This window comes from Saccostrea cucullata, unplaced genomic scaffold (genome assembly GCF_032062105.1).
Source record: "Saccostrea cucullata isolate Sc308-1 unplaced genomic scaffold, CSIRO_AGI_Scuc_v1 ctg232, whole genome shotgun sequence".
In the NCBI taxonomy this organism is placed as follows: Eukaryota; Metazoa; Mollusca; class Bivalvia; order Ostreida; family Ostreidae; genus Saccostrea; species Saccostrea cuccullata.
The window spans coordinates 236,082-345,083 of NW_026929738.1; the positions used below are offsets into that span (position 1 = coordinate 236,082).

The 109,002-nt window shown below is 33.0% G+C and overlaps 7 protein-coding genes across 12 annotated transcripts; 4 read left to right on the forward strand and 3 right to left on the reverse strand.

Annotated features, from left to right (window-relative positions):
- Positions 1 to 10,584: 10,584 nt before the first annotated feature.
- On the reverse strand, positions 10,585 to 23,053 carry LOC134282080 (acyl-coenzyme A thioesterase 9, mitochondrial-like). 2 transcript variants are annotated; one of them, XM_062764524.1, is made up of 14 exons: positions 22,939 to 23,053; positions 20,702 to 20,811; positions 16,684 to 16,732; positions 15,532 to 15,731; positions 15,258 to 15,341; positions 14,878 to 14,978; positions 14,431 to 14,504; positions 14,100 to 14,167; positions 13,277 to 13,388; positions 12,948 to 13,038; positions 12,625 to 12,710; positions 12,010 to 12,100; positions 11,328 to 11,481; positions 10,585 to 10,821 (listed from the first exon to the last, which is right to left on the reverse strand). In XM_062764524.1, the coding sequence occupies exons 1-14, from the start codon at positions 22,968 to 22,970 to the stop codon at positions 10,778 to 10,780; spliced, it is 1,296 nt and encodes a 431-aa protein (XP_062620508.1). In that variant the 5' UTR covers positions 22,971 to 23,053; the 3' UTR covers positions 10,585 to 10,777. The 2 variants fall into 2 exon arrangements, with proteins under 2 accessions (XP_062620508.1, XP_062620509.1); XM_062764525.1 differs by having other exon boundaries at positions 23,003 to 23,047.
- Positions 23,054 to 23,479: 426 nt separating this feature from the next.
- Positions 23,480 to 32,878, forward strand: LOC134282081 (ubiquitin-conjugating enzyme E2 G1-like). Its single transcript, XM_062764526.1, has 6 exons — positions 23,480 to 23,624; positions 25,078 to 25,180; positions 25,518 to 25,615; positions 26,976 to 27,154; positions 28,298 to 28,389; positions 31,330 to 32,878. The coding sequence occupies exons 1-5, from the start codon at positions 23,579 to 23,581 to the stop codon at positions 28,376 to 28,378; spliced, it is 507 nt and encodes a 168-aa protein (XP_062620510.1). The 5' UTR covers positions 23,480 to 23,578; the 3' UTR covers positions 28,379 to 28,389; positions 31,330 to 32,878.
- Positions 32,879 to 36,788: 3,910 nt separating this feature from the next.
- Positions 36,789 to 54,990, forward strand: LOC134282082 (uncharacterized). Of its 3 annotated transcripts, none has more exons than XM_062764528.1 (13): positions 36,789 to 37,013; positions 41,564 to 41,626; positions 42,458 to 42,596; positions 42,989 to 43,082; positions 43,423 to 43,582; positions 45,421 to 45,508; positions 49,748 to 49,862; positions 50,127 to 50,162; positions 50,584 to 50,736; positions 50,853 to 51,304; positions 51,420 to 51,610; positions 52,240 to 52,335; positions 53,209 to 54,990. In XM_062764528.1, exons 1-13 carry the CDS (start codon positions 36,935 to 36,937, stop codon positions 53,370 to 53,372), a joined length of 1,830 nt encoding a protein of 609 aa, XP_062620512.1. In that variant the 5' UTR covers positions 36,789 to 36,934; the 3' UTR covers positions 53,373 to 54,990. The 3 variants fall into 3 exon arrangements, with proteins under 3 accessions (XP_062620512.1, XP_062620511.1, XP_062620513.1); XM_062764527.1 differs by having other exon boundaries at positions 36,791 to 37,013; positions 50,850 to 51,304; XM_062764529.1 differs by lacking the exon at positions 52,240 to 52,335 and having other exon boundaries at positions 36,791 to 37,013; positions 50,850 to 51,304.
- Positions 54,991 to 55,151: 161 nt separating this feature from the next.
- On the reverse strand, positions 55,152 to 66,278 carry LOC134282084 (alkaline phosphatase-like). Its single transcript, XM_062764530.1, has 10 exons — positions 65,642 to 66,278; positions 60,214 to 60,434; positions 59,388 to 59,562; positions 58,276 to 58,445; positions 58,002 to 58,112; positions 57,639 to 57,741; positions 57,057 to 57,197; positions 56,742 to 56,933; positions 56,478 to 56,603; positions 55,152 to 56,116 (listed from the first exon to the last, which is right to left on the reverse strand). The coding sequence occupies exons 1-10, from the start codon at positions 65,709 to 65,711 to the stop codon at positions 55,890 to 55,892; spliced, it is 1,536 nt and encodes a 511-aa protein (XP_062620514.1). The 5' UTR covers positions 65,712 to 66,278; the 3' UTR covers positions 55,152 to 55,889.
- Positions 66,279 to 67,035: 757 nt separating this feature from the next.
- Positions 67,036 to 73,411, reverse strand: LOC134282070 (alkaline phosphatase-like). Its single transcript, XM_062764507.1, has 10 exons — positions 73,193 to 73,411; positions 70,369 to 70,589; positions 70,108 to 70,282; positions 69,348 to 69,523; positions 69,065 to 69,166; positions 68,857 to 68,959; positions 68,584 to 68,724; positions 68,232 to 68,423; positions 67,855 to 67,986; positions 67,036 to 67,560 (listed from the first exon to the last, which is right to left on the reverse strand). Exons 1-10 carry the CDS (start codon positions 73,254 to 73,256, stop codon positions 67,283 to 67,285), a joined length of 1,584 nt encoding a protein of 527 aa, XP_062620491.1. The 5' UTR covers positions 73,257 to 73,411; the 3' UTR covers positions 67,036 to 67,282.
- Positions 73,412 to 79,718: 6,307 nt separating this feature from the next.
- LOC134282085 (allantoinase, mitochondrial-like) lies at positions 79,719 to 88,774 on the forward strand. Of its 2 annotated transcripts, none has more exons than XM_062764533.1 (11): positions 79,719 to 79,827; positions 80,013 to 80,150; positions 80,382 to 80,533; positions 81,846 to 81,960; positions 83,028 to 83,174; positions 83,408 to 83,447; positions 84,023 to 84,119; positions 85,690 to 85,876; positions 87,047 to 87,185; positions 87,340 to 87,512; positions 88,178 to 88,774. In XM_062764533.1, the coding sequence occupies exons 2-11, from the start codon at positions 80,013 to 80,015 to the stop codon at positions 88,361 to 88,363; spliced, it is 1,374 nt and encodes a 457-aa protein (XP_062620517.1). In that variant the 5' UTR covers positions 79,719 to 79,827; the 3' UTR covers positions 88,364 to 88,774. The 2 variants fall into 2 exon arrangements, with proteins under 2 accessions (XP_062620517.1, XP_062620515.1); XM_062764531.1 differs by having other exon boundaries at positions 79,727 to 79,841.
- Positions 88,775 to 93,203: 4,429 nt separating this feature from the next.
- Positions 93,204 to 106,718, forward strand: LOC134282086 (protein SSXT-like). Of its 2 annotated transcripts, XM_062764534.1 has the most exons (7): positions 93,204 to 93,368; positions 94,849 to 94,925; positions 95,487 to 95,571; positions 95,843 to 95,948; positions 100,320 to 100,499; positions 102,744 to 103,289; positions 104,251 to 106,718. In XM_062764534.1, exons 1-7 carry the CDS (start codon positions 93,300 to 93,302, stop codon positions 104,766 to 104,768), a joined length of 1,581 nt encoding a protein of 526 aa, XP_062620518.1. In that variant the 5' UTR covers positions 93,204 to 93,299; the 3' UTR covers positions 104,769 to 106,718. The 2 variants fall into 2 exon arrangements, with proteins under 2 accessions (XP_062620518.1, XP_062620519.1); XM_062764535.1 differs by lacking the exon at positions 100,320 to 100,499.
- The last annotated feature ends 2,284 nt before the right edge of the window (positions 106,719 to 109,002 follow it).

Below are 109,002 nucleotides of genomic sequence, written 5' to 3' on the forward strand. Positions count from 1 at the left end.
ATCAGTAATGTGTGTACACCAGTAAATGATCTGATAATGATAAATAGGATAACTGAATCAGTAATGTGTGTACACCAGTAAATGATCTGATAATGATAAACAGGATAACTGAATCAGTAATGTGTATACACCAGTAAATGATCTGATAATGATATATAGGATAACTGAATCAGTAATGTGTGTACACCAGTAAATGATCTGATAATGATAAATAAGATAACTGAATCAGTAATGTGTGTACACCAGTAAATGATCTGATAATGATAAATAGGATAACTAAATCAGTAATGTGTGTACACCAGTAAATGATCTGATATTGATAAATAGATAACTGAATCAGTAATGTGTGTACACCAGTAAATGATCTGATAATGATAAATAGGATAACTGAAACAGTAATGTGTGTACACCAGTAAATGATCTGATAGTGATAAACAGGATAACTGAATCAGTAATGTGTGTACACCAGTAAATGATCTGAAAATGATAAACAGGATAACTGAATCAGTAATGTGTGTACACCAGTAAATGATCTGATAATGATAAATAGGATAACTAAATCAGTAATGTGTGTACACCAGTAAATGATCTGATAATGATAAATAGATAACTGAATCAGTAATGTGTGTACACCAGTAAATGATCTGATAGTGATAAATAGGATAACTGAATCAGTAATGTGTGTACACCAGTAAATGATCTGATAATGATAAATAGATAACTGAATCAGTAATGTGTGTACACCAGTAAATGATCTGATAATGATAAATAGGATAACTGAAACAGTAATGTGTGTACACCAGTAAATGATCTGATAGTGATAAACAGGATAACTGAATCAGTAATGTGTGTACACCAGTAAATGATCTGATAATGATAAATAGGATAACTGAAACAGTAATGTGTGTACACCAGTAAATGATCTGATAATGATAAACAGGATAACTGAATCAGTAATGTGTGTACACCAGTAAATGATCTGATAATGATAAATAGATAACTGAATCAGTAATGTGTGTACACCAGTAAATGATCTGATAATGATAAATAGGATAACTAAATCAGTAATGTGTGAACACCAGTAAATGATCTGATAATGATAAATAGATAACTGAATCAGTAATGTGTGTACACCAGTAAATGATCTGATAGTGATAAATAGGATAACTGAACCAGTAATGTGTGTACACCAGTAAATGATCTGATAATGATAAATAGGATAACTGAATCAGTAATGTGTGTACACCAGTAAATGATCTGATAATGATAAATAGATAACTGAATCAGTAATGTGTGTACACCAGTAAATGATCTGGTAATGATAAACAGGATAACTGAATCAATAATGTGTGTACACCAGTAAATGATCTGATAATGATAAATAGATAACTGAATCAGTAATGTGTGTACACCAGTAAATGATCTGATAATGATAAAAAGGATAACTGAATCAGTAATGTGTGTACACCAGTAAATGATCTGATAATGATAAATAGGATAACTGAATCAGTAATGTGTGTACACCAGTAAATGATCTGATAATGATAAATAGATACTGTATATACTCGCCTATAAGTCGGTTGTATTTTTTGACGTTATTTTGATGGGATTTGCTATTGGCCTGCTTATACATCGGTACAATTTTTTTGCCATAATCTGGTGACAATTTCAAGTTAATCCATTGATTTATAACCTGGATTCAATAAATATTTTTTCAAACTGACACTGATATTCAATCTAAAATTAGTAAACAAAAAAGTAATGCTCACTTAAACAATTAAAATACAATTCATGAAATATGTCAATACTTGTACTTTTTATATATAATCTAAGTATACATAAATTATCTTATATATCCTGGCCAGACATTTTCTTAGATAATCATGCGGAAATGTAAATAAGATACTACCTTTTAGCCTCTAGAAAAGTGCCAATCTCTTTATGACTCGCCTATAAGTCGGACATAGAGTTTAAGACCAATATTTAACTGCCAAAATACCGATTTATAGGAGAGTATATACGGTAACTGAATCAGTAATGTGTGTACACCAGTAAATGATCTGATAATGATAAATAGGATAACTGAATCAGTAATGTGTGTACACCAGTAAATGATCTGATAATGATAAACAGGATAACTGAATCAGTAATGTGTGTACACCAGTAAATGATCTGATAATGATAAATAGGATAACTGAATCAGTAATGTGTGTACACCAGTAAATGATCTGATAGTGATAAATAGGATAACTGAATGAGTAATGAGTGTACACCAGTAAATGATCTGATAATGATAAATAGGATAACTGAATCAGTAATGTGTGTACACCAGTAAATGATCTGATAGTGATAAATAGGATAACTGAATGAGTAATGTGTGTACACCAGTAAATGATCTGATAATGATAAATAGGATAACTGAATCAGTAATGTGTGTACACCAGTAAATGATCTGATAGTGATAAATAGGATAACTGAATCAGTAATGTGTGTACACCAGTAAATGATCTGATAGTGATATATAGGATAACTGAATCAGTAATGTGTGTACACCAGTAAATGATCTGATAGTGATAAATAGGATAACTGAATCAGTAATGTGTGTACACCAGTAAATGATCTGATAGTGATAAATAGGATAACTGAATGAGTAATGTGTGTACACCAGTAAATGATCTGATAGTGATAAATAGGATAACTGAATGAGTAATGTGTGTACACCAGTAAATGATCTGATAATGATAAATAGGATAACTGAATCAGTAATGTGTGTACACCAGTAAATGATCTGATAGTGATAAATAGGATAACTGAATCAGTAATGTGTGTACACCAGTAAATGATCTGATAGTGATAAATAGATAACTGAATCAGTAATGTGTGTACACCAGTAAATGATCTGATAATGATTAATAGGATAACTGAATCAGTAATGTGTGTACACCAGTAAATGATCTGATAGTGATAAACAGGATAACTGAATGAGTAATGTGTGTACACCAGTAAATGATCTGATAATGATAAAAAGGATAACTGAATCAGTAATGTGTGTACACCAGTAAATGATCTGATAATGATAAACAGGATAACTGAATCAGTAATGTGTATACACCAGTAAATGATCTGATAATGATAAATAGGATAACTGAATCAGTAATGTGTGTACACCAGTAAATGATCTGATAATGATAAACAGGATAACTGAATCAGTAATGTGTGTTCACCAGTAAATGATCTGATAATGAATAATAGGATAACTGAATCAGTAATGTGTGTACACCAGTAAATGATCTGATAATGATGAATAGGATAAATAAAATCTGTAACGTGAGTACGTACATTAGCAAATAATTCGATACATATATAACACTGATTCAGTAATGCTAGTAAATATACGAGTATATGATCTGATAAATAGGATAACTGACTCAGTAATGTGTGTACTCCTACACCAGTAAATGTTATGGGGATGCTTACTCCTCTATGGCACTTGATCCCACCCCTGATGTTTTGGAGGTCTGTGTCTGTATTTATCACTATCAGATCATTTACTGGTGTACACACATTACTCATTCAGTTATCCTATTTATCATTATCAGATCATTTACTGGTGTACACTCATTACTCATTCAGTTATCCTATTTATCACTATCAGATCATTTACTGGTGTACACACATTACTGATTCAGTTATCCTATTTATCATTATCAGATCATTTACTGGTGTACACACATTACTGATTCAGTTATCCTGTTTATCATTATCAGATCATTTACTGGTGTACACACATTACTGATTCAGTTATCCTATTTATCATTATCAGATCATTTACTGGTGTACACACATTACTGATTCAGTTACCGTATATACTCTCCTATAAGTCGGTATTTTGGCAGTTAAATATTGGTCTTAAACTCTATGTCCGACTTATAGGCGAGTCATAAAGAGATTGGCACTTTTCTAGAGGCTAAAAGGTAGTATCTTATTTACATTTCCGCATGATTATCTAAGAAAATGTCTGGCCAGGATATATAAGATAATTTATGTATACTTAGATTATATATAAAAAGTACAAGTATTGACATATTTCATGAATTGTATTTTAATTGTTTAAGTGAGCATTACTTTTTTGTTTACTAATTTTAGATTGAATATCAGTGTCAGTTTGAAAAAATATTTATTGAATCCAGGTTATAAATCAATGGATTAACTTGAAATTGTCACCAGATTATGGCAAAAAAATTGTACCGATGTATAAGCAGGCCAATAGCAAATCCCATCAAAATAACGTCAAAAAATACAACCGACTTATAGGCGAGTATATACAGTATCTATTTATCATTATCAGATCATTTACTGGTGTACACACATTACTGATTCAGTTATCCTATTTATCATTATCAGATCATTTACTGGTGTACACACATTACTGATTCAGTTATCCTATTAATCATTATCAGATCATTTACTGGTGTACACACATTACTGATTCAGTTATCTATTTATCATTATCAGATCATTTACTGGTGTACACACATTATTGATTCAGTTATCCTGTTTATCATTACCAGATCATTTACTGGTGTACACACATTACTGATTCAGTTATCTATTTATCATTATCAGATCATTTACTGGTGTACACACATTACTCATTCAGTTATCCTATTTATCATTATCAGATCATTTACTGGTGTACACACATTACTCATTCAGTTATCCTATTTATCACTATCAGATCATTTACTGGTGTACACACATTACTGATTCAGTTATCCTATTTATCACTATCAGATCATTTACTGGTGTACACACATTACTGATTCAGTTATCCTATTTATCATTATCAGATCATTTACTGGTGTACACACATTACTCATTCTGTTATCCTATTTATCACTATCAGATCATTTACTGGTGTACACACATTACTGATTCAGTTATCCTATTTATCATTATCAGATCATTTACTGGTGTACACACATTACTCATTCAGTTATCCTATTTATCACTATCAGATCATTTACTGGTGTACACACATTACTGATTCAGTTATCCTATTTATCATTATCAGATCATTTACTGGTGTACACTCATTACTCATTCAGTTATCCTATTTATCACTATCAGATCATTTACTGGTGTACACACATTACTGATTCAGTTATCCTATTTATCATTATCAGATCATTTACTGGTGCACACACATTACTGATTCAGTTATCTATTTATCACTATCAGATCATTTACTGGTGTACACACATTACTGATTCAGTTATCCTATTTATCACTATCAGATCATTTACTGGTGTACACACATTACTGATTCAGTTATCTATTTATCATTATCAGATCATTTACTGGTGTACACACATTATTGATTCAGTTATCCTGTTTATCATTACCAGATCATTTACTGGTGTACACACATTACTGATTCAGTTATCTATTTATCATTATCAGATCATTTACTGGTGTACACACATTACTGATTCAGTTATCCTATTTATCATTATCAGATCATTTACTGGTGTACACACATTACTGGTTCAGTTATCCTATTTATCACTATCAGATCATTTACTGGTGTACACACATTACTGTTTCAGTTATCCTATTTATCACTATCAGATCATTTACTGGTGTACACACATTACTGATTCAGTTATCTATTTATCATTATCAGATCATTTACTGGTGTTCACACATTACTGATTTAGTTATCCTATTTATCATTATCAGATCATTTACTGGTGTACACACATTACTGATTCAGTTATCTATTTATCATTATCAGATCATTTACTGGTGTACACACATTACTGATTCAGTTATCCTGTTTATCATTATCAGATCATTTACTGGTGTACACACATTACTGTTTCAGTTATCCTATTTATCATTATCAGATCATTTACTGGTGTACACACATTACTGATTCAGTTATCCTGTTTATCACTATCAGATCATTTACTGGTGTACACACATTACTGTTTCAGTTATCCTATTTATCATTATCAGATCATTTACTGGTGTACACACATTACTGATTCAGTTATCTATTTATCATTATCAGATCATTTACTGGTGTACACACATTACTGATTCAGTTATCCTATTTATCACTATCAGATCATTTACTGGTGTACACACATTACTGATTCAGTTATCTATTTATCATTATCAGATCATTTACTGGTGTACACACATTACTGATTTAGTTATCCTATTTATCATTATCAGATCATTTACTGGTGTACACACATTACTGATTCAGTTATCCTGTTTATCATTTTCAGATCATTTACTGGTGTACACACATTACTGATTCAGTTATCCTGTTTATCACTATCAGATCATTTACTGGTGTACACACATTACTGTTTCAGTTATCCTATTTATCATTATCAGATCATTTACTGGTGTACACACATTACTGATTCAGTTATCTATTTATCATTATCAGATCATTTACTGGTGTACACACATTACTGATTCAGTTATCCTGTTTATCATTATCAGATCATTTACTGGTGTACACACATTACTGTTTCAGTTATCCTATTTATCATTATCAGATCATTTACTGGTGTACACACATTACTGATTCAGTTATCCTGTTTATCACTATCAGATCATTTACTGGTGTACACACATTACTGTTTCAGTTATCCTATTTATCATTATCAGATCATTTACTGGTGTACACACATTACTGATTCAGTTATCTATTTATCATTATCAGATCATTTACTGGTGTACACACATTACTGATTCAGTTATCCTATTTATCACTATCAGATCATTTACTGGTGTACACACATTACTGATTCAGTTATCTATTTATCATTATCAGATCATTTACTGGTGTACACACATTACTGATTTAGTTATCCTATTTATCATTACCAGATCATTTACTGGTGTACACACATTACTGATTCAGTTATCTATTTATCATTATCAGATCATTTACTGGTGTACACACATTACTGATTCAGTTATCCTATTTATCATTATCAGATCATTTACTGGTGTACACACATTACTGGTTCAGTTATCCTATTTATCACTATCAGATCATTTACTGGTGTACACACATTACTGTTTCAGTTATCCTATTTATCACTATCAGATCATTTACTGGTGTACACACATTACTGATTCAGTTATCTATTTATCATTATCAGATCATTTACTGGTGTTCACACATTACTGATTTAGTTATCCTATTTATCATTATCAGATCATTTACTGGTGTACACACATTACTGATTCAGTTATCTATTTATCATTATCAGATCATTTACTGGTGTACACACATTACTGATTCAGTTATCCTGTTTATCATTATCAGATCATTTACTGGTGTACACACATTACTGTTTCAGTTATCCTATTTATCATTATCAGATCATTTACTGGTGTACACACATTACTGATTCAGTTATCCTGTTTATCACTATCAGATCATTTACTGGTGTACACACATTACTGTTTCAGTTATCCTATTTATCATTATCAGATCATTTACTGGTGTACACACATTACTGATTCAGTTATCTATTTATCATTATCAGATCATTTACTGGTGTACACACATTACTGATTCAGTTATCCTATTTATCACTATCAGATCATTTACTGGTGTACACACATTACTGATTCAGTTATCTATTTATCATTATCAGATCATTTACTGGTGTACACACATTACTGATTTAGTTATCCTATTTATCATTATCAGATCATTTACTGGTGTACACACATTACTGATTCAGTTATCCTGTTTATCATTTTCAGATCATTTACTGGTGTACACACATTACTGATTCAGTTATCCTGTTTATCACTATCAGATCATTTACTGGTGTACACACATTACTGTTTCAGTTATCCTATTTATCATTATCAGATCATTTACTGGTGTACACACATTACTGATTCAGTTATCTATTTATCAATATCAGATCATTTACTGGTGTACACACATTACTGATTTAGTTATCCTATTTATCATTATCAGATCATTTACTGGTGTACACACATTACTGATTCAGTTATCCTATTTATCATTATCAGATCATTTACTGGTGTACACACATTACTCATTCAGTTATCCTATATATCATTATCAGATCATTTACTGGTGTATACACATTACTGATTCAGTTATCCTGTTTATCATTATCAGATCATTTACTGGTGTACACACATTACTGATTCAGTTATCCTATTTATCATTATCAGATCATTTACTGGTGTACACACATTACTGATTCAGTTATCCTATTTATCATTATCAGATCATTTACTGGTGTACACACATTACTGATTCAGTTATCCTGTTTATCATTATCAGATCATTTACTGGTGTATACACATTACTGATTCAGTTATCCTGTTTATCACTATCAGATCATTTACTGGTGTACACACATTACTGATTCAGTTATCCTATTTATCATTATCAGATCATTTACTGGTGTACATATATTACTGATTCAGTTATCCTGTTTATCATTATCAGATCATTTACTGGTGTATACACATTACTGATTCAGTTATCCTGTTTATCACTATCAGATCATTTACTGGTGTACACACATTACTGATTCAGTTATCCTATTTATCATGATCAGATCATTTACTGGTGTACACACATTACTGATTCAGTTATCCTATATATCATTATCAGATCATTTACTGGTGTACACACATTACTGATTCAGTTATCCTATTTATCACTATCAGATCATTTACTGGTGTACACACATTACTCATTCAGTTATCCTATTTATCATTATCAGATCATTTACTGGTGTACACACATTACTCATTCAGTTATCCTATTTATCACTATCAGATCATTTACTGGTGTACACACATTACTGATTCAGTTATCCTATTTATCATTATCAGATCATTTACTGGTGTACACTCATTACTCATTCAGTTATCCTATTTATCACTATCAGATCATTTACTGGTGTACACACATTACTGATTCAGTTATCCTATTTATCATTATCAGATCATTTACTGGTGTACACACATTACTGATTCAGTTATCCTGTTTATCATTATCAGATCATTTACTGGTGTACACACATTACTGATTCAGTTATCCTATTTATCATTATCAGATCATTTACTGGTGTACACACATTACTGATTCAGTTACCGTATATACTCTCCTATAAGTCGGTATTTTGGCAGTTAAATATTGGTCTTAAACTCTATGTCCGACTTATAGGCGAGTCATAAAGAGATTGGCACTTTTCTAGAGGCTAAAAGGTAGTATCTTATTTACATTTCCGCATGATTATCTAAGAAAATGTCTGGCCAGGATATATAAGATAATTTATGTATACTTAGATTATATATAAAAAGTACAAGTATTGACATATTTCATTAATTGTATTTTAATTGTTTAAGTGAGCATTACTTTTTTGTTTACTAATTTTAGATTGAATATCAGTGTCAGTTTGAAAAAATATTTATTGAATCCAGGTTATAAATCAATGGATTAACTTGAAATTGTCACCAGATTATGGCAAAAAAATTGTACCGATGTATAAGCAGGCCAATAGCAAATCCCATCAAAATAACGTCAAAAAATACAACCGACTTATAGGCGAGTATATACAGTATCTATTTATCATTATCAGATCATTTACTGGTGTACACACATTACTGATTCAGTTATCCTATTTATCATTATCAGATCATTTACTGGTGTACACACATTACTGATTCAGTTATCCTATTTATCATTATCAGATCATTTACTGGTGTACACACATTACTGATTCAGTTATCTATTTATCACTATCAGATCATTTACTGGTGTACACACATTACTGATTCAGTTATCCTATTTATCACTATCAGATCATTTACTGGTGTACACACATTACTGATTCAGTTATCCTATTTATCATTATCAGATCATTTACTGGTGTACACACATTACTCATTCAGTTATCCTATTTATCACTATCAGATCATTTACTGGTGTACACACATTACTCATTCAGTTATCCTATTTATCACTATCAGATCATTTACTGGTGTACACACATTACTGATTCAGTTATCCTATTTATCACTATCAGATCATTTACTGGTGTACACACATTACTGATTCAGTTATCCTATTTATCATTATCAGATCATTTACTGGTGTACACACATTACTCATTCAGTTATCCTATTTATCACTATCAGATCATTTACTGGTGTACACACATTACTGATTCAGTTATCCTATTTATCATTATCAGATCATTTACTGGTGTACACACATTACTCATTCAGTTATCCTATTTATCACTATCAGATCATTTACTGGTGTACACACATTACTGATTCAGTTATCCTATTTATCATTATCAGATCATTTACTGGTGTACACTCATTACTCATTCAGTTATCCTATTTATCACTATCAGATCATTTACTGGTGTACACACATTACTGATTCAGTTATCCTATTTATCATTATCAGATCATTTACTGGTGTACACACATTACTGATTCAGTTATCCTGTTTATCATTGTATCTAACTACATTGTATCTAACTACATTGTAAAACACTGTTATTATAACGAAATGCCAGGGACGGACAATTTTACTTATAAGTGTAATTCGTTACATCTCTCAAGTTTACAATATATAATAAAGTCACGGGGATTTAAGATCACTTCGCTGTAAGTGTCAATTCATTGTAAGCATGTTCATTATAACTGTGTTTTACTGTAAACAAACTGAAGATCAGCTCTCGAAGTGTCTCTTTCCATCCAGGTACAACATGTACTCTGAAATGTACAAAATAAATTCAAATTTAAAAAAATAAAAACTAGAAAGTTTTCTTTCTAAAGCATGATTATCTCATTGAATGAATTCAAAGAGGTAATGCATCTTTCTACATTATTAAAAACATGTGCAAAAAATATGGATCTTATGACAGCTAAATACATTTGTACATGTATCTGGCAAAATAGCAAGATTATAAGAGAAAAATGCTGACTTTCTTTCTCTAAAACCTAGCAATTAAAGCTACATGTACTGTGAAGATATCCAGATATCCTTCTAAGCAATTTCTTAAAGTGGGGACTTGATTTCGTGGCTGGAGAAAGTTTAGTTGTACATAAAGCATAAGAAATTTTTTTATTCCGTGGTGGTCATAAATTCATTGGTCTCTCCAAGCCTCCAAAACAACAGAAATTAGACCCCCACAAAAATTAGTGATTTCACAGTTCGTGAAATAAGAGGATGCAAATTCAAATTTACTCTTATTAAGCTAAACTTTCTGGTCCCATACCTGCGTAGGTTTTAGGCATGACAGTTGGTATGGTTGGCTCATGGCACTTGAAAGTGAAATGAAAATTGTTGCTGGTAGATCGAGTTCCATCGTCGGGGTCTATAACCTCCGCGTGGACGTGTATCTGTAAATTTGTATCCCGTGTAAATACAACCTGAAAGAGAACAAAAATTGGGAGCGGGTGTTGTGTCTTGGATCATCAATTGTTATTAAATAATGACATGCTTGTTTCTTTAGAAACAAGAAAGAACACAATTTTAACTGAAATGGAGATTTTATGAAGTTAGGAGAGAGTTAAAGACTTCTCAGCTCTGTAAAACATGTACTGCAACAAATATGTACAGAATTATCAATTTATCATCTTTATTGGAGTTACCATAAGTCCATAACACATGTATTGGTTGATCATGTATTTATGGACTTATGTAAAATTTTGATATGATTGGCTATTGTATTTATGGAGTACCCGTTCTGCAGGTATTTGAATGAATCACCTGACCACTTTTTTTCCTTTCAGAAGAAATGGACATGTCATTATTGGACAATCTACTTTCTAAAGAGATCTCAAAACATTTCAATCAAATGGAAAATTGTACCACTTCAAAGCACTCGATTGTCTATTGCCATTAAAGTTTTAACCAATTGAATTGTGAAGTCTGTACATGATTGCCTTAAGCCCTACCTGGGAGGACATCAACAGAAGAGACCTGATCTCTACAGACTTCAGAAAGGCAATATCATCCACTATCATCAGGCTGAAGTTCCTCGAAGAACTGAAAGAAATACTCACAAATATTTATCATTTTTAGACAATGGTTGCTTAAAATAAACTGGTGCTGAAAGCAAAGTGATTTTCATTCCCTGTACCTTTGAATTACATTTTAAATTATCAGATAAAGGAATTAAATTCAATTTATAACTAAGCAAAACTGTTCATCCCCCGTACTTGAATCATTATATGCCTGTTTTATTGTAAACAGGAAATTTGTAAAAATTGTCTCTCTGCAGGATTTTTATACTTCAGAAGTACAGATATATAAAAGTTTAGCTTTTTGCAATTAAAAATTATTAATTTTTCACATGAAATAAGTTTAGAAGTATTTGGCATACTGAACAACAGGAATAGATTAACTTTGGAATATAGGTCAGGCATACCCAAAATAAATCTCTGGGTATGAAATAATGAAGAGTTGATTTTCTCTGATGCATATGACAAGAAAACCTAAACTGAATTTGACATTGGAGATAGTCTTGTGAAAAGCTAACTGCATCAATAATGGAGCAATGTTGAACTTACCAATGGAGGGCAGCATTAGCCCAGGCTAATTCATAAGCTATCCTCATCAGGTACCCACCAAATATCTTGTTGTAAAGATTCCTGGCCTGGTGAACATAAAGCAGCTATTGTACTTACAAATACACGCTGGGAATAACAGTAGCAAGAAACAAAGTTTGCATATTTTACACTGTGATTCTATATCCAATGTTATTTCTTAGAGGTGTAAAAAATATGTTTTGAACTCTAAAATGTTTCTTCATCTGTTCACAATTTCTCAGTTTGAAATGAAAGTTTGTAGCTGTACTACATGTATTTTAATTGTAAGATATGTAGTAAATTACCTCCGGGAAACAAATGTGGAGATTTTTTAAGATTGTGTCCTCCATCCACACACTGTTTTCTGGCTTCACTCGATGACGAAATGTTTGGAAGCTACAATAATATGATAAATGAAGCATAGTACATTCATTTACACTTGCTGCACTCTCAATCATTTCTATATCTATTTGTGAATAACACGATGGCTTAAAGCCTAAGCCAACTTTAATATTTTAAAAATAATTTCTTTTGCAGACTTTGCTTATGTTCAAACTGTACATATCACTAAATGTAGAGGTATACACATCTTTGCACATTTACTAGTCTTAAAGTCAGTGACAGGGATTCTTACTTAGGATCCAGAGTCTGAAGAAACAGTTGGTGGATCATTTCTCTCTCTTCCTCACTGGGGTGGGTTTTAAGAAGATTTCTCTTTGCTTCTCCTTGTCTCACCAACTTATTTGCTAAAAATAGAATATAGATTGATTGTTCTTACAAGTAAATGTATCATCTGACTTGCTTTAAGGTTATAGTTTACACAAGATGAACTGTTACTTAAATTCATTGTACACCATACAGTCTATATACACTGGTCCTTAAACTGGCTTTCTTGGGTAGTGCAATTTCATTAGTTCTGTTTTATGCTATATGAACAAATTCAAATTCTCATAACAAAACAGAATTTTATCTTTGAATGTGCTTTCTTCACTAATATTAAATTAGTATTAAAAAAATTTATTAAAAAAATATTACATTAATATTACAGCTGAACACTACTCATAAATAGGCACTGTCACATAGGTACATACATGTATATATAAACCCTTGGATTTCGTTACACCCTATTGCACACTAGAAACTCATGGCTGGTCTGTAGTATTCTGTGTAGTATTCCTTTTGTGGTCTTAGATTTTTAAAGTAATGTATTAACTTGTATATTTGATGTACCTTTTCACCTAGCTTGGAAAAAAGTGCTTAAAATTTCATAATTTCATCGTGACAGAGTAGTAATGACAATGTATTATGTACATCCACATTCCTGAGACCTATACAGTGAAATATTTTGATCTGTTAAGAGGTCTGGTTTATGTAGGGGTTGTCGGTATAGAGATGATGAATGAGAAATATGGTGGACAATGTCTTTTATATGAGAAGTATTTAGCTTTATTAAGTACCTTCTCCAAGCTGAAATGTCTTTTCTTCCTCAGGAGTTTCTGGTTTCAATGGACATACAACTGCTGCCCTGTAAAGGGAAAAAGAGCTCAGTTGTATTTGTACTGAAATACTTCTTTTTAAAATTTCAATTCGCTTTTCATTCTCCTGAAACACTAATTTTTTGCAAAACAAATTTCTGCTACTTTGGGTAATTTTTTCCCCTTGAGCTTTTAAGCATGCAGATGGAGAGTTAATTACCTTTTCTTTATTTCTGGCAAAGAATACACAAGTATGAAATCAATTAATTTCTGCATTCTTTTTTTTTTCTCTGTCCAGCAACACATAACTTACTTTTTAGTTGCTGGATTTCTTGAAACCATCAGAAATTTAGCAATAAGTATGGTATTTAATGCAGAATTCACCTCCTGTAAGATAAAATAAACACTTACGGTAGTTTAGGCCTAGTTGATTAACATGCTATGTACTTTAACAAAAAATTATACTGACAGTCTTTCCTATTTATGACAGTATGATCATACTTGGCTTTCCATCAAAGAATACAAAAACCAACATTTCCTTATCTATTTGAAATTAGTTCCTTTGACTGACTCACCTTTCATCGTTTGTGAGAAGATCAAAAGATTAAAATTGAATTATGTTGCAACACTTACATAAAAGATTGAAATACTGTATATATGATAGTACAATAACTTTTCTTCGTTGACATTTTTTAAAAGTATTTACTGTATTATGAACTTTTAACTGAATGTGATTTTATAATAAAAACAAAAGAATCACCTGTTGTAGTTTCATTGTGACTTCCATTGAGGATTTTCCAACCCATGTGACGTTTCCCGTCATCTTGACATTTAAATCTGGCACAATGTCTGTCTGTTTCTCTGCATATATTTGGATTACATGTAGTTCAATTATGATCTTTATATTAATGTTTTAAGAATTTACTTTATTTTGATCAAATGGCACAACTTTTTTTTTATGGATGTATAAACTTTACAGGTTGTAATAAAGGTTTCAGTTTAAACTTTATTGTAATTTAACCCTAACCAACTCAAAATACAAAAATTAGAGTCTAATGTATACCAAGACTTTAAAAAATTAATCATTCCCTAAGAAACATCAAAATAGTTTGGGATATTTCATTTTCTGTAGATATTTACCTATCCTATCCACCAGAGCGGTTACTATGGATATTGCTGCTTTCTTCGACCTGTCCACCACAGTATGCTTATAACTAATGTAAACTGAAAGTACAAAATTACTTTACTGTATACAAGAAAAACATATACATGTACTATCATATGGCAAGCCTGATTTACTTCCATCTTAGTTCTATATACTTTTTAAAAACTTAAATAATAATTTATTTAATGATGTAATGAGCTTGCACACAAAGTGTTACAAAATAAAATGATTATCTGAATGTGTAATTACCTGCAAATGTGTCCAAATCTTCTAGAATTCTTCCAAATCGTACCCCTTTTAAGCTTGGATTGAGGTACTTCTGCCTGGCGACAACATCGGATAATGGAATAATGACCTCAGAATAACTGTCAGACATTCTACGGACAGGAAGTTCCGTTTGAGACTCTGCCACCGGCCCCAACTCAGTTTTACTGGACTCATCACTCACCCTGTAGTACAAATTCAACTTGAAATTTAAAAAGCTGCAATTTTGAAATCCTGTACATTTGTGATGACTGTTTTACACAGTCTACAAAAATTTTCTTTATTTAATGATATGAATATCTCTCTCTAAGTACGGACATTAAATGTTTTGCCGATACTGTAGAAGTACTTTTTTCCACGTGGTATTAATTTACGTTATGTACACGGTCACAAATTTTCTGCGGAAATTTGTCCAAGCGTACTTAATATAAATGTAAGGTATATAGTGACAATACAAAGATATAACTAGGGCTATATCAAGTAAAAAAACACAACTTATATACACAGATATAATTCATGCCATTTAGAATTACATTATTAGATGGGTAGAAATATATGTCCCATTTCACAGTGATCTTGAAATTTAAGATATAGAATTCATATCATTACATGCCATATCATTACCACCGACCTGTCCCCAGTCAACACTAGAACATATGGAAAGTTTCAGTCTGTAGAAATCCTTGAAATGTAGAAATATGTGCAAATAAGTAATTTTTCTGGTACTACTTTGTCCATATTTTGGAGTTGGGCCATGCAACTAATCATAGTTCATATATCCTTTTAGATAAGGGATCTTAAACAAAAATCTAACAAGATTTGTAACTGGCATTCATGTACAACTTAAGCACAAATATTTTTTCCCATGCTTGAAAGACAATAGTATCAACAATCTGATTAAAATCAGATCTTTGTTACCCTCCTGTACAGCGACCATCAGATTTTCAGAGGGTAACAAATTAAGATCTGATTTTAATCAGATTGAATAGAAATTGAAATTAAACTTTCCAAAAAACATTTCAAACTAATGGGAGGTACCAATGTCAGCAATGTGTCAGACATTTCTAGTTTTCAATTTTTATCAAATCATGATTTTACGCGATGTATATGTAATTTAGCATTTGTTAAATATCTCACCCAATTAATTTCTTAGTTCCTCCCACCAAATCTTTCAAAGACTCTCTTGCTGAAAAGAAAAATAAATATTTAAAACAAAATGTACATATACAGAATAAATAGAGACCACTTGGTCACAATTCTTCTTGAGTCAATTTGGCCCTGCTGTTCAACATATAAGGTTTTAAAGGATTTTTTCTCCATACTGTTCCCCTACCTACCCTCATAGGTCATATGACTTAATTGAACTTAAATCTACATAACACATGTAACATATGGATGCTTTCATTTTATATGTCTAACATAGCCTAGCTTTAAAAAATCTTTTTAATAAACTCAGAAATAATTAATATTTATACATGTAGTAGGTAAACATTCATTACACAAAATATAATCAGTTTTATCCCCAATTTTAGCCCCAGAGCCTGATTAAAGTCAAACCTTCACTATAGTTTCCTGGCATTTTGATTGTCACATGAGCATCAAAATAAAGAAGCTAATAAGTGGAAAGTTTGATTTTTATCAGATTGATTTCAGTCCTCCGTAAATTAACAGTCCATAATTCGATAAAAATTTGCATCCAAACAACTTGGAAATGTTTACTTATTATGATTGGCCAAACTTCTGAGATTTTTTTTGTAACATCTTATGTACTGGCTGGTATATTCACATGTTAAACTTTGAATCCCCATATTTTACCTCCAAGGTGCCAAGGTTGAATAAACTTGAATCAGCAATGCATGGAAATGCTTTCATATTCATATATTTACATTCCATATGTATTTTTCTTATAATGTCTTAAAAACTTCAATCTGCATTCATAAAAACATGGAATGGAGGGGTCAATACATGTACATTAAAAGTTTTTTTGACATCACAAGCACTAAACAAAGTTCAGGGGCAAAATAAATAAATAAATATCAAAAGCCAGGCTCAAGATAAACAGTTCCAACTTCTCCCTAAATTTAGCATATCAATTAGTGTGCACCATTTAAACAAGGTGGTGGTGATACAAGTGTTTTATTGGTCTATCATGAAATGAATTTAATTAATGTACATATAAGTATTAAACTGTAAATTTGATAGATTAAAGTAATTTAATATTTATTAATCAAATCTGAAATTACGCCATTTTGTTTTGCTATTGTTTTGTTTTGTTGCTTTGTTTACTTCCGGTCAGACAAGTAGCTGTCACCCCCTTGGTCATTGGGATAAACCCCAGTCATACAGTAATTCTGGTTACCAGGGTTCACACAACCAAAAAAGCGATAAAACAACCCACCCCCTGGAAAAACAAGTTGCACCTGCCAATCAAAATCTTGTTTTTCGCAGCCTTAAACCAATCAAATTAACGCTGGACTGTCTTTTAAATTCTGACCAATGAAATTGCCGTATTTTCATAAGATTAGGAAAGACCTACCATTTTAGCGTCACTTTCAAAAAATTTTTCAGTGCACACAGACCTTGTCAAAATTTTTCAGCCATTTGTTGCATATTTTTTATACCACCCCTCCCGCCCAACTTTAAGAACATGAGAGAAAGTGATTGAGTGAAAGTGATATGAGTGGTTAGTGTAGTGGAGATTTATCACATGATTTATATTTATAGATATTCAGTGTTCTGCAGTTTATTATGTTCATTATCGCTTATTATGTAATCTGCAGTTTCTATGTGTATTATTGGTTATTATGTAACACTGAAACATATTGATGTCTTACTAAAATAAATCATGTGTTCACCCAAACCATGGTCTTAGTCCTGCTTCTAAGTTGAAGATATAGAGATTAATAGGATATGTAATGTCCATCACTTCATGTCATAACATCAACATGGACTACTGTGCAGAAAATTTTCACAGTGCACTAATGTACATTATTATATTAAATAATTATTAGCAAAGCATTCCATGTTGTGGCTCACTGAACTTAAAAAATTTAAATATGGTCCATGATGTTCTTGAGAGATTTTTTTTCCCAATATATTCCCATACTTTAACATACGGCTTGATTTGAAGAAACATGGATCAATCTGTACAACCTGAGGATGCTTGCATATGTATTTCTTTAAATTATCATATGCTGATGTGTTCTTGACAAAACAAACTTGCATTTGCTAAAAATTTTCATTTCTGGAAAAGTAGTTCTCAAGTAGATGACCAAACCCTATTTTTTTCCTTCTTGTAAGAGGATGTTTCACTAGTTCATGAGAAGTCAACAATGGGAAAAATTTACAGATAATTAATAAAACCAGAAGTCTCTGTCGAGACTGAAGCTCTACTGGTTTGTACTTATAGCAAAGGAAGAGGAAAGTACTTAAGCAGTTGGGAATTGAAACTTTACACTAGCAAAAAAGAGAATAATGATCCTTGAATAATCATGTTCTTAGTGTTGTTTACTTGCATGCCACATTATATTATAATCAGATTAAAACTGAATTTGAAGTAGCATTTTGAAAGAATTTCACAGAAATTTCTATTTTTAGTAACAATGCCAACACTGTCCAAATCAAAAACCGATACACAGAAATATGTATCTTAGTGTAGTCTACTTATATGCAAAGTTATATTGAAATCAGACCAAAACTGTAGGAGGAGTAGCATTTTGAAAGAATTTCACAGAAATTTCTATTGTTAGTAACAACGCCAACACCGTTCGTCGAAATCAAAAACCGATACACAGAATTATGATCTTAAGTCTACTTGTGTGCCAAGTTATATTGAAATCAGACCAAAACTGTAGGAGGAGTAGCATTTTGAAAGAATTTCAAAGAAATTTCTATTTTTAGTAACAACGCCAACACTGTTCATCGAAATCAAAAACAGATACACAGAATTATGTATCTTAGTGTAGTCTACTTGTGTGCCAAGTTATATTGAAATCAGACCAAATTTGTAGGAGGAGTAGCATTTTGAAAGAATTTCACAGAAATTTCTATTTTTAGTAACAACGCCAACACTGTTCGTTGAAATCAAAAACCGATACTCAGAAATATGTATCTTAGTTAGTCTACTTATATGCAAAGTTATATTGAAATCAGACCAAAACTGTAGGAGGAGTAGCATTTTGAAAGAATTTCACAGAAATTTCTATTTTTAGTAACATGGAACACCGTTCATCGAAATCAAAAACCGATACACAGAATTATGTATCTTAGTGTAGTCTACTTGTGTGCCAAGTAATATTGAAATCAGACCAAATTTGTAAGAGGAGTAGCATTTTGAAAGAATTTCACAAAAATTTCTATTTTTAGTAACAACGCCAACACCGTTCGTTGAAATCAAAAACCGATACACGGAATTATGTATCTTAGTTTAGTCTACTTGTGTGCCAAGTTATATTGAAATTAATTTTTTATGCATAATCTGGTCTCTGACCAGTAGAGCTAAAAACAAACACAAGGGCACATATTTTCATCACACATCTATTGCAAGAGCTCACTTAAGACTTTGATCCTGTTGAACTAAAAAAATTAAAAATAAAATATATGCATGCTTAAAATGAAAAGGGGAAAATAGGCATGTTCTAAATTCTATTGAACTTAAAATTATTGAATTAAATACTCAAATCTTAATTTTATTTTATATATATTTAAACAATAAAATGCTTTCTTTGATTGTTATTACTGGAATTAATGTAAGCGTTAAGTAAGTGTTAACATAAGCGGGTTATGTAAATTTTTTACGCAATAGCTGCGACCATTAATTCCAGTAATAACATTACAGAGAAAGACATTTTATTGTTTATATTTATATCTGTTTAAATGATCATTTAAAGTAAGCTTAAAAAGATTAATTATTGTATTAATAAGGCGAACGTCTTTATACGTTTCATTGATGGAACAGCCACTGATCAAGAAATCTGTACAGGCGACATGCCTAATGTAGTTCATGCAGTGATTAACGCAATGGGTTTTCTTAAGAAATAAAGGAGAAAATATTCAGTGGATGTAAATATTATGATATTAATAAATATAAATTCAAAGCTTGTTAGTTGTTATTGTAGAATTGTATTTTCTAACACATTATCAGTTAAACAATTACCTGCAACAATTGTAGTCACATGACGTTTCTCAAAAACAGATTTCGATACTCCTTTTAATTTTATGCATTTTCCCCACATCAATTTGTGGCAATATGAATTAACTGCATTGCTGCAAAAGAGAAATGTATATATTGCATGTAAGAAATTCATTTTTAATATCCCACACTCATGACAAACCCCTTACCTATGTTCAGAGAGTAATTCAAAAAAATTGATAATGACCTCAATGTTTGCATGTTAAAGTGATTCTGGTTCAGAGAGTAATAAAGAATTGAGGCAAAAAAAATTGATAATGAATACTTAAATGTTTGAATATGTTAAAGTCATTTGAAAAAAAAAATCATTTTCAAATCTGATTTTCTAGAGATACTATAGCTAGAGGTTGTGGAATGCAATTCAAGTGATATTCAATATAAACATTATGACTATACATAAATAACATTAAATGAAACAAATACTGTTAACCAACTTTTATTCGTGTGCGAGAAATATTCCCGAGTTTCAAACTGACAAATCCTAAATATAAGATGATGCAAAAATAATTGATTCAAGTGCTCTGACCACTGAGTTATCCGGGCCGTTTAACGTTCTGTAGTAGGAAAAGTTGAATTAAATTAATAATTCCTGGCAGGGCCCTTGAACTAATGTCTTCAAATCGAAGACTGTTAAGGAGGGAGGATTGTAGAAAATTAGGATTTACAGTGGATATCGGCCTGGATAGCTCAGTGGATAGAGCACCTGACTAGTAATACAGGGGTCCCGGGGTTCGATTCCCGGTCCAGCCATACGTTTTCTTCGTGCATTTCTCCTTTCCTACTACAGGATGTTAGAATGAAAATCCCTTTATCAAAAGGCAATCTTTGGGTAAGTTTGAGCTAGAACGGACCCATGGGAGAAAAATTGAATTTTGAAAAGAATTTTACAGAAAGTGGACAAATCAAACTAAATTGGTCTTACTGAAAATATTGCTAATACAGGGCAAAGGGGCGGCTCTGGCCACGCCGCCCCAATAATTTTCAAAAAAAAAAAAAAAAAAAAAATAGTGAGATTGTTTTTCTTTTTAAAATGATTTTTTTAAACGGCGAAATCTGCTCATTGAAGCGGCGAGTATAGCGGCATTCTGCATGTTCTGTGGTCAATGGAGCGGCAAAGTGTGTACAAGCTATTGTTTACACAGACGTCAAACGGGATATACATGCATGTCTATATATACCTGTACCTGGCGTGTGTACACAACAGGGTAGTCATTATGATTGCTGTAAGTGCGGGTTTGCTACAAATTGTTCATTGTCCAATTAATTGGTCGATCGATGTTTGGAAGCTTTGATGATTCAACATGATTGCAAGTCATTAAACAATTATCGAAAATATTACAACGTATGAGCATATTAATTAAAAAAACTGAAAATTAGTTAAAATCACTGTCTAAAACAACTTGAGATGATTTTTTTTTAATATTATTACACTTATTCTACATTTCAATTTCAAAAATGGCCGGATTAAAAGGTATTAATCAACCTGTTAATTTTAAATTTCCTAGTAAGCGTTCTTTCGGCAAGCTACAGTGCCACCCATTGAAAAAACTGTATATTCATTCAACCCCACTTGGTTTAAACAATACGCATGGTTACATTATGAAGTAAGTACATTAAAAGATATATATTTTTTATGATCTTTTCAATGATATTTTGAAAGGATACAAATTTTAATATATTGATTGTGTTGAACATTTTCTGCTTTGCGTCGAGTAAAGACTTAGTGCTATATGTAAAACATCATTTATAACACAATGTTTTGAACATTTTGGCAGTTGTAATGACTTTGTGTCAGCACGGGAGAAGCTTCATTTTTGGACGCTTTTAAAGTGCAGTGACATTGTGTATTATTTAATGAACAGATTTCATTTATGTAGTGTTTATTAGTGCTTATTAATTGATTATTTTAAAGATAAGTATATATGCATCTCAAAATAATATTTATTCAACTACGTGCTTCTCGTATGTGCTTATGACATGACGTAAATAAAATCATATAAAACGATTTTGTTTTTTTTAATCAGGTGGAGTCTTTGAAACATTGACAGAATGGGAAAATATATCAATATACTGGTAGAAATTTGAATTTAAGTAAAAACACATGCAGTTACCCCCCCCCCCTTTTTCAATCAGCCTCCCCAATGTAATATACTTGCCGACGCCCCTGTAATAGTATATTGCAAATCAAATTTGAACGGTACCTTATAAAAATGCAGTTCCGTCTTGTGAACATCTTTAATAAATATGAGAGATTCTAGTTCTTACAGTCTGTTGAATAACATTATTAATGATTGAAGATGAGTGACAGATGACTTTTCAATGTGTAGTCTACACCGGATATTGATAGAATGTAAATAATTTTAGGTGCGTTTCAATTGGCCCTTAGAGTTCCGGAAATTTTCTGCTTTGAAATAAAATTGTTGATATATGTTTTACAATTATTATAGAAAAAAAATCTTATTTTTACATTACTGATAAATTTGCAAAATTTGAAATTGGAATTTAATAAGAATATTTAATGCAAGCTAAAACATAAATGAAAATTATTTATCTGTTTTATGCGTCACTGGTTTTAATAAATTTAATAGATCTTAAAATTACAAATGAATCTCTTTTTATTCATAGAAATGCAAAAACTCCAAAACAGAAAATAAAAAACTGCTAAAGTGACATATAATGAAGGCTATTGAGACTGTAAAAATATCATCCTTGAACTTTCTACTGACTTATCTGCCCTTGTCTCTCAGCTGAGTGCATTAACTTCTATTACTGCGCTTGCGCCAAATATACTTCCAGGCATTCATCGTTGAACGTGAAAGTTTTGTTCATCAACATTCTTTCATGGCTAGCGAACAATCAGCTCTTCTTTTAAGAAAACAATTGGCTGGTAAGAGTTCATTTTCCCCGAATTATTTATAACTATACAGAAATGTTGGTCATTTCTTTAAAGCTGAAAGTTAATCACCCCCCTTCCTTTATCGACTGCTCACAACAACTCGATACTTCATGTACTTCGTCATACATGAATAACCAATCTTAAAGAAAACAAGCGTGTTTATTTTTTTGGAAATGAAAATGTGACTTTGAACAGTGTTTTAGGTTTTATAATGTAGATTATCGAATATTTCAAGGATTTTTTTTACGTAAGTAAAAAGTGGGATACAGATTAACATGTCCTCAGGTTGTTGTGTTGAACGATTTACTGGCTGTACTATGCAAGGCCATTTATTATATATAAGAAAAAGATATGTCTATTTGCATAAGACATGCATTCATTAATGATTTAATCAAATAGAAATACAATTTCAGAATCACAGAGGAATGTGAATAATAAAAAAAATTATGCTATAAAAAAGTAATTAACCATGTTAACAGAAATGAATAAAAGTTCCATGTTATAATGATGATGCTTCAGATTGAATATTGTCAGTTTTGCCAGTTGGTTTTGCCAAAATTGTATTTTCTATTTGAGAAAGAAAATGTTGATTTAACATTTATTTTTAAAATTAAAAAAAAAAGATTTGTTTGTGAAACACTGATGCCCCCCAATAGCAGCTTATGGTGAGGGTTGAACTTTCTCAGATGCAAGTCAAAATCCAAGTTCAAGGTAAAAAGGTCAAAATTGTTGGTATCCAAAGAAAGGTCTTCGCACACAAAAAACACCTGTGAAATATGTAACTTTACGATGAACTGTTCAAAGGATATTTTAAAGATTATTGTTTGTAAGTGAGCAAATTCTAAGGTCAAGGTAAAAAAAAAATATATACCAATTGAAAGGTCTTGTCACAACAAGTACACATGTGAAGTGTGAAAGCTCTAGCACCAATTATTAAAAAATTATAGTCAAGGATAAAGTTTGGAAATTATTTGTTAAAGTGGGTCAATTTTCATGGTCAATGTCATTAGGTCAAATTTAGTGAAACCCGAAGAAAGGTCTTTTTGCAAGGAATGCACCTGTAATATATGAAAATCATAGCCCCATCCACTTGAAAGTTATGGGCAAGGTCAGTGATGTTGCAGACAAACATACAGACAGACGGACGAACTGAGCAAAAACTATATACCCCCAAATCTTTGATTATGAGAGCATAAAAATTTGATTTTAATAGTCTTTATTGCATACACCAGGAAAGTATATTTGAAAAAAATGATATTTCATTATATTTCATTTTATTTGTTAATGTTTCAAATTAATCCTCGTTGCATCACAATACACTGTGTTTAGTTACACCTGTAGTTATAATATAATTAATTATAAACATTTAATAATTGTACTTAGAGTGTATTATTCTTGTTAATATGTATGACTTAATATATAGTTTTTAACTTTGTCTTCTAAGATTTGAACAAAAATCCAGTAGAAGGATTTTCAGCAGGCCTTATAGATGACGAAGACTTATACAAATGGGAGGTAGTCATAATTGGGCCACAGGATACCCCATAGTAAGTACAAAAATACCTGGACTAATTCATTTACATTTTTATAATCTTTTAATATTAAAATGAAACACTTAAACTGGTATAGACTTTTTCAAATGAATTTATATTTGGCTGCTATGTGTTCTTTTAATTTTATGTCAAAATTTAAAAGCAGTAAAGAAAGAATATACCTTTCAATGAAATAAACCAGAGAGATGGAAAAGAATCCAAGAAATTTGATGTAGTCTCATAACAAATTCTTGTCGTATGTGATCATAATGTGTATTTTAAAATTCAATTGAATGAAGTTCTGAATCAGAAACAATGCCATGGGATGAACAACATTTGCTCCAATTTTCAGTGAAGGAGGATTCTTTAAAGCCCACCTCCTGTTTCCAAAGGAATACCCTCATAGACCTCCAAAAATGGTCTTCAAGTCGGATATTTGGCATCCAAACAGTAAGTCTCCTGGTAGTTTAGAACCCAGTTAAACATTGTACAACACCCATGTTTATTGGAAAGATTCCCAGCACTGCCATGTTCAGGAATGAATACTGTATTTACTTCAGTTTCTTTAAAACAAAAAAGTGTAAACTTTGCTGTAAAAGATGCTAGTCTATAATTTGCAGTCTGAAATGTTGTACGAGGGGTGATCAAAAAGTACGCAAACTATCTCTATATCAACAAAACCACAATTCAGATCAGAATGAAATTCGGTACACACATAGCCATACACAAGGTCTATAATTAGCATATGCTGATTAAAGTTTCTCCTTGTTTGTGACGTCACAATGTGAAAATGACGTCACTATTTCAGTCACTTGTGATAAAAAATGTTAAGGACTGTACAAATGTAATATAGAAACTGCATATAATAATTTGTACACAGTTTATAGAGATAAATGAGTTCCTATAAATTTTTTTTAAACAGTGAAAAAGTGAAAAGTGTATTTTTAATTAAGCAATTTGCTATCAAAGACCTCCAATTAGCACTTTTGTTGAATATTTGAACAATGATAAAGTTTACTTTAGATTTTAAACATATTAGATATGATAAAAAGGATGCACCCTATCCATAAGGTCTTTACAGAAGATTTGAATGGTTCGCCATGCTTATTTTTGGAAAGGATGTTATTATCCACTCATTCTGTTGCCGAGATATGACCATTTCTGACAAATGAACTGTTCTTGTCATAAAAATTAACTCACATGGAAAGAAATATAAAAGGAAAAATCTGAAATGTTGTGCGCAGAACGATGGTTGATGTGCATTGAATGTAAAATTAAAAATTAACCTGTATATTGAATGTGTTAATAATATCTCATTGAAAATTCCCTGTGTATGAACTTTAGAGGCTCAGTGTTACAAGTAGGATTGAGAATTTCATAATGAACATATTCCTTGTAAATTCAATTTATGTTTTAATTAGCATGTAGCTATAATTCAGTTAGATCAAATAAAACTCCTACTTCTGGATCTACAAACTGTTATTGTTAATTCAGTTTGCGATAAAAATATTTGTAATATGAATGTGAAAACCTGTTAACAAGTGTACAGTAATTATCAAGCAATAATAAGGAACAAATATCTTTCTCTGAGTGTAAAAAGGTGAGAAAATCTAATTGCATTTAAGAAGTAGGCCTGAAGTATCTTTCTCTTGATTTAGCTTTCCTGAACTGTAAACACAAGAGCTTTTCGGATCACCCATTGTCAAGGGACTGTTTGGCCTTCTGTACATAAACATAATATAGTTTCTACTTCTTATCTATCACTTTGTCAGTTTGAATTAAGATAGTACAAAACATTTTTTAATTTCAGTTGGTCCTGATGGAGTGGTGTGCATTTCTATCCTTCATGAGCCAGGTGATGATAAATATGGCTATGAAACAGCCTCAGAACGTTGGTTACCTGTACATACTGTGGAAACTATTTTAGTCAGTGTAATATCCATGATTTCTGATCCCAATGATGAATCACCAGCCAATGTGGATGCAGCTGTAAGTACAAGGGCAGTGAACAACAGGTCTATGGTATTAAAACAAACCACTGTCACAATATATTCTAAAATTATCTGTTATACCTGTACCTAGTTAACATTTGATTAAATGTCAAGCATTCTGAATTTATAAAATCATTTAATAGTTTCTATTTTTCCAGTAATTACTTCTAGTAGTTCAGTTTTAGAAAAGTTAGAGTAAATGAACATAGTGCTACATTTCAATATTATGAAGACTGAAGAGCATTTCAATTTTTTGAAATCAACACCCAAATTTATGTTTTTAGCTCACCAGAGCTTAAAGGCTAAAGTAAACTTTTCTGATCACCTGTTGTCCAGTGTCTATCTCTCTAGGTGTCAGTCTGTCTGTAAACTTAGCAAATTTACATTATTTTGTAAAGCCAATTTAAACCAAATTTCACACAAAATTCCTGAGCTAAAGGGATTCAAAGTTGTTCAAATAAAGGGCCAAATCCCCTTCCATGGAGAGGTAACCAAGAAAAGATATGATAAGTAGGTACATAAAAAAAGATCTCTCAAGAACCACTTGGCCAGAAAAGGTTAAACTTAGTAGTACATGTATATAGAAGTTTGCTAGGGTAATTTAGATTCTAAAATGTTAAAATCATGGTAGATGAGGGAGGGTAGGGTCGGGCCACCATAGGGGATCACAGTTTAACATATGACCGTATAAGAAAGTAAATTTACCTGATTATAAGAATTTTCTCGAGAACCATAATTTAAGGAACATTAATTTGCAAACATTCCCAAGTTTTGTGGATTCATTTACCTGGGTTAGAGTCAGCTAAAATCAGCATCAAGTTCGTCATAATCATCACAATAAGGCCATTTTAGTTAGACATTGTATTAATATTGAAGCATTCTATGCTGTGTTGATACACAGACCCCTTTTACAAAGTTTTGGTAGGGCCATAATTTTTCATAGAGATATAAAAATATCTTTAAAAAACTGTAACACATACTCAGGTGAGTTTTGTAGTCTTTATGCCTTATGGGCCCAAAATTGGAAAATAAAATTATCTTATCTTATCTTATCTTGTAGTCTATGTCCCCTTTATGTTTTTTTTTTTTTTTGTGTTTGGTGTTAATGTCTTTGTTTTCAATATTACTCTATGGTTTGTAGAAAATGTGGAGAGAACAACCAGAAGACTTCAAAAAACGTGTGGCACGGTGTGTCAGAAAAAGTCAAGATGAATTTTCATAGAAAACATTCAGGTAAGAGTGAATGCCATGTTGCAAGTATCCCTGTCATTGTTTTATTTAGAGATCTTATGTTTTTTTTTCATTATGTGCCAATTTATGTTACATGACATGTGCCATTTTCCTGAATAAACAAACAAACAAAGATTCAAGCTAGGGGTGGGACGATATACCGATACACCGATACATATCGATATTTTCCTCTAAGATGCGGTTTACGATACAAGCATTCAAATATCGGTACGAAACGATACACGAACGACCTATCCAAAATTGAAAATGAAAGTACATGTCCTCGGAAAATGGCGGCTCGTAGTCGTACGAAGCGAAAAGATGATGTTGATTATTGAAAACACACTTTAGAAGTAAGAAGTCGTTGTTTAGGGGTAAAATGTTTTCACTTTTAACCACTGGGAAGATTGGACAAGAAAAGTTGTATGTAATGCGTGCCTACACAGAAAGCATCGTTTCCAGAGTATTTGATATTATTAATTGTTAGTCCATCTCATATTTTTTTTGTAATCTCAGCTTTGCTACAGACTTTCAGCAATTAATAAAAATGTAAATGTGATGTTTTTAAATGAATTTTAGTCAGTGTTCTCTGATGAACTACTCAACTATTTGTAAACAACTTCATAAAAGGAATTTGTAATAATAATATGTACATGTATTATTGTTTTTATAAAGTTTTAGTGAATGATATTGATGAACTTCCAAGTATTAATTTCAAAGCACACATGATTTTATATAAAATAATTTGTTGATTTATGTCAAGGCAAAAAATGAAATAAAATACTTATTCTTTTGAATAGTTTTATAATTTATCATGTTGATTGAATGATAAGACAAGAAATGAAATAAAATACTAATTTTTTAAAATAGTTTTATAATTTATCAAAATATCGAGATATGTATAGTATCGTGCCAATATATAGGAGATAAATCTTTAAAAATCTTGTATCGTCCCACCCCTAATTCAAGCCATGTTCTTTTTGCCACATCTGGACATGTAGGAAGTCATATTACAGTAATCACCCTTTAAGGAAATTTTTACTACATTTTTTATATAAACTGTATAGAAACTAGAGTTGGAAAAAGCAAATTAAAGTCAGCAGTTTATCTTTTGCATTGCTTGCAAACAGAATGAAAAATCTTTTGATTCAGAATTAAATTTTTAATCACCATTTGATAATGCTAACGTTTAAAAATGTTTGAACTCAGAATAAAAATATTGGTAGGTAGATGGGAATTTTTTTTTTCCCAGACAATTCCAAGATCAATGTTAAATTTTCAAATTTTATATAATTGAATGCATAAATTAAAATTAATGGTTTTCTGGAGTGAGGCAATTTTTAGCCAGTCCTTTGGGAGGGGACAAAATAATCTTTTAAAGATGGCTTAACATTTCTCTCACTTGGGTATTTTGTGAAACAACATTTTAGCTCAGCTGGAACAAAGATCAAATGAGTCATTCTGATCAAACTTTGTCCACTGTCTTTCACACTTTCATTCTCACCAGAAGCCCTAGGCCAGTTTTAACCAAACTTGGCAAAAAGTCTTTTCAAGAGTTGTAGAGTCAGAAAAGATGAAAATTATATGAAAGATTCATTTAATGAGTGAATTCAATTTTGTTTCAGTTGTGTCTGTGAGGGTAGAGTGTTTTTTCAAAGTAGGTTGTGGCCATAATTTGGGATCAGCATAAACTGGGGTAAATAGGAATAGTTAGGGGAAAAGTATCTTCTTAAGAACAGCAAAGCCATAGGCAGTCATACAGTGGGAAATCAAAGTTTTACATTGGAATATATGGGGTGAAATCTGCTGATGAAAAAAGGCGGGGTTTAGTGACTTAAAAGTGTTGTGGCCCATGGGCCTCTAGTTTAGAGGTAGGCTACAATGAGAATTTTAGTTGTATTCAAAGCTATACATGTATATGAAGTTAAACTTTCTGTATTTTGATCAGAATTTTTAGAAATGTACTTTTTGAATCTACAAAATTGTTTAAATATTAATAATTCCAATCTTAATTTTATTTATCGATTCCTTGTGTTTTGATTGGGCGAGAACAAATTCAAGGAAAAGTTTACATATCGATGAATTTTTCAACCAGAACTACTTTCTTGACTGTTGTAAAAACAATGAAAACATACTTCTAGTCCGTTTTAGCTAAATTATGATTACAAAAAACTTATAATAAAAAATGAATGAATCAAAAAGAGATAAACAGGACTGACAGACGGGAATATTATGTTTATGTCACTGTCGGATCACGAGTGTGAATTTTTGAAATCGCTGATCATGCTGTCATTTTCTCGACGTTCCATATCAGCTCAGTTGGTATCGTAATGTGATAGGGAAAAGAAACGTACCTCGGGCTCTTGCCTTTTCAGCATCAAATTCATATATTTACATCCTACAGTCCCATGTGTCTCCCTAAATCTTTAAACGAACCTCAGAGCAAATCGAGGACGTCGTGGTCTTCAACTTTCGTCATGACGTCAACATGGCATTTGGTCAAGGACGAATTATTTTGGAGAATACGCGTATTTACGATATTTGTTGACTTAAACAACATTCAATGAGTTTTTATAAGTTTAATTATTGATTGTTTTGACAAATAAAGTTGGATTTTATCTATATTCATCTTGTATACGTTTCTTTGAGGCATAAAGTATTCCTACGCTGGACAAAATAACGGATTGTATGGCGGCCTCAAAGAGAAATAATTTTAATAATTAAGAAAATTCGTAATTGGAATTATAAGAATTAAACGCTTTTTGAGAATTTTATCGATGTGTATTCAAAGCTATTTATCACAAACTTTACATAAAAGTGCTTCGCACTTTTATTCAGTTTTTTAGAAATGTACTTACACATCGATAAATTCTGAAAAAAGAACGTTTAATCCTATAATACATGTAGCTACATATTATAGTGTTTATTATCTTTTTATTTCAGCATTTCATCAAACTCTTTACATCCCTGTGATCATTTCCTTTCTCATGAAGACTTTGGGAGAGTTGTTGGTTTAATTTCATACAGAGTTTCAATACCATTTTTATATGCAATTCATTCAAGCTATATGTTGGCATTTTCATAGTGTGAAAGTTCTGATTTCTAAAATTATTTCGAATGCTTTGTAAATGTAAATGTAAACTACTACTTTTATGAGATTTGAATTAAGTAATGTACAAGTAAAAGTAAGTAAGTGAAATACAAACCTATGCTGGTAAACAATATCCAAAGACTGTTGTGTATCCATGGATTTAAATTAACTGAATATGAATTTTATTTATCTTAAAAAAATGTATATAGAATGAATCTACAATTTTAATATTTGAAAATAGCATTGAGATCAATGTTTCTAAATCTGACCCAGTGCACCTATTCGTATTAAATATGAAAGGAGCATTGTAATTAATTGTGCACAACTTTATTGGTTATTTTGAGTGAGAGATTCTGTAAGTGCTAATAGACTCAAATGTATAGAAATGCTTGAAAGAATTATTATACATATGTATCTATTTGTATTCATCTCAAGCTACCATGCTACAAGTACAGGGCTAAACCCCTTCTCATGTCCAGGAAAAATAAAACACTATATATACAGAATGCAGTGGTAGTATAAGTCTTGATAAATTTGTTTGAAGAATCAAATATAGTACAATGTATAAAAATAGAAGTGTGAAATTTTATTTTTACTCCTTTTGTTTTCTTTTTGAAATGAGGAAGATGAAAAAATGAGATGTTGAACCTAAGTTAAATAATGTTTTTAAATACTAAGGTTCACTAAATATAACACAAAGTAACAGCTGAGAAGCAAACCTGTGATTATATCTTGAGATAGTGCTTTATTTTGAGAATGATTGTCTCTACAGCACAATAAGAACCCACGGTTTTATGTTTTAATATTTGTTGTCCATAAGAATCTTGTGTTGCATTTATGAAAACATATCTCTTTTTTATTTAGAATCTGAAATTCATAAATTCCAAAGTAAATGTACAAATATATTTTTCTTGAGTTCTTGAACCTGCAAGGGATTTTTTTTCTATGTATAGATAAATTGCTTTTGTTTCCTTCAATATTATTACAGTAACTTGTGTTACATGTATGTATGTATGAGTTTTATTTGTTCACTTGATATTTATTAATACAATAATATCTTCTTATTTGTTGATAATAGCCTCTTATTTGTTGCTATTGTTCTGCCTTAGAAGCTTACAATATTGATAAAAATTCTAATTTGGTATACATAAATAGTTACATTTACATGTGTATACTGTTCCCTATGTACATATAAACTGTAAAGAAATGAAGTGACTTTTCCCATCCAAAGTTGAAGAATATAAGATCTGCAATGCAATGAAATATGTATTCACTTAAGAACCTTAATCCTTTGTTTGCCCATGGGGTTTTACAACTATCAAATTAAGTGCACAGGTTTTGAATGTACATTGTATGTAAGATATATTTGTCTCAGGTAAATAAAATTCCTGTGTTGTAAAACGGATTCTTCTTGTGATTCAGTCTCGAACTTAAAAAAAAGATTTATAAAGAAGACTATGGAGGGAATGAAGTTGTCTCCCTCTATCAGTTCTTTAAAAGATAAACATTGAACGATCATCATATTATAATGATGTAAAGCAGTACTTCCAATGTACATGTGCCTATAGTTATTTAATATTGAATGCATTTTTTTCTAGTACATGTATATCCTTCCTGGTGTGGAGCTTCTCTTAAAAAAAAATAGAGTATGTGCATTCTGAGATAAAAATTCAATGTCATTACACATACATGTATATACAGTATAATTAAATGTGATTAGCATTTGCTTGAGGGAAATTTCTACTTAAACTCTATGTAATCAGCAAGTTTTGCAGTATATATTTAGTTATATATGTCCATATTACTGATTATCTTCTAAATTGTGGATTTAGGAGTTGTTGCTCTGTCCTGTCCATCTGCTTATCTGTTTGTTAATCTTGACCTTCACCTAGCTAGCACTTGGAGTTTGACCCATTTTGCATAAGAACTGGTCATAACTTGTAAAGTTGGTGCTAGGGCTTTCATACTTCACTTGTGCATTTATTGTGACAAGACCTTTCCTAGAGTAAAAATATTTTTGACCTTGACCTTAGAGTGGGATCTTTTTTTAGCTCATGATCTGATCTGGGTTGTCAGTCCATCTGTCTAGCTGTCTATCTGTTATCCTTTCACATTTTCAACTTTTTCTCAAGAACCACTAGGCCAATTTTAACCAAATTTGATACAAAGTATCCTTGGGTGTGAAGGGGAGTTTAAGTTATGAAAATAAAGGGCCAAGTCCCCTTGCATGGGGAGAAAATCAAGAAAAGACAAAAATAGGGTAGTATCATTAAAAAATCTGCTGTCTGATTTAACTTTGGGGTAGGGCAGGGCCATAATAGGGAATCCAAGTTTACATTGAAATATATGGGAAAATCTTTAAAAATTCTTTGAACCACTAGGCCAGCTAGAAATGCTGAAACTTTTGTGTAAGCATCCTGAAGTAGTGTGGATTCTAAATTGTCCAAATCATACAAAGCATCCAATCTATATCACAAAGGGGGTGTGTCAAATTTTTTGGGGAGACTTTTATTCTGTACTGGTATATTTTTGATGGAGACATAAAAAAATTTGACCTTGACCTTTGAGTTTTCCCTATTTTTTGGAAAATTTTAACCATGCATCGTCATAACTTTTGAATAGCTGGGGCTAGCTAAGACTTTTATATTTCAAATTTGCATTTCTTTTGACATTTCCTAGCTTTCCCTGGAAATTATTGATTTTGAAGACAAAAACTTTTAGTTGGTTCTTGGGCTTACATTATAGTATGATTGGGAAAAAAAATCTTGTGTGGAATTAGGCTGCATCCTGGGATTTGAATGTTGTAGTGTAGAACTTCCATATCCTGAATGTATCGATCTTTTCTCAGTTCCATTGGGTTTGAGATAGTGAGGTTTGACTGGGTGTTGCTAAAACGCGGAACGGAAAACGGAACGGAAAACGGAAAATTTTTGTCAAACGAATAACATAGATTCGATATGAATCACATAAAAGAGCAATATTCTTGTTGTAAAAATCATTTCTGATAAAAATTTATTGTAAACTATTATATATTCATGAGTCATACACACCCTCCGTGAAAAAAATGGTACTGAAAGAAATTCGACCCCCCCCCCCAACACACACACACACGAAATAGGATTTTCGTGTTTGGGCAAAGGAATATATGGGAAAATCTTTAATCCTTTTGCATAAGTGTTATTCCAGTTTGTTTACTTTAACTTTCATCAAGTACTTTCTATAAACCAATCTATGGTCTAACTTTTTAATGTCAAATTATTTCTCAAATTTGCAATATTTAATTTGTTGTCTATTTTTAAAACGGGAAGCTAAATTGGGCACTCTTGTGTATAGGAAAACATGGAAACCTGTGGCTTACGTAGACTTCAAATTTTATTTTCATATGAACGATGTAATTCTATATGAAAATTAAACAATTATACAAATTATAGATTTTCAAACCATGAACTTTATTATGGCTTTTACCAGGTTATGAAATCAGCAATCTTAATATAATAAAAAAGGGAATGGAAATCTAAAAAATTACGTTATATTTGAATATAAAAAATTTACCGACGCATGTTCCATACTTTTTTACCATAACAAAAGTTTTCATCCGCACGACAAACAGATAGCATTTTAACAGAAAGGATATGAACTATATATGTATCTGAATTTTTGGAATAAACCGCGATACAGTGTAACCCGCGATATCATGAGAAGCGAGTATGCCCCTTATTTTGGCTTATCAAATTTGTTGTATGTTGGAAATTTTTTACTGATCCCATCCCCCCTTTCATTTTGTTTCCAGTGTCAATGTCTGTAAAAATTGGTTATGATATTCATATTATGCACGCAGTGTCGAATTCGCGAATCATGAAAGGGGAGTGGCAGTTCCGGGTCTGTGTAGCACATAGCCACAATAAAAAATGGTTTATCAAATCTTATATATATTTTGCAAAAGCATAATTACAACTTCTCAGGATAAAAACATTTTTTTACGAGTCACATATACATAAATAAAAAATACACACATATGTACCGCAAACAAACAAAATTTATTTTCATTGAATGCAAAGATTCTGTATTAAATCTATGAAAGTTTTTCCAGAATTTAGATATATAGAAAGCGACTCTATTTTGAATAAAATTTTAATAACCAGTGTGTATAAGAGATGTTTATATCCAGGTTTGCCCTAAACGTAATCTTAATAATTTTTTTTTTCATTTTATTTCTCTTTCCATTTCATTTAGGAAATATTTTCAAAACCTATGCGGAAATGTTCGGTCAAGTTGACATCCTCACACTTTTTGTGAATGTAATTAATGTAGTATCAGGGACCTACATGTATACTAAGTTAGTATATTGGTCCCTGGTAGTATTAAAGTTTGTAAAAAAAAATAGTACTGAAAGATGTTGGAATTGGAACTTATCCCCCCAACCCGAATCAAACAATTGTTTTCTTTTTGTGTTTTATCCCCCCCTTTTTTTTTGTTTTTGCTTATCAAATACTTTTCAAGTTCGTTTATCCCCCCTTTTCAAATTCGATTCTAGGTGACTGCTATGTTAGCGATTTTCGTAAATAAGAGACTTAGCATAACAAAATCAACTTGTTTTAATAATGGGGGGTTGAATATGTACAAAATAGATAATTTATTATAACATCTGTGTATTTTAAGTGATTTAATCCAAAATAATACATTCGGTTTTCCGTTCCGTTCCGCTTTCCGTTCCGTTTTGTTCCGCGTTTTACAGTTGTACTAATCTTGATGAATATGTAAAAAATGGGTATAAAATTAAAAATGTACAGTTGTATTAATCAATTAGATTCTATATATATTTATACATCCTCACAATTTATTCAACACGAAATCTAAGAAATGACTGACCCCTGACGTTGTGAGGATGATATTTATATGAAATCTAAAAAAAAATGACTGGTCTTTTCAAACATTTGGAAAAAATAACATTTTGGATTCTTTCAGCCTGACAAGATTATCATATTAAAGAGAATGACTTTGGTATACTGCATGAAGAATTCATTAAATCACTCATAATAGTGTCCTTTATTAGCACTGAGGGATTTTTTTGAAAGTACGATTTGGATGGAGAATTTATTTTTAGATGATGACACAATAACCTGATTACTGATAAATGGACAAAGATATTGTTGGTAAACAAGATAATATTTAATTATATCATTATTCGTAACAATACGAAATGAAGCTATGTTTACTTATATTTATGTAAACAAATGCATAATTAATTTTAAAAAAAGGGGGATCAACCCATTTTCCCCAATAAAATGCGTATTTTCCGGTAAATAGTTAAACCATTTTAGAACATCCGGTTGAGTTTCGTAGATTTCCGGTTTGTGAATGAAAGTTACCAGAAATAGACGTAAGGAAACTTCCACTTATGTTAAGTACATTAATGATGACAGAGAATGCGAACTGATGTGAAATTATTTTGTCTGCATGATGTATTCTGGAAACATGTCGGATTCGGATCGTCAAGACAGAGGGACAATGCCTCAGAGGGGAAAAGTGGCAAAAGGTACAGTAGGGCTTCTGGCATATTAATTTAATAATGTTAATTAACAATTTAACATGATTAGGTATAATCGTTACTTGGGTCGTAAACTTTAAAAAAAATTAATAATTTGAAAGTGCTAAAAAATTGATTTTTTTAAGATATGAGAAAGAAGACCGTCGCTCTTGAAGAACAATTGTAATACATGTAATGCAGTTGGTCTTACATGATTATTTAACATATTGTCCTGTAAGAAGGGGTACTTTTCCTATAACATTAGATAAATTGTTTATTTTTATAAGTGGCTACTAATTAATTGATACTTCAAATGCCCTGTTAACACAAGGGTGGGAGATTCAGGAACGTTGTTTACCTGTTTATTCTGAGTCACATTTGGCCTGCAGTGAAAAGGTGAGATGAAAGTTGGACAACAATATTCATGCCAAGAAAATGAATAATTTTAATTTCCCTCAATTTATTTATGCAATTTCTTTAGTTTTGCTTTGTGCACCATGTGATATAGATTTATAGTACCCAACAAAGATTTTTAGCAAGATGTACAAATTTACGAGTGTAGGTAGAAGTAAAATGTTTAGAAGTAAAATGTTTATTATATATTATGATGACTTGCCTACGCCGTTCAACTGTCATTTTTAAAACAAAACAGGGTGCACATGTAGCCTATATTGTAGATATTCATGCTTACATACTTACCTAATGTAGTTCATGAGAAAATATACTGCATTTTATTATGTGGAAAGAAATAGTCCTATATGCTATTATATTGCAAGCCAAATAGCAATAAGTATTTCAATACAGACATACAATACTATATACTTATGTTACAATAATCTAACTGTGTCTCAGGACAAGCCCTCACCATCTAGGACAATATCATTTTGTAGATATTCTATATAATAAAACACAATACAGCTGTCAACATTTGAATAAGCTGGTATTTACATATAGTTTTGTGTTGCTAACCTTGACAATAAAAAATATTAATAGTACATTGTATATTGCTGTATTTATATTTCCTTCTCTGAGTGAAATAGTGACATTCAGGCTTTACATTTTACATTAGGGCAGTATTTGCACTGAAAGGGGGCAAAATTCAAAGGATCAAAGAATCAAAGATTTAAAGTTCACAAATGCCTCTTTATTATATATGGGTTAGTGTCCATATACCGCTTTGTGCTGATGCTGATTGCTTTCAAGGAATTAAGAGTTATGAGGATATAGACCCATTTAAAATCCCCTGTTTATAAATTTTCATAATTTTTGTTAATTTGTCTTTTTATGATGAAGACACCTTTTATAAAGTATGAATTGCATAAACATTTAAACAATTAATGTTTGTAAGTTCTAGTACTGCAAAGAAAATGTGAAGTTAAATCCCATTTCGACAACGTCAGACTGCATAGTACAGTGTGGAGAGCACCCGACTCACATGTAAAGGGTACTGGGTTTAATATCTAGATTCTCATTAAAATGTAATTAGCTTGATAATATTTACTAAATTCTAACAAGCTTTTTACCAACAAGAGGTGGGTATGGAAGTGTGACCTTGCACATAATATATAAAAGTATGTTTTCCAAATGAATTGGTAGCTTAATTATCTTCATTCCTGAAAAAATGGAGCCTCATTCAAAAGACTGTCATCACAAGTGGATTATAACATTTATAAATGTTGGAAACCTTAGTACTTGCTGTTCAGTTGACCATATTTTAAACATACCTATAGTATTTAAACAAATGTTACTACAAGTGTAAATTATGGAGTGTGGGATCAGCTAGAAACAATATTTGTGACATCATTTAATTCTCTTTGTGATTCAATCTATTATCCTACTATTAATGTTTAGAGAAATGTCCATCATCTGAGTGGGCCAAACTCGGCTTGGAAATCTTTTATACACAGATTACACTTTCCCTTAAAGCATAAAATCACACAAAAAGTAATATTAAACATTATAATATATATTGGACAACATTATATTTAATATACAGTAGACTTCAGTGGTGCTTTAAATATAGTCAAAGATATATTGTTTGCTTCATTTCTCATAGAAAAAGAATAATAGAAATGCACTCTAACTTGAGGACGATAGAGTTACTATATTATGCTCTGCTAATAAGTACAGTTAAATCTCATTATCTGAAATTCGAAAAGACCTTGGCACCAAGAAAAAATTGGGATATCGTAGAATTCAAGATAAAAAGGTTTAAAACATAAAGGTAGTTGGGAATTTAACCTCACAACAATATATTTTTGGTATTCAAGGCATCAAAATTCAAGAAAATAGAGTTTAACTGTACATGCATTATGCAATTGTCTCACAAAAACATATTCCTACAAAATTATATCATTTACTATAGCAAGACGTTATCAAGAATATAATATTTTAAAGTTATATCCCGGGTATCAAACTAACAATTGTTTTGAAGGTACAAAAATTTCTCTCATACTTTCTTTTTAAACTTTGTTATGATCAGAAACAATTTGTTTCATGTATAGTCATGGAAGTGTTTTAGCTTTTCTGAGCATTTTTTCCCCTAAGCAACCAACTCCTAGTACATGTATAATTTAAAACATGATGTTTATCTTGATTTCGTCTGATTTGGTACTCACTGAACATTAGAGTAATAAATTCTTCTCCAGAACAACTATTGCAAAGTTACTAAATTTAGAACAAGTATTCATGTAATAATGTTAAGTCAGGCAGGTTTATTGGCTGGTGGGTAGATATTTCAGTGGTAGAGCACTTGTCTAGAGTACTGGGGATTTGGGTTCAAATCCTGGTCAAGTCCATTACACTTTCTAATTTCCTGCTTCATTTGTTGCCATGACCATACCATGACAATTGTAAGACCTGCTAACTAGGGAAGGAGCTGAGTTGGTATCCCTGGGTGTGTCATTTTTAAGGAAGGTGTAATTTGGCAGTTTGACACTGATTTGTTAATAGTGCTCACATATAGGCCCGTAGGTATAGCATGTATAGCAACTAACTAGAGATTAGAGGAATCTGTTGTGAAATTTTGAATTCTACTTTGTTTGTCAAGTTTAATCAAAAAAAATTTAGAATACATAAACTATAATACACTGAAAATGCCTGTATTTAAGTAAGTTTTTGTCATGTTAGAATGTGAGCTGTATATTTAGATGTATACATGTATAACTACATAGATGAGGTTCACAATTTAAAAAATTTTCGTGTTTACTAGTGTGTAATTATCACATAATTTCAGGATTTGTTACATATTAATATGCATGTGTATCATGAATTCATGCCCAGTAAAATTAAAATTAAAAATCTCACAATACATGTACTGCTTGTCTTTCAAAAAGACTTAAAGAGAATTAAAAAAATACATATATTTATTAGGGCCCCGCAAGGACTATAGTAATCACTCTGTCTGTGTCTTTCTTCCGTCCACAAATTTTCTGTTTTTTCCTAATAACTTTTTTTGTGGTTGCCCAATTAAGATCAAATTTGGTATGGTAGTTCAATAAGCAGAAAGACATATTTTGATGCTAAGTTTGTTTCTCTGTGTCCCCTGGTTTGGAGCTGGGGTGGTGGGGTAGATTCCTTAACTTTATATAAGAATGCATTGGCAAAGAGAGATAACTGCTGAAGCTGTTCCCATTGTAAACTGAATGCTCTTTTTGGGATTAATTAGCTTTCCTCCTGAAGAAAATCCAGAGCATTATCTTTATCTGTCACATTGAGATTAATTACCACTTCTGTCTGCAAGTGAAGTTTGTTTTGAAGTTAGTCTATTTGGAATGCTTGAACACTCTGAAATGTGGATGTAAATATAAATGTTTATACTTTATTTTTGTTAAAATAGTTATGATTTCATTGAATTCTTAAAAACAAGAAATAGATAAAAAGAAGATATGTTTTTTATTTCAATAAAAAAAATATTTTTTTTATTTTACTTTTTTCCTTTTATGTAAATTCAAGAATACATGTATTAATTTTTTAGTTGTATAAAAACCCCATTCTATCATACTGAAAAAGTTCTTATTGTAACTTTAGAAGAAAATTGAGAGAGGTACAATTAATCCCTTGGGATTAATTATCTAGCCTGCTGCAGAAAATTTAGTAGGCTTTTCTTTATCTGTCACTTTAAGATTAATGAAAATCTTTGTCTGCAACTGCTGTATGTTTGAAGTTAAGGTCAAGCCTTCATGATATTTGCATTCATTGAAGGCTGGCAGATAAGCTTCATTATTGTTTAAATATACATTCAATGTTAAGTTGTTCTTTACTGCGTAATGTAAATACAAGGATATTATTTACAGGTTTTTGAATATTCAGGAATTATCTTGAAATTTTAAGAATACAGTTGCTGTTGCTTATTCTTCGTAAATTTTTTAATCATTCCATAAGCTGCACCCTTATAATTCTATCCCATGGCGGGGCCCTTGCTGACTGGTCAGTTTTCTAGTTTATTATTTATTTTATGTATTTGTATTGTGTTATACATATCTCGTAGTTTGGAAATTTTGAAGTTTGAATCTTTATTATATATTATCATGATTATATTTATGGTTATATTTTTATAGTTCGCCAAGAATTCATGGTTCACGAGGATGGAGCGATGGCGTACCAGGAACAGAATGAAGAATGTGAGTCATAAAGAATCGGTTACAACAGTTCCTACTTCTGACCTTATCTTTTCACGTTTTATCGTGGACACGGTCATTATTGTAATACATAACAAATCTAACAATATAATAGTTTGTGATCATTATTGTAATATATAACATCTGTTGTAATAGTTTATGCATACCCAGGAGGAATCTTGTATATCTCCAATTTTACTATTGAGCCCTTAGAATGTTGTACTGATAGTGTAAAAGTATAATAAAACAATATTTACATGTATGTATATGCCTGGCATGCATGTAAATTGTATCTGGATAATATATTGGAAAATGCTCATTCTCATTTAGCACTTCATTACATGGTATCATTCGATCTGATATGTTACCTGTTCTGGTATAGGGGTGAATTAAAGTTCATGTAATCATTTGGCCATTATATTGCAATTTTATAAAGAAGAAGCTTCTATTTATGTACTAAGATGATGGAATAGATAAAACAGCTGAATTATAAGAGAGAAATATATAAGTACGTATTTTACTCTTGTACATGCAGATATGACTCATTATTTAGTTCATTTTTTTCGTATGAACTTCAATTCATTTTTATGAAAGTCATTAAGTGTGAGAAAGTAAGAAACAGAACACTATCTCTATAATCTAAAGAGTCTGAAGAGAATTAACAGCATTATGATTCACTCCCATATAAACGATGATGACTAAACATGTATACTAAGTGCCATTATTGTAATATTATATTTACAGTTCCTCTAAGTGCTGTTATTATGTTTATGTTTATGGTTATTGTTTAAGTTTTAAATGCTGTTATTATCTTTATATTGGTTATTGTTTAAGTTGAGAGACACTATGGCCTGAATAGATTCAACAGGAGAACCGTGCGGGAGGATATTCCCGTGGCCCGTGTGGTACAGACGGAGGAGGAATGTAGACAACAAGAGCAACGCTACCAGGAGTTACAGGCCCTGAATATGCAGTGAGTAACTTTTTAAATAAGAGAACCTATTACAGGGAAATTTTTTTAAAAAATCTCCCCGAAATATTTCCTGTGTAGGTATATTTACTTAAGGTGCAATTTACCTTTAAGCATGATAAGAACAGCAGAAGTTATTCATTCATAGGGGAAAAATGTGCAGAAAAAAAGTCAAGTCAAAACAGATACAATATAATGCATGCCATATGCCCTCAATTTTAAGCTTCTATACATTTGCACCTTAATATTCTCTTACATATATTTATTGGAACCAAAATAATTATATAATATTAAACTGCAAAATCTTTGCATTATTGGAACCAAAATAATTATATAATGTTAAACTGCAAAATCTTTGCATTATTCAATTCACCATAAAAAATATGCTTGAACAGAGCTGAAGAAGATGCAGAAATAGCCAGAAGAATAGAACAAGATCTGATGGGGGAGGAGGCAGCTCAGAAGAGGCAGAGGGAACAACAGGATGAGGTTAAATGTCAAAAGTTCATCAAAATTCAATTTATATAGGTCAAGGCTACAGTGGATATTTTCAAGCTAGTTGATCACTATAGACTCAGTGTATATCTCAGTGATGATTTTCTTTTCACAGAATACAGGGCTGTTAATTTAGAAGTGTAAAAATCTTCCTCCTCAACTGATAATTAAGCATTAAGAATAGATTCATGCACTAGAGAAAAGTGTCTATATGTATTTGTTAAGTAGGTTTCAAAAATATTGCTAAAATATGCTCAGATGAACATTTTATCAAATGTGCCTTTTAAATAGACCAAAGCAGTTAACAGACAATGAGAGATTTACGCTTTTGTAGGAAATGGCAAGAAAAGCTTTTGAAAAAGAACAACAAAGGTATGAGAAATACATGGAAAAGAAGAGGATTAAGGAACTGAAGAGGGAGAGGGAGATCTTGGAGCAGCAGCTTCAGCACAGTTCAGAGGTCGCGGGGCTGGTGGCCAGGTCCCTACCCCCAGGTACATACACAGACGATCCAGTCTAACCTTAGGCTCCTTAGCATCCAGTCTAACCTTAGGCTCCTTAGCATCCAGTCTAACCTTAGGCTTCTTAGCATCAAGTCTAACCTTAGGCTCCTTAGCATCCAGTCTTACCTTAGGCTTCTTAGCATCCAGTCTAACCTTAGGCTTCTTAGCATCCAGTCTTACCTTTGGCTCCTTAGCATCCAGTCTAACCTTAGGCTCCTTAGCATCCAGTCTAACCTTAGGCTCCTTAGCATCCAGTCTAACCTTAGGCTCCTTAGCATCCAGTCTAACCTTAGGCTCCTTAGCATCCAGTCTAACCTTAGACTCCTTAGCATCCAGTCTAACCTTAGGCTTCTTAGCATCCAGTCTTACCTTAGGCTCCTTAGCATCAAGTCTAACCTTAGGCTCCTTGGCATCCAGTCTAACCTTAGGCTTCTTAGCATCCAGTCTAATCTTAGGCTCCTTAGCATCCAGTCTAACCTTAGGCTTCTTAGCATCCAGTCTCTTACCTTAGGCTCCTTAGCATCCTAACCTTAGTCTAACCTTAGGCTTCTTAGCATCCACTAATCTTAGGCTCCTTAGCATCCAGTAGCTAGTCTTACCTTAGGCTCCTTAGCATCCAGTCTTACCTTAGGCTCCTTAGCATCCAGTCTTACCTTAGGCTCCTTAGCATCCAGTCTTACCTTAGGCTTCTTAGCATCCAGTCTTACCTTAGGCTCCTTAGCATCCAGTCTAACCTTAGGCTTCTTAGCATCCAGTCTTACCTTAGGCTTCTTAGCATCCAGTCTAACCTTAGGCTTCTTAGCATCCAGTCTTACCTTAGGCTCCTTAGCATCCAGTCTTACCTTAGGCTCCTTAGCATCCAGTCTTACCTTAGGCTCCTTAGCATCCAGTCTTACCTTAGGCTTCTTAGCATCCAGTCTTACCTTAGGCTCCTTAGCATCCAGTCTAACCTTAGGCTACTTAGCATCCAGTCTAACCTTAGGCTTCTTAGCATCAAGTCTAACCTTAGGCTCCTTAGCATCAAGTCTAAATAAACCTTAGGCTTCTTCTTTGGCTCCTAGCCATGTTTGTGTAAATTCACCCTTTCTGAAGGCTTCTAACCTTAAAAATATTTACCTTAGGCTTCCATTAACCTTCTTCTGAGCTACCTTAGGCTCCTTATATTAACCTTAGGCTCCTTGGCATCCAGTCTAACCTTAGGCTTCTTAGCATCCAGTCTTACCTTAGGCTCCTTAGCATCCAGTCTAACCTTAGGCTCCTTAGCATCCAGTCTTACCTTAGGCTCCTTAGCATCCAGTCTAACCTTAGGCTCCTTAGCATTCAGTCTAACCTTAGGCTCCTTAGCATCAAGTCTAACCTTAGGCTCCTTAGCATCCAGTCTAACCTTAGGCTCCTTAGCATCCAGTCTAACCTTAGGCTCCTTGCATTCAGTCTAACCTTAGGCTCAGTAGCCATGCTTTATTTTCAATGTAACATTCCCTGACCTAGTCTTGATTGGCTTGATTCACCCTCATTTGAAATAAATTGCTTCCTCCTCCATGTTTGTGTGAATTCACCCTCTCTGAATTGACTTAAAAAGATTTACTTCCATTTTCCTGAGCTCAGTAGATTCAATAACCCCTTGTGTAAACTTAAGAAACATTGAAATTATTTAATTCAGATTCATTCTCCATTTGGTAAGCTAAATAGGTTGACTCTTGCCTTGTCAGAGCTCAATAGATTCACTTTCTTAATAGATTCACCTTGTTAACTTAAGAAAGATATTGAAATGTATTTAATTCTCAGATGAAGTAGTCACTTAATCCATTAAATGATACTGTACATTACAGATGTGGTGGGTGCTAATGAAGCTATGAGAGAAGTCAGGCTGAATAATGGAGCAGTGGACAGACAAACTCAGAACTACCAACATTCTAGGTAAATCAAACTCAGACAATTAAAAAAAATACCAACATTCTAGGAAAATCAAACTCAGTCAAACTCAAAACTACCAACATTCTAGGTAAATCAAACTCAGACAAATTAAAAACTATCAACATTGAACAATCTCAGCACTACCAACATTCTAGGTAAATCATACTCAAAATTATACAAAATTTTATGTAAATCAAACTCATACAAACTAGAAAAACTTCTAACTTTCTAGGTAAATCAAACTCAGACAAACTCAAAAAACACCAACATTTTAGGTAAATAAACTCAAAATTATAATGTACCAACTTTCTTGGTAAATCAAACTCAGGCAAAGTCAAAACTACGAACATCCTAGGTACAGTCAAAATCATACTCAAAATTATACCAACATTCTTTTTGAATCAAACCTAGACAAATAGTTTTGTTAGTGTCCTAAAGAATTTTGCGAGGAACTACAAATCTTACATTAGTTACTATCAAATGTTTACATATTGATATGAAGCAGTTACACTGTCACTCTGTGTCTTCTCATAACTACTGTGGTCTTGCTTCATTTTATCAAACAGTATCTCTTTGTCTTATATCTTGATGGGGTTCATTTGAGCTTACCCAAGCAAGAGATTCAAGTGGACTATTCTGATCAAAATTTATGGTCTTCACTCTGCACACCTATCTGAACAAAACTTAAGTTTTTTGGACATATCCATGGTATTTACGATATTGGTATTTCCGATACCAAAGTTCAACTGAATTCAGAAAAAAAGCCTTTTTATTCCCCCCCTCTTCGAAGAAGGGAGTGATATTGCTTTGATGCAGTCTGTCTCTCAATCCACCATCTGTTTCCGTTCATTTTCTTCGTATTGGTTGGACATATTGAAATGAAATTGATATACAGATTTATCATAAGAATATCCAGGTCAATTACATGTAAGTTCTGTTTTGGATACAATCAAGCCATTTTTGACCAAGTTATGCCCCTTGGACTTAGAAAAATTCCAATTATTTGCAGTTTCTGTTCATTTTCTTTGCAGAAGGTGCACAAATTAAAATGAAATTTGGTATACAGATTTATCATAAATATATGTAGGTCAAGTTCTGTTTTGGCTTAGATTGAGCTATTTTAGACCGAGTTATGCCCCTTGGACTTAAAAAAAATTCTAATTATTTGGGGGAGGGGGCATAAGTGTTTTACAAATATCTCTTGTCTTCTATTGTTTTTATAACTATGGCAAAATTGTCTTATTTCTAAGGAGCAATTTTAACCAAACTTGGCACTTCTTATGTGAAGGGGATCAGTTTGGAAGGGGCCCTTTTCCAAGGGGAGATAATTATGAATTAGAGAAAAATTAATGGCATTTTTAAAAAATCTTCTTCTCAAGAACCACTGGGCCAGGAAAGGTGAAACTCATGTGGTCATACCTAAGACGTAAACAAAGGTAGGAATATATAGGAAAAATCTTTTCCTTCAAGAACCACTGGGCCAAGCGCTCGGCACTAGAAGTTTGAAAGTCACGGGTCTACCCAAGTTTTACGGAAAAATATGACCTTAAAAACGTAGGTCCCAAGGGTGGGGCCAAAATGGCCGACCCAAGTTTTACATAGGAATATATAGAAAAATCTTTAAAAAATCTTCTTCTCCAGAACCACTGGGCCAGGAAAGATGAAACTCATGTGGAATCATCCTCAATTTGCTCAATGGCCCTCGGGGCTAGGGTGGGGCCAAGTGCCAAGTTTTACATAGGAATATATAGGAAAAAATCTTTAAAAATTTGAAGCCCTTCACCGGCATCAGATATATGAAACCTTTTAAAATCTTCTTTTCATATGAGTGAAAAATTCTCAAGAGGGACGTTAAACAATATACAATCAATCAATCAATCTTATTTCTAAGAGTTTCATTGGGTTGGATACAGTTTCATATTACCCTTCTTTCCCCCAAATTTATTACACACATATGAAAATAGGGGAAGTCTCATATCATCTTAGAAACAAGAACATTATGATTAATCAACTCATTCTGTATAAATTTTCCTTTATAAATATGTTAATTGAGTTGTGCTGCTGAAATGGTCACTGGGGCCAGGTTAAAACATATAAAATTATATCATCATGACTTAGTGAGCATTGTGGACCATTGGGTCTGTTTCATGTATTTCATGCATAATTGACAAAAAAACAGGAAACTTTTGATAGATTGCACTTTTATTTCAGAAATAAAAACAAATGTGTCATATAATGTACATTTTGAATAGAACTGGAAAAATAAGGTAACAATTAAAAAGAAGTGTGGAAGTTTTGCTACAATCTGTTAGTCTGTACTTGGAGTTTCCCAGTCTTAGAACTTACAGCTCGGTTAGAACATTGCTATTGCCATTGAACAATTTAAGACTTGCACTAAATTTGACAGTTCTAAGACTGATTTCTTGTGACATATGCATGCCATAATGTATATCTCTATAGATATCTGTATTTTATTTGTATAATTTGATTGTATGTATGTAATTGTTACCAGTAGTATGATATTTTATTTGGAATTTTACTTGTATGTTTCTGAAATCTAGCTTAAATTTATTTTTTAACAAGTTGATGTCAATGTAAACAGTCACAGTGGTTAGAGAATTTACTAACATATTATTTGGTCTTGTTTCATTATCTTCTTATTTCAAGAGCTTTCTGCATTATGATGACATGATTTCAAATATAGTTCAGGTATATTGGAAATGATAAGAATATGGATATTGCTCTATTTTATATTCAACATATGTTAACAAAGCCAGAGGCACAAGGGTTTTATTTTTTTATCTAGGTTTGTCTAAGCACTTGCTGTAATTTTCTTCTCAGTTTAAGATTTGTCAAACAATATCAGAACAATTTCTAGCATACTTGTACTTGCCACAATCTATGTTAAAAGTAAAAATAAAGGGTATTGTCTTCATTTAAAGTGGAAAGGGGGGTCTAAGGTAGAAAAAGTCACAAAAAACCTTTGTATTGGATAAAAAATTACCGTAAAGGTGGTAATTTTAGCGAGACGCAAATTTAGCGATTTGTCCTTAAAAACTGGTATTTTATTTTTAGCGAAATGTAATATTAGCGATTATAAAATGCTCACTAAAGAAGCTATTACAAAGAAGACACAATTAATTTTTTGTGATATTCAATTTTAGCGATCTCAGCACCCTAGCTAATAATGCCAAAATTAAATCCTCGCTAAAAATTCTGCTTATACGGAATTAAAAATTTTCCATTGATGTTTAACATCAAAAGAAAAAAATATGAATATAGACACTAGTATTTAATATCTAAAAAGGTATTGAAACAAATAAAATAGCATAAGGCTATAATGTTCATGCAAAAATACACAAGCAACATTGCATAGCATAAGTTGAAATTATGGTTTTTATAACGAAGGTTAGATCAAAGTAGGCATTTTCCTTCAATAGATTGATTTATAGGTGGTCATTGTGTCAAATAGGCCTTTTTCTTCCTTGTCTATTTTTTTGATGTGTCACTTTAACAAAGTGCAAAAATAAGGAAACGTACATTCCGCATTGATCTGATTAAGTTGTTGTTGACATTGTTACAACTAAAATTAGGATGGAAAAGACTGTTTTGCATGTGATAGTAATGAATCATGATTATAATGAATAGTTCAAATTTTGAAGATATTAATCAACTGAAGAGTATTTGACTTGTATAATTTTTAACAGAAAATGACCTTACCAATAAGACAGAACAAATCTTATTGCAAAAATTGGTTTGTCATTTGTAGGTTTATTTGAGAAGGGAAGTTCATGTAGCTTGAACCTCTATTAAGTGTTCATTACCCAGACAAAGTCCAATATTGGCCAACTGGTTTTACATACGTAAATCACTTTTAATTCAAGAGAACTTTATTTTTGTGTAATTTCAGGTAGTGTGTTTCAAATCATGAGTTTGGCCGACAAGTTTTACATAGATATATATGGAAACCTTTTAAAATCTTCTTTTCAAGTATTTAGATTCTAGTTTGTTCATATATATTATTATTAAAGATTATACATGTAGTTTAAAACATTGTTCAGAATTCATGAAAATTTTGACTTGCTCTCAAAGCCCAAAATCTTTCTCATGAAAATAAGGTGTTTCAAAAAGTTTGTGATGTACAGTAAACAACATATTGTTATCACTGTATACAACTAATTTATTAGAGATTTACATGGTTTATTTTTGAGAAGATAATTCTGTAAACCTTATTTTCCACAGAGTGACACATACAGGAAGGATTGAAGATGACGGTGATTTTTCTGACTTTTATCCCCATCTACCAGAACATGTGGACGAGAACCAGAGAAGATTTATACAGGAAACAGCTGATGAGGTATGTACAGGAGAGTATTCTCCAACATTTCGGATAATTAATTAATGAATACAGCCAAGAAATCATATATGAATACAATATATGGCATAGAAGTGTGTAGCGCTAATTCATGAATATGCCAAATACATGTACTTTATACCCAGTGATTGCACTTAATTTTGAATACCCCATTATGTACGTGTACAGTATTACAGGTATATTCAAGAATTTTTAAAAAAGACATTGAATTTAAAGCACCTATTATTATGTACTTATTACTTTCAGGAATTGGCTCGATTATTACAAGAGCAGGAACACAAGGTAGGGAAAAAATGTTTATATTCATTTGTCTTTTCATGTAATTCAAGTGTTGCTTCTTGAAAAGTTTCAAATGAAAAATCCTTGGACTGTGTTAAGGTTTGTAGGGCTGCAGGTCTATCATTTTAAGCTCACATATGCCAGAAGCTCAATTGAGCTCTTCTGACTGAAAAGAAAACTTGGATTTTAAAGATTAGTTAAGTCCTCAATATAAAATCAAAAGTGCTTGAATCATGAATTGTAAGTTGAATGAATTACATGTATCAACATATCATTATAAGAATGTTGACTCAAGCAAGCATAGTTGCCCATAAGTCTTTTCTTTAAATCGCTGGATGATGATTCTAACATTTTACATGTACATGTATTTACTAACTAGATTTATATTAAGTGTTAAATTTTGCATACATTTTTGTCTTTGTAGCGAAGTAAAGCTGAAGTGGATCGCAATAAACTAAGAGAGATAGAAGAACAAGATGAAAGACTTGCTAAGATCATTCAAGAACAGGAAAAAATTAAACTAAAGAAAGCCAAACAGAAAAAGAAAAAAGAACAGGAAGAAAAAAACAAACAACAGGTATTATTTTGATATTGGCTACAAACTGTACTTTCCATCTAGCCCTATTGGTATGCAGTACTGATACAGACAAAATGCAATAGATCTGTATCCAATTTTTCTTCTTAATTTAGCAGGTTACAAACCCAGCAACACGACCACTTCCTGATTTACCAGGTCAAAGGTCAGATATTCCAGTTCAAAGGTCACATGACCACCACAGGCTTCGGAGAGACAGTTTCCTTCAGTCCCTGAACAATGGACCAGCGGATAACTCGGGAAGTCAGAGAAGTCCAGAAAATCACAATTCCAGTGCACATTCCTCCCAATCCCATGGTGCTTACAATTCCTCCCAAAGATCTAACATTTCCCAAAGAGCTCCGAGAATGGACCAAAGACTGCCCTCTCGAGGCGATAGCTCGGCCAGTAGTGTCCAGAACGTAGAGAGATGGCTGGAGAACTCGGTGATGGAATCTCAGGGTCCCCCACCCCGAGGGAGGATACACTCCAACAGGTCCGACCTGAGTGACCACGTCCCCTCCCTCTCCCCACCTGGTAGTTACCATAGTGATGAGGAAATACCTTACAGGTAGATTAATTTAAACAAGCCTTTGGTATTGATGATTAATACCAAGTCATTTCGATAAAAAATCAGTAAACGTAAGCTGGGTGATATTTTGATTTTTTTTTTTTTTATCGCTCAGACCACCACCACAACAGTCGAGGGTCTCGTCGCGACCCCCAGAAGAAAATCACTATGCAGTCAGCAACCCTATGCCGTTCAACATAGCAGCAGCCATTGACCCTACCTACCATCGCCGAGCGCATGAATTCCAACAAGATGAGACGGAGGCTAAAGTCCCAGTAACCCTGGCCAGTTCCCTGCCCGTCAGAGGTAACGTATGTTTGTCTGTTGTGTCTGGGCTTGGAATTCACTCAAATCACTCAGAGCTCTCCACACTACCTTTGTCTTAGAGTAACATATAGAAGAATTCCTTTGAATATTCTCAAACCTATTAAACATTTTTTGGGGCAAAAGTTTAATAATTTTTGCCTTTGTATAGATCTACCTTTATTTTACAACCTGTTAAAAAAGAATTTGAAGATGCTATTTCTTCATTGATGTAACAGGAAATCGAAAACTTTATAGATCACAAAGAAATCCATTTGAATACAGTTAAAGAATAAAGAAAAAGAAAAACAATATTTTGACATAAGCATGGAATCCTTCTTACAATTTGTCTCTTAAACATTCTTCTAAATCAAAATCATGGCATAAATTTTATACAGTCTAAATTTTTGAAATAATTTGATCATGTAAATGCATGAAACTTTTACTGTACATTTCCTGTAGATTTATTGTGACATCATTTCTGTGTACCGTTTCATTCAGCACACTCCATCGGGTGTCGTGGACCTGTAGTCAAAACAAATTTGTCTTTGTGTCTTTGTCTGTTTTTCTGCTGTTAATTACCTGAGAGAAGTTTGGTGTGAATGCACTAACCAGTTTAACCTTTGACACAGAAACAGAACTAGAATGGGACCCCTCTCTCCGCGGAAGCCTTAGGCGACCAAAAGGAACGTGGAATCAAATGGCCTTTCAGAGAGGATTTATTGGGGGTATGAAGGTTCAATGAATGAATACGTGAACAAACTTAGCATTTACTACTTAATTGTTGTTTTGTGTAAGATGATTTTATAATCCAACTATTGTTATGTATTTAAATGTTTTAATTTTGCATCATGGTTAAAATTTTAAAAGAGCTTGGCCATAAAAAAAAGAACTATGTTTAGTTTGTAATGGTACATTTAACACAAGGGGCACAGTTGAATTTATTTACATGTAGATGACAATTCGGAGTATCTGTCATAGAAGAATGTAAAACAAGAAATTAAAATTTTAAGAAAAATAAGAATCTCAAGATAAAAAGTTTGAATCTAATATTTCTTTTAAAATTAATATGGTTTTACTAACTGTTTATAGAATAGATTCCTATATAGAAGGTAGATAGATTTTTTTTGTTCCATAATAACAGTATGTACATGTATATGATAGCACCAACATATAGATTTACGTAGAGGTGCATGCATGACTTCTCTCATCTCTGAATGTTCAATGCACACTTATCCAGACACTGAAAGTTGTTAACTGAACTTGTTGTATCACTTTCATCCATTCTATGTGTCTTTATTCATCAGAAAAAATAACCGATTGTTGTGAATCTTCAACTGATATAAAGGGTCATTCTAGTCACACAAATAAGCAGTCCTCCTACATAGGAGTTTAAAGAAAAAAATATTGAATTCATAATTTATTAGATTTTTTAAAATTTGTATTTATTGCTTTTCCACTAAAAAGAAAGCAGGAGCAGAAATTGAATACATGTACATGCATTTCTTATTGACAAAGCCATAGGAGCAGAAATCACTTTCTTTGTTTTATGGAAACATTCCCCCCAAACACTGATGCCATTATCTATGGGTCCTTTGCAGATACTGGGGTATCAAGAGATGACAACTTTTCACAAGAAGGATCAGTTATATCGCCATGGCAACCTGTTCAAGGTCAGAAAAGGTCGACTTTAGATAAACAGAAGAGGGCATCTACCGGTAATGCTAAACACGACAAAGTGAAGGGAAACTGCAAGCAGCAGTGAAACGTATGTTTACCAAGAACTGATTTTGAAGCAATATTGGGACCAAACAGTCAGCCAGAATTGAATATAACAGAGAGAAGAAATGACTGTAACAACATAGCTACAAAATATGATTTTCACTAAGTAATATATCTCTTTGTGATGTTCCACTTACATCTTGGCAGTTCTCAGTTTTACATTTTGAAGTTTTTCTGATCATGTTCAAAGCTTTAAAGACCATTTTCCATTTATTTTTTAAAAAGAATAATGAATTTCTATTTCACATTACATGTTATATTTATCATGAAGAGGCGATTATTTCAAGTATTGATTTCAGAATATATAAAGGACTGTACATGTATTTAAAAAATTTAATTTTAGGGCAACATATTCAGTCATTTCAAAAAGTTGAAAAGACTCGAAAGTTAAAATTTTGTGTAGAAATTAGAAGTTCGATATCCTTGTGTTTATACAGATTTTACTTCAATGAAATATAGAATATGTTCTTTAAAAAAAAAATTTATATAAGATAAGGAAAAAAAAGTTTGGGAATACTTGTTTGGGTTTTGAATAACATTTTATGTCTTCCTAGTGCTTTTTATTACAGCCACAGTAATCATTCACCATGTAGGTCTAGAAGCTTCACAATTTTGCTTGATATGAAATATAAAATAAAAATAAATTTTAAATATTATAACAAGAATCATATTGCAAGAGCTTTCTATGTAGGTATTGGGGTCTGCTAAGTAATGGCATCTGTGCAATATTTAATGTCTTGATATTTACTATTTTTCATTTTTTTTTGCTGAAAACAAGTTATTTTCTCATAAAAAATACAAGGATTTTGAAAACTAATCAAAAGTCTTTTTCTAATGTTGATACAGTTGAAAATCATTATCTTGCTCATTGATATGTTGAATACATTAAGGCGTATGTTGAAGTAAGTTGATGATCCAAACATTTTTAATGAATATGAATTCGAGTTTTTGAATCCTCAGATTTCTACAGTGTATATTTTCCTTCCCCCTGTTTAAGACTTTTAGGTATGACTGTACTGTAAATGACTATATCACAGGGTAATTTGCAAAAGTGAAGAGCTGCCATTGTATGATTTTACAAACTCTAACATCATTTATTTTCATGGGATCAAATTTTATCTCATGGAAGAGAAATTGTAGAATATTAATATGTCTTGGAATTTAAACATAATTTCATGGAGGACATAAATTGTGGGTCTCTTCATACCAGAAAGATTACCGCCCCATGAAAATGAAAGATTTCACAGTGTTGTTATATGAGCAGTCTGAAATGTTTTTCAGAAGTATTGAATACAGAGCTGTGATAAGGAATAATCGTGGTGTATTTGTTAGCAACAGTTTTGAGGGTTTTGTCTGGTTTTAACTGAAAGTGTTGTGAATAGTAATAAACTGCAAACAGATAGAATATTGACCAAGTACTTGAAAATTTTCTATACATCCCATAAAAAAATATATGAAGCTGAAATATAACAAAATATTATTGAGTGTTTTTAAAGTGATTTATTTAATATTATATATATACACTTAGATTTCTTCATTTATTTGTGTGAAACATTTTTAAGTTTGACGTGAAATTACATACATTTCAAGTTAAATAACAAATTTAACAAAATCGATATTGGTAACTACCATTATGCAAATTTTTAAAATTGTCAAAAATAACAAACCAAATCTGATGTCTTCAAATTAAATATTTTGAATTGTCTTTATTTTTGTAGTCATTATATTTGAACAATATATTTTTGTTTTGTTACTATTGTACACATTTTTACACTTTACATTAATTATATAATTATGTAGTTGTATTTTCTTGTATACAATATTTCTGATAAATTCAATATATTACATTAAAATTTAATACAAATTTGGACTTAATAATTTATTTTTGTAGCAACTTTGAAATGGTTATCACCCTAGGCACTTGAGGTTTTAAACCTTTTTCTCAATTCCCCATATTTTAATATAATAAGACTAGGGCCTATAGTATGGAGAATTTTTTTTCTAAATGAAAAAAAAGGTTAAAAACATTAAGTTTCAGTGGTTAGCACATAAGTCCTTTCCTTATCTGCTTTTTGCCAAAGTATCTTGGACCAAAGAGGCAGATGTACTTTTGTTTTTCAAGGTAGACAAAAAAAAAGTCATTTTGGCAATTTATCTCTTCTCTTTCTAGAGAATATCCTATTTAGATGGTAACCATCAAAATAATGATTTGAAAAAGCAGCAACTTTTTTAGTCCATGAACAAACTTTTATTATCTCCCTTTATAAAAGGACCCTCATTTAGATTATCTTTAATCTCATGGATTTATTTGTTTGAATGAAGAAAACTACTCGATCAGTATATTTCTTAACTCATGTATGGATTGTTTTAAACAAACAGAAAAGAGCAGATGTTTCAATAATAAATTATGATTATCGGATTGATTGGATTAAATATTTGACACAGCAATTAATGGACAGAAACATCACCAGGATTTAATAAGACATTTTTTTGGAAGACATTATGTCATTGGGGTAAAAACTGGTTTGGTTTGAGCATGCTGTATGCAGTGTTGTTTATTAATGCCAACACAGGCTGCATATGCCATGGCATGGGCGAGAAAATGTTGTTCATGGACGCCGTCGAACAGATGAGCCATTGGTCCATTGGCATATACTGGGACGTCTTCACCACTGTGTGTCTCGTACAACAAGGGGACAGCACTCACTTGTCTGTAATCATTGTGTTCTGTAACAATATACACAACAAGGACTGAATTAAGCATCAATATGTATACATGCTAATGTGTCAAAGTTATGATATGATTCGATCAATACTTATATTATAGTCCAAAATATCTGATGTTTTCCAGGCTCTGTTTTTTTTTTAGATTTTGAAATTTATGTGCCAGGAAAACATCAAATACCAAAGTCATGAAAAAAGCTTTTTAAAAAAACTATTTTGGACTACCAATGTCATAGATGTATTTTGTTAGTTTTCTTAGATATATTACACAGTCTAGGATCAATTCAAAACTTCAGTATATCTATTATGACTTGAGTATGCTACTTCACTGGCCATAATCTTTTATTTTTGAGACATATCTTACTTGTATCAAGCGAATTAGGATCTTTCCGGAAGCCCCAATCATATCCGGGCCCGTTTCCGTAACTTAATGTTGTCCAGGCATTGCCATCCACCGGTAGCTCTTCAGGAGCGATAGGGTTTACAACACCTTAACGAAAATAGAATTATTAATTATTTACCCAATTAATAAAAATTAAAATCCTTGAAACATTTAATCTAAAAGGCTTGAATAATTTCTGCTCTAATGAACTTTTATACTTAAACAAAATCACATGAACTCCCTCACCTAGTATATCATTTCCACGGTATGAATGGCCTCCAATATTAAACACATGAGAATGATCAGCGGTTACAACTATGAGGGTTTCACTAGAATTTGTCAGTTGTAATGCTGTTTTTACCGCATCTTCGAATGCCAAGGTTTCATAGAGAGCTCTTTTTGCTGTATTATTGTGGTGCCCATGGTCTATCCGCCCTCCTGAAAGCAGCATGTGACAAAACTTAGTAAGAACCAATTTTGAAACTACATTGTATTAAACTATTTAAAATTTCGTTAATTTTAAAATGGCTTTGGCGCAAATATAAATTTGTTTCATCATACCTTCCACCAAAAGAAAGAAACCTCTGTCGTTATGACGCAGTATTTTGATGGCTTTGTCCGTCATTTCCGCCAATGAGGGTTCACCATTAGGCCCTTTGTCTCTCTCCAGTTCATACTGCATATGTTGTGGATTAAATAAACCTGAAAATTTAGGTTTTCATGCATACTTTACGTTTGGCCTTTTAATCAGACAGAAATGAGTTGTCTTATTCTAGAATGCAAGTACATGTACAATGTATAAATACAAGTCTTGTTTGAAGATTTTTCCTTAATCTTCCTATTCCCCAAACATCTTCACTACAAACATACTTAGCTTATCACAAATCTTGTAGTGGGAGAAGCAGAAAAATGTTTTTTTTTCTTAATTTCTTTTTTTAAGTAAATATATTTCAATCATATAGAACTTCATTTGCTATACCACATATATACTTGCTTCTGTAAAAAGTTTAACCCCCTCCCCCGTATATTATTATTTATCATTTAATTATAATATAAATGGGGCAAACTGTTATTAATTATTTATTATATAATACATGTATGGGGTAAACATTTATTATATAAACAAGTGTCTGTCCACTATACCTAGCGCAAAGTCTGTTTGATCCGGGTCTATAGCGTCAAACTGTTGTTTGTTCCAGGCGTATTTAGGGGTGTATCTTCTCCACTTCTTGTCTCTTCCCCAGATCTGAAAAGTATTAAAACAAAGACTAGTACCCCATATAAAAAAAGATATCAACAACACAGCTTTGCCATCCCATCCTTGGTTTAGAACCCTGAAAGAACTCAATTTGTCAAATCTCCAAGGTCAGATAGAGTGGCACGCGTAGCAACAAAGGGGTGGGGTGGGGCTCATGAACAACCTCCCCCCCCCCCCACCACCACCACAAATATTTTCCAAACAAAAACTTTTCAATGTTGGATAATAATGTTTATCACAAGCCATACCTCAATGAGATCCAGGTCGTCTTGTCTTTGAAATGAAATGAATGCGTCCCCATACTGGGGGTCCTGTTGTCTGTTTCTAATGAAATATTGCCTACCTCCGCCGAACAAGACCTAAACAGAATGTCCACTTTAATAGAATATTTACAAGATTCCACCAAACAAAATCTAAAATAAATTTATAAAAAAAAATAAAATATACTACGTAAACTTTAATATTCCATATCCACAGTTTTCAAGATTCTCGTTTTGAATTAATTTTACAATAGAAGCTAACTTGTATGTTTGAGTTGTTGTAGACAAGTTGATGAGCAATATCCTTGCAGCCACCCGGAACTCCTTGCATATGAACATCGCCTTCCCAAACACGACTGGCTGCGTGCGCATATCCAGCTGCTGGAGTAGCGTGTGTCAACTTAGTATTGGTGACAATACCCATGGATCTACCTAAACAAACAAGATGTGTTTGTGATACATTGATGCCCTCGTATGGCAGCTTATGGGGAGAGTCGAAAATTTTCAACTGCAGGTTAAACTCCAATGTCAAGGTCAAAAGGTCATATTTGTTGGTACCCAAAGGAAGGACATCTCACAAGGAATACACATGTGAAATATAAAAGCCCTAGTACCAAAGGTTCAAAAGTTATAGCCAAGTTTTAAGTTGGTCAACCCAAAGGTCAAGGTCAAATATTATTGGTCCTGTCACAGTGAATACACATATGAAGTATGATGGTGCTAGCACCAACTAATCTAATCAAAATTAGGGCTACGGTAAAAATTCGGAAAATGTGGGTTAAACCCCAAGATCAAGGTCAGGAAGTCAAATTTGATGGTACCAAAAGAAAAGTCTTGTCAAAACAAATACACCTTTGAAATATGAAAGCCCTGGTACTAACGGTTCAAAAGTTATGGTCAAGGTTAATCTTTTTTTGAAACTGGGCCAAACTTTAAGGTCACGGTGAAAAGGTCAAGTATTTTTATACCCAATGAAAGACCTTATCACAGTGAATACACACGTGAAGTATGAAAGCCTTAGCACCTACTAATCAGAAGTTATGAATATGGTTGATGTTCGGAAAATTTTGGTAAAAGTTGGTCAAACTCCAAGGTCACGAGGTCAAATTCGACGGTACCAAAAGAAAAATCTTGTCACAAGGATTACACCTGTGAAATATGAAAGCCATATCCCCACCTATTCAAAAGTTATAAATAAGGTTCTATTTTTTTTTTCGGACAAACAGCCAGGTAAACTGACATCTACGGACAAGGCAAAAACTATATATACCTCCGAATCTTCGATTACAGGGTCATATTGTAGAGTTTTTTAGCAACCAAGGATCAACACACTTAAAAATAAGACGAACACCTTGTAATATGATGCAAATGTACCTTGTTCTTCAAACCAATCATTCATGCAGTTGATTTCGGCGCCAAATTGACTTGTACAGTTTCCGACAACTGCCGAATCGTCTAGTCCAATCAGCTGAGAGTTTGTCTTGACCCCACAGAGTAGCGCAGTCGCAGTGGCTGCTGAATCTGGCGTCTGTCTGTCGCTGGAATATACCTTGTGTAAAGTAAGTGAAGTTAATTCCATCTTCTGTTCATTAACAAATTACTAAAATTTCTTGAGTAGTTCTAAAAAAAACTATTAAAAATTGAGCAAAATGTTAAGTAGGAAAATTAAAATCAAGGTTTTACCAACAATATGATTAATTTGAGTAATTTTCCACACTATGTTTTATTTCATGTGTATGGAATAAAAGAGGAATAGTGTGGTCAAGCACATACTGAAAATCAAGGTCAGAATAGAACAGTTCTAAACAATATTATCAGTGCACAGATCTCAACAGTTTGTCTGGAACTTAGCTATACATTAAGTGTGACGGACAGGCAGACTGTAGGACAAAAGATGGCTATGTCAAAGTAAAATACTCTGTGCCCTAGCCACGACAGGGCATAAAGAAACGGTGTTTTATCTATTCGAACACGTAGAAACATGGGTTCAAGATTCGTAGACCCTTTAATACGAAAAACAACTTTCACCTGAATACGCTAAAATAACTTTTTCCCAAAATGTTAAATTAAGATTTATTTTGGAAAATCCATAGCATGAAAATCAATCAAACTTTACACGAGTCAGAGGGACAAAGAACCTTACCAAAACTCAGGTTAACTTGAAGCAAAAGATTAAAAATCCAGCAATTACACTGAATACCTTTGCTAGACCAATATGAGGAAATTTTTCAAACTCCAGAAGATTTTCCTCGCCGGGACTTCCATTTAACTGCCCCCTCAGGATCCGCGCCGCTGTAACTGTGGACATACCCATACCGTCTCCGACAAAAAGGATGACATTTTTAGCTTTGTTGGTGTTGTAATTGCGAATAAGTGCTTCATGGAGCTCCCGTTGGGCGTGTCCAAACCAGTCAGGTTTTCCTACAAATTCAAAGGCTTCAAAATTAAAATTTTATTGGGGTTGGGGGAGTTGAAGAAAAATAAGACGTACAATTAAGTACATAGAATTCATATTTCTTATTATGTATGTAACTGACGGACTGTCTTACAGAAGGCAAGACAGAGATTAGCTTCTTTGGGATTGGCCATGCAGTGTGGTGTATAAATTTCTGAAGTTTTTCTCCACATTATGAAAAATGCACGTTCATTGCCTTTCTTTTCATAAATACTAGTAGTTTTTTAGCTCACCTGAGCCGAAGGCTCAAGTGAGCTTTTCTGATCACATTTTGTCCGGCGTCCGTCTGTCTGTCTGTCTGTCTGTCTAGCTGTCTAGCTGTCCGTCCGTCCGTCTGTCCGTCTGTCTGTCTCTAAACTTTTCACATTTTCGACTTCTTCTTAAGAACCGCTGGGCCAATTTCAACCAAAACTACCACAAAGCATTCTTGGGTGAAGGGGATTCAAGTTTGTTCAAATGAAGGGCCACGCCCTCACTGAAGGGGAGATAATTGCGAATTAACTAAAATTTGGTGGTATGTTTTAAAAATCTTCTTCTCAAGAAGCAGTGTGCCAGGAAAGATGAAACTTATGGGGAAACATCCTCAGGTAGTGTAGATTCAAGTTTGTTCAAATTATGACCCCCAGGGATAGGGCGGGGCCACAATGGCCGACCAAAGTTTTACATAGAAATATATAGGAAAATTCTTTAAAAATCTTCTTCTCAAGAATAACAAAGCCATAATTGATCATATTTGTATGGAAGCATCCTCAGGTAGTGTAGATTAAAATTTGTTCAAATCATGACCCTGGGGGGCAGGGCGGGGCCACAATGGCCGACAAAAGTTTTACATAGAAATATATAGGAAAATTGTTTAAAAATCTTCTTCTCAAGAATAACAAAGCCATAATTGATCATATTTACATGGAAGCATCCTCAGGTAGTGTAGATTCAAATTTATTCAAATCATGATCCCTGGGGGCAGGGCGGCGCCACAATGGCCAACCAAAGTTTTACATAGAAATATATAGGAACATTCTTTAGAAATCTTCTTCTCAAGAATAACAAAGCCATAATTGATCATATTTATATGGAAGCATACTCAGGTAGTGTAGATTCAAGTTTGTTCAAATCATGACCCCCGGGGGTAGGGCGGGGCCACAATGGCCGACAAAAGTTTTACATAGAAATATATAGGAAAATTCTTTAAAAATCTTCTTCTCAAGAATATCAAAGCCATAATTGATCATATTTATATGGAAGCATCCTCAGGTAGTGTAGATTCAAGTTTGTTCAAATCATGACCCCCGGGGGTAGGGCGGGGCCTCAATGGCCAACCAAAGTTTTACAAAGAAATATATAGGAAAATTCTTTAAAAATCTTCTTCTCAAGAATAACAAAGCCATAATTGATCATATTTATATGAAAGCATCCTCAGATAGTGTAGATTCAAGTTTGTTCAAATCATGACCCCCCGGGGGTAGGGCGGGGCCACAATGGCCAACCAAAGTTTTACATAGAAACATATAGGAAAATTATTTAAAAATCTTCTTATCATGAATAACAAAGCCATAATTGATCATATTTATATGGAAGTATCCTCAGGTAGTGTAGATTCAAGTCTGTTCAAATCATGACCCCCGGGGGTAGGGCGGGGCCACAATGGCCAAACCAAGTTTTACATAGAAATATATAGGAAAATTCTTTAAAAATCATCTTCTCAAGAATAGCAAAGCCATAATTGTTCATATTTATATGGAAGCGTCCTCAGGTAGTGTAGATTCAAGTTTGTTCAAATCATGACTCCCGGGGTAGGGCGGGGCCACAATGGCCAACCAAAGTTTTACATAGAAATATATAGGAAAATTCTTTAAAAATCTTATTCACAAGAATAGCAAGCTATAATTGATCATATTTATATGGAAGCGTCCTCAGGTAGTGTAGATTCAAGTCTGTTCAAATCATGACCCCCGGGGGTAGGGCGGGGCCACAATGGCCAAACCAAGTTTTACATAGAAATATATAGGAAAATTCTTTAAAAATCATCTTCTCAAGAATAGCAAAGCCATAATTGTTCATATTTATATGGAAGCGTCCTCAGGTAGTGTAGATTCAAGTTTGTTTAAATCATTTTCACGGGGTTAAGGCGGGGCCACAATGGCCAACCAAAGTTTTACATAGAAATATATAGGGAAATTCTTTACAAATCATCTTCTCAAGAATAGCAAAGCAATGATTGGTCATGAGACTACTTTTGGATTTAAACTTTTCAATAATAAACCAATTCTACTTTTTCCTAGCCACAGTGCTCAGGTGAGCGATGTGGCCCATGGGCCTCTTGTTTCTCTTCTGGTGATCATTGTTTGAATACATATATATTAAAAGCTCATTTTAATTTATTCTCATTTCTCAATCATGCAGATTAAATTATGACTCCAAAGAAATAACTGTGCGTGTACCTATAAATAATTTCTCTTTCAGTATGCACATTGCACAGAAATAAAATTTACACGGAGATTAATGTTTTAGCTTTTTATCGTAATTTAAAATGTACTAAAATTAATAAATTATGTAAATTATTCAAATCATACTGCAGTACTTGCTATCTTCACTCTTTTTAGTACTTATAATCACTATTTTAAATATTTATTATCAAACAATGCTAAATTTAGGCTGCGCTATTTCACAAAATTTGCCACATAAATAAATTTGCTGGTCTTTTCCAGCATATATAGTTTTAAATATTACTTTGAAATTCAAAATTATTTCAGAGTAAAACTTCATGTACCTGCCGGTATTTTATTAATCTTTTTAATCCTACTTTAAATGATTGTTTAAGGACGTTCGATCCTGAGATTTTGAGCGTAATTTGGTAAGGTCCTTTATTTATAAAATTCTGCATCAGTTTTAAGTTCTAACATTAAATCTGAATTCTACAGAGCAAATTTAACTACATTCAAATAAAAAACAGTGATTAAATTCCATTCAAGCAGAATTAAGATAGGGACTATATTTTGTGGCGGAAGGTTTTTTTAGACGAAAATATTCAGTTTTTCCATTTTGATTGATTGATTGTGTACTGTTTAATGTCCCTCTCCAGAATATTTTACTGATATGGAGACGTCACCATTGCCGGTGAAGGGCTTCAAATTTAGGCCTATGCTCGGCACTTACGGCCTTTGAGCAGGGAGGGATCTTTATCGTTCCACACCTGCTGTGACACGGGGCCTCGGTTTATACGGTCTCATCCGAAGGACCGCCCCATTTAGTCGCCTTTTACGACAAGCAAGGGGGTACTGAGGACCTATTCTAACCCGGATCCCCACGGGGCTTTCCATTTTGAACTATAACAAAATGGAAAGCCCCGTGGGGATCCGGATTTTCCATTTTGAACTATAACAGTACTGTTAATTTAGGATTCCTATTTTTCCTTCCTGGTTGCACAAAAAACTTTTTTTGCAGTAAAATGTGTTATGCTGGTTCTGAAATATCTATCAAATTATTTCTTATGAATTCTATCGACAAAGTGTGACAAATATAGTAAATATATTCTGAAAATCCGGGAAAAAATTGAGCCAATTTTAACGTAAAATTGACTTTTTTTCAGTAATATCTGAAAATTTACATCATATACCCCCACTTTTGATGTTCTTTTCTAAATATTCAAGATAAATTTGGCCTATTTGCTTAAGATCAGAAAAAGTATAAGACTTTAAAATAATTTTCTTGCTTATTAAATTTTCAATGCCAGAAAAATCACTTTTTATTAGTGCAGAAAGGTCAAATAATTGATTATGCGAAGCAATTTAAAACGTTTTCTTAGTTGCGATTTTTAAGTGTCTTTTTTTAAACAAACTTAGAGTTCATTTTGTTTCATGCTTTAATTGGATATAAATATTGGAGAGGAAACGTCAAAAATAAAATTTTTAATTAAGACACAAACTCTTTCAGTGCAAAAAGGTCCTATTAAATGTATTGTAGCGCCAAAAGAAGCATATTGACCCCCATTTTTTGATTTGAATTTTAATTAAGCTATGTATGTAGAAACTAAAAATATACTTGGCAAAAAAAGTTTAAGACTTAAAATTTCAGGATCGAACGTCGTTTTAAATACCCCCCCCCCCCCCAAAAAAAAATTGATTCATTAATCCGTCCCTGGATTCTCATTCCACTGTGTGTATACTAGTATCTGATAATTGTAGCTACAGATCTGTAGCTCCCTGGTCTGGAAAAAATTGGGATGGATGACCAGTCTGGTTCATAATTTTTTTTTCGGCGAGCAGCAGTTCTACAGCTAATGATATTTGAAGGCCAAAATTACCACAAGACTCTATCCCCTCTATTTGCACATTGTTGTCTTTTTAAAGACATATTTATTTAAACCTGTACCTTTTCATTGCATTTGATTACAGTAGAAACCGAATCTAATAAAAATTCAGCAACTTTTTTGAAGATCAGAACCTCACGTTTATACATTTATAATTATGTGCATTTTAATCATTACATTTCAGAAATATACACTGCAGTCTTCATTAAATAAAAAATATTCCTATTTTAAGTACAATTATATAAGTATATATATGCATATACATAAAAATTTAATAATTTATTATTATTGATATATACCGAGTTTATAATTAAAAAAATATTTATGCATGATATATTAGTGTTGAGACAGTTTACTTCAATGTATAAAAACGGGAATGACGAGGTTAACATATTAATGTGAATGTCAGAAACACAATGTGGCATTTGTTTTATTAATGAAGTACTCTTCTTATTGTTCCAGTTACATGGTGCTGTTGGGCATAAATTCGCTGTCATTAATTTAGAGCCTCTCTCACCATATCGACTTGTCATTTCTCTCTCGGTATCTAACACCTATACCATTTTTAAGAACTAAAAATTTTCGGATTACAATTTTTTGTGTGACCCCTTTTATTGTTTTTTTTAAAAATAAAATTGAACATAGAAAGTTAAAAAAAAACTATATACACATGCAGGAATTGAAAAAAAACATTCAAGCTTACTAATGTACGGATATAAATGCGTATGTTAAAATAACTTTTAGGTTTGACAAATAACATTATATAATCTAAATTTTGAAACCACCAAATATCATTTTAAGACAAATGTTAATTTAATTTTCTATTTTGAATACCTATATGTTGAAGGTGGAGGTACTAAGACATACCTTGACGATGTGTTCCATCTGAAACCTGAAAATTCACTAAAAGAAGACACATATACACCACTAGGTCCATTATGACAGTTTCTTCCACAGTCAAAGGTAATTCATCCCTACGCTAAATATTCTAACTACGTGCTGCATTAATTAGAAGAACTAATTTAGTCACGCCCAATTGTCTACTTTACCAAACGTCGGACCATTTGTGAACGAAGTCAGTCACACACTACACTGACGTAACTTCCCATCTAACAAACATTCGCATATTTTCGCTGAACTGAAAATTTATTCATCAATTCTAATACACAATACTTTTATACTGAAATTCACTCATTACAAAATTACATACCTTTTCTAATGCATGGTATCCCTTTTTTGAATATATTTGGTACAAAATAAACAAATCAAGTTACACATGAATTAAAGAAAGGAGAAGAGAGTATCAAGATCTGTATGAGTTTACATTTGATTTTGTTTATCTTTAATTTATCTTCAAGCAAATCTAGATTTAATAACTATTTCACCATTGTTTTAGCAATACAACAGTTCAAATCTTTAAATTTTTGAGACATTGCATTAAAAAAAAATAAAATTTAAAAAAGGGGGATAAGACCGACTGCATTTTCCCACATTAATTTTGGCGTCTGTTGAAAAATTATGAACTACCACCACATGGAAACCAAATTAATTGAGCAATACTAAACCTAAACTAAAAAAATATATTGAAAAATAATTGTCCATAAATTATTTCATCTTTTGTCAAATTATATCCCCAAAGTCTTTTTCTTTTTAAAGATATCAAAATTCAAAAGTTAAAAAAATAATTTTTGTTAGGTCACACAAAAAATAATCCTTTGTTGACATTTGTTGACATTGCGTGAAATCACCTTCGAAAAATTAAATTTATCGCTTACATGTATAACTTATGAAGAACAAACCCAAGCATTTTTTCCACAACAAAGTGTACACGGGCAATATTCTAGCCCTCGTTACTAAACTCCCTTTTTAAAAAATCTTTAAAAATATCCGATGTAAATATGCATATTAATATAAAAATTACTATGGATTATATTCAGTTAATTTCTTAATTTTTAAAAGATATACCATGACTTAGAATTGTATTAATGGAAAAGAATACTCGGGTTTGAATTCTCTTCATAATTAGATATAACCGATAAAAGTATTTTTTTCAAAGGTGACTTCAAATCAGATCTTAACTTCCCGTCAGGAACTGCTGTTTGTCAACAAGGTTTTTGGTCTATGTTTTCCATGTAAATTGTTGTAATAAACTATTAAATCAATCTTATAATTAATTTTTGTATATTATCTATGTAATGACATACTTTTATTGTTTAAGATAATATGTGCCTGTTTCGGGTGAAGCGGCTTAATGAGAAACCTATGGTAAGTTTGAAATCTTAAAATAAAACAACAACAAATTTTAGAAATATTTCTTGGAGGGGGGTTATTTCAAATTTAGAGGTCTTGGATATTAAAGTGAATCTATATTAATTACCAGGTATATTGCGAAGTCTCAACGAGATACTTATTTTACAACTTTAACTTTCCCATATGAAAAGGAATGCGCCACATTTAATACATTCAAACAGAAAGAAAATGATTTTACAAATCTACATAAAGATGATATCATAATGAGTTGATCAGATAACATAAAACTGTCACAAGACTCAATACTGTGATGCGATTCGTTGTGTCAGTCTTCCCAGCATTTACAGATTTGGGACACTTTGTCTTTTGTGTACCCACACACGAAGCTAGTGACATCACGTGATAGATGTAATGTTGCTCGTGCACGCCGTGTATAAGGTGTGACCAGGGACCACGTGCATAGACGGGAACATCCTCGCCTCCATGCGTCTCTACCTCCAAATGCACGGCGCTTGTCTGTACGTAGTTATCAGCAGCTGTAAAACATGCCATATCTCTATCATGTTGTAAATCAGAAGTTTGTGCTATATCACGAAAAATATACCACAAAATCTATAATAATATTTCTTCTGCAAGGTCATAATCGTCGCCCCCCCCCCTCCCCGTGTCATAGTATGAACTCACTTTCAAATCGATTCTTAATATAACTATGTGTACAAATCAAAAATGATTGCTTTAATTATCATCAAAAGTCACAATTATTGAACAGTTATTTGCATAAAAAATTTCTTTTTGAAAATCTTATTTGAGCTGAGGTCAATCTAACTAACTTGTGTCCACTTTGTCGGGGTCATGCCTTGGTTTGTTGGGTAGGATACCTCCGGGTCCATTAGCGTACAGTAGGGTGGTGAAGGCTTTGTTGTCTGCGGGGAACCAAGCTCTGGGAATGGGCTTGACGACACCTGGAAAGTTACACAAATGCACAACTACAGTCAAACTTCGTTAATTATCTCAATTCTGATGGGACTGAGAAAAAACTTCGAGATATCGAAGGTTAAATACTTAAAGAATATGTGGTTGAGACTTCCAAATCACTTCGACATATCCATGGTACATGTATACGTGATATCGGAGTTCGAGTGTATTTTCTATAATAAACTTAAATTGTAAAGTATGAGAGCACGTAAATAATTTTTTTTTTTCATACCTAGGATATCATTGCCTCGTTTTGGATACCCCGCGATGTTGAACACGTGAGAATGGTCGGCTGTTACGATGATAAGTGTGTCCTCTGAACTCGTCATTTCCGCCGCCACCTTTACAGATTTGTCCAACATAATCGTCTCCGTTAGAGCAATCTTAGCTTTACTGTCATGATGTCCGTGATCGATTCTGGCACCTGAACATTGAAAATAAAATCCACATAAATGCGAAGTAGAAAAAGCACTCAACCTACCGATAGTTTCATTTTTTTTCGCACATGCTTAATTTTAGTGTACAAAAAATATATAAACCAGTAAAACTATACAGGTAATTTAAAAAGAAATAAAAGAACTTACTTTCAACTAGCAAAAAGAACCCATTCTCGTTCTTCTGCAAGATTTCGATGGCCTTTTTCGTCATTTCCTGAAGAGAGGGATCTCCATCCGGTCCATTATTTCGGTTCAGCTCGTACGGCATATTGCTACTATCGAACAATCCTATTTCATACAATATATACATATTTTTAGTTCACCATCTAATGCAAAAGTTGAATTGAATATTTATTGTATATTTTATTGATGCCGCCATATTCAATACTTATGGATAAAATATATAAATGTATAACAAACCCAGAACTTTATCCGTGACAGAGGGGTCGACAGACTGGAACTCTTCTGTGTTCTCCACATACTTATAACTCTGACCAGTATCCTCCATAATGGTCCTCCATTCCTGGACAGTCAAGATAATTTAATTTAAGTGAGTGGTTCACCTTCTTTAAAAAAATACTTGTTTACATAAATTAAAATTCTTATCAATTCATCAATACCAAATTACCCGAATCAAATTCAGACCGTCTTTTCGCAAATTGCTAGAGTTTGTTTCCGGGTCTCTCGTTGTATTAGGGAAAAATGCTCGTCTACCGCCTCCAAAAATCACCTAAACAAATATTCAAATTTTCCTTGATTCATGAAATGAAATTAAGAATACATTGCTAAAAACTTGTGGCTACTTATTGAATATTTACATCCACTGAATATTCATGAAATGAAATTAAGAATACATTGCTAAAAACTTATGGCTTATTGAATAAAGACTTCAGTTGTTTTTTTTGGCTTACATCAATTTCGTTGTTATCGTAGATGAGTTGTCGCGCTATATCTGTACAGCGCCCCGTTACGTTATATCGTAGTAAGTCGGCGTCCGTCTCCCAGTAACGCTGAGGGACTTTGGCGTAAGCTGCAGCAGGCGTGGCGTGCGTTATTCTAGAAGTTGTAACAATTCCAGTAGATTTCCCTAGGATATTAAACAATATTATACTTTTATTGTAAATTAGTTGAATCTGATTGGTCGAGAAACATTTGTTAAAAACACTATTACCCGCTGAATAATGAAGCCACGCCCTCCAGCGTAGCAACAGTCAACGACAGGTGATATTTCAAAAAATAGCGACTGCGCAGAATTTATGCGCGCACGGTTCACTGTTATATGTATTTGTATAAAAAATTCAGTCTATTTATTTAATAAATATTGCATGTAGTTAAATGTAACATTGAAAATTTTCACCCCTCGAAAACTTTTGTCAACCTCGGCTACGCCTCGACTGACAATGGTTTTCTTGGGGTGAAAATTTTCAATGTTACACTCAACTACATGTAATGTTTATATAATATATGCAGAAATATTTCAGTTTCTACAAGTTTTCTGGTATTTTCTGTACATTGTATATTGTATTTGAAGATTTTTATGCACTTTTTATGTCTTTAAATGACATTAACTTAATGCTGTACACCTGCTTTGAATATTTTTTTAAGGAATTATAAAGAGTTCACTAGCTGCTTTAACAAAACAAAAAGTGACAATTAATTCTTTTGCCCAACCTTCCATTTCTGACTGGCGAAAAATGGTGTCTATCTCGGCTTCTTTGGGAAAATTGCAGTCCCCAAATTTGGCTTTCCCCGTCACCCCCACATTGTACCAGTTTGTCTTGACACCGGTCAGCATCGCTGTGGCTGTGGCGGCTGAATCCGCCACTTGTCTGTCGGGCAGGTACGTCTACATAGTAAAAGAAAGAAAATACACCGATAATAATGTATTGTTTTTTTATTTTAAGACTCGGTGTACGGGGACCATTATCTTACTTTGGATAAGCCGACATTTGGAAACTTCTCGAACTCCAGGACACTTTCCTCCCCTGGCTGTCCGTTGAGCTGACCTTTGTATATCCGGGCCGCCGTGACGGTGGTCAGCCCCATACCGTCCCCTATAAACAGAATCACATTCTTCGCTCTGTTTGTGTTAGCTGTTCTTCTTAGCGCAGTTTCCAGTTCATCCTCTGCCAATCTAAGCCAATGACTGGGTTCTGAAAAAAAATGTCAAATTACAGAATTGTATATACAAAATAATCAACGACATATCGCAAATCATGCTTTGGCTCTTTGGCTCAGGCATTTTGTTGAGGGGTTTTGTTTGTTTCATTTGCTTTTTACAAGTATGCTATCATATTTGAAGATTTCTGGACATACTTGTATAATTTTTGCTCTGCCTGTCTGACCGCAAAAACTTTTCCCATAAGTTTCATATTTTCATGCTTACATATTTCACATGTGTGTTTTGTATTTCTTGTGACAAGACCTTCCCTTGCGTACCGATATATGTGACCTTTTGACCTTAAAGTTTGACCCAGAATTTGCATATTTTACTAAACTTTTATCTTGGTCACATTTTGGTTCATGCTTCACGTGTTTAGTACTTATGACACAACCTCTTAGCTGCCAACAATTTTGACCTTGGAGTTTGACCTTCTTTAGAAAAAACATTACGTAGGCTTTACCCTTTTCAACAGTTGGTGACATTACTTTCATATGTCATATATATGTACATGTATTTTTGTGAAAAACTTTCTTTGGGTACAAAAAACTTTTATACATGTAATTCTTACTTGACCTTGGAGTTTGACCTACTTTTGAAAGCATTAAACTTTAGTATAATTTTTGAAAGGTTAGGTATAGGCTTCCATATTTCACCTGTTTATTCTTGTGACAAGTACTTCCCTTGAGTACCAACAACTTTGATCCTTTGACCCTGACCTTAGAGATTGACCTTATTTGAAAACCTTTAAATCAAACAATAACTTTTAAAGGGTTGGTGTTTTTATGGCTTTCATATTTTACAAGTATATTTCTTATAAAAAGATTTTTCCTTGGATACCAACAACTTAGGTCTTTTCTTTTTTACCTACTTATGAAGACCTTTGACCAAGCAATAACTCTTAAATGTTCGGATCTATGGATTTAATATTTTTCATTGTGAAAAGACTTTTCATTGATTACCATTGATTTTTACCATGACCTTGGAACTTGACCCACTTTTGATAAACATTAACCTTGGCCATAACTATCGAACGACTAGTGCTGAAACTAGGGTTTTCTCTATAATTGCAACAAAAATGTACAGTTTTACAATGTTATGCATGGCTCCTGTTAATACTTATAATAATTTTTATATAAATTATTCATAAATATCACCATCTGCAAGTGATACGGTATATTGCTACATAAGTAAGAAAAGCTGACAATAGAATTCATCATGTTTATCATGAAATGAAACACTACGGCCGGTGGCAACAAAGTTCGAAAAAGCTATTTTTAGCAAATATGTCACAGTCAAGGTCATTTGAAAGAACTTAATTGGTGGATTATCCATCCCAAATATGAAGTCTCTATCTCTCATGGTTCAAATTTTATAGCGAAGGTTCAAAAAAGCTATTCTTAGCATATAGGTCAAAGTCAAGCTCTCAAGGTCATTGACAGTCAAGATCACAAGGTCATTTGAAAGAGCTTGATTAGTGGAGTATGCATATCAAATATGAAGTCTCTATCTTTCATGGTTCAAAAGTTATGGCGAAGGTTAAAGTATGCAGACAAACAGACAGACAGTCAGGGCAAAAACAATATGCGCCCCGATCAGTCGATCCAGGACAGAAAAAATTGTTAGGTTTCCATTAATGTCTTTCAGTATTTGCATCCCTATTCACTTTCATACAAAAGTGTCTAACATTCAATTTGTAAAGAAAGTCCACTGAGTAAAATTATGAATGTACTTAAAAGTAATAAAAGAACCAAAAACCCACAGCTGTTGCATTCTATGCCTTAGATATCGCTTTCGTCTAAAGACCTTGGTCGTCCAGCGTTAAAAAAATATCAATCTGAATATAGTATTAAGTCTATCTTGCGATGACCGAGGCAAATTCATACATTCAATCTATATACAAAACATACTATTATCATGCTATCAAGACTAGCTTATTAATGATTTAAATTTAATAACATGTATATGTAAAGAGTCTTTATATAACTGTAAAACATGGTGAAACTTTTGAACTTTTTTACGCCCGGCTAGCGTCCTTTTTTTAAGGAATATAAACGTATTTCATGATCTCGATCTCTCTATCTCTCTCGTGCGCTTAACATACAAGAATTTCGCGTCCTGGACATACATTTTTCATTGTATCAATGGATCGTCATATAAGTGGATTATAAAAGATAAGAATTATATAAAAAAAATTTCGGCTATTTATGAGGATAATAGAGAAAAGGGGTAGTTCAGAGATGGGGAGGGCTAAAGAAGCATTTTTCAAGAGATACTCATACAGAGATATAAGAGATACTGGATACTCAGTATTTAGAGAGAGAGCGCGCGAGAAAGAGAGAGTAGTTTACTTTTCAGGTAATGAAGAGCACGAATGTGATCAACTTTTGAATCTAGCTGTATTCATATTAAATGTTTACACAGGTAGTTAATTAATGTCCATGTAGTAATAAACATTGTTTAAGAATTTATAGTTTTAATCGTTTACATTTCCAATAATAACATGTACAGCACCGGTATTCACCACTTGTCAATACAAAATACCTAAACTGTACATACTGATTGTTCTGTAGAGTACACGAATTGACGGCTTACCTTCATTTTGGGGGGCTCCAAGTTGGATAAAAGTAAAAAACAAACACACTCGGGTCAGAATCATGCTTACACGATGGTGTAACGGTTTGTGTACAAAAGGTCACTGTCCGTTTTTATGTTTGTTGGGGTCCTAGAAATTAGCACCAAATCTCTCCGATAACAATCGGTCACAAAACGCTCTTGACTATACAGATAATCACAATGCCTTTTATACCTGTTTCTTTAACTACTTATAGATAGTTGTGCATATAATCTTTGTTTTATCCATTAAGTTCGGGATTTTTGTCAATATTTACCCAGTTTATTCAACGAAGCAAATCATAGTATTTACCTGTTTGCCACGAATAAAAGAGCTTTGTGAAAAGCGGTCTAGCGGGGCAAAAATTTTCAGTTCTGATGAAATACCAGAAAATCTTACACAACAGAAAATTGCCCATTTTCCATCAGAGTGTTTATGTATATCGGTAAAAAAAAAATCAACGTCAGAACTCTTCCGACAGTTTTGATGTGGATTTTTATGTGATTTCTAACTCTGTTAATCGGTTTTTGTTTTCGTCGAAGAGTGTTCTCATGGGTACAAAAATATACAAGCTAATTCAGAGAATTCGTGTCCCCCGCTTAGGGAAAAAGTCGGCTCCCCCTGACTGAATTTGTAGAATTATTAAATGTATACATGTATACTGCAGCAAATAAAATACATGTATGTCAATATGCATATAAAGATTTGATTGCTTATTCTTCATTATGTGTATAGAAGATTTTTTTATATGGAATTTTTATCACACTGTAATGATGATTTTATAACCTCATAAATTTTTCATTTCACATGCTGAATACTATCATTTAGTAAAAAAAAAAAAAAAAGTATTTCAAAAAAAAAAGAAAAAAAAAGAAAGGTTCGACCGAGATTCGATCGCGGGACCTCTCACACTTGAAGCGAGTGACTTAACCGCTAGACCACGGAATCGCTTTACATGATAGGAAATATATGCAGAAGTGAAGTCACATACATGTATATATTCATGTTCGGTATTCTCAAAATTTTACACAATCCATGGTGTTTGATTTATTTAGCCTTTATTAAACAGTTCTAATAGATGTAATAAGAACATAAAGTCCACTAGAACCTGTTTTATACGCAATAACTCTCCTCATGCCCCAGCGCTAAAAATAGCGACATGTAATACTATAAATACTAATAAAACAAACGGGGCGGGGCACTTTGAGAGGGGCGAGAGACGTCCTAGGGAGTTTTGATATAAAATTACATTGCATAAGCTCAAAATCTTCTTGAAATGTCGCCCGGAAATAATAGTATTTCACACAGACAGAATGTATAAATTTACGACCTTGAACTTTGACCTTTTGACCTCAAAATCAATATGGGTCTTCATTAGGCCACAGGGAGTTGTTATATAAAATTTCATTGCAATAGCTCAAGTGGTTCTAGAGATATCGTGTGGAAACGAAAGTGTTTTAACAGACAGAATTTGCTTATTTATGACCTTGACCTATGACCTTTTGACCTCAAAATCAATAGGGGTCTTCTTTATTCCACAGGGAGTTGCTATGCTAAATTTCATTGCAAAAGCTCCGAGATATCGTGTGGAAACGAAAGCGTTACAGACAGACAGAAAATGCGGACGGACTACAAATCCACGGACATCCAAATTAATATCCCCCACTTTTCAAGCGGGGGACAATAAATTATAAACGCTATTTTTACTTAACATCAATACAAATTTGGTGCGCAAGAAAACTATATAATATCGAAATTAATTCGGTAAATGTCCCCCGCTTGAAAAGTGGGGGATATTAATTTGGGTTTGTTCGTCCGTCCGTCCGTCCGTCCGTCTATTCATTTCCGTCCGTCCGTCTTTCTGTCTGTCTGTAACGCTTTCGTTTCCACACGATATCTCGAGAACCCTTTGAGCTTTTGCAATGAAATTTAGCATAGCAACTCCTATGGACTAAAGAAGACCCCTATTGAAAAGGTCAAGGTCATAAATAAGCAAATTCTGTCTGTTAAAACACTTTCGTTTCCACACGATATCTCTAGAACCATTTGAGCTATCGCAATGAAATTTTACATAACAACTCCCTGTGGCCTAAAGAAGACCCCTATTGATTTTGAGGTCAAAAGGTCAAAATTCAAGGTCGTAAATTTATACATTCTGTCTGTGTGTAACACTATCATTTCCGGGCGATATTTCAAGAAGATTTTGAGCTTATGCAATGTAATTTTATACAAAACTCCCTAGGACGTCTCTCGCCCCTCTCAAAGTGCCCCGCCCCGTTTGTTTTATTAGTATTTATAGTATTACATGTCGCTATTTTTAGCGCAGGGGCATGAGGAGAGTTATTGCGTATAAAACAGGTTCTCGGCGGACTTTATGTTCTTATTACATCTATTATAACTGTTTAATAAAGGCTAAATAAATCAAACACCATGGATTGTGTAAAATTTTGAGAATACCCAACATGAAAACATGAATATATACATTTATGTGACTTCAGTTCTGCATATACTTCATTCCATGTAAAGCGACTCCGTGGTCTAGTGGTTATGTCTCTGGCTTCTAATGTGAGAGGTCCCGGGATCGAATCTCGGTCGGACCGTTCTTTTTTTTTTTTAAATACTTTTTTTTAAACTAAATGATAGTATTCAGCATGTGAAATGAAAAATTTATGAGGTTATAAAATCATCATTATAGTGTGATAAATATTCCATATCAAAAGAATCTTCTATGCACATAATAAAGAATAAGCAATCAAATCTTTATATGCATATTGACATACATGTATTTTATTTCCTTCAGTATACATGTATACATTTAATAATTCTACAAATTCAGTCAGGGGGAGCCGACTTTTTCCCTAAGCGGGGGACACGAATTCTCTGAATTAGCTTGTTATACCTGTTTTCAACTTGATACGGTATAATATATGATACACTATATATGGTCCGGTCCTCAGGTGGATTCCCCTGCAATGGTTGTTTCAGCGTTGTCCACTACAACTTCCACAGGTACGCCGACTGGGATGATCAAGTCCCAGTCCGGAACTACTCAGCTCTCCGCCTTCACTGCAACACGCTAAATGTTCATTCACTAACACAAAGAATCTTGGTGTTGCATCTCGCTTCTTCCATATTTATATGGATGTCATTTCTGCCTTTCTGCCACCGGCCCCCACATAAAATGCCCTACAAATCCACGGCATCCAACTTCTGCTGGGAGAAACCATACTCTCCAGCCTTGTTGTTGACAGTCTGCAACCAGATTCTGTTATTCATTTAATTCCCGCTCATGGGCTTCTTTAATGCTGTCCTCCTATGACACTGTAACTTCCAGTAAAATGACGAATGGATTGCAGGAGACCACATAACAATATCTGAACTATAATTGATAGATGCTATTTCCTGTGGAAAATGCATTCGGCTGTTGAAATCTGCTTGTATTTCCCAGTCACTGCATGGCGGTTCCCAACAGTCCACCTCCTCCCACTCCCCCAGCACGACTGTTTACCAGCCTTTACAAAGTTTACAAACTTCAATCCTTTCTCGGTCTTCCGAGGCTTCTTCCTTGCTTGCTCCAGCACGCCTGCAATAACAAATAGAACTTTGTCACGTCTCCATAAGTATCTTCTGTTAAAGCTACTGAACACGTAGACAGGATATGTTCCAGGTTGGCTGGTCTACCACAAAGATTGCAGTTTGGCCCGTCCCTCAGGCCCCATCCACGTTATCAGATTGGTTTGCGTTGGTAACACTTCATAAAACCGACTTTAGCTGGAGCTGCAGGCTGTGGGGCTGTGTTATCCAAATCTTATTTGAAGATAACTCCTTCTTTCGGGCTCCTTCTCAGACTAGCCAGCCTCCTTGCTTTTTCAATGCCTTCACCATTCTTGGGTGCTCTTCCATTTTGCGCACTTCTTTCTGCAGAAGTTGCCTCTTTTCCACTTCTGACGATGTTCCCCATTTTTTCGATGGCATTACATGTATTTCTAACCCCCTGCCCGCATATTGTCACACTTCCCACAATGTCGGTTTGCCTCATGCGTGAATCACACTTCCCACAATGTCGGTTTGCCTCATGCGTGAATCAGCCTCTTGTACTGTCTTCCTTGCAGTCCACTTTCTGTCCGTCTTGATGTGCACTTTTATGATTTCATGAACATTGCTGTTATGCAAAGCCACCATTTTTTTTTTTTTTTTTTTTTTTTTTTTTTTACAATTTTGATTTTATTTTCATAGAAACATTTATTGTATGCGCCCCGATTGATAGATCGGGGGCGTATATTGTTTTTGTCTTGTCTCTCTGTTCGTCTGTTGTCAATTTTAACCTTCGCCATAACTTTTGAACCGTGAGAGATAGAGACTTCGTATTTGGTATGTATACTCCACTAATTAAGGTAGGATTCTTCTCACATTTCTTGTATTTAAAAATTAATGAAATTTTCACAGAATCAAGAGGACAATATCACTAAGTGATGGTATCAGTGAGATTAAATTTGACCGTTTACTATTAGTGACAAGGTCAGGTCAAGGTCATTACCTTTTTCATTAAGAATAAAAAATTACTGTTTCCAGTCAAGGGATCCCTACTTGTAATTCAAAAGATTGAATGTTTTTCTTTTTGCATAAAAAGATACTACCATATAGGGCCTATAAGATGATGTTACCAAATTGACATGGATAATTTAAATAAAATGGATATTTGCTAATCCGAATTTCCTCTACTTTTCTTAAATGTTTAGCATTTATTAGTTATTTTTATATGCTTCCTATATTTAACTTTTTCCAATTTTCACATATAGTAAAGTTGTCACATAAAGGTACAAAATGAAACAAAAACTAAAAGTTTTGATCGTTCACTAAGAGAGAAATAACACTTTTTACGGATTTTTGGCTCAAATCTGTACTTAAATTTGAAGCATTTAAAAGCCATCATAGTTCTAGTATGTGTGAAAAATCTTATTTATTTGATATATTTTAAAACTTAAGTCCCTTATTATTAATTTAACTTACATTTGAAAATTTCATCTAGTCTTTGATTGTGTAAAAATTAAAAATTATAACTAAATTCCAGGCACGTAGCATCGTTTTTGAAAGTAGGGGGGCCAACCAGAAAATTTTTTTTTTTTACTTACTTGAAAAAGTTGACAAGCAAAAACAAAAACAAAAAAAAATTAAAAGTTTCCCAAACTCGAAAATCCTATTTCGGGGGGGGGGGGGGGGGGGGGAAAGGGATAACTTACTATCACTTCCAATTTTTTCCCTACAATCCTTGATTTCACTATACTATGAAGGGTAAAGATAAGTAGGGGGTGTACCACTATACGTAATAAGTGCACTTACGTCATTAAAAAAAGACTAAGTTATTCTTTGTACGCTTACATTATTCTTGATCATCTGATTGTACTAACGTAGAATTTCTTTGTCTTAAATAGATGTACTAAGAGAGTTAACACTAATTAATACATAACAATGATTTCATCAGTAATTCAAAACAATCTTTTTTTTTTTTTTTAAATCTTTTTAATGTTTAAATCTTGGATTTCATTGACTAAATCCTGGAATTTGCCATTGCTCAATCTTATGGCGTTTTGACATTGAAAATATTCACCGGTTACATATTTTTTCCGGTTATCAAATAATAACATTATATAAATTGTAGTTCTATACATGTACCATGTACAAAATGATTTTTCACCGGTAATTAATAACGAAATAAAATATTATCAAATAATTTTAATGTAGCATCATCCACATTATGAAACACTGATGCCCCAGCTTATGGAGAGGGCTTAAGTTTTTTAAATGCAAGTCAAATTCCAAAGGTGAAGGTCAAAAGATCAAAAGATCAAAGTTGTTGGTGTTCAAAGGAAGGTCTTGTTACAATAAAGGAATACACCTTTTTCACTTCATTTCATTTTATTCAGATAAAGATATCACAGAATGTCATGATTCACATATTAAAACATTACAGACTAGCCTACTACTAGAAAAAAAAAACCCTGTGAAATATGATAAAATAATCCGTCGAAATTAAGGTCCTTTAACTATGAATTTACATGTGAAGTATGAAAGCCCTAGCACCAACTGTTCAAAAGTTATGACCAAGGTTAAAGTGAGTTTTTTTTCAAAGTGGATCAAACTTCAAGGTCAAAAGGTCTGGTGCCCCCCCCCCCCCCAAAAAAAAGGTCTTGTCACAATTTTAAGGGAAACACCTGTAAAATATGAAAGCCATAGCCCTAATCCACTCAAAAGTTAAGGTCGACGTTAAAGTTTTGTGGACTACACGGGTTATTCTCTTTCGAGAGGTGGACAGTCTTTTTCGCCTACAATGCTACATCAACCGCAAGACGGACAAGGCAAATATACCCCCTCCCCGAATCTTCTATTAATGGGGCATAAAATCCTTACGAAAGACTTTGTCCGTAACTACCAGGTAAGTGGTCCTCTTTTAGTCTGTTTTTAGTTTAAATTTATTGAGCAGCCGATCTAAACTAGAATTATTGAATCCGCCACTTCAGTTTATCAGCGGGACTGAAACCGACTTGGCTTTTACACACGTTTGTGACCTTATTTTGCATGAACCACGCGTAAAAGACCTAGTTTTCGTTCAAGTTCGGTCATTGGCGACAGGTAAGCAATTGATTTGTTTTATATAGTGTCAAATTAAGGAGTTTGCAGGTTCTCTCTTTTTATTGTAATTATCTGCATATTTGCAAGTGATACTAGGCTGCCGCTACGTGTTTATCAACTGAACAGCAGAAGGCCTTATTTATCAGTTTATAAAAGTTTGTTTTTATTTAGATGGCCTCGTCAAAGAAAGCGTTTGTCAGCAAGAGGGTCTTGGTGGATAATGAGATCAAACCCGCCTGTATTGAGGTTCAGAACGGACAGGTATGCCGGGTCCTTACTGAGGGATTCGAGGCCAAGGATTACAGTGAGGTATACAGTGTTCCTTTCTGTATCTGGATAACAAGAACATTTTACACAAAATAATAGAATGATCTCCTAGTCTGTTTCATAAAATATGGTGAAAAAAATTTATTTACCATTTTTTTTAATGTCAGACTTTTTATGAAATACCAAACACGGAATGCATGCAGGTGTAATTAATTTGTTAAATTAAGTTTTATCTTTAAAAACCACTACCAATTTTACTCAATTTTATTTAAGGTGGAGGATGTTGGGAATTTGCTGATAATGCCGGGGATTGTGGATGCCCATGTCCATGTAAATGAGCCCGGGAGAACAAGCTGGGAGGGTTACACCACCGCCACAAGAGCTGCGGCAGCAGGGGGGATTACCACCATAGTGGACATGCCACTGTAAGTTCTGGATTACTGTAAAGCACTTTTCATTTGCTTGATCTTTATTTTCATGTAATTATTGCAAGACAGTGTGCTGACGAAAATTTCATTCTAGCTTATATTTCGAAATATTAAATAGAGCAATACTGAATAACCAATGATTCACCAATTTCAGGAATTTATTATAAGGCCACATAAAATTAATCTTTAGATTCTCATCCTAATTTGCTAAAGAATGTGGGCGGGTTTTATTTTTTATTTTTTATAATTGTTAAATTGTATAAGTATCAACAAAACATGGACTCTTCGTACACATTTTTTTTTTCATTATGTTAATGCACATATGAATAGATTTTCATTTCATATTCTTTTAAATATTTAAAAAAAAAATGCTTGCTTTTTTAAAAAAAAATAAAAATACATAGTTAATAATTAACAAATTATCAAGTACACATAATACGGCACACCCAGTGGGGATACCAATAAATTGTGTATCCATGACTTCTCATTGGCCTTTCCCCAAATACCTTTTACCCGGTAGTTTTTACCAACAAATCCCTCTGTTTTGGGTAAAATTTATAGATTTCGACCTTGCTTAAAAATTTGATTGTTCTTGAAACTTGACATATTCGACATTAAAATAGATCATATTTGCAAAATCCAATGAAATATTCTAATGAAAAACCTAGGTCTGAACAGTTTTAAGATTTAACATTTCCTTAGCACTTAACATTCTCAAAAGTCTGCCAACGATGTTTTTTTTTCTTCAAAGTTGACCAGGTGTCATTTTCCTCATGTATATTTTAGTTAGTTAAAATCTCATTCAAAAAATGCCAGTGGTGGTTACGGTATCTTGACGTGTTTATGCTATTTATTCTTCTCTGTCTTCTCTACACTGACAAATTATCTCTTCCTTCAATATTTAAACTGATTTTATTGCCGATTTTTCTCCATTCTTCACATGGCTCTTTTGCTATAAATGACTTTTAATACAGACGGGAGATAACTCTTAAACTTTGACCTAAATTCTTGCTGAATAAAAATACGTGAAGATTCTTTAATTAACACCCAAAAATGAAAATAAAAAACACCGGGGCGGGACATTTTGAGAGGGGCGGGCGGGGATGAGAATCTAAAGATTAATTTTATCTGGCCTAATGTCTCACTTATAAAGAGTCGATGACCATCTTCCCAAAATAAGGTGTCGCAAAATTTTGTGATCTACATGCATGCAGTTATGGAAGTGCATCTTGTTGATAAAAATAATTTTTTTTGTCAAACTGTAAATGTATGTGTAGATAATATGGCATTTTAACTGTGTAATCTTCAGAAATTCCATTCCATCAACAACCACATTGGATGCCTTTAGAATAAAAATGGATGCAGCCCAGAACCAGTGCTTCGTGGATGTAGCCTTCTGGGGAGGGATAGTTCCAGGAAATTCTGTAAGTGAGGATATCTAAATAATAAATGCTTTCTTTGCTTGCAGCTGCTACAGAAAAAAATATGCATTAATTATCGATGTAATTTTATTTTTCTGCAATACAGCCACAACTCTTAATTCCTAGGCTAACAAACAAAAAAAAAAAAATTAACAAAAAAACATTTAATCATTTTATATTTATGTCTGCAAGTAATAATGGTAATTATATAAAAACGTTTTTAACTTTTACATTAGGTATTTAATCTTTGGTTTTCATCTTGAAAATAATTTAGAGGGAGAAAATTTGATAAATTTAAATATTCAACATTATACATTTATTGACTGAGTTCTCGGGCAATATGCGTTTTGTCGGACCCTCAAACCAAACTGTCTGCCTGAGTCCGTTAGGCCAATAAATGTTTTATTATACCTTTCATTATATATTTTTTTTGACATACATGTATTTCGTGATGTAGTAACCTCAGGTCCGTCTCTTTTGAACACCAACAAATGAAAATGAGATTAAGCTCCACCCATTCTGTGACGTAAGCGGTCCAACATCTCACTGACTGGTCCAACATCCCACTCAGCGGTCCAACATCGATTTTTTTTATGCCCACTCAGCAAAATATTAGAAATGTTACGACTTTTTTCGTATAGATTTGTATAGGAACAAATTTTTAAAGGTATAACAAAAGTTTGTATTTTTTTTAATTGCTCCTTTAAAATTTATTGGATTGTGAAGAATGTAAAAAAATAAGAAATTTCATGAAAAGTGTTTTATTTTTCACAATTCATATTCATGATTTTACCAGTAGGAGCTAGTATCCTATAATGACTAACTCTAAAATTAATAGGAACCGAGGTTTGCAAAGTCACAGAATTTCTCCAAACTTGCTATGACAAAAGTATTTGATTCTTTCAAATCAGATCAGACAAAAAATTAGTTGTAATGTGTCATACATGTACATGTACCTGTATTTACCTTGGCAACACCCACCAAATTCTGGAAAAAAGTATTTTCAACTATAATCAGATACCCTTTATCAAATGTAGAATACATAGCATTTTTTTTATTTTGAATGACAGAAAGAACTGAAGCCCATGTTAAATGCGGGCGTGGTGGGCTTTAAATGTTTCCTGATACACAGTGGAGTGGATGATTTTCCACATGTGGAGCGAGCTGACCTAGAAACTGCACTCCAGACACTTCAAGGCACTGATGCCACAGTGCTGGTAAGGTGGAATAAAATCCATCCATTTATAGAATTGAAAAATATATATTTAATTAATAAAAATGAAAATAAAAATTAAAAAAGCTTTTTCATATTAGACTGAAAATTTATATGCAATTTCAACTTAAGAAATACATAAATTATGATGTTTATAAGTTTTAATTGCATAATTGTGTACTAATTGTACATGTACGAAATTGGTGTCATGCGTTAATGTACCATTTTCTTTTCCAGTTCCATGCAGAAATGGATTGTGCATGCAGTGGACCAAAAGGTAAACCAGTGTTAAACAATTTGAATAAAATTGATACGTTCCAGTGTCTTTACAATATCTTTTCGTAATCTCTTGTCTTATGAATGATGTTCATATAGCTGTTAAGAGTTTTAGTTGAGTAAAAAAGAAAAGTTTCCTTAGTAGATAGGTAACTATTTCAAGATATTTTGAAAGTTTGTTTTCATAAGGGCAGGGATATGCCTCTATCATAATCATATATAAGAAAAAGAAATCACTCTTTGAGAGTGAGGAAATCTTTAGTGACAGTGGACAAAAAATGCTTTTTTTGTGCTAGTATCTGTGGTTTTTTTTCTTCTTACTCTTAAAGTGTCATTTTAATGGTTCATTTAAGTTATCTTTTTCTTTTTACTAAGAATGTATATTTTTACTAACTTTATCTTTGTGTTTATGTTAATTTAAAAGTTGGTTAAAGAGCTTACCACAGCCCATGTTACTTCTGTTGTACTGTGTGTGCCGACTACAAATAAAATTTACTTGACTTGACTTAATGCTTTAATATGCAATTGAAAACTTGGGATTTTTGGGATATTAGTGTTGATCTTATTTTTTTATAGGAAATCCTGAGGAATATAAAACATTCCTGGAATCCCGACCAGCCATAATGGAAGAGAAAGCCATAGATCTTGTGTGTGAAATGTGCCTTAAATACAAGTATGACAGCAATGACTTTAGACTCGGATATTAATGAAAATTATAATTGAATTAATTTAAGCATAACAACATAATTTGGCAAAGTTATCTGGATTGATGTGAAAATGGAATCAAAGAATGGAGAGAGAAAAAGAAAATAATGTGATTATGTGGTTATACTCATGGAACATACTGTATAAGTAGAATTTTTAGTGAGGATTTAATTTTGGCTTTATTAGCGAGGGTGCTGACATTGCTAAAATTGAATATTTCTAAACATTAATTGCGTATTATGTGGAATAGCTTCTTTAGTTAGCATTTTAAAATCGCAAGAAATATCGCTGATTATAAAGTACTATCCTGGTCTTGTACAGTGTACCTGTTTTAGAATAGAGATCGATCAACTTTTCTTTGAAACAACCAGATTACATTTATACATGTACGAGGGTTGTCCCGTTAAATCGTGGACAAATTGTCTAGTTTGAAAAATAATCATCACTGCGTTCTGAAAGTTTCACTACTTTTTAGTACATATATTATAAATATACATAGCAAATTTCAAATAGATATGTGCATAAATAAACAAATTGTGATATTTTATGTTTATGATAACGTCGATCACGCTTCATGTTTGCTAAAATAAAGTTGGATATGCCCCACTTAAATTTAGAAATTTTATTGATTTACATACGTGAGTGTTTATTACCAGTTAAGGAACCAATGTGGCACACTCATGTGATCTTCTGAATATTTATGAGCAAGTTAGGGACAGTATTCTCACCATCAGTCAAGTAAATGATTCGACAGTCGCCTTTTACTATTACAATGGCATTTCCGCATGTTTTGTACTATCTGGGGACTCAATCAAGAAGACTTCGCTAAGAAAACGTCCATTTTATTTGTATACTAAAAATCTGGTGATATTTTTCATATTTTCGTTCTTCCGTATTCATTTCAAGTCTTTTAAAGTGTTATTAAAACATCCTAATCTAACTGAACTGCTCTCCGGTGCGCCGTAACGTCATGAAACGTCGCCATTTTTCGTGTATTTTGTATACAACTTTTCCATTTCGAATGCTCGGGAAACAGCCAAAATTTAACCAAATGCCTTGAAATTTTCAAAAAGACGATAGAATTGATTAAGGAATCGAATTAGGATAATTTTCATCCTAATCTTATGCATTGAAAACTTTTATTACGAATGAATACTTGTATATTCTCTAATACAACCTTGTTATTTTTACCGTGCGCCGTAGGACCGTACCCTGTGCACCTTCAAGCAGACTAAAATCTTTATTTTTGTATATATAATTATATTATCAAAAACATTATGATACACTTAAATATGATGAATAAACATTTACTGAAAATTTCAGCTTAGTGCGCCCATTAATTTTCGAGAAAAACGCTTTGTCCACGATTTTACGGGACAACCCTCGTATATCCCAAAGTCAATGTACTATTTCACCCAATATTCTTCTCTGTCTAATTATATCTTTATCTCTTGATACACTTTGAAATTATACAGAGTGAAGATTCAGTCTAATTTCACTTTACTTTTATCTAAGGTAATGTTTTCAATCTCTCACAGAGTGAAATGTCATATAGTCCACCTGTCGGCTGCCTCGGCTCTGCCCACTATTATAGCGGCGAAGCAGAAGGGGGCCCCTCTAACCGTGGAGACCTGTCACCATTACTTGTCACTGAATGCAGAGACAGTTCCCAATGGCAACACTTTGTACAAGTGTTGTCCACCAATCAGGGAGAAGAAAAACCAGGTACACATTATGTTAAGGTCAAGATCTAGTAAATGAAAGGTGCCTACAGATTTATCAAACTTGAGAAATAAATTCCTTTATTGATTCCTTACAACTTTAGCTTGGTTAGTGTGCAAATTTAGGTAAACAAGGAGAAAAACTTTTTTAAATGTCATTTTCAATGAAAAAATTAAGAAAAGGTCATGAAAAAGGCAAAGAAAATGTACCAGATTGCCTACACTCTCTCAGAAAACGGTAATTAGTATGTTCATGGCCTCTTCTTTAAATCAATATCAAATTTTAGATATATGATTTCAAATTGAAGGCCATTAACCTCTGTCACTAATAGTTTTGGATCAAAAAATGTTAGTTATTTTATGACCTTAACCCCATTTTGCAAAATGTACACTGACAAGTTACAGCGTTTAGCATGCAAATTTAGGAGGAGATGAACTTTTTTAATGTATTTGGTCACGAAATTAAAGGTAAAAAAGGGAACCTGTACACAAACACTGTAGTTATATCGGATATCATTTTAGATATATGGAGGCCATTAACCTCTGTCACTAATAGTTTTGGATCATGTTATTTTTATGCCCCCATTCAAAGAAGGGATGGCATATTGTTATGCCCGGCCACTTTGAAGAAGGAATATTGCTTTGCTGCTGGCTGTCAGTCAGTCGGTCTGTCCACCATCAGTGTCTGTTTATTTAGAGGTTGCACTTATTAAAATGAAATTTAGTACTAGTATACAGATTTATCATAAGAATATCTAGGTCAAGTTGTGTTTTGGGTACCATTGCACCATTTTGGACAGTTATGTCCCTTGGACTTAGAAAATTACAATTATTTGGACTTTCCATTCATTTTCTTGGCAGAGGTTGCACATATTGAAATGAAATTTGGTATACTGATTTATCATAAGAATATCTTGGTCAAGTTTTGTTTTGGGTATGATTGATCCATTTTGGATAGAGTTATTTCCCTTGGACTTAGAAAATTCTTTGTATTTGGAGGAGGGGGCATAAGTGTTTTATAAAAGTACATGTATTTTGTTTTTACAAACATATGGAGGGAATACATGACGTATTACAGTTTATACACTTTTAACAAAACTTCTTCATACAAAATCACAAAAAAATCAAAATCTTCATTGATTAAATGTTGATAATTGCATTATTTATTTAACAGGATCTCCTGTGGGATGGTCTTAAGAAGGGCTACATAGACATGGTGGTGTCTGATCACTCGCCCTGCACTCCCGACCTTAAACTCCTGGAAAAGGGTGACTTCATGGAGGCCTGGGGAGGGGTTGCTTCTGTACAGTTTGGTGGGTACTGGTCAATTTCTGCTTCCTGACTTACATGATTGTAAAAGAATTTCTATAAACATTGAAAAACAATTTGGCATAGTGTAGATTTATTGTTTAGATTGTCTTCAAGTGCATGAATATATTAATAAAATCAATATTTTTTTTTTTAAAGGTTTGTCTCTCTTCTGGACAAATTGTCGTAACTACGGAATGACATTGTTTGACATGGTGAAATTGATGTGTGAGAATACAGCCAAAGTGGCCAGTCTAAGTAACAGAAAGGGGGCCATCAAGCCAGGATTTGATGCCGACTTTGTTATCTGGGACCCTGACTCGCCATTCAAGGTTAGAAATTTCCTATAATAATTAAAGCAAGAAAGATTGAAATGAACAATGTAATATATGCATTTTAAACACATTTATGTTATAAAAGCATTATATTTTCACTGATTAAAGCAATATATGGCGTAACTGATCAAAAAATATATTTTTAAAAATACAAAATTAAGTAAAGAAATATAGTTGATACATTTAAATCAAAGCTTTTCATACAATTCTGAACACCGAGAACACCTCGTTTCATCTAATAATACGATTTTATCTTCTCTGTAATGTGTTATTTAAATCTTTTGTATTTTCTTCCGAGTAAAGAATCCAAATTAAATTGTGATATCTTTATAACGCAATTGATTTAGATTTTGTAATTTACGGAAAAGTTCTATCTTTATATAAAGTAATGATACAAATAATAAGTTCTCATAATTTTAGTCCAATAATTTTCATTGTACATACGCCATATATGGCTTTAAAATTAACTGTAAACTCGGGTGTTATGTAAAGAACACCGAAAGCTTGCAATGTTGACTTTTTCAAATCTATGAAATTGAACTGACAGAAAATGTTTCAGAGATAAAACATCAGTTGTCTTGTGTGGGTTTTTTTTTAATGGTTGGATAACAAATAATTTCTTTATCATTTTTTTTTAAATTAGTTTTTACTGGAATTTTCAGATAACAGAAGACAAAATTTACTACAAAAACAAGGTTTCTCCATATATGGGTAGAACACTGCAGGGACGTGTGTACCAAACTGTTGTCCGTGGCAACACAGTGTTTGAAGACAAGGCCGGCTTGACTAGTTCCCCTCAAGGAGGATTTCTCTTGAAGGACCAGCAAGATGAAAAATCAAAGCTGTGAAGTGCATATCATTTGTTTCTTTTTAAGCTTTAATATATGACCTGTGATAATCTGTATACTGTAGATGTACAGGCATTGTAGGCTATAAGTTTTCTTTTACATTCCTAAAAACACACATTCTAGAAATATATTCTTTTTCTGTTTTTATACTGTTTTCATGCTGTGGTGGGGCACTTTATCAGAATATGTGTATGATATACAGAAACCTGTTCATTTTTTCAGTATTGCTCAAGGTGTGCATTCAGCTAATATTGTTAAGATCATTGTTTTTTACTCTGTTATACAATTACACATCTTGTACATGCATGTGCTACAGGTGCCTTGTTGAATTTTTATATAACAGCATTATACAAATATTGTTGGGACTTTTCCAATTATTAAATACAATAAAATCCAAGAGAAGATTAACAACTTGTGACTTTTTAATGGCAAAAACAGGTATTGTTTGTGAAACAATGATTCCCCTGTATGGAAGCTTATGGTTATATAAGGTTAAAGTTTCTTAAATACAAGTCCAACTCAAAAATAAAGAAAAAAAAATGTCCCAAAGAAAGATCTGTTACAAGAAAAAAAAACATCTGTAAATTATGAGAGCCTGGGCTATCACTGTTCTCTAGGAATGGTTAAGGTAATTTTTTTTCATAAGTAAGTCAAGGTCAAACTTAATGCTGCCCAAGGGAAGACATTGTCACAAAAAAGACTCATGTGAAATTTGAAAGCCCTAGCATGAATCATTAAAAACAAGATGAGTTTTTGAAACACTGATGCCCCCGTATGGCAACATAGCGAAGGTTAAGCTTTCTCTAATGCTGATCAAATATGTTGGTACCTTAAGTAAGGCCTTTTCAGAAGAAATACATATCTGAAATAAAAAACCCTAGCACCACCTGTTCAAGAGTTATGACCAAGGTTAACTTTTTTAAAGAAAGGACAAACTCTGGGTCAAGGTCAAAGGGTCAAGGTTGTTGGTTTCTAATGAAAGGCCTTGTCTTAAAGATTACATATGATAAGTATGAAAGCACTGGCCCTTACTGATCAAAAGTTATGGCCAAGGTTAATATTTGTAAAAAGAAGGTCAAACTTCAAGGTCAAGGTCATGTTGATATACAATGAAAAGGTAAATTTACAAGGATTACATATTTAAAGTATGAAAGCCCTAGCCCTTACCGTTCAAAGTTATGACCAAGGTTAAAGTTTTTTAATAAGTACGGAAATCTCCAAGGTCAAGGTCAGAATTATTGATTTCAAATGAAAGGTCATGCCAAAGATTGATTGATTGATTGTATATTGTTTAACGTCCCTCTTGAGAATTTTTCACTCATATGGAGACGTCACCGATGCCGGTGAAGGGCGTCAAAAATTATTCAGGGCCATTTTCTTTATCGTGCCAATGCCTACCGTGACACGGGACCTACGTTTTTAAAGTCATATCCGAAAGACCCGTGACTTTCACTTCTAGTGCCGAGCGCATGGCGAAGGAACAGTCACTACCTTTGTTTACATCTTAGGTATGACGCGGCGCCGCGATCGAGAATCGAACCCGGGCCTCCCGATCACGAAGCGAATGCTCTACCACTAGGCTACCGTGACCGGTCATGCCAAAGAGAAGTGATATTTGAAAAATGAAAATCTTAGTATCTACTGTTTAAAAACTAGGGCCAAAGTAAGAATTTGCAATTTTTATGTAAAAGTGGGTCTAACTCCAAGGTCAAGGTCAAAAGGTCAAGGTTTTTGGTATCAAATGAGAGGTCTTGTCACAAGGGTTAAATATGTGAAGTATGAAAGCCCTAGTACTTATCCTTCAAAAATTATGGTCAATGTTGTATTTTTAAAGTAGGTCAAACTCCAAGATCAAGGTCAAAGGGTCAAGGTTCTTGGTATCCAATGAAGCGTCTTCTCACAAGGATTACATATGTGAAGTATGAAAGCCCTAGCACTTTCTGTTTTTAAGTAATAGCCAAGGTTAAAGGTTTTTTTTATAAGTACAGAAATCTCTAAGGTCAAGGTTGTTAGTATCCAATGAAAGGTCTTCTAACAAAGAAAACACTTGTCAAGTATAATGCCCTGGTATATACTGTTAAAAAAATATGGCCAAAGTAAAAGTTCAAAATTTTTGTGTAAAAGTGGGTCAAACTCCAAGGTCAAGGTCAAAAGGTCAAATTTGGTGGTACCTAAAGAAAGGTCTTGTCACAAGAAATACACATGTGAAATATAAATGCCATAGCTCTACTAGATCTAAAGTTATGGTTAAAGTTTTTGCGGACAAACAGAGAGACAGCTAGACAGACAGACAGACAGACGGACAGACACGATGAAAACTATATACCCCCGAAACTTCGTTTACGGGGGCATAAAAATATGGCCATTGTTAATGTTTTTCAAAAGTTGGCCAAACTGCAAGGTCAAAAGTAAAAAAAAAATTGGGCCCTAGAAAATTTCTTATCAAAAAAAAAAAAATAAACATGTGAAGTGTCAAAGTCATAGCACCAACCACTCGAAAGTTTCGGCCAAGGTTAGAGTTTATTAAAATTTTTACAAAAATGGGTCAAACTGCAAGGTCAAAGTCCTGAGCAGTGACGTAGCATTGTTTTTTTATAGTGGGGGCCAGCCAAAGAAGAAATTTTTACTTACCTGAAAAAAAGTCAAAAGAAAGGGGAGGGGGATTTCTCATACTCAAAAATCCTCTTTTGTGGGGGATGGGGGTTAGGTTTCGACCTTATTCCCCTTATCTTACCTAACATTACCCTTATTTTACTTAACTGTAACAAAAAGTAGGGAATGGGGAAACTGGCCTTTTAATGAACATTTCTCGAAGTAAAAAATCATGTTTGAAAAAAGTGTGTGTGTGTGTGTGTGTGTGTAGGGGGGGGCTGCTATATGCCTGCTTAAGCCGAGTATATGGTACCCAAGGAAAGGTCTCTTTACAAGGTACATGTGTATACACCTGTGAAATATGAAAGTCATGGCTTTTACTTAGCCAAAATTATAGACAAGCTTAAAGTTTTTGCAGACAACCAAACAGACAAACTGACAGTACATGTAGGTTTATATCTTACAGTTGATTCAACAGTCAATAGCACTGGAAGGTATGTTCTTTGTACAACAAATATCTAAAATGAGGCAGACTTTGAACAAATAAGTCGATGATAAAAGGGTGTCTACAATCTCTCAAAGCTTCAACATTTCTGATTTTCTCATCAAAACAATGATCTTATATGTCATGCCAAAGTAATTTAGAAGTCAATCAAATTAAGAGAAAACTCGGATTCCCAATGTTCTTGAAGAGGCAGTTGTTTTGAAGAACATATAATTCATTTCCATTAAGGTATACCTTTACTCAGATGACTAAATATTCCACTGATAAGAACGAAAAACCACCTATTGCACATTGTACACCTATGATTCTTGTGTTAAATTTCAGTTTCAAATAACTAGGTCAATGACCTCGTTTTCATGCTAGTGGCCCCTGAGTATTTCTCGGGAAATACCTCAATTTTTCACACTATGACCAATTTTTTCTTCACTCACAAAATATTACAAACAACAAAACTTTTAAAACAATGAAATATTATAGCAATGGAACAGTGTTGCTTTCTCTAAAGAAACAATTAGAGTTTTGGCGATAAACTTGATAATTATTACAGTCCGAATTTCCTCTGTCATATTTATATTTTTTTCCCTATTTTTAATCAAATATTACAAAAATCTGACTGATAGGAACTCTAAATTATTTATAGTCTCAGGTTACTTTTCTTACCCTAATTCTCATGGTATTAATATTATATGGGGTCAATGATCAAATTATTGAGATATGTTGTTTGGAGTGGTTTTTGTACATATTTTTGAATTTCTTTATTTCTTAGCATTCTATTATTTGAAATAATTTATGAGCTTAAACACATATAATATATGCAAAATGATGTCTTAAAACACATGTAACCTTTACTTTCTGATTAATATGGCAAAAAAATAAAAATTTTGACAAAAATGAAAAATTAAAGATTTAGTCCGAATTTCCTCTGCATAGCAATACATTGGGTTTTGTTCCTGTATATTTTCTTCAAGTACTAACCTATAAAGTTTTTTTTAATTGATATTGAGATAAAACTTAGTTATTTTATCCATTTAAAACAATTTTTGATTTCACATGTTATACTTTGTAAAATTTCCTTTCTGATTTCTGAAACCTGAGTAAACGTCATCCTTAAGATCAGTGACAGATTATTTATTTTCTTCTTCACTGACAAGCATGAAAAATGGAAAACATAAAAGTCTAAAACTCTAATTTGGGAGGGGCAGCAGGGACAAATTATTTATTTCCCATCCAGTCTAGGGTAGACCATTTATTTTCAAAATTTCTAGGACAGATTATTTATTTCCAAAAGCAGCCAGCCCACCCCCTCAGAATATAAATTGATGGTCGTTCCCTTAAAAACAGGCATTTGTGGTTACAATGACACTGGACGTTCAACTCCCATGAGTACTTTCAGTACTTTGATTTAATTCATCGTCACAAGCAACATCTTTCGTACGGTACCAGCCCTATTTCCTCTATAAACAGAAATAAAATAGCGACAAACATGGGCAAACTATGCATGCAGAATCGGATAAAAGTTTATTTCTTAATTGATTATTTTTTTCAGGAAAAATATTTCTGGAAAAAAAAGTGACAGTGGAAAATTATTTTTAAAAATTAGGATTTTAGTCATTTAAAAAAAAATTAAAATAAGAATGGATTTCTAATCGAACATTTTAAACCATTTACTTGAATAATTTAAAAAAATGTAATCTCCCATGTTTCTAGCTTCTTTCTGGTATTTAGTATATTCCATTTGCTGCGAGGCTGTCGCATATCGACGCGGACTTCGAGCGAGCACCTGCACCTGCTAATCAACATCGATATTTCAAATATTTTGTTAAATATTCTAATTTAAAAATGTCTCTAGCCTTCGTACAACCACCTCAGAAGAAAGGACCACCGCCAAATCAAGCATCTATTCAAAAGGTTGGTAAGATTGTATATCTGTCGACGACAGTGTTGTACAGATTTTCATTATCTGGGTCATCATCGCAAGTGAAAAGATTTTTAATTTTATTAAATCTTAAAAAAATACTTTTTATATTTATAGAGAAGTGGATGTAAAGTGCCCATGTCTCGATTTTTTAATGAAACTTCTCAACATCCTGCTCTGTTGACATGCAAATGCATGCACAGCTTAACATACATGTACTGCTTTTTTAAGGCGTTATCATTATTTAAATACTTTTTCACTCAGTTTGCAAAATACTTGTAAAATGGGATTGGCAGAAAAAAGAACCATTATCATGGTTGACAGGGTTTGAAGAGTTAATTTTCTTTTTTGGGGGGAAGGGGGTATTATCAGTCACATAGGGAAGTTCAGTGATGGTGCCATGGGGAAATTAAAAGAGCTAGGGATAAAGAAAAACCAGAGACATAAATAAAAGAGATTCGCAACTCCGCCATTAGCATGTTTGTTTACCGAAATATGTGACGGTCCTGTAACTATATCCTAAGAATAGATTTTTTTTTGTCTTGTATTTCAGTCCAAAGTAAAATTAATATTTAATAATTATTCCATACAAGGACTTACGATTTGTAAAGTTTTAATGATTTTTTGAAAAGCAATCTAGGCAAATAAAAGAGGTGAATGATCAACAGTCGGCAAAATCGCGGCAATATGGCCAACCAAGAGTCATTTTCAGATTTCACCTTAATTACTGTATCTCATAAACAATCTTATGAAATGATAAAATTGTAAAAAAATTCTGAATGTAAATTAAAAAATTTTACTATGTAATCCCTGATAATTTTTAAGTTTTATGTGATTTAAGTTGCATGAGATTTGAAAAATTTGAAAAATTAAACAATAGGGAATGAGAGATCATGCGAGACTATGAACAGTTGCGGATCTCTGTTATTTATGTCTCTGGAAAAAAAAAATAGAAAAAAATAAAGTATTTTAGGAGAAAGGCAGGCAGGATTTCCTGACCATAATAAAAATTCAAATAGTGCCTTCTTGATAGTACCTTTAAAAAAACTGACCATGCTTCCCAAATTTAACTTGGTACTAAGTTATATCTTGGGAAAGAACCTTTTATTAACCCCTTTACTAACCCTGCCTTATTTTGTGGTACATGTATTCCTAAGTTATGTTATAATTTTAAGAGAGGTAATTACTATGAATCAATGTCTTAGAAAGAAACTGAATGCTAGTATGGCGACTGAATATGCAATAACAAATAAACCGATGCTCCATGAAGAGCAAGGATGTTAAATGATTTGAGACTGCCTTGGCATTTAATATAAGATACCTAATGGAGGAAACCAAGACACTATCACAAGGCCTACATTGATATCTAATGCACTTTCTTCCTGTTTTTCCACTGAAATGGGAAAAGAAAAATAAATAAAATTTCACCCCAAAAAATCCAATAAACATTCTTGGTACTGTTTTATTTTGTAGATGCTTGATGAAAACAATCAATTGATACAGACAATTGTAGACTATCAGACAAAGGGGAAAGCATCAGAATGCATGCAGTAAGTAACATCAGTCTTCAACTGTCAGTCTAAAAACCTCTTACTTGGATTAAAAAATCAATATAGATATGATACAAGAAACTTGATATATCATGGTTAGTTTTAAAACAATTAGGAAGAGATGAAAGCTCTAGAGTATTGCATTAATGCAGAAGCCGATAGATGCCAGGTAGAATATTTTATCTAGCTATAGCCACCACATAAATATGTATGGCCATCAGAAACTCATCTAGTGGCCGCCAAATAATTTTCTGGCAGCTGATTTATTAATCTGGCCGCCGCCAAATAAAATATTCCTCCCCTACGGAAGCCTTTAGGGTAGAAGAATAGAAGGTAGAAAAATATTTTATCTGGAGATGGCCACTACAAAAATAAATTGCGGCTGCTAGAAAATTTTTGGGGGGCTGCTAGTTATTTATGTGGTGGCCGCCAGATAAAATATTTTTTTCTACCTTGTACCTACATGCTTCTGTAGGGGAAGAGTGATGTGTGATAAATTTGTTTATTATGAAATGACATTTTTGGCAATCTCAGTGAATTTCCCTGATTTTGTGATTACAGGTACCAGCAGATGCTGCACCGGAATCTGGTTTACCTGGCAACCTTAGCGGACTCCAACCAGAACCTCACCAATCAACTCTTGCCTGTAAGGATTTCAGCAACTTTTTTACACCTTATAAATTCTAGTGTTTTATCAAATTTATTTTTAAAACTGTATATTACATGTAGCTCTATCTTTATAGACTTCTCATGTAAGGAGAGGGTGAATTAAGTTTAAGGAATGTGTGTCCAAACCCATTGTATATATATTTTACAATAAAATATTCTTATTTATCAAAAAAAGATTAATTAATTGAGGTAATGAAATAAGTTTAAACTTTGAATTTAATCTCAAACATTTTTTTACTTGAGTTTAGGCTCTTGGACAGTCAGGTGGTCAAGGCAGCATGACTTCTCAGCAGCCAAACCCACAGATAAATCAGATGAGGCCCCCGGGAAATATCCCCAATCAGATGCCACAAGGTACGCCCCGTGTAAACATTAATGAGGCCCCCAGGAAATGTCCCCAATCAGATGCCACAAATTACGCCCCATATTCACATTTAAGAGGCCTACGGGAATTAGATGCCACAAGTTACACCCCATATAAACATTTAATGAGGCCCCCGGGAAATGTTCCCAATTAGATGCCACAAGTAAACAAACCTCATGTAAACATTTAATTATTACTTAAGTTAGTCTTTTCTTTGTCTGCTCCTTATAAAAAAAACTTGCTCAATATAGTTTACTATGAATGTTCAGAGATGATTTCATTAGGGCCCCACTTTACAGACATCCTTAAATGATCATTATGTTTGTAACCTTCTCTCTGATTTCATTAGGACCCCACTTTACAGACATCCTTAAATGATCATTATGTTTGTAACCTTCTCTCTGATTTCATTAGGACCCCACTTTACATGCATCCTTTAATGATCATTATGTTTGTAACCTTCTAGTCTCGCTTTCTTCAGACTCTCGCTCTTGAGACTTTGCCCGAGCGAGAGTCTGGTCTGATCTGATTCCTATTTAATTTTTGTAATTTCAAATCGAGGCTTACCGAGAAATCGGTATGGATTTTCATTGGCTGATACATTCTCTTCGATGCTAAGATCTGTATTCTTTAAAAAGTCAGAGGCTGCGCCTTTACTTTTATCTGGTTTTATAATAAAATAACTCTGTCTGCTTTACAAGGAACAAAAAACGCACAAATCTTTGTTTAAAAAGTAAATTCTCACATGTATTTTCATGGGAGTCGCCATCTTGTTAGCCGGTTTAGCGACCTCTACTGGTTACAAAAATTAAATAGCAAATTCCCAAGACTCTCGCTCGGGCAAAGTCTGGAGAGCATCTAGGGATGGAAAACGAGACTAGTAACCTTCTCTCTGATTTCATTAGGGCCCCACGTTACAGACATCCTTTAATGATCATTATGTTTGTAACCTTCTCTCTGATTTCATTAGGGCCCCACTTTACAGACATCCTTAAATGATCATTATGTTTGTAACCTTCTCTCTGATTTCATTAGGGCCCCACTTTACAGACATCCTTTAATGATCATTATGTTTGTAACCAGGGATGGGGTCGATTACTTTCAAAAGTAATTGATTAAATTACAATTACTTTGGATTTTAAAAGTAATCGATTACAAGCTGATTACAGGCATTTTTTAAAGTAATCAATTACATATGATTACTTTTCCTTCATGTAATCATGATTACATATGATTACTTTAGATTACATTAAGTTTTTTTTTTCTTTTTTTATTATTCAAGGACAACGGCATGTTTTTATTCGTCTTTCTTCAAATATCATTAATATTTTTAAGGTAGAATTCAGAAAAAGTTTGGTTGTATATGTCTTTATATAGATGCATATGAGATTGATCTTATATCACCTGATTTCTATCTTTAATACAAGTAAATATCTTGTTACTGTTGAGAGAAATAGAAAAAAAAAATTATTATAGTTTTTTTATAAATCAAAGTGGACATAATTATAGGTAGGGATAAAGAGATTCTATAGTCAACTGTTACACAAGTAATTGACCTTCTCGACGAGTGATAGAATTTTCAATTAAACTGCCAATTATTAGATGTTTTTACAAGAATTAACACATTGACTGGACAAACATGGATAGTTCAATAATTACTATTACCCAAGCTGACCCAGCTTTAGTATATTTGTGTCTTATGACTAATTAATTCACATTATCTTTTCATGTACAGTCAAACTTGTCTTAGCGGCCACCCGAAACCAACGGCCACTCGCAGTCAGCGGCCACTTTCAGTTCCCCCCGACGATTTTTACTATATCTTTTAACTGGAATAAACGGCCACCTGTGTAACGCGGCTAGCGGCCACTCAAATCTTCACCCACAACCTTATTCACACTGTATTAAGCGGCCGCGATTCTATATCTTTGAAACACATTCGCTTGGGTAATTATACGCTCGTTGGTCATCTTTAACCTATTATAGCAATTAAACAAATAAGATACGCTTAACTTTGTTAGAATTTATGAAAAAAATGTTCTCCTTTTGGACTATTTATTCAATTTGTTTACAACTGACGATTGAAAAATGAAGAGATTTAAATAACAATAAATTAATTTTCCCACAGCTTAAGAAATTTTGTACTTTACTATATCCATTCATTATTACCTAGATTGTTCACTGTAATACTATGTGACCTAATACATTAGGCTATAAATGCTTTCACACCTTCTAGATTTTGAATCCATGTAGAAGCCCTAATTGCTGTTCTTGTGAAAACAATGTGCTTTATATGGCATGATTATCTCGTGCATTTCACTTTCAGGGGACGATTATAAGGATTAGTTATGCTCTACTGCATCTGACACCTGTGTTGATTTCCAATTGCGTAATTCACCTCTCTGGTCAACTGATTAAAATTATTTGTGTGTCTGTGTATTAAAAAAAATTCTTACAGCTTTATAAATTAAAAAAAGAATGTACCAGACTTTTAAAATAAATTCAGTTAGTAAACGTGTAAACTGCCAATTAATTAAGTGTATGGGGGGGGGGGGGGGTATACCGCTGATCATTACTTGGACATATGAGTTATTTTTTTTAAGAATATACTGATATTTTCTTACTGAAATATTTTTTTAGATTTTTAAACTACTAAACTGTTTTAGTGTGTTGTTTGTGTTGAAAAATTTTTTTCTTTTGTTGGGGGGGGGGGGGGGGAGGGGGGGGGGGTAGGAGACGAAATAATTTTTAAAAGAGATTATAGTGAGGCACATATATTTCTTCAAATGATAATTAAAATAGTTTAATATTTCAACATATCAACAGAATCTTTTTGGGTTTCTTAACATTTTTTAAATGTATATGAAATAATATATATACAAATAAAAGCTTTTGTTAAATTGACCCGTTTTACTCTCTGGTTATTTTTAATTTAACTGTAGTGCTAAATGTTGTTCATTTTTTACCGATTGGCTGTTTTAAGGGCAAACTGGAATAAGAGGCCACCTGTCTTAAGTGGCCAGTTTCCAAACTTCCCAAAGGTGGCCTCTTAAAACAGGTTTGACTGTACACTGTTAATCAAATAAAGTGAATTTTAGAATATGTCTCAATAAAGGAACATTTGCTATTAAAAAAAAACAAGTTTTTTCAAAGATTTACAGGGAAAACAAATTGTTGCATTACACACATGTTCATTAAATTTGAAACAAAATAAATCAAACTTTAAAATGATCCTGTAGTAATTTTCTGTCAGTATATGCATATATCTTGTCAAAATTAGGGAATTGCTAAGCTGCTAAAGTATTTTGAAATGAATACCGAATATAGCAAGGAACTAATAGAATTTACTCATTGCCAGGACAATGGACCTGATTATAAGCATTTCTGGAGACATTAGAAGAAGATAATTAAATATAGCTTATAATTCTATAACTTTTTTCAATAAACAATTTTATACACTGAAAAATATTAACTGAAAATCATCAAAAATCACGATTTTATGAAGTTTGTTTTCAAAATTGTAATCATAAAGTAATCAAAAAGTAATCATGATTACAGGACTTTTTTCACAGTAATCGATTAAATTACGATTACTTGTAATCAGAAAAATGGGTGATTACTGATTACTCATGATTACTTGGCAAACTGTAATCGATTACAGCTGATTACGATTACTGATTACGATTACCCCATCCCTGTTTGTAACCTTCTCTCTGATGAGAAACAGTTTTTCTCCAGCAATGATAAAATATTTATGTGTACGTTATAAATTTCAAATTGCAGTGTAAAATGTAAATATTAATAATGACAAGTTTTATCACATATATTTATATCAAATTTGCTTTAAATTCTACCTACCAGTAAGTGGGATCCTTTGAGGTGGTCACCATTTTACATTGCTCTCTAATTTTAACTGAAAATTATGATTTTCCAATTTAATATTTTTGATTTTATCATTTAAAAATATATGATATTGATGGAATGTTACATATGTGACTTGTCCCAGGTGTATTTTATATACATTTACATGTACAGTGGACCTTCAGATATCTGGACGCCAGATATCCGGATGCTTCAGTATCCGGACAATTTTTCATCAGAACAGATTTTTTTAACATTATTTTGTCTTGTTAAAGTGGTAATTCAGATATCTGGCCTCTTCACATATCCAGACAAATTGACTAGGAACCAAAGCATCTCTTGATAAATGAGGCTTCACTGTACATGAACATAATACATGCAGTTTTCCTTGTTTGAAAAATAATTGGTATTTATTTAGAGTTATTTGGAACAGCACTACTTGTATTTCATAAACCCAGTTGAAAAGATTCATTCTAAGAAATATATTTGTGTATACGAAGGTGGAGCACAAGGATCTGTCAATCAGTACATGGGCGGGGCCGGTATGTCTCCTCCCAACAGTATGTACTCCCAACAAGGCCCCGTGGGAGCCCCAGCCCAATCCAGTTCTGGGGGCTTCCCACAGGGGCCCATGCAGTCACAGATGAACCAGCCAAATATGGTGCCCCCCGGGAATTTCAGTGAGTGAAATGTAAACTGAGCCGGGATCTATGCTAGAGTGGTGTTGCTCTGCTTGTCTGTGTGTTGGTACATACTGAGTGGTTCTCTAACTATACATACTTTATATTTACTGACTGAATTCTACTACTAGTTCACAAGTATTTACAGTTTATTTATCGTCACTGATGCCTACTTGTAAAACAAGGAATTGGAAAAAATAATGTAAAAAAAATGAAGGGGACGAAAGAGAGTGATTAAATTTTGATTAATATTTGTTTGGTACATGTATTTGAAAATGAGATTATTTTATAATATTTGAAGGTTTAGAAAAAAGAATGACAATTCCTTGTTTTTGTGCTAGAAGGGCTCATTATTGTAACAGTAGTTATCTGCAGTAAAACATTTATTTTTTTAGGACAAGATGGGATGCTATCTTATATTATGTATATACACTGCTAATCTAAATACTTATTAACACTTGCATTGTTGATGTTAGCAATTAGTTGAATTTTTTCTCATGGTACGGTTTCTCCTTGTTTATTTCACTGTGTACAAGATCCACAGAGAACCTTTATTTTGCAGGTAATCTCGGTTCCATGTACTGTAATATTCCCTGCGTATCATTAAGATTCACCCTTGATACAAGGTTCAGACTGTCTGTTTGTGCTTGTAACATAGGGGTACAGGTGTATTCATTCACCAACAAAAAAAGAAACAAAATTATATAAATTAAATATTGGTAATTGTTTACCCTGGATCATTTGGTTTTGTTTGAAGAAAAATTATAGGAATTGAATTTCATTACACTTATGTTTACCCTAGAGAATTTGGTTTTGTTTGTCACAAGGTCAAAATCTCATCAATCTCTGAAAATGCTCTTTATGTACTGTATAATACGTAAAATTTTAAATGTTGGAAAACCTTGGTGTAACATGTAGAGGTAGTGCATAATGAAGGACAAAAACAGGCAGAAAATAAAATTTTTAAATAAATTTATTTTAAAGACATTAGATCGAACTCCCACAGAACGAATCCTTAAGTATACATAGCAGTCATACGGCCAATAATTGAAAACCTCATTATATAGTAATTGTAGGGAATGTATCTATTTGACATTTCTTGCAATAAGAAACATTTCTTACAAACTACCGGTAATGGCCCTTGATTTATGTTTTTTAGGTCTCTTAAGTTATGACCTATGGCTGTTTAATCTGTAGTAATTGTAGTAAGCTGACGGACATCAAATTCAATTTGATGTCATCTTGATATTTAGACTCAGTGTGGCTTACTTCTCTGACATTTATGGCACATTTTTTTCATGAGTTTTGTCAGGTTATCAGAGTGATTGTAGAATAATAGCAGAATAGTGTAGAGAAAGATAAAACTGGTTCAAATAATTCTTATAAATAAGCATATTTTTACACTTTTCCTGTATTTTGCACTGATTAAACTATATGTATACAGTTGGTAGACCTGTTTTTTGTTGTAATATAGCCAGAATCTTACAAATATTTTGCGTTAACCTCCACAAACATCTTATGATACAGACTAGTCTCGATGCACAAAACACTGGTTACAATTACATGCAGTACAGTAAGACTTTGAGTAACAAATCTAATGAGAGTAACAAATCTAATGGGAGCTAAAATGATAATGCTATTTTACCATGATTGCACTAGATAATCATTTATCTGTCTTTTTTTTACTGCCTTAGATTTAAAACAGATCTTTTCAACAGCTCCATCCATTTCTTCATCCTTTCTGAACAGTCTAGTAGTAGAACAGAAATTTAATGGTCAATTTTGTATTTTATTAAGCTAATTAGATCTTTTTATTTGTTTTGCTCAGTTAATTTATATATTAACAGATTGAAAACTTTCTGACTTACTTCTAAAGAAAGTGAAGTACTAAATGTAATTGCAACAGCACACTTTGATTTGTTCGTTATAATACTTATTGGTCAATTTTTATTGGAATTAACTGGTTATTTTTCTTTCCACTTTTAGTTAATTTTTCACACATTTAATGTCAACATTTTCTTTTTTTTACTTGATGATGTTTTAATCTCCACTAACTCCTCTATGAAGATTTCAATTCTTAGCTTTTTAGAAACTTGATTGTAATTTGAGTATTTGATTTTATTTACAGTGTTCATGATAAGTTTGGAAATTTTACAGATAACATTAAATGGTTACAAGACACCCTCTTTCAACTGGAAGTCTTCCTTTACTAAAATAAATGTTTTTTGATAATATTTTTTGTAGGTCAAGGGCAACAAAATTATAATATGCAACATGGCAACTATGGAAATCAACAAGTTGGTCAACCAATGATGTCTCAACAACAGTCTGGTATGACCCAGCAACAGCCAATGGGATCTCAGAATCAGCAGCCAATGATGTCACAAGGAACACAGCCAATGATGTCACAGAATCAGCAGATGATGTCTCAAAATCAGCAACCCATGATGTCACAGAGCCAGCAACAGCCAATGGGATCTCAGAATCAGCAGTCAATGATGTCACAGAATCAGCAGCCAATGATTTCACAGAACCAGCAGCCAATGATGTCTCAGAACCAGCAGCCAATAGGTGCACAGAATCAACAGCAGCAAATGATTCCACAGAATCAACAACAGCCTGGAATGCCACAAAATCAGCAGCCGCCTATGGGCTCACAGGCTCAGCAGCCAATGATACCCTCTCAAGGGATGATGTCTGGTGGAAACAGAATGGCAAATCAAGGGGGGCAGATGATGAATCAGCAGATGCCAATGCAGGGAGGGTATAATCGTCAGCGTCCACAACAAGGTAAATATAAAAACACTGTTAGGCTTATTGGCATCTATTTGTCCTTCATAATTTATGTTTAAGCAAAATTCATGCAAAATCTTATGCGTGAAAAGAAGAAAACACTTGCTGTGGCCTTCAACTCGACATTTAAATATATCGACGACATATTGTCAATTAATAATGGTAATTTCCATTCCTACATCAATACAATATATCCTGGTGAGCTTGAGATAAAAGATACCACAGAGTCCGACACTTCTGTTTCATACTTGGATATTTTACTTGAAAAAGACACTGGTAATCTAACAACCAAGCTATATGATAAACGTATGACTTTAACTTTTCTATTGTCAACTTCCCTTACTTATGCAGCAATATATCTTCATCACCTGCATACGGAGTATATATATCTTAGTTGATTTGATTCGCAAATCCATGCTCTACTTATGAACAATTTCTAAAACGAGGTAAATTATTGACAAGCAAGTTGATGAAACAAGAATATCAGCAGTCTCGTTTAAAGTCATCATTTCGTAAGTTCTATGATCGATACAATGACCTTGTCAGGAAATACAAGTATCATTAAGTCAAATGCTGACTAACGTTTTTCATACCAATTGTTAGTCCATTATTTATACACTGAATTGACGACGGATTTTTTCCATTATTTCCTAATCATGACAAGGAGCACACGGCAGGTGTGACCGGTCGGCAGGGGATGCTCACTCCTCCATGGCACCTGATCCCACCTCTTATGTTTTGGGGGTCCGTGTTTGGTCTGCTCTTGTTTTGTAATGTTTTATGGACTTTGAGACTGAATACTGTTCGTTATCTCCATATCCTTCCTTTAGCTTGTTTTCTAAATTTCAAGAAATTATGTAAGGTATTTTTTTTTTATTACAAATTATTTGATGATACTGTTCAACAAAATGACAATAGTCTTACCTTTATTTGTATAATATGCTCAATTTTTTTACAGGGCAATATCAACAAAATTACCAAGGGCAACAGCCATATAACAACCAGTCTCAGTATCCACAAGGCCAAGGACAACAAAATTTCCCACAAGGTCATGGTTACAATCAAAACATGCAACCAAATCAGTATGGTCCTTATCAGGGACAAAATACTCCTCAGAGGTACAGTCCATACAGAGGCCCAGGGGGTCAAATGAGTCAAGGTCAAATGCCTAATCAAATGTCAGGTCAAGGACAAATGCCAAACCAGACCCAAATGGGAGGACCAGGTCCTATGCCTTCTCAGCAAACTACAATGGGAAATCAAAGTCAAATGCCAAATCAAGGTGGTCAGAGTTCAATGCCAGGTCAAGCTGGAATGCCAAATCCAGGTCAGGGCCAAATGCCAGCTCAAGGAGGGCCTGGGCCATCTCCAATGGGTAATCCGGGTCAGCAGGGGGGACCAATGCCAAATCCAGGAAACCAAATGCAGGGTCAAGGACAGATGAATAACTATGGATACCAACAAAATCAATTTTAATCTAACTTAAGCATTATCATGTGGAGATACAGAAATTTGTTGTATAGGCATGAATACTGTACATGTATACAGGGAAATTTTTGCCTCCATTTTATTTTTGGCCTACCCTCATTTGGACGAATTTAAATTGGGGCGAATTCAAAGAATACAGTACATGTAATATCTTAAACAAATCAATGACTGGGTAAATTTAAAATGGGGCAAAATTCTTTGCAAGAATGAAAGGGTGAAAATAAGATGGGGTGAAAATAACCCTGTATACAGTATATTTCTTTTGGTGTATTTTTTTTCACTTTTATAGGTATTATATCATGAAAAATTAAACATGTTGGACAAAATTTAAACTTGTGTATTTTTGCTCAGTAGTTATAATCAGAGATCTCATTTTGGGTATTGTTATAGAGAGTCTGCAATTCAAAAATATTCTTGGTTACCTCAGACATTTTTGCTGTATGTATTTGTAGATACATCTGCAGACTACATTTTTTGTAAGCTTAAACCAGCATGCACTTATATTTATGTTACATGTATATTATACATTTTGTTTTTCATTTACAGAACTGTGGTGCTATGTAAAAATTAATTTTTTTTTAAAATCATTTTCTCACACATACTTGGTACACAAGATGGACTTTTCTTTATTTCAGTTTAAAGAACTCAAAAACTGTTCAGTTTTATTAATTAACTTCAAGAATATGACATAAGACTGACAGTTTTATTGATTGAGTTATTGATTATATCTGGTTTAAAGTCCCATTTGAGAATTTTCACTCATAGAGATGTCACCACATACTAGTGAAGAGCTTCAAATTTAGGCCATTAATCGACACTTTTGATCTAGCTAGCAATGAGGGCTTTTTATCTTATCGCCTACCGTGATGCTGGGCCAAAATTTCTAAGGTCTCGTTTAAATGACCTGCAGCTTTCACTTCAAAGTGCCGAGTGCATGGCGAAGGAACAGTTACTACCTGTGTCAACTTAGGTCAGCTGCAGCCCTGATACGGACACACGACCTTGCGATCATGGAATGACAGATTTACTTAAATAAGAAATGGCTGACTTTTATTGTGTCAGAGGGGTGTCTTTGACAATACAGTATATTTTAATGTAATAGTGATTTATCTCAAGTTTAGTAAACATAGGAATCTTTAGATTTTATGTGAATTTCATTATTTTGTTCTTTTAATAAGTGTAATCCAAGTTTGGTTGAGGTGCTCAATAAAACTGTAGCTATGCCACAGCGAATCTCATAGTAACTTGTACTGATATAAATCCTTGCATCACATTGATGTGTTGTTATAAATAATTCAAAAAATGATTCTTACAGAATCTTTCAAGAAGGCTTTGTATGTGTATAAGATGGAAAATTGTGGGGTGATTGTTATACTTTGTTATTTTCTTTGTTCTGGAAAGTAAAATTTTTTATCTGAAGCTTACTATTTTAGTGCTGAAAACAAAACAAAAAAAAATGATGTACACATGTAGTATTGTATAAATGGCTTTTAGATTCAATAGATAAATCTGTAGTGTTGTGTTCATAGAAACTGCAAGTGTTTCCTAATATGTCTTATGATACAAAATACTTAGAAATAATATCAAATGTTATTTTTACTGTTAGGTCAGAAAAACAAAAAAACAAAAATCTTTCATTCAAAACAATCCACATTCATGTACTTTAAAATATAAATACCTTTGGAATTTCTGGGGGGTGTATTTTATGCTCTGTATTGTTTGTAAACATTGTTTTAGATGATCACTCACTGTATGTTATTATTGTCACCTTTTTCCTTTACTTCTGTGAAGTCAATTTTTTGTGGTCCCAAGACGTGAATGTCAGTTAATGTTTTTTTTTTAACTTTGTTAAGGACAAGAATTTTAAGACATTGGTCTCTGCACCTGAATTGGATTTGACATTGGACAAGGAAGGCAATTGACAGGATTAATTAAAGCCTTAAGTAGGGCTGGGCAATAATATCGATATTTCAATATATTATATAACTTTGTGAAATCCGGTAATCTGATTGGTCAATACGAAGTAATTATTTTTTAAAAACGACCGCTGAAAGCGAATAATGACTCGCACGAGCTGCCTCGTTTTCACTCTTGCTTTAGACAAACATGGAAGTTCGCAAGTTTGCAAGTTGTAGGTGAGGAAAATTTAAAAAGATATAGTGAATAGCTCTGAGGCTGAGAATACAAAACAATTACAAGGATATCTGTGAACATTTTTCGGGAATACTTAGCACATACCATTTCATGGTTGAATTCAAATTTTCCACTCAGCGAGCAGAGTTTTGATGCTGTTTACGCGATTACGGAGACTAAAGAAAATAAAGACAAGTGTGTCATGTATGATTGTATCTTGTCGTAGAAGACATAGGTATTTATATTTTGTCCGTTCATATAATTTCCTCTGCAAGTGTAAACGAGTGCGATTCTCAATCTGGGGGATGGGGGTGGGGGGGGTTACTCTGTGTTATTCGGAGATGATATCTTGCATTAGTATTATGCTATGGGTTAAAATTTATTACCAAAACAAGTTTGGACTGTTTTTCTGAGTAATATTCAATAAATGTACATTCAACTTATTTATGGTTAATACTATCTCTGTAAACATTAGGAAGATATACATTGTATTGATAAATTTGGGAAAATATTATTTACTGTAGAAGTAGTTTTTTCCGCATGGTATTAATTTACGCTATGTACGCGGACACAAACATTCCACGGAAATTTGTCCTAGCGTACTTAATATAAATGTAAGGCATATAGTGACAGTCTAAGAAATCAGCGTAATTTTCTACCCGCGGATTAAACAGAAATTTAGATTCCGCAGAATTATGACCCCGTGGAAAAAAGTACGTTTACAGTATATAATATAATAAATATGGACTCAATGCACGGTCAATATGCATTTATAATGACCCAGGGTGACAGATATTGACCTCAGATACATGGAGTATATCGACCTCGGGCTAGCGCCCTCGGTCGATATACTCCATGTATCAACGGTCAATATCTGTCACCCTGGGTCATTATAAATGCATATTGACCTACATTGAGTCCATATTTGTATAATATTGCAATACAATGACAAAAAATATCGTATCGCAATACGATTTTGTAATATCGATATATTGGCAATATACATAGATTAAGGAATTTTGTCATTAAATATAAAAATGGACTTATAAAAGTTTGTTATTAAGCCAAACAGTAAGTCAGAAGTTGTTTTGTGGTAAAATTTCAGAGCATAACTTAAATGAAATCAACAAGATTTTTTTCCGTGTTGGTTACTTATCATAGTTGTATACATTCTGCATGTAAATTAAAGTAAATATAGTAAGAAAATGCCATTTTTATTACATTGAAAATATTGCAATACATATCGCAATACATTTGAAAATATCGCAATATATCGCAATACGAATTCTCAGGCCAATACCCAGCCCTAGCCTTAAGTGAATAAAAATCTCTATTTTCTTGGAGGAAGTAATCTGAAAAAGGCCATATTGTATTGTATTTATGTTGTGTTCATGTTTATACCCCTGCTCCGAAGGAGTGGTGGGTATTCTGTTTTACCCTTGTGTGTCTGTCTGTCCGTAACAAATTTTCGTCACAGTTTTCTCAGCAACCACTCATCGCAGATCCTTGAAATTTTAACACAATCTTCTGTCGGGCATGCCATTTCGTGGGGTACATTTTGTTGCAGTTTTCTCATCAACTATTCATTGCAGGTGCTTGAACTCTTGGTACACTCTTTGTTGAGGCATGCAATATGGTGGGATTAAATTTGATGTCAATCTGATGTCAACTTAATATTTCTCTGTGCATTTTCCTGTAATTGAACTTGTATAAATTAACATGATAGTGTTTATTCACATCAGAGGGGGGTATTACAAGTGAGCATTGGCTCACAGATTTCTTGTTTGTTTTTGTGTTTGTTTTTCTTAAATTGTGTGGTGGTGGTAAAAGATCTTTGATAAATATCCATGAATTTTTGCTAGTTTTGTAAACTCCTCAAAGGATTTATTTTTGGATGTCGTCAAGAACAGAATTAAAAGAGAACTCCTTAGTACATGTAGTAATTTTTAGTACTGATAGGAAATGTGTATTGGCAGGCAATGAAATACCAGTCCTTTTTTTTGGGGGGGGGTAGAAGGAAATTATATCCCTAAAATTATTATAACATGATGGAGACATATTTTGACATCATGCAGGCATGATAGAACTG

Coding starts and splice junctions, on each gene's coding strand:
- LOC134282070 (XM_062764507.1), bottom strand. CDS start 73,256: ATGATTCTGACCCGAGTGTGTTTGTTTTTTACTTTTATCCAACTTGGA. Junction 70,283..70,368: donor CAAATGTCGGCTTATCCAAA/GTAAGATAATGG, acceptor TTTACTATGTAG/ACGTACCTGCCCGACAGACA. Junction 69,167..69,347: donor ACGATAACAACGAAATTGAT/GTAAGCCAAAAA, acceptor ATATTTGTTTAG/GTGATTTTTGGAGGCGGTAG.
- LOC134282082 (XM_062764527.1), top strand. CDS start 36,935: ATGATGTATTCTGGAAACATGTCGGATTCGGATCGTCAAGACAGAGGG. Junction 41,627..42,457: donor CCAGGAACAGAATGAAGAAT/GTGAGTCATAAA, acceptor TTATTGTTTAAG/TTGAGAGACACTATGGCCTG. Junction 52,336..53,208: donor TCAGAGAGGATTTATTGGGG/GTATGAAGGTTC, acceptor GGTCCTTTGCAG/ATACTGGGGTATCAAGAGAT.
- LOC134282085 (XM_062764533.1), top strand. CDS start 80,013: ATGGCCTCGTCAAAGAAAGCGTTTGTCAGCAAGAGGGTCTTGGTGGAT. Junction 81,961..83,027: donor GGATAGTTCCAGGAAATTCT/GTAAGTGAGGAT, acceptor TTTGAATGACAG/AAAGAACTGAAGCCCATGTT. Junction 87,186..87,339: donor GGTTGCTTCTGTACAGTTTG/GTGGGTACTGGT, acceptor TTTTTTTTAAAG/GTTTGTCTCTCTTCTGGACA.
- LOC134282081 (XM_062764526.1), top strand. CDS start 23,579: ATGGCTAGCGAACAATCAGCTCTTCTTTTAAGAAAACAATTGGCTG. Junction 25,181..25,517: donor GGGCCACAGGATACCCCATA/GTAAGTACAAAA, acceptor TCCAATTTTCAG/TGAAGGAGGATTCTTTAAAG. Junction 25,616..26,975: donor GGATATTTGGCATCCAAACA/GTAAGTCTCCTG, acceptor TTTTAATTTCAG/TTGGTCCTGATGGAGTGGTG.
- LOC134282080 (XM_062764524.1), bottom strand. CDS start 22,970: ATGTTCACAAGACGGAACTGCATTTTTATAAG. Junction 15,342..15,531: donor AGATTTGGACACATTTGCAG/GTAATTACACAT, acceptor TTGTACTTTCAG/TTTACATTAGTTATAAGCAT. Junction 13,039..13,276: donor CTTCAGACTCTGGATCCTAA/GTAAGAATCCCT, acceptor ATATTATTGTAG/CTTCCAAACATTTCGTCATC.
- LOC134282086 (XM_062764534.1), top strand. CDS start 93,300: ATGTCTCTAGCCTTCGTACAACCACCTCAGAAGAAAGGACCACCGCCA. Junction 94,926..95,486: donor AAAGCATCAGAATGCATGCA/GTAAGTAACATC, acceptor TTGTGATTACAG/GTACCAGCAGATGCTGCACC. Junction 95,949..100,319: donor CCCCAATCAGATGCCACAAG/GTACGCCCCGTG, acceptor GTGTATACGAAG/GTGGAGCACAAGGATCTGTC.
- LOC134282084 (XM_062764530.1), bottom strand. CDS start 65,711: ATGGACCTAGTGGTGTATATGTGTCTTCTTTTAGTGAATTTTCAGGTT. Junction 60,435..65,641: donor AGATGGAACACATCGTCAAG/GTATGTCTTAGT, acceptor TTGAATTTGTAG/GAAAACCTGACTGGTTTGGA. Junction 57,198..57,638: donor TCAAACAGACTTTGCGCTAG/GTATAGTGGACA, acceptor CTAAATTTTCAG/GTTTATTTAATCCACAACAT.